Source organism: Pyrus communis, chromosome 5, assembly GCF_041283825.1.
Source record: "Pyrus communis isolate YQ-2024b chromosome 5, ASM4128382v1, whole genome shotgun sequence".
Taxonomy (NCBI): Eukaryota; Viridiplantae; Streptophyta; class Magnoliopsida; order Rosales; family Rosaceae; genus Pyrus; species Pyrus communis.
Window position 1 is genome coordinate 6182729 of NC_142569.1, and position 107608 is coordinate 6290336.

At 36.0% G+C, this 107608-nt stretch overlaps 11 protein-coding genes, 1 long non-coding RNA gene and 2 pseudogenes across 13 annotated transcripts; 9 read left to right on the forward strand and 5 right to left on the reverse strand.

Annotated features, from left to right (window-relative positions):
* Window positions 1-8891: 8891 nt before the first annotated feature.
* LOC148696623 (uncharacterized) lies at window positions 8892-10320 on the reverse strand. The gene is made up of 3 exons (XR_015962114.1): window positions 10104-10320; window positions 9097-9146; window positions 8892-8994 (listed from the first exon to the last, which is right to left on the reverse strand). It is a non-coding gene; the product is annotated as an uncharacterized LOC148696623 (long non-coding RNA).
* Window positions 10321-14053: 3733 nt separating this feature from the next.
* LOC148696624 (uncharacterized) lies at window positions 14054-14567 on the reverse strand. Its single transcript, XM_088693319.1, has one exon. It carries the CDS (start codon window positions 14555-14557, stop codon window positions 14054-14056), a length of 504 nt encoding a protein of 167 aa, XP_088549445.1. The 5' UTR covers window positions 14558-14567.
* A 2425-nt stretch (window positions 14568-16992) lies between these two features.
* Window positions 16993-23351, reverse strand: LOC137726124 (subtilisin-like protease SBT2.2). Its single transcript, XM_068464998.2, has 10 exons — window positions 22662-23351; window positions 21935-22094; window positions 21338-21735; window positions 20524-20619; window positions 19798-19870; window positions 19351-19633; window positions 18621-18946; window positions 18266-18536; window positions 17825-18106; window positions 16993-17585 (listed from the first exon to the last, which is right to left on the reverse strand). Exons 1-10 carry the CDS (start codon window positions 22880-22882, stop codon window positions 17155-17157), a joined length of 2541 nt encoding a protein of 846 aa, XP_068321099.1. The 5' UTR covers window positions 22883-23351; the 3' UTR covers window positions 16993-17154.
* A 14817-nt stretch (window positions 23352-38168) lies between these two features.
* Window positions 38169-40101, forward strand: LOC137725904 (beta-amyrin 28-monooxygenase CYP716A378). The gene is made up of 2 exons (XM_068464743.2): window positions 38169-39258; window positions 39377-40101. The coding sequence occupies exons 1-2, from the start codon at window positions 38301-38303 to the stop codon at window positions 39859-39861; spliced, it is 1443 nt and encodes a 480-aa protein (XP_068320844.1). The 5' UTR covers window positions 38169-38300; the 3' UTR covers window positions 39862-40101.
* Window positions 40102-43933: 3832 nt separating this feature from the next.
* LOC137726674 (beta-amyrin 28-monooxygenase-like) lies at window positions 43934-45741 on the forward strand. The gene is made up of 2 exons (XM_068465613.2): window positions 43934-44971; window positions 45102-45741. The coding sequence occupies exons 1-2, from the start codon at window positions 44014-44016 to the stop codon at window positions 45584-45586; spliced, it is 1443 nt and encodes a 480-aa protein (XP_068321714.1). The 5' UTR covers window positions 43934-44013; the 3' UTR covers window positions 45587-45741.
* A 2681-nt stretch (window positions 45742-48422) lies between these two features.
* Window positions 48423-50232, forward strand: LOC137726467 (beta-amyrin 28-monooxygenase). Its single transcript, XM_068465402.2, has 2 exons — window positions 48423-49461; window positions 49592-50232. Exons 1-2 carry the CDS (start codon window positions 48504-48506, stop codon window positions 50074-50076), a joined length of 1443 nt encoding a protein of 480 aa, XP_068321503.1. The 5' UTR covers window positions 48423-48503; the 3' UTR covers window positions 50077-50232.
* A 1170-nt stretch (window positions 50233-51402) lies between these two features.
* Window positions 51403-53230, forward strand: LOC137726652 (beta-amyrin 28-monooxygenase-like). The gene is made up of 2 exons (XM_068465591.2): window positions 51403-52444; window positions 52575-53230. Exons 1-2 carry the CDS (start codon window positions 51487-51489, stop codon window positions 53057-53059), a joined length of 1443 nt encoding a protein of 480 aa, XP_068321692.1. The 5' UTR covers window positions 51403-51486; the 3' UTR covers window positions 53060-53230.
* A 5427-nt stretch (window positions 53231-58657) lies between these two features.
* LOC137726653 (beta-amyrin 28-monooxygenase CYP716A378 pseudogene) lies at window positions 58658-59197 on the forward strand (annotated as a pseudogene).
* Window positions 59198-59858: 661 nt separating this feature from the next.
* Window positions 59859-64500, reverse strand: LOC137726923 (vacuolar protein sorting-associated protein 2 homolog 2). The gene is made up of 11 exons (XM_068465875.2): window positions 64356-64500; window positions 63935-63979; window positions 63506-63540; window positions 63370-63420; window positions 62498-62602; window positions 62328-62399; window positions 62086-62157; window positions 61704-61784; window positions 61575-61610; window positions 61347-61477; window positions 59859-60137 (listed from the first exon to the last, which is right to left on the reverse strand). Exons 1-11 carry the CDS (start codon window positions 64387-64389, stop codon window positions 60077-60079), a joined length of 723 nt encoding a protein of 240 aa, XP_068321976.1. The 5' UTR covers window positions 64390-64500; the 3' UTR covers window positions 59859-60076.
* A 2559-nt stretch (window positions 64501-67059) lies between these two features.
* Window positions 67060-71857, forward strand: LOC137725444 (alpha-glucosidase). The gene is made up of 5 exons (XM_068464130.2): window positions 67060-67427; window positions 68614-69290; window positions 69660-69890; window positions 69981-70627; window positions 70795-71857. Exons 1-5 carry the CDS (start codon window positions 67198-67200, stop codon window positions 71713-71715), a joined length of 2706 nt encoding a protein of 901 aa, XP_068320231.1. The 5' UTR covers window positions 67060-67197; the 3' UTR covers window positions 71716-71857.
* Window positions 71858-73219: 1362 nt separating this feature from the next.
* On the forward strand, window positions 73220-76795 carry LOC137724639 (alpha-glucosidase-like; annotated as a pseudogene). Its single transcript, XR_015962120.1, has 5 exons — window positions 73220-73275; window positions 73741-74406; window positions 74710-74939; window positions 75060-75691; window positions 75761-76795. The product of XR_015962120.1 is annotated as an alpha-glucosidase-like (transcript).
* A 147-nt stretch (window positions 76796-76942) lies between these two features.
* On the reverse strand, window positions 76943-82494 carry LOC137725501 (uncharacterized). Its single transcript, XM_068464214.2, has 13 exons — window positions 82141-82494; window positions 81373-81952; window positions 80797-80981; window positions 80313-80393; window positions 80186-80227; window positions 80033-80077; window positions 79847-79933; window positions 79156-79282; window positions 78986-79066; window positions 78759-78878; window positions 78290-78354; window positions 77639-77744; window positions 76943-77253 (listed from the first exon to the last, which is right to left on the reverse strand). Exons 1-13 carry the CDS (start codon window positions 82186-82188, stop codon window positions 77153-77155), a joined length of 1668 nt encoding a protein of 555 aa, XP_068320315.1. The 5' UTR covers window positions 82189-82494; the 3' UTR covers window positions 76943-77152.
* Window positions 82495-82575: 81 nt separating this feature from the next.
* Window positions 82576-86140, forward strand: LOC137725502 (nicotinamide/nicotinic acid mononucleotide adenylyltransferase). Its single transcript, XM_068464215.2, has 10 exons — window positions 82576-82716; window positions 82943-83006; window positions 83194-83265; window positions 83472-83559; window positions 83889-83972; window positions 84113-84197; window positions 84722-84801; window positions 85203-85304; window positions 85638-85696; window positions 85767-86140. Exons 2-10 carry the CDS (start codon window positions 82948-82950, stop codon window positions 85867-85869), a joined length of 732 nt encoding a protein of 243 aa, XP_068320316.1. The 5' UTR covers window positions 82576-82716; window positions 82943-82947; the 3' UTR covers window positions 85870-86140.
* Window positions 86141-103975: 17835 nt separating this feature from the next.
* Window positions 103976-106510, forward strand: LOC137721386 (patatin-like protein 6). The gene is made up of 2 exons (XM_068460483.2): window positions 103976-105146; window positions 105852-106510. Exons 1-2 carry the CDS (start codon window positions 104196-104198, stop codon window positions 106227-106229), a joined length of 1329 nt encoding a protein of 442 aa, XP_068316584.1. The 5' UTR covers window positions 103976-104195; the 3' UTR covers window positions 106230-106510.
* Window positions 106511-107608: the final 1098 nt, after the last annotated feature.

A 107608-nucleotide genomic window follows, 5' to 3' on the forward strand; every position in this document is an offset into this window, starting at 1 on the left:
ACTGAGTGAACAGCTTTGTTGCTCTCTCTAGGCGCAAAAACAAACGACTCAGACTGCATCCTGCGTGCCAGAGAGTCAATGTCACCAAGCAAACATTCAAGCCTGAAATCGAAAGGATAAAATGCTAGAATCAGTCGCACATGATTTGATTATAACTATTTCTACTTGTGAAACTTTTGAAAACATGAAAGTGACGAAATTAACTCAGACACACACTTTTATCCATTATTAATTTATTTAATGGATATGTTAATATCCTAAAACCCATATCACAACTCGTATTTTTACACACATAAGCTCGTTACTTTTTCCCCATATAAAGTGAAGAACTCACTTATTTTCTTTCCTTTCCCCTTTCACGTCCTATGTCTGCGTTGGATAAAGGGACCGATGTTTCCGTTGCATCTATAGTATGTCCGTGTCACATGCTCTGCTTGTAGTTTATATTTATTTTTAAATACGCTTACGTAGTCTCTGTATATCCACATTTTGACTGCTCCGGCCAGTAAGTAAAAATTGACTTGTACTTTCTTGATCATATCTTGGTGCGACAATAATTTACCTTTAAGTTCATGACAGTAAGCAAGCAGAGTAATGCTAGTACAACGACTGCTCCCAGGAAGTAAAAGTTTCCTCGGGAAATTTATGGTTTCCACAATATATATATATATATCACCAATAATTTACCCTTAAGTTCATGACAGTAAGCAAGCAGAGGAATGCTAGTACAACGACTGCTCCCAGTAAGTAAAAGTTTCCTCGGGAAACTTATGGTTTCCACAATATATATATACATATATATATGTATGTATGTATGTATATATACAAGTTCAAATTCTGCTTGTTAGCTCTTATTATTCATGTAGATATTTTCCAAATTTATATTAGTATTAATGGATTTTATTAGTTTATTTTATGTATAGAAAACTTTCCAACTCATCCAAACTGCGTCTGAATGATGATATTAGCATATTAGCATGTTAGTAACTATGAGTATGATCACTCTCTCTCTCTCTCTCTCTCTCTCTCTAGCTGTATTTGCATGGTGGAATGTATGTTATATTCCATATAAAACAAATAAGATTGTGAATCACTATAATAAACTTACGCAGTTGTAGGAGGCCATGCCAAACAAGCTTTTGGGTCCTCTCGTTTTGTTCTTCGTGGAATGTATGTTATGTTCCATAAGAAGCTTTTGGGTCCTCTAGTTAAGTGACTAATGACATTGGCATGCATGGTGGTCAGTTAACGTAGATAAACTTTGAGTTCGAATATAATTTGGCCGGTTATATTTCCTTGTGTATATTCATCAATATATAGAGTTTACAAGGAAGAGTTTGAGGTTGAATCAAACTCTTGTAAAACAAACTGATTACACAGAAGATAATTACGTAAAACTAAATTTACAAAATTCAAATGTAGAAACCCTAAGGCTGCAGATAATCTTGAACGAGTCGGGCTTTGGGGAAGCATCCACGTTCAACTGTTTGGATGAGGAAATATTTGAAAACTCAATTGGCGGGCTTTACTTATCAAATTAATGTACTGTCATTTCTGTGAAGTGAGGTTTTGGTAATCGACCATATCATGCATTTGCTTTTCTGGATACAACTATGACACTTAATCGAACTTTGTCTCATTCATTTAGCGTGACATATAACGCATTCAAAAAGTCATGGAGACAAGTCAATCGATCCTGTATATTTGCTCTTGCGATGATTGAAGAGTTAATGAACACACAAATTCTGCTTAGTGCTTTAAACAAATAATTAATTGTTGCATAAATATTAAATGGTTGTTGACATTTGTAAAGAAATTCGGGCTGTTGATAAGAAGCTGCACTTTTGACTTTTAAGCATATTATATATTTTTATAATCTTCAATTGTTAAAAATTAAAATCGTGGATTTGGGTTCTATATCGTTTTAATTGTGCATGAAAAAGTTTAACAAAGCGTTATAGTTTATTTATTTATTTTTTTTTAAAAGGCATTAGTTAGTGACGAAGCTACGTACCTCAGTTCATTCTTTTGGAGGTTGGAAAAACTCATAGAAACATTATATATATATATTTTTTTGTCATTAGTTAAATTTAGGGGTGGGAGGAATCGAACTTGGGTGAGGTGGGAGTTGTTTTGGCTCTAGTGAGTTGGTACGATGTGCACTAATTAGCTACACAGTAAAGGATGGAGACTTAGCTATTTCAATGGTGCAATAAGTCCATGCACCTACACTCATGTACTGAATGAGAAAATGACATTAAGATTTGTCTACGCCAAAGGCTAGCTGTTCCTTGTTATCTGATCTGAGCTTGGCCCTTATTCATTACTCTGTACTGAAATATCTTGACCAACAAAAAAAATGTATGTGCCTCTCAACCTCGAGGCTCTAACCATGCACCCAGGTGTCAACCACTTCTCATGCAACACTTTGATTTTTCTTCGATCCGTTTAAGGAAACTTCAGTTTGTCCACCACTGTAAAAGATTTTTGCCACTTTTGACATAATTTGCGCACAGCTATTATCCCTAATAGTAAACAAGCAAAGATTTGATCCATCCATCTTCTACCATCAGTAGTATACGTTAATATTTAAAGCAATTGGATTAAACAAATTAAAGAAAAATCAAACACTATAATTAATTAACAAGAGTAAACATAAGGTGAAAAGTGGTGATCACTTAATCGCTCCCTTTTAAATTTTCATGCAAGCAGTTTACATCTATTTGTATGGAAAAATGCAAGAATCAGTCGCACATGAGCTGATTATGATAATTCTTAATTGTAAAACCTAAGAAAACATGAAAGTGGTGAGACTAACTCAGGAACGCGCTTTCATCCATTATTAGTTTATTGGTTGCATACGTTAATATTCTAAAACCTATGTTATCCACTCGTATTTTTACACGTGTAGGCTCGTTACTTTCCCCCCATAAAATGAAGAACTGATCACTTGTTTTAAATTAACATCTCCAAATTAAAGTTCGCAGCTAGGGTGAGGTGCTAGGTGCATCGAAATTTGTACATGACCAAATCAAACAAGAAGACATACAACTGAGAAAATGAGATTGTCTATTTGCTCCAAAAGTGATTCGATCACCAATTTAGCATTGAAATTTCATCCAAGCGGCTTTATGGGTTTTAATGTGTGAATCCCACCAAACCTATTTACAAGTATATTTTGACTATATTTTACTTTATTTGAATTGAGATCTTAACCTTATAATACATTTGTTACATGTTTATTAACTAGAGATGATAAGAGTTTGACTACATATCCACAAAAGGGTTATCTCTATATGGCACAAATTAATAACGTGATTTTTGGTAAGTAATTATTAGTAGTTTATGCTCTCCTAAATCAAAACTCAAATCCTCCACTGCCCAAAGAGCCATAGCTCATGCTCCCCAAAAACGCCTCAGTTTTTCACTAGCTAGCTACAAGTCCTATGTGTGTATGGTGTTTTTATTTCTTGTCACGTGACATGATCAAGTATATACAGAAGATTTTATTTGACGCATGCATCTCCGGCATATATACATACATACACACACACACACACACACACACACATATATATATAGTAGTTGCACTTGCATCGTATACATACGTTCACCACATCTCCAGTCAAATTCTTAGGAGAACAAAGCCATGCATTAATTAAAAAAATTAAAAAATTAAAAAATTAAAAAGAAAACTGTTTTTAAGGCATTAGTGCTTACTGGTCTGCAATCTGAAGCCGAAAACGAAAGGGAGCAAAATCGAAAATGTTATGATGATTCTGGGTCGGACAAAGCCAATGCATTACTTTTCTTTATTAAAAAAATAAAAAAAATAATAAAGAAAACTGGTTTTAATTAAGGCATTAGTACGTACTGGTCTGCAATCTGAAGCCGAAAACGAAAGGGAGCAAAATCGAAAATGTTAATAATGATTCTGATGGTTTGACAGCATAGTTTGATTGCATTTTGCTTGTTGCAGCTAGCATCTGATTTTTTCTTTATATGCATATCAACTTAATCACTAAACATTCACTACCGCTTCCTCTCTTGGCAAAAGAATCATTACTTCTATCAATTTTTTTGCAGCTAGCTAGCTAGTTTCAAACTTTGAAACGCAGGCTTTCTTTGCTTCCAAATATAGTTGTATATAGTTAGAGCAATTGGATTAAACTGTAAACAAGTTAAAGAAGAATCAAATACCTTAATTAATTAACAAGAGTAAACAGAAGGTGAAAAGTGGTGAGCAATTAATCGCTCTCTTTTAAAATCCCATGAAAACAGTTTACTTCTATTTTGTATGAAAGAATGCTAGAATTAGTTGCATATAAGTTGATCATGATATATAATTCTTAATTGTGAGACTTATGAAAACATGAAAGTACCGAAATTAATTTACGCACACACTTTTATCCATTATTAGTTTATTGAATACAAACGTTCCTAGCCTAAAACTCATGTCATCCACTCGTATTTTTACACATATAAGCTCGTTACTTTTTCCCCATATAAAGTGAAGAACTCACTTACTTTCTTTCCTTTCCCCTTTCATGTCCTATGTCAGCGTTGGATAAGGGGACCGATGTTTCCGTTGTATCTGTAGTATGTCCGTGTCACATGCTCTGTTTGTAGTTTATTTTTATTTTTAAATATGCTTACGTAGTCTCTGTATATCCATATTTTGACTGCTCCGGCCAGTAAGTAAAAATTGACTTGTAATTTCATGATCATTTCTTGGTGCGACAATAATTTACCTTTAAGTTCATGACTGTAAGCAAGCAGAGTAATGGTAGTACAACTACTGCTCCCAGTAAGTAAAAGTTTCGTCGGGAAATTTATGGTTTCCACAATATATATAAATATATATATCACCAATAATTTATCTTTAAGTTCATGACTGTAAGCAAGCAGAGTAATGCTAGTACAACGACTGCTCCCAGTAAGTAAAAGTTTCCTGGGAAACTTATGGTTATATATATATATATATAAATATATATCACCAATAATTTATCTTTAAGTTCATGACAGTAAGCAAGCAGAGTAATGCTAGTACAACGACTGCTCCCAGTAAATAAAAGTTTCCTCGGGAAACTGCTTCCAGCAAGTAAAAGAGGGTCCTGGGAAACTTATGATTTCCACGTAAAAGCTTCCTCGGGAAACTGCTTCCAGCAAGTAAAAGAGGGTCCTGGGAAACTTATGATTTCCACGTAAAAGCTTCCTCGGGAAACTGCTTCCAGCAAGTAAAAGAGGGTCCTGGGAAACTTATGATTTCCACGTAAAAGTTTCCTCGGGAAACTGCTTCCAGTAAGTAAAAGAGTTTCCTGGGAAACTTATGATTTCCACAATATATATATACACACAAGTTCAAATTTTGCTTGTTAGCTCTTATTATTCATGTTGATATTTTCTAAATTTATATTAGTATTAATGGATTTTATTAGTTTATTTTATGTATAGAAAAACTTTCCAACTCATCTAAACTGCAACTGAATGATGATATTAGCATATTAGCATGTTAGTGACTATGAGTATGATCACTCAGTCTCTCTCTCTCTCTCTCTCTCTCTCTCTAGCTGTATTTGCATGGTGGAATGCATGTTATATTCCATATATAACAAATAAGATTGTGCATCACTATAATAAGCTTATGCAGTTCTCGGAGGTGTTCTTCGTGGAATGTATGTTATGTTCCATAAGAAGGTTTTGGGTCGTCTAGTTAAGTGACTAATGACATTGGCATGCATGGTGGTCAGTTAACGTAGATAAACTTTGAGTTCGAATATAATTTGGCTGGTTGTATTTCCTTGTGTATATTCATCAGTATATAGAGTTTACAAGGAAGAGTTTGAGGTTGAATCAAACTCTTGTAAAACAAACTGATTACACAAAAGATAATTACGTAAAACTAAATTTACAAAATTCAAATGTAGAAACCCTAAGGCTGCACATAATCTCTAACGAGTCGGGCTTTGGAGAAGCATCCACGTTCAACTGTTTGGATGAGGAAACATTTGAAAACTCAATTGGTGGATTTTACTTATCAAATTAATATACTGTCATTTCTGTGGAGTGAGGTTTTGGTAACCGACGATATCATGCATTTACTTTTCTGGATACAACTATGACACTTAATCGAGCTTTGTCTCATTCATTTAATGTGACATATAACGTATTCAAAAAGTCATAGAGTCGGACAAAGCCAGGCTTCCTCTTTCTTTCTTTCTTTTTTTTTTTTTTTTTTTTTTTTTTTTTTTGAATAATTAAAAATAAAAATAAAATAAGCCATTCATGAACCTCTCCTCCTCATCCTCCTACTCTGCCTATAAAATCCTCATCCTCCTACTCTGCCTATAAAATAAGCTTCACAGGAGAGTATTCTCCCAACACAACTCAGACTTCCTCTAGCAACAGCTTAGTTTCTTTTTACCACCCCCCACCATTAATCCCGATCCCCCTCGACTGGTCGTCAATCCCTTCCAAAGCTTGTGTAATCCAATTCCTCACCTGTGCCTTCGTAATTCCTTTTGCACACACAAAGGTACTCTCTCTCCACCGCCAATGCTCACTTCCTAAATGCAGTCCCAGCTTGATTTGCGTCAAATAAGGTTCGAATTCTCCAACCCCGGTATATATTTCCCTCTTTCATCATGTCTGCGGTAATCCTCAGCTGTTTGCATCTTCAATGCAAACATCATTCTCCTCACCAACACCTTGACTTGCTCATTTCTCAGCACAACCACACTTTCATATTTCATAATCGCTAGCAAATTCTGTCTGAGCTAGGTCAAAGCATTGTTATATTGGTTTTGCGATCGGGTAGGGTTCAAAATGCAATTAGTGTTTCTAAGTATTTCATCTGCTCTCGGAGAGAGAGTTTTGGCTAGTTGTGCCTCCCTATGAGACTTGCTTGCAAAAGCTCTACGTCTACGAGGAGCCATTTTTGCCACAAAGCTGGCAACAGCTTTGAAAATGGTTTTGAACATGGTGGTGGGTGGAGGGTGGCAGCTTTGTGGTTTTTGAAAATGGCAACAGCCATTTTTGCCTCAAAGCTGCCACCCTCCACCCACCACCATGTTCAAAACCATTTTCAAAGCTGTTGCCAGCTTTGTGGCAAAAATGGCTCCTCGTAGACGTAGAGCTTTTGCAAGCAAGTCTCATAGGGAGGCACAGCTAGCCAAAACTTTCTCTCCGAGAGCAGATGAAATACTTAGAAACACTAATTGTATTTCGAACCCTACCCGATCCCAAAACCAATATAACAGCGCTTTGACTTAGCTCAGGCAGAATTTGCTAGCGATTATGAAATATGAAAGTGTGGTTGTGCTGAGAAAGGAGAAAGTCAAGGTGTTGGTGAGGAGGAGGATGTTTGCATCGGAGATGCAGACAACTAAGGATTACTGCAGACGTGCTGAAATAAGGGAATATATACCGAAGCTAGAGAATTTGCACCTTACTTTGACGCACATCGAGCTGGGAATGCATTTAGGAAGTGAGCATTGACGTTGGAGAGGGAGTATCTTTGTGTGTGCATAAGGAATTACAAAAGCGCATGTGAGGAATTGGATTACAAAAGCTATGGAGGGGATTGACGACCAGTCAAGGGGGGTCGGGATTAATGTTATTGAGGATTGATGTCCGTGTTGTTGGTTTGTTAATTAGTTATGAGTGGAGTGTTTTATATTACGTGGAAAGTCTATGTTGTGTTTGGCTCATACATTTGTGAGTAATTATGAGTCATGTGTTGACAGCAATTAAAGACCATGTGAATGCTACAAGGAAATGGCAGCAACCGTAACTTTGTGTTTGATTGCATGCAATTGTGCATGCTTTCTCTTCTATGCATTAAATGGCAAATGGAATAAAAATTGTACTCTATAGGCTAGGTATAAACTTTGGTGCATGCTAGGTAGGCTAGGTGATGATTATGTCATGTGAACTTAAGACTTTTTGGTCTTGGTTGTTGGCATAGTTGATAGTGTATGCCTAAAACTAGATGCAATATTTGTGCATTTAGTATGCTTGGAAAGTGGGAAGGTAAGCATCATAGAAGCATCCAAGGGGGAGAGCATCCGGCTCTCCCATGGGAAAGGTTGAACATGGGAGAAAATCAAGAGAGCTAGAGTGAATACTCTACTGAGAGAACTCTTGGGGTAGAGTGAGGTTCTTGGGAAAATTTTGTGAATGGGTGTACAAGGGATTTGAGATTGAGTTATGTCGATTTAACTCATGTGTAAATTGTACTGTTATTCTCATAATGAAAAAAAACATCTCTCCGGGGATGTAGACAGGTTTTTGCCAAACCTCGTAAATTTCTCGGTGTCTTTATTTTTTGTATTTTATTATGTTCAACTGTGGATCTTTATCTTGGTGAGGTAATTTGAATCTTGTTTCAGCACTAACGAACAGGCCAAGGCACAACAGTGTAGTTGTGTAAGTTGATGAGTCGTCGGTCGACGGTCAGGTAGTGTAGTAAGTTGTTGAGAGTCGTTCTTGTCATGAGGATGCCAGGTACGTGGGCTTTTGGCATGCAGTCGAGTTTATGTATTTGCTATGAGATTATTAATAGATTTCGTATTTAGTTTCAAACTAGAAAGTTATGCCTGCACGTTGCTGCAAGATTAGAAATTGTGTGAAATATTAAGTTTCCAAGGTATAAACACATGAACTTATATCATATCTAATTGAATTACTGCAACAACATATTGACGGATTTAATATGAAAATTCATAAACTATTTGACAATATGAAATCCATCAATCTCTAAAGATGAGAAATGAATGTCGAAAGTAGAAATCCTACCTCATATATTAAAACAAGTAACAAATTCGCAGTGACTGATTACAAAAAGGTATAGAAAAGTAATTCAATTTTTTATTTCAAAAAGGGGAACCATATTCAAAGTTCTCAATTCTCACCACAACGAAAAGTTTGATAACGTTTTAACATTAACTTGGGTTGATTTCGGACACCATCATCAATAAAACCAGTGACTTCAACCTGTGCAAGCAAACGACCGAATTAGACGCAAGCCAACCAACTTCGAATTTAACCAAATTAAAAAAAAAAAAAAAAAAAAAAAACAATCACAATTAAACTAACCTCTTCTTCCTATATGAAGTAGTTGTTCCCTGTTTTGCCTTTGTCACACCCTATACACTCAAAATGCTCAGCAACATTATAAAAACTATATGTATACAGTATTGTACATGTATTATGTATATGTATTTAGACATAAGGCTTAAAGATTTACTAAAATAATCAAGCTTAAATTTAACAAAAGTAACTACGAATTGGAATCAAACAATACAATAATTGCTAAAAAAAAATTGACTAAATTTTACAAATAGCATCATAAATTGTTAAAAAAACTCATTACTCAAATATGTAATTCTATTAAAAACACATCACTGAAAACCCCAAGGAAAGGGATACATATTCCTAACTTGGCAAACAATTTCTATAGTCATACTGAAGCAAGGAAAACAGATGGTCTATATCATTTAAAGGCAAGGCTAAAAGGGTTAATAAATTATTCCTTTTTTTTTAAGATCTCGTATTATTTTATCAATATCTTGAGCTGGACCCGCTGATCCACGACAAAAAAGTACGTGTATATATATAATAGTTGCACTTGCTTCGTATACATACGTTCACCACACCTCCAGTCAAATTCTTAGTGGAACAAAGCCATGCATCAATTAAAAATATTAAAAAGAAAACTGGTTTTTTCTTTATATGCATATCAACTTAATCACTAAACATTCACTACCGCTTCCTCTCCTGGCAAAAGAATCATTACTTCTATCAACTTTTTTGCAGCTAGCTAGCTAGTTTCAAACTTTGAAACGCAGGCTTTCTTTGCTTCCAAATATAGTTGTATATAGTTAGAGCAATTGGATTAAACTGTAAACAAGTTAAAGAAGAATCAAAGACCTTAATTAATTAACCAGAGTAAACAGAAGGTGAAAAGTGGTGAGCAATTAATCGCTCTCTTTTAAAATCGCATGCAAACAGTTTACTTCTATTTTGTATGAAAGAATGCTAGACTTGGAATAGATTTGGAATCTTAAAACCAAAAGAAAATATTAGGGTTTCTTATTTCTTACCCAGATCCCCCATGTGAATCAAATATCTGTAGTCGAGCTTGAAATTCGTGTCAAATCACCTCCACAGTACAACCTGCAGACAGAAACAATACCCATTATACCTTTTTTCAGATGGATTTTAGAGACAGAGGAGAGAGATTAGGGTTTAAGGACAATAATGAAAACTAATTTTATGCTGAGAGGATCTAGTGAAGAAATTGTCATAGCCAGAAGGAGGTTGAGATAGGATCCTGAAAACTGGACAGCAAATGAGGGGCAAATCCGCCATTTTACTGTTATATGCACTCTTGTTTTTATAGTATTGTGTCTCTGTATTAGTTTGTCTCCCTTTCCTCGCTAGTTAATTTGTACTTCCTGGGCCTTGTTTGTCCTGCTCAGTTTGCTTTCTGGGCAGGGCAGTTACTTGTTTTAATGAATAAAAACTGCAGAAAATTGACAAATTAAATAAATGGTGCAAAATGTTTTGTTACAGAAATATATCCATCATAATTTGTATTCAAGTTCATCATGTGGCTAGTTATATATACTACGATATCTAGTTTGACGTGGACCTCTCTATATTTTATATATAGAGAGGGTTTTTTGAACGTTACATATAAATTACACCTATATATAAATATCAAATTTTCGGGTCTCAATCAGTTCATCATTAGGCCATCTCCAATTGAAGGGTTCAAAGGGCTGAAAATAACCCGAAAACCGTCTCCAACAGAGGGCTAGGCCAGAGGGCTCGTAAGCCCATGGAATCTGAAGGGGCCGAAGGGCCAACCAGCTGGCCTAGAATTTTCGTTATTCTTGTTAGATATAATTGACAGTAATAGTTACTTATTCCTGTCGGATATAACCGACAGGAATGGTAGGCAAAATTTGAAATATAACGGCTAGTTACCCTTGGATTCTTTTTTTTTTTTTTTTGGGCCAATTTTTTTTTTTTTTATGAAATTTAAAAATTCTGTTTTTTTTTCCCTATAAATACCTAAGCCATTCCTACACCGTTTCTCACATAATTTTCACCATTCCATACTATCTCACTTTATTCTATTTCAATTCTTCACATTTCAATTTTTCAATTTTTTCAATTCTTCACATTACCTCTTCCTATAATTTTTCCTTCAATTTTTTCAATAACATTAAATAACATTAAACAATATTAAACAACATTAAATAACATTAAACAACATAAAACTTATACAACATAAAAAAAAAAACATTTAACAACTAAAACTTAGCCGTTGGATTTGAATTTAATTTGTAGTTTCTAAATAATAAATTATGTTTGGCCCTATGATCCTTTGGTCCTCGGTTGGAGACGGTTTTTTGTGACAAGACTAAAACGAGCCTTATGACCCTTTGGCCCTCGGTTGGAGTTGGAGGCAAATATGGCCCTATACTATTCATTAAAATATTAATATCTTGGAGGGCCAGAGGGCTAAAACGAGCCCTCTGGCCAGCCCTCGATTGAAGAGTCCAGAGGGCCAGAGAGCCGAAAATAGCCAGAAAACCGTCTCCAACCGATGGTTAGACCACAGGGCTCGTGGGCCCCACAGAATCTGAAAAAGGGCCAAAGGGCTGGGCAAAAAATCAGAGCAATCCTGTCAGATATAATCGACAGGAGTATATTTAATTCCTGTCGGTTATATCCGACAGGATTGCTTAAAGAAAATTTTGAATCCAATGGCTAGCTGACGCCAGTTACCATTGGATTCAATTTTTTTTTCTTTTTTTTTTTTGGTCCAATTTTTTTTTTCTTTTTTTTAATTCTTAAAAATTCTAATTTTGTTCCTATAAATACCTAAACCATTCATTCACCATTCCTACACCATTTAAGTTGTAGTTTTTAAATAATAAATTATGTTTGGCCCTCTGGCCCTCGGTTGGAGACGATTTTTTGTGATAAGGCTAAAACGAGCCATATGGCCTTCGGTTGGAGACGGAGACAAATATGGTCTTGTACTATTCATTAAAATATTAATATCTTGGAGGACCAGAGGGCTAAAACGAATCATCTGGCCAGCCCTCAGTTAGAGATGGCCTTAGAACCCTTCAAACCTTCTAGCAAGTGAAATGGGAATTCATTGGGTTGCCTCTGAACCCCAACAATTACTTATGAGTCTTTGCACGTGATGAACAGATTGATATGATATGGCAAACGTCAAACAATAAAATGTTAACAAATAAACCAGAAGCTACATGGCATGATATGAGTACACAATATACTTTTACATGGAAACTCTTTTTGAAAGAATGATAAAACATACGGCGAGTCTTCACAGATCAGAGAGCAGCATTGAATGTTTATCAGTGATTCCTCGTATATTAATATTGAATTTGATTCAAACAAATAACTGTAATATATATAAACGTCTAATGCAATGTTGTTGATAGTAAAATACCTGATGGTTATTTACTTGAGCTTATCTCAACATTTTTGGGCTTCTCTTAGATCTGGGCTTTTATGCCCCTTCTCTACATCGTCAGTCCTCCACTGCTGACCTTAATTTGCTATTCGGCCCATTGTGTGTTTCTCATCGATAGAGTACTTTGGTGTTGGATGGTTGTTAAAATGCTTTTAGCATTATTTGATAGGATTATGAGAACACTTTTTACGCAAGTGGCTTGCTCATCCTCATATTTGGTTCATCCAACTTATTCATGGGTTCTTCCTCTTGGTGGTCGTGATGGATCGGTGATTGTAGTGTAGCTCCTTTAGTGGAGGCAGCAGTCTTTAGGATCGAGGGTTTTTATTGTTGTGGGCTTTTGCTCTTTTTTGGGCATTTGTGTTGTTTTTCTCTTTGGGTTTCTATTTCATGTAATAGTTTCTTTAATTAATGAAAATTTTTAAGTTGACAAACAAAAAAAAGGGTTCTATATTACGTCAAGCTCAGTCGATTAAATCATTCGATAAGAGAGAAATTGACAAAAGAAAATACATATACAATCAGTTGCAAGACAAATTTCTAACTAATGACTTCATCTAATTAAGGAGCTTCTAAATTTTTAACGAGGTACATCTTTACTTGTCCCCTAAGCATCTTTTTCTAATGAGGCACATCTTTGGCACAGAACTACCATAATTGGCTTTCAAACTTCCACAAACGGTTGCAAGTGCCCCAAATTTGGTATTTATTCTCTTTGTCATGATATGATTGCACATTTGCACTTTTTCTAGAGATTCAAAACTAAGTAGTCGTAACTTTGGTTGTGGAATTGATTAGTCTGTTTGTACTTGTAGTGCTCTATGTAAGGTTTAGTAGGATTTCATTTCATGAAACTAATTAATTTGTACTCTCTAACCTTCTTAGGCTTGCAAAGCTCTTGTACAACTCAGTCAGAGACGTTTAGCTGTTTTAATTTTACTAAAAGGGATGATTTATTGAGCGAGTCAAGCCTTAACGCAATGGAAATGTTGTTTTTTTGTGACCAAAATATCACGGGTTCGAATTGTGAAAACAACCTATTTGTAAAGCAAGAGTAAAACTGCGTCTAATAAATGTTTCTTGACCCTCGCAAAGCGGGGAGACCGTTCTCCCGACCCTCACAAAGGGGGAAGACATGTAAAAGGGGATGTAGCTTAGATGATATCTTGAGCAACAATTTATACAACTCCTTAGCTATCCGTTTTTCAAATTTTTACACTCATTGAATGATGAGGGTAAAAATTGAGGGTTAATTAATAAATTAATTACTAGCCTAACTATTTAGTAGTAATTAATAATGTTGTAAAAATTGCAATTAGAGCAATACAAATGTTGCAGGCTAAAGTTGGATAGGGAAAATACATTTCACTATAAATTTGAAATTAGCATGATACAAAAAGTAGCATATACCGGCTAATTACCCCAACTCAACTACTTTAGTTGCAACAAAACACACACACATTAGTTGATAGAACTTGCAAAGTAACACAAAGCAATTACTAATTAACCAACATACACAAATTACTAATTAACTTAAGCAGGAGGAGGTGAAAAGAAGGGGATATTAGGAATATTGAAAGGAGGGAGTGGGAAATTGGGAATAGATGAGAATGGAGGGGCATTAGGAATCTGAAATGGGGGTGGAAATGGGAATTGTGGAATCGGAGCACCAGGAATTTGGGATGGAAATGGGAATGGGAATTGTGGAATTGGAACACCAGGAATTTGAGGTGGAAATGGGAATTGTGGAATTGGAAAGCCAGGAATTTGGCTTGGTGGGAACTGTGGAATTGGGAGTTGGGGTGCAAAGGGAATATTTGGAAGTGGTGGCAAATTCTTCATCTCACCCAATTCATCAATCTTGGCCTTCGTCACCTTTCCTTCACTTTGATGATTCCCACTTCCTCCTAGGGTTTTTCCATTACTTTGCTCCTCCTCAGCCTGTTTAGGTATCTCTGCTGGCTGCTGGCGTGATTCAACAAGATTGGCTGCCATAACGATCAGACTCAGAAACATGCAACACTGAATCAATCCCATTTTGAAACTCATTTTTGGGGAAGGCGTGAGTGAAGAGATATAAAGAGCTCAAGTTCAAAGCTTTGGTATTTATAGAGAGAGACAGAGCTATATGCGCATGCATGGCTCTTGATGGTCGTGCCCTAGCAACCAGCTGAACCAATAACCATGAGAAAGAGAGGGCAAAAACGGGCAGGATTTTTTCGGTAATCGGCAGCGGCCAGCAGAAGATTGAAAGGAGTGCCGTTTCTGCCTAATCTCATTCGAACACTTAAAGCCATTTATGGTTCTTTGACTTATACGCAGGTAGGACACTGTGAGTTACAAAGTACGTGCCAAGAAAAGAAAGGTTTTCATGCATGCGCAGCTGCATGTGTCGAGCACTCGAGACTATATTTGAGAAATGCCGTTAAAACTCCGATGTTGCTCAAGACTATCGAAGGATCAGATTTCCAGTGGTAAATTAATGGGCACACATTGCAAGAATACAATGCATATCGATCGGAACTAGGACCTCTTTGTTAATTAATAAGGATTGTGTTGAATGTTGCAGATCTAATTCGTTTGAGATTTACACAAAGTTAATTCTGTTGAGAGCATCAAATCCACATTGGGAAAATGAGGGACATTGCACGTGCTTATAAGTAGTTGAACTATTCTCCATATGTCTAATTGGTTTTATAGTGAATCTCAACTTTCTTTTTGGCAGTGGCGGATCTAGGATTATAACTCTGGATGGTCCTAATTAAGGGACGTTAGGCAGGTTGGGGCGCCTATGCACCTGGAGACAAAGGTCTAGGTGGACTAGACGGATTTAAGTAAACTTATTATATCGTACAAGTAAGTTCCTATTTAAATTACACTTTCAAAATAATATATTTTTATTGAGAATTTGAGGTTTATTATTTTAATTATGTTTATTATTAAACATATAACATACAAAAATATCAACATTTTTGCTTTAGCACTTTAGTGAATATAATGGTATGAGATGAAAGTGCAAACGACTACGTGTTCATAGCACTTTACGAAATATACTTTTCAAAGGTCGTATGAATTTATATGAAATTAAAAAAAATAATAACGTTGTCAAACATATGGTATAAAAATATTAGTTGAGTAAGACACCATCCTTTTTGTAGGTACTATTGTTTGTTCAAAAAAAAAATAGTACACCATTCCTTTGCTAATTAAAATGCTAGGGTGACACAATGTGATTGGACAACAATTTAAAAAAATGAGAGTTTGTTAGGTGAGAAATGGAGAGAAAAGTCTTTTTTCTTCGTTGTAACCAAGGTTCAAGAACATCAAAGCCATGATGGTTTCTCTCTGTCACCAAATGTCCAGATCGTTGAGTGGTCCTCGAAGGTTCTCACAGGCGCTTTTTTGGATGTTCGGGTGGTCCCCGAACTGCCTGGGTCCAAGAGTGGATCCGCCCATGCTTCTTGGTATCAGAATAGGTTGTCTCGCATGTGAAACTCAATGACCACACATGCTCATTGTCATCCATTTTGTGTTGTCCAAGTGTTAAACTTATAAGTAATTGGTTGCAGTGAAACCTCAACTTTCTTCAAATTCGTTTATGAATTAGGATTTATTGCAACTTTTTGATTCCAAACATATCATGCATCTATCAAGACAGAAAACATAAAAAGTCTCATATTAATAATTTGATATTGATTACCGAATACTTGAACATCTAGGTCCCAAATCACCTTAAAGAGGGTAAGTTTATCCATTTCGTAGGGCCGGTCCTAAGAATTTGGGAGCTCTAGGCAAACATTCGAAGTGGGGCATTAGACTTCTTTGACCCTCAATCTTTTGTACATTGATGTGTAAAAACAACCGCTAAATACATGAAAAAGTCTATTTCTACATCAAATATTATTAAAATTTATATCAAAAGAAGAAAAATATACAAACATTAGTTAAATATTATAATTTTCACGCTTTTAGCTTATGTACCGAATTAAGTTTACATAATCTAATTTCTCAACCAATTCTTTTTCAATTGATCAATATGTTTTTATTTTTTGATATTTTTATTGAATTTTAATTTTAATTATATATATATATATAAATATATAATTTTGATGCTCCTCCAAAGTGGGGCCTTAGGCGGGCGCTTTTCGTGAATGAAAAAGAGACTATTAGAGGCTGGGGAGCAGTAGTGTCCAAGAAACCTCATCCGCAGAGTTCCAGAGAAGAATAGGGAGATAAAGATATACCTTTGGAACATGCATATTAAGTCAGCTTTTCGGCACACGCCGCAGCTGCCATTGCCCGTTACAGTTCATTTCTATCATCTTTCATAAAAAATACGACTTCCATTGGCTCTAATCAAATTTTCAATGATTAATCACAACCCAATCGAACTAAAACCTTTGTTATTAACTGATATGCTGCATATTAGAAAGAGAGAGAGAGAGAGAGAGAGAGAGAGAGAGAGAGAGAGATGGAGTAACACTTGCGTAGAATTTTTCACTGTATCTGCACAAGAGATGTTACAAGACTTGCATGACCTTTCATTTACAATATAATGAATGAATGGTTAACCACATTTTGCAAGCAAGAAACCAAAACCAACCAAATAAGATACAGCACACCACCGTAGATTTTTAACCGTTGGCAGTGGTATTATATGTGAATTTGATAATGACTGACAAAGGAATGTTGACAACATGGCCTAGATTTCCAAGTAGTCCGACACTCCCATAGCTAGCAGTCGTGCTGTTACCCGTAGCATTAACGAATACACTTAAGATCTGTGTCTCCCCAGTGGCAATCGAAAAATTAAGTGGAGACACCTTTAATGAAACTCCGAAAGGGGCACTCCAGCCAACGGTATAAGTTTCATTTTCAGCAATGTTCCTCACTGTTCTCAGCACCGTCCTAGACTGGTTTAGTTTTGCTATTGTTATTGATGGCAAGTTCAGGTCACCTCCACTGATGGTAGAATTATAAGCCCAACAGCTCTCACCGGTGTAATTCAAGACCACAGGAGCCGATCCATTAATGCCACAAAGAAATGACATATAACTGTCATAACCTACAACAAGAAGATATGGATTTTGGTTTTCAGACAAAATATACTACATCAAACACAAACATAATCACTTGAGGAATGATACACCCGCTAGTCTTTGCTTTTATTAACATCATAATTTCAATAAGATGATTGTTATTATGAGATATAGATTTTCATTTTCCAAAAAAACAGCAAAGTTCTAAGCATATGAATCAGGAAGGGAGTTAACGTTGTTTACGAGAAGAAACGGAGTAACTTACTGGCATCAAAAATCAATCCTGGATTCAGCGCTGCTGTGGCATTCACAAAACCACTGCCCATATCAAAGGGCGTTGCTGGAGACTGGTTTTGATCTGGAAATGCATAAGCACGCTGAGCCATTATGGGCCCACCATTCTTGTCATATAGAGAAGCTGTTGTGGAAAGTGCAGATGCAATGGCTGAAGGACTGAAATTGGGGAACTTCTGCCTAACTAGTGCAGCAAGCCCAGCAATATGAGGAGCAGCCATGCTTGTCCCAGACATAATTGCGAAGTTCTCGCCTGAAGGTTCAATACAACGGTAGTTACATAATAATGTTTGAAGTAAAAACTGTCATCTATCAATCAAAATACTTTTGAGTAGTTTTTTTTTTTTTTTTTTTTTTTTCAGTAAACAAAGTAGTTATAGTTTGAATTATATTACTATGTCAAAATTCTCACCTTGAAATTCAATCGAGTCTTGCCCAACAGAACTCCAAGCAGCCCATATAGAATTTCCAGGAGCTACCAAGTTGGGTTTCATTATGTCTGCATCATCAAGAAAATTGTCTTCCGGATCTGGACCTCTAGCAGAATAATACATGATCTTTGGCGCAGAACTACTGTAGTTTGCTTCCAAACCTCCACAAATGGCTGCAAGTGCCCCGAATTTGGTAATTCTCTTTGTCACAATATCTCTCACCAAGGAAAGATTGTAGTATTTCATTAGAACCTGCCAAATATATCATAGAACCTCGTTAAAATATGAGAGAGAGAGATATTTTGAATCTGGACCCGTATTCAGAAATTTGCACACCTTGGAATCTTCTGGGGATGGAATTATGATGCCAGGTATTTTCATTGGAGTTGGGTTAAGCTGAAAACCGATTACAAAAGCATCCATGGTGAACACAACACCAACTGCACTTAGGTTTTTGGCTGTTTCTAAAGATTTATTGATGGTGGAGATTCCTAGCACAAATCGAATTGAGTAGCTACAGATCAAGAGGTTTCCCCGGATCAAATCCTGATTAAAGTTGCTCGGGTCTTGGCATTCACCCACATACATATCATCTGACCCTGTTGTGCCATTGTTCAAAGCATGTGTGGCAGAGATCATTGTGTGCATTGTATCTGTTCCCGCTGTAACAGAAACAGTAGTAATCAGAAATAAGTATGTAAAATGTATCACCAATGGAAAAAGGAACTCAAGGTTGGGCAATGTAGAAACCATGTGAACATAGATAACTTTAAATTTTAAAATTCCTCTTTATCACAAATGAGTGTAGATCTCTTTTCACAATTCTCTAGTGAAAGTTACTGGACTATCATACTGGATATCAAAGTAGCATTCCATATAAGATTAAATGTGGATTTGGGTAGCTTATAAACTATAATGCTCCATGTTTCACTAAAAATTGGTGATCCAGTTTGTAACTGCATAACTTCAAAAGTTAATATTTAATCAAGACAGGACTAGTTGTTAAGATTATCCTGTGTGACAAAATTAAAGCGAAGGAGCAATAAAATTTAGGAGAAAAATTTACATGCAAGTCCAACTCCAGTAATGGTGACATTGTTGCCAAGCATTATAGAATTGCTGTAGTTTCTGTCATGAGAGGCAGAGCCAACAGTGAATATCCATGGACTAAAGGAAGACATGCTCTTTGGTGATGGTCCGGTATTTCCTGCTGCTTGGACAACAAATATACCAGCCTTTACGGCTGATAGTAATGCCATGTCCATCGGATTGAAAAATGTTGCAACTCCGGGAGGACGCCGGTTGGGAGTGATTGATAAGCTTATTATGTCAACCCCATCCTGAGCAGCCTGGAATGCATAAATACGTTAAAATTATAGATGCTAAAATGGCAAAGAATCTATATAGAACAAGAAATATAGATAACTGATTTCTTATAAGTTTGAAACCCCAATGGAGACTTATCAGCATAAAATAGTTTCACTTCCCAGAAATAGACCAAATTGGTATGTACCTGATCTATGGCAGCAACAACATCAGCCGCAAAGCCTCCAAAACCTTTGTACAATGCCTTGTAAACAGCGATGCTGGAATGGATAGACATGTAGTTACAACATAAGAACATAAAACATTCCCAATTGTTTATGCACTGGAAAGAAATGAATTCTCTTCGGCATCAAATATTGATTTCTTAGGTTCTTTTTTTATAAAGATTTCTTAAGTTCTCAAAGAGGAAAGAACAAGATGTAGGATGTTTGTCACTGCAAAGCGCACAAATTAATAGACAGAGTTTCGTTTCAGTTGTAAATTATAAAAAGTTGTTTCCGAGTCTCAGTGGAAGAGGTCCGCTACGTTTTAGAGGAGAATAGGAAATCTGAGTACCATGTCAGAAAGGAGTCTACTGAGAATCTGCCTTATATCTCGGCTGAAATGAGCTGTATGAAATCTATTGAGAACTAGTGAATCTTCTATCCCCAAGAAATCCCAAACAACAAATTGTAAGTATGGAATTAGCTGTTTAATGTCCCTCTTAAATTCCTATCATTAGCTGGTGTAACATCACAGTGAAGTTTGTGTACGGTTCAAGAATGTACTTGGTGATTAAAAGATTCTCAGATCTAGGTTAATTTTGTTTGTCACAAGTTCAACGAAAATTGCCGTTCAATAGACCTCCTTTTTATAACAGTAGTTTAAGCACGATATCAATAGACAAAGTGATACTAGGATCTAGAGTAATTACTGTGCATGAGGAGCCATCCCACTTGCATTTCCAAAACTATGACCAGCTACAACCACTGGAATTCCATGGTTTCCTGCAGCAATGGAAGCGGTGTGCCTGTAAATTAAAATGAGATCCTTCAACTGCCTTTTGAAATGGATGTTAAGCACAAGAAAGCAGACATAACTACATCATCTTTTCATAGAATTTAAAAAGATACTTTATTGTGCTTTAAATATCATTGAAAGAGCTAAATAGGATTTTCTCAGAATGTAATTTGAGAGGTCATACGACCATGTCATGTTTACATCAACTAGATGGGTTAGTGGTCTTTTAAAAAATTTCTTTAATGTCGAAATAAATTGCGTAATTTAGGTGCATGTGTGAACTATGATTAATTAAGAACTAAAATATATTTCATTGCAATGAAAACACAGAAAGCTATTACAGTTGCACACACACATATAACCTCCAAAATGAATATCGGTGCAAAGCATGCAGGACCTCAAATAACACAAAGAAAAATAAAAGAGAAAAATATACAAGGGAAGAGTTTAAAAAAAAAAGTATCGTATGGCTTAGTGCCCTAACATAGATCATAGATGGTCATAGATGGGTAAACAGAAAACAGACATTTGAAACTTTGAGATGGGCTCGGGGTTAAGTGAATCTCATATAAGACAAGACTACAAATTTTCCTATGTAGCATTTTTTTCCCTATGTCTTTGACTCTTTATATGAAAGCACTAATGTAACAAACTTCAATTTGAGAGAAAATAACACAGATGCAAAAGAAACAATAGAGCAGTTTCTCAGGGGCAAGTTAGAAACTCACGTGCCATGACCATCACCGTCAAATGGAGAAGCATAGTCCTGAGATGAATTGAAAACACCTCTGGTTATAGCGGATGATGCAAAATGGCGGGCTGCAATAAGCTTCCTATTGCAGGACCCAGATGGGAAATCCGGATTAACCTCACAGATGCCACAGAAATGGGCCGGAACTGGATATGGACGTTCAGATGCATGGTCATCAAAACTAACGTGAGTTGGATCAATGCCAGTATCGATAAACCCAATAACAACCCCTTCTCCAGCTGATTCATATCCTCCTCCTTGAGCCCATGCTCCTTGTGGTAAACCCAAGAACTGAGGAGTATGGGTGGTTGCAGTTCTAACAGAAAAGTCCAAAACCACATTTGCTACTTCTCTCCTCCTTGAAAGCTTATCAACCTCCAAAATTCAGAAATGCCACCACATTGGGTACTTGATCAAATAAATAATTTCAAGAGGACACAAGATGCAACAATACAGGACACACAATGTTCCAATTTACTCAAATGTATTTGACAATCAAAATTAACAAATATAATTATCTAAACATATTTCGCATCCTTTTATGGATTTTTATATAAAAATGAATAATCCATACCTGATCTTGGGTAACAAACACAGCAAATCCGTTTATCAAGTAGTGGTAGCTGTATAGCTTCAGATATTTCTCCCCTCTCAACACCCTCCTCAATAATGAATCATGAGCTCGAGCGATATAAGAGCTATACCTACCATCCCTTCTCGAAATATTTCTAAACCTAAAAGGAAGACATTAAAATCATCATCAATCATGCTCAAGGTCCTACCAATACAAGCTACCAGAAAATGTCAACTAATGTAAGATAAAACGGAACAATCAAGGATAAGTTTGGAGGGGAAAGAAAAAGAAAGCACAAAACATCATAGGAATGTGGGATACTCATTAAGAATGAATAAATAACTTATTTGACATGGTGAACAACTTAATTACTGCCCCATACAGGAAAATTTACTCAATTCTTTAGCAAGATAAAAGGGGGAAATGGACAACATTGTATGTGCAAGTTTCCACACTTTTATAGGAAACAATTCGTACAGATGATATATGGAAAAAGGAACAACAACATAGGACCCCATGAGCAAAAAAGATCCAAGCAAATTGGTTTCTCCACATTTGATTTGAGCATTCATCTTGATTTCAAAGGTGCATAATTAGCCATCAGAAAACAAAAATTCACAACTTTAAGCAGTACTAAATCACAATTGAAAAGCCAATTCAAAGTGAAAAAGCAAACTAGTTTTAGAGAGTAAGAAAATCTTGGTAAATGAAGGGTCAAAATGGTTACCTTGGTTTGTGAATGTTCAACCTCTCAGAAGCACCGCCAGGTCTAACACCATTTTTGCTGCTCCTTCTCAACTCTGCATCATAGTGAACGGCCGGAGCTTCTCTGAGAGTAACGATATAAACAGCCGCGAAGTTATCAGAATCCTCGTCTTGACAAAAAGAAGTCATAAGCATCCCCAGAAAAAGCACCCCCATCAAAAGCACCCCATGGAAGCTTCCCATTTTAGACCTAAAGCAGCAACAAGAACATAATCCTAGAAGAAAAAAAAGCACTTCCCCAGATGACCAAAATCGGCTTTTGGGCAAGTGCTTAGCAACCCATGTCCTCTATTTCTCAAAGCAAGCTTATTTGGAGCATTTGCAGAATGTGGAAAGAAGCAGAGATGCAGAGGGAAGAAGAAGCAGAAAACCACAGACCCTTTTTCTGCAATGTGACAATTGGTGTGAAGGGTAGAGATAAGAAGTGATCTGGCCGAGAAAGCTGACTGCTTTTCGGTGAAAAAGGTTCTTTTTTGGTGCACTTTGGCTTCTCTGTGTGTGTGCAAGAAATTAGAGAGTGCACAGAAGACGAGAGAAGAGACGGGGAGAGAGAGAGAGAGAGAGAGAGAGAGTAATGAATAGCTGGAGGCTGGAGCACCGAGAATCTGTGTTCACTTTCTTGGATACCGTGCATTTGGCCGTTTGTTTATGCAAAGGGTAAAAAAAAAGCTACGGTCTTTGAATCTTTGGACTCCGAGAAATATGAACGTTTTGTTTTGTTTGTTCTGTAAGGTTATTTTGTACATAATTTCTTCTTGTATCATTTTTGAACTGAGTCACATTCTAACAGTTTGGCATTGTTGATACTATTCTTTATTACTTTTCACATGTGTTTTTTTTGTTATTCAATTAAAACTGTTCACACGTCAGATTTAAAATTTATCACACGGAAGAAATGTATAAGAATATGAAATCAAAGTCGCACATTGATGAATTAAGAAACATTATATGTGCTTATAATGATTTTGATTGCTCATTCTTTTGTTGATTAATTTAGAGTAAAATTTTAACTTTTTTCAATACAATATAAATTTTTTTTTTTTTTTGTTTTGGAAAAGAAATTAATTAAAGCACAAAGTTGCTAGGACAACCATTGCTAACATAATCCACAAGCAATGGATGTCTTGCACGATAGTGATTAACAAACAACCAAATACAATCAAAATTTTTTGTACTTCTGAAACTAGCAAGAACATCAGCTGCAAAATTAGCTTTTCTAAAAACAAGTATGAGTAATGAGTTGTGATCGTCCAAGGAACTCAATTCCTTCCAAGCACACAATCAACCATTCCACCAAAGGGAAATGTGAGTCAAGCTCCACATTTTCTGGCTATCTGCTTGGGAAAGTAATTACACTAGTTCATTGCCTTGTAAACAAGAAGGGAATGGTGTTGGTTTGATGTTCATTCAAGTCAACGAGAGATTTTTCACTATGCCAGAAACACAAGTCGATACATTAAATGTCATAATGCAAGTGGTTAGATATTTGAAAAGAAAAATAAAATTTAACCACTTATATTATAGCACTTAATTTACGAATTAGTGTTCTCAGCATACTAAAATTTTCTCCGGATCAACATTCTTTCTTGTCTTGGTCCCCTTGTTTTCTTTTGGATATTGCCAAGTTTCACAAACGTTCTAATTTTTTAAGGTCACCCATGGTATCCTCTGCAGAAGAAATAGAGAGAGAGAGAGAGAGAGAGAGAGAGAGAGAGAGAGAGAGAGAGAGAGAGAGAGAAGAAAGAAGGTTTAGTTGGCCCTATTGGGTGTTCTGTTTGTCTCGTGGGTGGGGGTCTTGTGAGACGGTGGTGTATTGAGTACACCATTGATGAGTGCGCATGTGAATACCACAAAAAGGGCGAATTTCGGTGCACCTTCTATTGTCTGGAATCAGATGACTTAGATATTTTGGGTACATTATTGAAGTGATGTCATAGTTTAATAACACAAATCAAATGTGTTACATTGTATGAGTGTAACAGTGAAGGCATACTAAATCGACAATGAAGTATTTGTAGTCAGTTCTATTTTTCATTGAAAATTTAGTGGATTTTATTTATGAGTTTCTCTCGTTTTCAATTTTATTATAAAATTTGTAACCAGTTCAATTTTTGAATCTTTTACTTATATATCTATAATCCAAATCCCATATGTTAGCCATACTATAGTATGACGATGCAATGCATCCATTGTGCACTTTAGGAAGTATGATTTAATTAATAGTCGTTGGGAGCTAAAGGGAACCTGATTCTTACAATCATTTGGTCACTCTTTTTTGGGTCCAAATTGATGGCCTCCTCCATGTGGCAATATCAAAGGGAAAAGCAAAAAAACAAAAGAAGAAAGAAATTGTCTACCGTTGCAGTTGGTCCTTTGACTGATTCGTGTCGAGAAACTTACACAGAACATTGCTTTAGTATAACAAAATATCATGATAAATGTGAAATCATTTCATATAAGTCTTTCTTCTAAAAAAGGCTAAGCTAACTTTCTTTTTTCATCGAGCTTTTGGTTTAGTCCGTTGGACTGATCTTGGACTCTCATTATTCATTTTCCCAAAGCCCAACAATACCAAATGGGCTGAGGTCCCACGTATATGTCAATGGTTTAGCCTGAGAGGAAATGGTCTCTCCTCAGACCAATAAGTCGCCCTTCTGTTTATCGTTAATCTTCATACGTTATCATTTCGTTCATCAGAAGAAAGTAGGCATATGTCACTAGTTTCTTTCGGTAAACAACCTTTTTGTTTTTTGATAAGAAACCAAAACTTCACAGTTAAAAATCGTTCATGAGACGTAAGGGACTGGTAAATAATTAACTGATATTACTGAAACAGTTGTCTTTCCTAGTGATATTTCGCTTCTGCCCTTCTGAAGGTATGGAGAAGACCATCAATTGGGCTGGCAGGTGCTAATGGGGGTGACTACCCACTAGTCACCAACGAAAGCCATAATGTTCTTGATATCATATATACGTCTCCATTCCTAATCCTCGCTAGGCCTTACAACACGATCTTTTCTTGTTTTAATGCATGCTTCGACACTTGGAGATAAGTTTTTTAGAGTATAGGGGATATGGAGGGTGTGGATCATGACACGTCATTAGTCAAACAGATAAGGCAGTTAGGATTGTTGCTAGTGTAAGATTCGGATAAGGCAGTTAGGTGAATATCCATCTATATAGCAACTGTATCTTTGTAATCAGAGAATCTATCGAGAAAATCATTCTCTTTCTCTCTCAAAGTTTTCTCTGTTTCCTTCTTCTTCTACAATCTCTCTGTTCTCTTTTCTATATAATGCTTAACAAAGTTTGCACGTCTTTGTGAACTTCAATTGCAGGTGAAGTATCGAACAGCCTTGATGAAGTTGATCGGGTCATAGACCACAGAATCATTTCCAAGTTCACGTTAAGTTTCAAAGATCCTATACCCACCCTTCAAAAAATCGTTCTTATGGCTTTCCGTGAGTTTCATTTCTGAGAATGTTGATTACGTAACATAAACAACGAATACATGTTATCTTACTTGTGATGAACTATAGATGCACGACAGTAATTGCTTCCGAAAGTGTAACGTCTGTTGTTGATAATCGGCCAAAGAATGCTGTGAAGGAGCCTTAACAGCTAGAGCCTGCATCACAAACTTACATCGTGGTTCGGTTTGCTTCTGCAATTAAGCCTGCATCGTATACAAACCACACCATTTTAGTGTAACGTGGCGTTGCATATTGCTTCGTACGCATATCACTTGTATCCATTCTACGTACATATATTGTGCTTGTATATGTTGGAAAATTTAATAATAATATAATAATATTAAATTTATTAATTGAATGGAAATTAGAAGTGGAGCTTTTTGGTAGAAAGATATGTCTACTTAAATGAAGTGTTGCAACTTTTGATTCTTCATGAACAATCACATGTTTTCTAAAGAGGTATCATAAATTCTATAAATAAGGAAGCCCCCTATAAATATTAAAATAACTTTCATTCTTTATACAATTATACATAGAGTGCATTAAATATTAGAGTCTCATAGAGTCTATATGAGAGAGTTTTCAACATAATTGTGGTTCATGGAATCTTGTGATTTGAAGTGCTATTATTACAAGGACGTGATCCTTGTATATTAGGAGACATGCGCTGATCAACCATAAGCACTGTGCTACCATTATGTCATGTTCATTTAACATTGATTACTTATATACATGTATTATTATGATATATAATTGCATGAAGTATTTCTTGATTTTATATGTGATTTAATATAGTAAGTGGACTCTAATTTTTTTCCAACAGTATCTACGTAATGCAGTACAAGGGTAAACCTGAGTTGGACCAACCTTACCAACCCGAATTTTGGACAACACATACACAACCGGGCTTTGCTCTCCTGCACATGAAAGGACAAAAAAAAAAAAAAAAAAAAAAAAAAAAAGGGTCTCTGAGATTTAACTAAATCTCAACCGTTCACTCAGTAGGAAAATGCGTGCAGTGGAGACTAACTGACTTAGTAAGGTCGGTCAAACTTTATCGACTTCTTCTCCTTGGGTCGACATATGTAAGCTTCATACAGTGATACAATTTCCAGGGCTTTGCCAGCTTTCTCTCTTCTACTTTCTATCATTTCGTTCTATCATTATGTATGAAATTACCTATTTTCTAATCATTTCTTACGAATTATATTTACTAAAAAATAAAATAAAAAATCAACCATATCGAAAATTGTTCCTAACTTCAATGCAATCAACTATTGTAAAATACATAGATTAATCCAATTTTAACACAATATATAGCAAAATAATTTTTAGTTTTACTGATTTTTTGCTACCTTTGTTTATGTCTCGTTTAATAAAGTAACTCTGGTCACATGTGTGGTAATATGGTTAATCACAATACGTGGTTAATATTGTTTGATGTGCAGAGGGCACGCCAACGTTGACAACTGCGCACAATGTTGTCTAGTCTCCACTGGTGAGCCCAAGGTCCTTCAAACCAGACAATCATTCGGCTTTCTTTTTATATTTCTGGTTTTTTATGTCATTTTATTTATTATGCATTTCAAGTTTAAAATTACTGTTTTAATTGTTAGATTTGATTTTTACAATTATTACTTATTAGATGCTTATTTTGTTTATTCTAACGTATAGTAATGTTATATATTGTAGCACTTTTAATTTTGGATGTCTAAATAGTTTTATTATTTATATAAAAAATGGCATTCAAATGCATGAATGTGGCAGTCCAAGACGTCTACGACGGTCTTACACACCCAGCGCAGGAGGAATAGACAAAACGTAAAATAAGATAGGTGCCAAACTTTGACTAAACAAATTGTCAAGCTCGCTGAATCTGAATCTGGTTTTGGAAATTACTTGGAATATTATGCAGCGCAGAATTCCACATGATGTAAGCCAAACTTTTAATTTTCTTCATACAAATAATATATATCGGGCGTGAGTGAAGCGAATTTAAAGCATTAGCTATAAAAGTAAATACTTTTAAGTACTTGACAACAAGTCATTTTAATTTCTGTCATTTGAAGAATTAATGAAAGTTCCATCACAAAACGAAGAGATGGTTGTTAGAGAGAGACCTGAGTGATGCAATTTGCTTTACTTTGTCACTTCCAATCTCACTCTGAATTTCCTCTTTCTGTTAACTGAACATTAAAAGTGAACCGCACTAAATGTGTTCAACGTGGATCATATGTTGAAATATTATGTGTTCAACGTGGATCATATGTTGAAATATTACATGGATCTCAAGTGGATTAGATGGACAAAAAAACTCAATGGGTTGCAAATTTGTAATATATACCTTTTCTACATGTGAGAGCAAATTTATTTTGCTCTCTATTTTGCGAGAATGACTTGTACATAATGTGTTCGTGCTTGGTTAGCACGTCAAGTTATTTTGATAGGAATTTTATATCTTTATTTTCTTTTCAGCATATAACTTTTTCTTCCACAAGGTATTGCAATGTATTTCTATGGGGTTGCAGGTCTTTCTATTAGCTCCTATTTGCGGTGCACAATTTCGTAGAATGTAGGTAGTAGTTATGATCGATTCGATATAAAGAAGGGCATAGTGTGTATTTTTCGTTGAGGATTTCCTGAAAAAATAATCGCATATTTCTCTGATTGCTTATAAAAGATATTTACGTAATATTTCGATTCAATAATACATTATTATGAGTAAAAAATTTTCACTTGTCAATACATTATTCGACCATAACGAGAAATCCATTGAGAAATGAATCCACAAACACGGAATCTTTAAGAAAATATTTTAGTGTGGGTGATTAGGATATATTAAACTAGAATTTTGGTTGGGGTAGGCTACTGAAATAATCGCATATTATTCTTATACTAGGTCCTGCCAAACTGCATTTGGTAATTATGAATCCACATGTCAATACATTATTCGACCATAACGAGAAATCCATTGGGAAATGAATCCACAAACACGGAATCTTTAAGAAAATATTTTAGTGTGGGTGATTAGGATATATTAAACTAGAATTTTGGTTGGGGTAGGCTACTGAAATAATCGCGTATTATTCTTATACTAGGTCCTGCCATACTGCATTTGGTAATTATGGTAGGGTCAACAACAGACAGCCACTACAAAATTACAAATTCCAAAGACCCTGTGATGTTTAAAATACTTGGATCAAACTTGGCTGCAGAACTCAATCTTCTCAAGGGTTTGCGTGTTTGTTAATTAACAACAATCTGATTAAGATCTACGAGAATATTACGATTTTTATCGTCTATTTGTGTTGTATTTTATACCATTTTAAGTGTCAGCATATGGACATCCACGTCCTTTAAATAGTTTGAATTTTTTTATTTAATTAAAATAATTAAAACAACCAAAAAGGAAAATAAATTAAAAAAAAATCCTAAAACCAACAGCGTGAAACCTAGGATTTAATGGTTTTCTTATGTCGTTCTCCTCCCTCCTCCTAAACTCCTTCTGTAGCCACGTCCTTTAAATAGTTTGAATTTTTTTATTTAATTAAAATGATTAAAACAACCAAAATGGAAAATAAATTTAAAAAAAAAAAATCCTAAAACCAACAGCGTGAAACCTAGGGTTTAATGGTTTTCTTATGTCGTTCTCCTCCCTCCTCCTAAACTCCTTCTGTAGCCACCGTCTCCCTACAACCCCACATTCACAACCCTCTGAATCAACATTCTTCATCGGCGCTCCAATTTTCATGCTTTGATTATTGTTGAGCATATATCAAAACTTGGATAATTACAAAGTGAAGTTTTGAGTCTTTCGACTTTAATCATGGAATCTCTTCTAACAAGAGAAAAACCAAGTACTAATTAAACTAGATAATTAATTACAAGGTGAAGTTTCAACTTTATTTAGTTTTGAATCATTCCCCCTAAAGATTCTTTAAATTGGCACATGTATAGTGCCCTTAATTCCCCACTTAAAAAAGCTAGTGAACTTGGCACGTACATGTTTTAGGACAAAGTCCAAAGACTTTTTTATGACCGGCGCGAGTGGTGACTTGGTTGGTGAGCAGTATGCATATGAGTCGAATATGATGAAGTCAATTATTGGCATCTGGACGACCAAGTCATGCGTCAGTAAAAACGTTAAAATTCTTAACAACGCAAAACCTCAGAAAATATATACATGTCGACGATTCGAATTGTCTATATTTAGATCTTCTTTTAAAGATCATGTTTATTAAAAATTATTTAAATTCGAAATTATATGATCGTTGGATTATATAAGTCACTTGAGCATTTATTTGTAAACCCGTATTTCTTTGTAGCCTATTTTATCTGACAAAAGGAATAGGGCCGACGGCAAGGGTAGAGAAATTGATAGAGATGTATTTATAGAATTGTAGGAGAATATGTGTTGTTATCTCTCCTACATTATGCCTTTATTTATAGTAGTAAAAGGAGAGAATATATTCCTTCTTCCCCAAGTAATAGAAGTTGTAATAGAAAATGATAACTAGAATCAAATCTAATTTAGGATTTACACAATCACACTTAAACTAGGAAAATTTACAACACTCCGCCTTGAGTGTGTAAATACTCAAGGTAGATTCAGCATCAAGCAAAAGTTGAGGAAGTCGACTCGTCGGCATTGATTATAAGGAACAACACTTATTCTCAATAAGGTAGGAACTTGCATAAGTAGTAAGTCTCACTAAAAAACCCTAAGGCTATGGGAAAAAACCCGAGGAGGGACAAAATCCATAATCTAAGGAAAAATGTGTGAGAAATACAAAGTCAAAAGAAATGTCTACGGGATGTCATCAGGGATATGACCAGCCTAAGGTGAGTGCCTCGTTAAAACCTAGTAGGGTAGCAAAAACCCAATGGAAAAAAATGCTCCTAATCGTAGGGAAAAAAAGTACATTAAGATCAAGCAAGTATCTTTAAGATACTCCCCCTAAGTTTGACACAATTCATAAGAGAAATAGCAATGTTATAACTCAGAAAGTTTACACATACCAATTCCATGAACAAGCTTCTGAAACGTAGTCTTCAGCAGTGATTTGGTGAAGAGGTCGGCCATATTGTCATGTGAATGGATTTTCGTGACTTCAATCTTCTGATGCTCTTGTTGTTAATGTGAAAAGAAAAATTTCGGCGCAATGTGCTTGGTGTTGTCTCTTTTGATATAAGCCTTCTTGAGCTGTTCGATGCATGTTACGTTGTCTTAAAAAATCGTCATCGGGACATCAACAGCAGGATAAAGATCGTAGGTGTCACATCCCGGCCCGGGCGGGACCACTTTTCGGGCCCGACTCTACCGTAGCACGATATTGTCCGCTTTGGGCCCCCAGCATACCCTCACGGTTTTGTTTCTGGGAACTTACACGAGAACTTCCCAGTGGGTCACCCATCATGGGAGTGCTCTCGCGCGCTACACGCTTAACTTCGGAGTTCCAACGGAACCCGAAGCCAGTGAGCTCTTAAAATGCCTCGTGCAAGGTAGAGATGAGAATATACATATAAGGATCACTCCCATGGGCGACATACCCCGACCTAAAATCAAGGCGTGCTGGTTGTCACGCCTTGATTTTAGGTCGAGGTATGTCAGCAGAAGCTTCGAATATGGCCCACTACTGCTCTCAACCAAAAGCATTCCCTAGTTGGTTCATGTAAGGCAATAATTTCAACATGGTTAGACGAAGTGGCAACTAAGGTATGTTTAGTTAACCTCCAAGAGATTGCGGTGTCTCAAACGGTAAGGATATAACCCGTTTGAGAAGGCGCCTTGTGCGGATCAAATAAGTATCATGCGTCGGCATAACCAACAAGGCAAGAATCGACTCAAGAAACAAAGGGTGCGGCATCACTCGAGGATCCGTAAGGATAGAACAAGCTTAAATCCATAATACCCTTAAGGTAACAGAAGATGTCTTTCACGCCAGTCCAGTGTCTGCGTGTTGGTGCATTACTGTATCTTGCCAAAAGATTAACATCGAAGGAGATGTTGGGTCTAGTGCATTGAGCTAAATACAATAAGACGCCTATTACACTTAGATAAGGAACTTCAGGCTCCAAAATCTCTTCATCATCCTATTTAGGACAGAAATGATCTTGTTTTGCATTTAGCGATCGAACGACCATAGGAGTACTCGAATGCTTCACTTTATCCTCATTAAAGCGGCGCAACACCTTCTGGTTGTAGTTCAATTGATGTACTAGGATGTCATCCAAATAATGCTCTATCTCGAAACCGAGATAGTATCGAGTCTTACCTAGATTTTTCATCTCAAATTCTGACTTCAGGTGCGCGGCAGTTCTCTCGAGCACTTCAGGAGTTCCGATAAGATTCATGTCATCAACATGTATTGCAACAATCGTAAATTCGGAATGTGACTTCTTAATGAACACACAAGGGCATAGTTCATTGTTCACATATCCCTGGTTAGTCAAATACTTACTCAGATGATTATACCATATTCTTGCGGATTACTTCAAACCATGAACGCCTCAGCCGAATTAAGAGTGTGTTCCGAGGTTTGGAAATATTTGAACTAGTCAATGTAAGTCTTTTGGGAATTTTCATATAAATTTTTGTATTAAGATCCCCATAGAGATACGCGATTACTACGTCCATCAACTGCATATCCAGTTTTTCGAAAACTACCAAACTGATAAGGTAGCGAAAAGTAGTCACATCCATAACGGGTAAATAAGTTTCGTCATAGTCAATCCCAGGGTGTTGTGAGAAGCCTTGTGCAACAAGACGAGCTTTGTAACGCACAATTTCGTTCATCTCATTACATTTCCGAACGAAAACCCAATTGTAGCCAACGGGCTTCACATGTGGAAGAGTATGAGGTACAGGTCCAAACACCTTACGTTTCGCAAGCGAATCGAGTTCAACTTAAATTGCTTGTTTCCAGTTTGACTAATCAGTTCTACATCGACATTTATCAATGGAAGGCAGTTCAATGTCATCACTCAACATGATCTCAGTAGCTACTGCAAATGCTAATGTATTGTCGACAATCATCTCATTTATGCGCTACACATCATCTAAGCTAGCATAATAGACCGAAATCTCATGATTCTCGGGAGGAGGATTCGTCTCTTCAAGGACGCTTTCGTAATCTAGAATTTCCGTATGAGTTGGATATAATGAGTAAGGGATAATCATATTTAAGGTAGGATCTTAAGGACTTTGTGCCATGGGTTTCCTCTTTCGGGGGTGTGAATCCATTGAACCAATGGGTCTACCACGCTTTTGTGTAGGGGCAGATGATTGGCTAGCCGCTAATGTACGTGGATCACCAGTATTGGCGTCCCGGGCATCCAGGAGAGAAGTCCGTCGTACATTTAGTACATCCATCTTTGCAGGCGTATTTGCAGCTAGAATATGTGATCTTGTTACGTGCGCTAAATCGGTGAAAACATCTGGCATGCTATGAGCTATGCTTTGAAGATCTAATATGCATTGCATTTTAGTTTCAGACTAAGCGGTACAGGGATCTAAATGAGACAAAGTATGAGTCGTCCACAATAATTCGCGTCGTTCTTCAGGAATGTTGATGTTCTTATCTCCCCCTAACGACGGGAAGACTATCTTATAGAAGTGATAATCCGCGAAATGAGCAGTAAACAGATCACCTGTCAAAGGTTTTAAGTAACGAATAATCGAAGGAGAATCATATTCGACATAGATTCCTATCATTCGTTGAAGTCCCATTTTTGTACGTAAGGGTGGCGAGATAAGCACATATACCGCACAACCAATTACGGGCAGATGCGATATATCGAGTTCGTATCCGGTAACCAACTGAAGGGCGTTAAATGGTTATGTCGCAACAAGCCTCAGGTGGACTAACTTTGCTGCGTGCAATATTGCATGACCCCAAGTAATGATAAAGAGCTTGGTACGTATAACCAACGATCGAGCAATCATTTATAAGCGCTTAATGAAAGCCTCTGCTAGGCCGTTCTGGGTGTGAACATGGGGTACATAAAGCTCAACTTTAACCTCAACTAACATGAAATAGTCATATCTGACTTTACTCAAGAGTTTACTGTGGAATGTGATGTATTAGGCATAGGGGTGGGAGCTGCGTTATCAGGGTCACCCCCATAGCTTTCTTAAGCAAGACATTGGCTCAGAGACACTTAGCTTTATCAGTATATGATAAAGAAATGCTAACTGTTGTGTATGCACGGAGGCCATACTTGTTGTACAAAATTTTATGCACAGAAATTCAATTCCGTTTTCTACATGGGTTTCAGTATGGTAATTGTTATCTCTAATGTCCTTGAAACTCAACAACGTTCTTCCGGAATGTGGAGAATAGAATGCCTCAGCAATGGTTAAGCTTGTACCATTGGACAACATTATACGTGCCTTACCATATCCTTCAATTAGGTTGGATGGGTCTGAAAGGGTTGTCAAATGTGCATTCTTAGGTATGAAGTTAGTGAAATAGATGCGTTTACGTAAAACGGTGTACGTGGTTGCACTATCTGCCAGACACCTAACTTCTCCACTAGTCATACCTATAATGAAAAATTAATTTGATTCGGTCACATGCATAAAAGTTCTAAAAACAAATATCAATTTAAAATAATTTCATTTATTAAATGATGGTAATTAATTAAAACTTAATATCCAAAAAACAAATCACCAACACATAATCCAAACATAAAAGAAAATTGTTCAAAAATCAACTAAAACAAAGAAGGGGTTCGGCCACTAGGTGGAATTCGGCCTCATTGTCTTATTTCAACTAAGAAAATAAGTCTATGTCTAAGATTCTAATCTTTCATAGGGATGGTATCCTCTTGAAAGTCAGAAACCTCCATCTTTGTAGTCTTTGGTTCGTCTACTTGCACGAAGTTTTTTATTCAAACTTCTTACGACGAAAATGATATTCATCTACAACCTCCTTGGGAGCTCGGCAAACACGGGACCAATGGTCCTTTGAACTACAATGATAACACATATTCGCATCTATAGTTTTAAGTGCTTTGCTTTTATTCTTAAAGTTTGGGGCCTTGGGAGCGAGGTTTTAGTGTTTCTGGGCTTTGTTTCCTCCCTTGGATAGGCCTTGACTCTTTTGACCTTAGTGGGATGACTTCTGGCGTTCCCTACCACGCCTCTTTTGGCATTTCGAGCGTTGGTTTGTGCGATAATGTGTTTTGGGCACAACAGTTACCCAAGTAGGTCGAGCTTGATGATTCTTCATCAACAGCTAGTTCTGCTTTTCAGCAATAAGTAAAACAGAGATCAAATCTGAGAACTTAATGAACTTCTGAGCTTTATATTGTTGCTGCAGGACAATATTAGAAGCAGAAAAGGTCGAATAAGTTTTCTCCAGGAGATCATCTTCAGTAAAAGTTTTGTTACAAAACTTGAGAAATGATCGGATTTGACAAACTTCAAAATTATACTCATTCATAGACTTAAAGTCTTGGAAGCGCAAATGCTGACAGTCTTATCTTGCTTTAGGCAAGAATATGTCATTTTGGTGATCAAAACGATCAGCCAAAGCGACCCATAGTGCACATGTATTCTCCTCAGCAAGATATTCAGTTTGCAGAGCGTCATAGATATGTCTTTGGATGAAGATCATATCGGTGACTTTTTCATCTTCGCCAATAGGGTTGTCTATCTTTTCTTCAATGGCGGGACACAAGTTCTTTGCAGTGAGGTGGAGCTTCACATCTTGGACCCACTTGAGGTAGTTCCTTTTAGAGACCTCCAAAACGGTGAAGTCGAGTTTGTTCAAATTCAACATGTTCCTATCACAAAATAGATGGACAAGATGTGGTTAGTGTAATGGAGAAAAAATCAATCCATTCACATAGGAGTAGAACATACAGGTTCTAATAGACATGTATTGGTTTAATTTTGCATGAAAAAACTTCAGGTTTTCATGGGTGATGTTTTTAAAAGAAAACTTCAGGTTTTCAAGCAAGGCATGATTATAAGAAACTTTAGGTTTCAAAATAATTATGAACTTCAGGTTCATATATTCTTGCAGGCAAACACAAATATATACACAGAAAAATGCAACAAGAATATGCAAGAAATAGAACTTTTAGGTCTACAATTATAATTGAATTAGTTATTTGGACTTTGGGCCAAATTAAAGTGTGGGTAAAAAAATATAAAACCAATTGGGCCTAAAATAATTAGGCGAATAAAACTCGAGGCCCAAAAAAAAAAAACTAAGCCCACGGGTGACTTTAAAAAAAAAAAGGGTGTCGTGCATTCCAGGCCCTAGAATGGGCTAGGTTTGGTCTCGGTTGGGACCGCAAGCCCACGAAGAGAGGGAAAAACGAGCCGCTGAAAGCAAGCCTCTAAAAATGCACATGGCCCGCTTCAAGTGGGTCCAAAAATTTTATTTTATTTTTTGTGTTTTTTTTCTTTTGCAGGCCGGGGGAAACAAATGGGCCCTTAAGCCCAAAGGGTTTTGAGTCATTGCAGGTGAACCTAAAGAAAAAAAACAGGCCGAGAGAGGGAGCCCAAGGTGGCTCAGGTTAGGTCCAAAAGGCATCCAAGCTGTAGCTGGGTGTATTCGTCGGGGATGATGGTGCTCAGGGTGAGTCTATAGGTCATAGGAAACTTCAAAGGTGAACGGAGATTTGAAAAAAAATCTCGACATTCTTTGTAAAACCCTAGAACTTCGAATTGGGTTTTTGAAAAATCCGATGAGATTCAATCGAATCTCGATCAATCAATGTGGGGGACGAGCTTCAGGCCGTTAAACATAGTGACCCGAGGTGTGACGATGGGTTACAGGCCACCCTGCGATGTAAGAGATGCCGTCGAGTTTCTGGGTTTTAACCTGGAGCCCGTGGCTCCGGCTTAGGGACTCGATGTGGCCATCCAAGCTTCAAGCTTGGTTCAAGGCGCAAGGTTATGGGTTCGAAGAACCCAAATCTTGATTCCTGATTTTTTTTATTTTTTTTTTAATTTTAAATTCAAATATAATTCAATTCAAGGCATATTCAATTCAATATTTTAATGTATGTACGTATATTTGATGCAATTCATGGCAAATATCAAATTCACATAATTCAATAATTATGACTATAATGCATACACAATTTATGTAGAATTTAAAATTCGAAAAACGTAAAGTTGGGTTATGCATTATGGTGAATGTTCATGTTATTAGGGCTGCAAAAATATCGAGATAAAAATCGTTGTTTTGAAAGAACATGATTGCATGATGATATGGATGAACTGGTTTGATGCAGAAAAAAAACTTCAACGTCAGATTCTTAAACGTAGCAGTAGGAGCGTGCTGATAACGTGTTGTAGTCTATTTTATCTGACAAAGGGAATAAGGCCGGCGACAAAGGTAGAGAAATTGAGAAAGATGTGTTTATAGAATTGTAGGGGAATATGTGTTGTTATCCCTCCTATATTGTGTCTTTATTTATAGTAGTAAAAGGAAAGAAGATATTCCTTCTTCCCCAAGTAATACAAGTTGTAATAGGAAATGATAACTAGAATCAAATCTAACTAGGATTTACACAATGACACTTAAACTAAGAAAGTTTACAACATATTTGTCTGTTTTCTTCACTGCAAAATGAATGTCTTAATGATTTTAACTTTTTACATGAATGATATATGAATGATTAATTAAAATATAGCTTGTTCATATAAAATGGACCATACACAATGACAATGTGTATCAAAACGTGTGTCAAAAAACTGATGTTTTATATATATATATATATATATATATATATATGTATGTATGTATGTATGTATGTATGTATATGTATGTATGTATGTATGTATTTGCAGCATTTTCTAGTTGAAAATAATACAAATTACAATAAGCCAAGACTTGGTATCTATGCACATAAGAAGCCACCATCTCTGAATATAAAATTATTTTAAAACACATTTGGATGGTTGAACGTTCAACTTTGACGACTTTCTGGCGTGCTGATTAATCATGGTGTATTGGTATTGGTCATATTACGATTAATAATCCAGTTTATTAGACTTATCAGAGTGGAATCTGGCCCTTTATAAACCCGGCTTTTCAAGCTCCCTAAACATCATTACTGCTTTTGCCAACTTCAACCAAACTCTCTTCAAACAGTTTGAGGAAACCATGGAAACCCTTTACCTTGCTTTATCTTTGGGAACTGCTTTTTTAACCTTTATCATATTTGCATTCAAAGGCAAATCAGATGATGGCAAAAACCTTCCACCAGGGAGCATGGGGTGGCCTATTGTGGGTGAATCAATCGAGTTCCTGTTCGGGAAGCCGGAAAATTTTGTGTTCAAGAGGATGAGGAGGTACTCTCCTGACATCTTCAAGACCTATATTCTTGGGGAAAAAACTGCAGTGATTTGTGGTCCTAGTGGACACAAATTTCTCTTCTCCAATGAACAAAAGTACTTCACAGCTTTTCGACCACATTCGATGCAAAAGATGTTTCGTTCATACAAGGCTGCCGCCCCCACCGCTGCTGCTGCTCCTGCTGTTGCACAACCTTCTCGTGATGAAGAAGCGAAAGTTATAAGATCGCCAGGGTTTTTGAAGCCGGAAGCATTGGTGAGGTACTTGGGGAAAATGGACTCTATCACTCAGGAACAGATGAAGGCCTATTGGGAAGGCAAAGATGTGGTCGAGGTCTACCCTTTGGCCAAGACCCTCACTCTAAGTCTTGCCTGCAGATTCTTCTTGGGTATCGATGAACCGGAGCGAATTTCAAGGCTTGTGAACAATTTTGATGATGTCACCGTTGGGATGCATTCACTTATTATCAACTTCCCAGGAACAACATTCTACAAGGCAACCAAAGCCGCAGACGCGCTGCGAAAGGAGTTGAGGATTGTGATTCAGGAGAAGAAGGCTGCGATGGCGGCAGGAGGTCCCATGCATGATATATTGTCACACATGATTGTGGCTAGTGACCCATCTGGTAAACACATGCCTGAGGCTGAGGTTGCGGATAAGATCATGGGTTTGCTCACAGCAGGATATAGCACTGTGGCTACTGCCATGACTTTCTTCATGAAATACGTTGGAGAGAGGCCAGACATCTATGCCAAGGTTCTAGCTGGTAAATACTAATCACTTCAACATAATTACTATATAATTTTTGTGATTACCAAACTGAATTTGGAGATTTGGGGTTTACATTTTTGTGCTAAAATTTGATTTGTTTTGTGAAATTCCAGAGCACAAGGAGATAGCAGACTCAAAGAAGCCAGGAGCCTTCTTGGAATGGGAAGACATCAACAAAATGAAGTATTCATGGAATGTGTTGTATGAAGTGATGAGATTCACGCCGCCACTTCAAGGAACATTTAGAGAGGCCTTGACTGATTTTACCTACGCTGGTTACACCATTCCGAAGGGCTGGAAGGTATACTGGACTGTGAGTACAGTAAACATGAACTCAGAGTACTTCCCCAACCCAGAAAAGTTTGACCCATCAAGATATGATGACCTAAGTGTATTCCCAGCTTTCACATTTGTTCCATTTGGAGGAGGCCCAAGAATGTGCCCTGGGAAAGAGTACGCTCGCCTGGCAATCCTCACTTTCGTTCACAATGTGGTCAAGAGATTCAAATGGGAAGTGGTATTTCCTAAGGAGAAGATCACCGGCGACATGATGCCAACACCGGAAAAAGGACTTCCGGTTCGCCTTACCCGTCACTAGGCATCTCAGATTGTTTTGAATTTTTTTTTTTTTCTCAGCTTTGAAATACTTGCTCCTTTGTTTTTCTTCCCTCTTTTTTTTTTTTTTTTTTTTTTTTTGCCTTCCCGTAGTGAGAAATTGCAAAATCGTGTGATCCATTACCTCTTATTTAATTAAACAAAATTAAGAACCACCTTCCTATTTGTATATTTGAAGTTGAATTACAAGAGATAACTAATACATCTAGACTCATGTCATCCATTTCCTCTTATTCTGCTATTTTCAAACTAGGCAAATTCATATGATCTTCAGATTATGAAAGTTGTCAGTACGGATCTAGTCAAGTTGATTAAAATAGTATATCTTGTGATCAAGTTTGAATTTTACTCTCTATAGTTTAAATCAATTTAGTATAGGGTATCAAATTAAAAAGTTATTTCTTGTTTCCTCAGTTAAATAGCAATCCACAAAATACCATACTATATTACTTGCTGTGAGTCTGATTTCCTATTGGTTCTTGTTGGTCGCAAAGGTTGGCCTACTAAAGTTGACGCTCAGTTGAGTGTTGGCCAACTGATAAACAATAAATAATCGTGCAAATACAAGGACAATATTTCCCCACCTTAAGACCATCTACAATGGTTGGACTAAAAGCTAAATTTTTTAGTCCGAAAAATTTAGCTTTTTACCCAGAAACAGTTTTTTTACTCCAACCGTTCTGGCCTAAAATTTTAGCCCAGGATTATTAAAGAATGAACTTAGGCTATTTTATTCCTTAAATTAATTTTTTTTTAAATAAATATGTAGACTATCGTAAATTAATTTTATGAACATTTTAATCTAAAAATATTTAAATTCCGATAAATATTGAAAAATCACTAAATTTTCCACAAAAGCAAGCCTTCAACTTTCAATTCACCAATAGTTCCGCCGCCATTGCAATTTTCTTGAAACTTTGCAATGATTTTATCCTAGAAAACTTTCTTATTTTGATTTGTGCCAACTACACCATCTTCGCTAACAGAAACCCATGCCAAGCATAAAGCAACATTTTCCTCACAAGTCCAATTACGACCTCTAATATGCTCTCTTGCCATGTTGAATAATTTGGAAATGGAAAGAAATGGTAGAAAGATAAATTGGAAGAATTGTACGAGAAAATTGAGTTTTGTGTGGATGTTTGAACAAATACATAGGTATTTATAGAGTTTTTGGGTGAATTTTGAGTTAAATAATTTTTTTTTTTACTGTTAGATTTGATTATATTCGATCTCAGTTGTTGGATTCAATGTATTTTAAAATAACATATTCTAAAAAAAATTAAATTTGAATATGGACCGTTGGATCAACCAACGGGCCTTAGATCTCAATCCTTGGTTTAAAAATAGAGCCGTTGGGGTTTTTTTGGGTGGTCGACAACCTATGACAGAGAGGCCTACCCCTGTCGGGCAATGTCTGCAAACCCATCACGTGGGCACGTTGGATAGTGACCAGGCCAAGACTAGCCCAACTGCTCGCGAGTCCACTCGAATTTGGGGGGGGGGGTATTTGGCGCAGCTTTGGCATTTGGCTTTTAGCCCAAAGATTTGCCTTGGGTTGGAGTGGGTTTAGGGGGGGAATAAGGGGGGGGGGAATTTGGCATTTAGCCCATTGTTGGAGATGGTCTAAGAAATTGGCTGGCGATTTTTGACATAATTAAAAACCATTTTGCTATTTAATATTTAAAGTTTTTGTTTTTTTTTTTTTGTAAAAGATAAATTTTGTTAAATTAACCACTGAAGTTCGAACTCACACCATCACTTTCCTATTTAATATTTGAAGTTGAATTAGAAGAGATAATAAATATATCGAGACTCATGAAATCCATTAACTGAATTTTTATGGATTTATAATCCATGAATTTTTATGGAATTTAATTGATTTGTAGAGATTTCTTAAAAATTTTGATTCAATTCCCTCAAAATCTCAAGGGGAGAGGTGAGATTTGTGGATGCTTAAAATACACTACGAACTCTCTCCAATTCCCTCTAATTCCTCAACTTTCTCAAATTCTTTAAAATCAATTTCTAATTGAATACACTTGGAATATTATAAACTTCTTTAAAATCCTAATTGGATACACAAGGATTTCTAAGGATTTTAATAAACTATCTTAAAATTCTAGTTGAATACACTTTAAATTTCAGAGAATCACTTAAAATCCTGATGAATACCTCTAAATTCATTAAAAGAATTAAAATTCTTCAAAATTCCAATTGAATACACCCCCATTAGTTTCAATTTCGGAAGTTTGCATTATCGGAAATTATCTGAAATCTCAAATGGGTTTTGTATCAGAAATTTCGTAACATAATTTGGATTTCTTATATTTTGAAGACTTTAAAATTGTTAAAATTTTTATGTATCCACAAGTAATTTTTTTTTTAATTTTCGTGATTATTGTAGGCCTATATGTGTTCAACATAAAATCATATTAAACAAGAAATAGTTACATTCTTTATTTTTAATATTTAATAATATAATTAAATATAAAAAATAAAAATAAAGCATATCTAAATACATGGTAAAATAAGAATATGCATGGTTTTTTTTATAGTGTTAAGTTTGAAAATTTTCAAAATTTCAGATTGGATAAGTAGATTTCAAATGCCAACCAAAATTCTCGCAATTGGAAATGTTGATACTCAAAACAAAATTTTATTATTTGGATTAAAATTTCCAATTCAACTTCCACTCCTGCTATACCTCACCGGGAAGGTTGGTAAACGCCAAGATGAATAAGAAGAAATAGATAAGGAGATGCATGTAACGGAAAGTCCCTTATGTGAAGGGAAGATCTTTATAAAGCCAATTATGGAAGCCGGCGAACCATCATGGGAAGCCTCAAAGCTGAATTAGTTGACCACCGCTTGAGGTGCCCATGACGTATGCGGGTGTTATTGTAAGTACCTTGGTGCTTAACATCTCTTGTATTATGCATCTCTCGCGATTTAATTTGCTATTTTGTTTCGTTGAATTAAAGCTTTTGAATCATCTACCACGGTTCTAGATTTGTATTTCAAACAATATGTTTTACATTCGATTTCTGGTATTTGTGAAGCACATGATGGTACGTAGTTAGGAAGAGATGTTTATATGTGTCTTCCTAGTCCCCGGAAGAATTGATTTCATGACAAAGCCACCGTCTAGTCTTTTATTTTTTATTTTTAAATTCAAGCTTTTGAATCTACAACAATCGACGCCAAGTTTAGAAATAATCATCCCACAAAATTCGAAAAAGCATTTCGATAATTATTTCGTTTTCAGTTTTTGTATTTTCTTTTTTAATTTTTGAGAAAAATGAAAACTAGAAGCTGAAAACCCAAATCTGAAATGAGAACTAAAAACTTAAAACGGAGATGGTTAGCAAACGTTGAACAAAATGTATAGAAATCACTTTGGCATGGTGCCCTTTCCAATTTAATCAGAGGGAAAATGAAGAAGAAAAACATGCTTTAATAGTATTCAGTCCAATAAACTTCTAATCATCTAATCTTGCTACAAATTACACAAGTTAAACAAGTAAAAAGGTGCCTCCAAGCCAACAAGATTCCCTGTATTGTGAGGATAGGAGGAACGTCTATCTTACGCAACCATACCTTCACTTTGCAAAAATGTTGTTTTCATGACTTGAGTCAGTGACCTTTTTGGTCACAAATGAATAACATTTCCGATGCACCAAGACTCAGCCTCACACAAGTTAAACAAGTAAATAACAATTTTGGTACCGAAGCTTTAGTAATGCACTAGTTAAGTAGAGAATTCCAGCAAACAGGTTTCTGTTGTGACCATAAACCCCTTCATGACATGAACACATAAATGCTAACATCTGCAAATTGAAGGACCACCTAGCAATAAATTTAGTGGAGCAAGTAACCATGTGTTTTATGAATATATGATTAATGTTATTGCAAGTTGAAGTTTGAATATTTTATATCAAACCAAGCCCTCCTTCTGGAGAATATTCAAAATTTGTCACTTTTGGTGTGCTACTGCTAACTCAAAGTTGTTGACACAGTTGAATCTTTCCCTATAAAACCCCAACTTTCCAAGCTTCCTACACACCACTCCTCTTGCTAACTTCAATCAATCTCAGCTAAGTATTTGAGACCTGATCAGCTCCAAATTCCAACCATGGAGACTTTGTACCTTATATTCTCTTTAGGTGCTGCTTTCTTAGCCTTTACAATCTTTGCATTCAAAGGAAAATCAGATGAGGGCAAAAACCTCCCACCAGGAAGCATGGGGTGGCCTATTGTGGGTGAATCGATCGAGTTCCTGTTCGGGAAGCCAGAAAATTTTGTGTTCAAGAGGATGAGGAGATACTCTCCTGACATCTTCAAGACCTATATTCTTGGGGAGAAAACTGCAGTGATTTGTGGTCCTAGTGGACACAAATTTCTCTTCTCCAATGAACAAAAGTACTTCACAGCTTTTCGACCACATTCGATGCAAAAGATGTTTCGATCATACAAGGCTGCCGCCCCCACCGCTGCTGCTGCTCCTGCTGTTGCACAACCTTCACGTGATGAAGAAGCGAAAGTTATACGATCGCCAGGGTTTTTGAAGCCGGAAGCACTGGTTAGGTACCTGGGGAAAATGGACTCTGTCACCCAGGAACAGATGAAGGCCTACTGGGAAGGCAAAGATGTGGTCGAGGTCTACCCTTTGGCCAAGACCCTCACTCTAAGTCTTGCCTGCAGATTCTTCCTGGGGATCGATGATTCCGAGCGAATTGCAAGGCTGGTGAGCAACTTTGATGATGTTACTGTTGGTATGCATTCACTTATTATCAACTTCCCCGGAACAACATTCTACAAGGCAACCAAAGCGGCCGATGCGCTGCGAAAGGAGTTGAGGATTGTGATTCAGGAGAAGAAGGCTGCAATGGCCGCAGGAGGGCCCATGCATGATATATTGTCACACATGATCGTGGCTAGTGATCCATCCGGCAAACACATGCCCGAGGCTGAGGTCGCGGACAAGATCATGGGCTTATTGACCGCAGGATATAGCACTGTGGCCACTGCCATGACATTCTTCATGAAATATGTTGGAGAGAGGCCAGACATTTATGCCAAGGTCCTAGCTGGTAAATACCAATCACTTCAACTTAACATTTCTACTTAATTTTCATTAATTTTGGTCTTACCAAATCCAATTTGGAGCATATTGGTCACATTTTTTTGGTTCTAAAGTTTGATTTGTCTTGTTAAATTCAGAGCACAAGCAGATCGCAGACTCAAAGAAGCCAGGAGACTTTTTGGAATGGGAAGACATCAACAAAATGAAGTACTCATGGAACGTGTTGTATGAAGTGATGAGATTCACGCCGCCACTTCAAGGAACATTTAGAGAGGCCTTGACTGATTTTACCTATGCCGGTTACACCATTCCGAAGGGCTGGAAAGTATATTGGACTGTGAGTACAGTAAACATGAACTCAAAGTACTTCCCCAATCCAGAAAAGTTTGACCCATCAAGATATGATGACCTAAGTGTATTCCCAGCTTTCACCTTTGTTCCATTTGGAGGGGGGCCAAGAATGTGCCCTGGGAAAGAGTACGCTCGCCTAGCGATACTCACTTTCGTTCACAATGTGGTCAAGAGGTTCAAATGGGAAGTGGTATTTCCCAAGGAGAGGATCACCGGCGACATGATGCCAACACCGGAAAAAGGACTTCCGGTTCGCCTTACCCGTCATTAGGCATCTCAGATCGTGTTGAATTTTTTTCTCAGCTTTGAAATACTTGCTCCTCCTTTTTTTCTTTCTTTTATTCACCTTCATGGCTTCCTGTAGTGAGAAATTGCAAAATCATGTGATATATTACCTTTTATTTAATTAAACAAAATTAAAAATCACTTTCGTATTTAATATTTGAATTTTTTTTTTTTGGTAAATGATAAATTTTGTTAGATTATCCATCGAATATCGAGCTCAAGCCGTCATTTTCCTATTTAACATTGAAGTTGAATTAGAAGAGATAATAAATATATCGAGACTCATAAGATCCTTTACTTCTTATTCTGCTATTTTCAAATTAGGTAAATTCATGTGATCTTCAAATTATGAAAGTTGTCGTTGCAAATCTAGTCAAATTGATTTTAAGTAGTATATTATGCGATCTAGTTTAAGTTTCATTCTCAGTAATTTACATAAATTTAGTATCAAATTAGAAATCCTCGGTTAAATAGCAATCCACGAATACCATTACTAAATTACTTGCAGTGAGTCTGATTTCCTGTTGGTTGTTGTTGGTCGCCAAGGTTGGCCTACTAAAGTTGACGTTCAGTTGAATGTTGACCAAAGGATAAACCTCAATAAATAGTCGTGCAAATACAAGTGCAATAATCGTGCAGTCCGCGCCCTTATATATTAGTTTCAAGTTCGGAAGTTTGCATTATCAGAATTTATCTGAAATTTCGAATTAGTTTTGTATCATAAATTTCATAACATAATTTGGATCTTTTATATTTTGATGACTTTAAAATTGTTAAAAAATTTATGTATCCACAGGTCAATATTTTTTTTGAATTTTTGTGATTATTGTAGGGGTATATGTGTTCAACATAAATCATATTAAACAAGATAAAATAGTTACATTTTTTATTTTTAATATTTAATAGTATAATTAAGTATAAAAAAACAAAAATAAAGCATATCTAAATACATGATAAAATAAGAATATGCATGGTTTTTTTTATAGTGTTAAGTTTAAAAATTTTCAAAATTTCGGATCGAATAAGTAGATTTCAAATGCCATCCAAAATTCTAACAATTGGAAATGTTGGGACTCAAAACAAAATTTTATTATTTAGATTAAAGGTTGGTAACCACCAAGATGAATAAGAAGAAACAGATGAGAAGAAACAGATGAGGAGATGCATGTAACGGACCGGGGGAGGGGGTGGTGGTGGGAAGGTTGGTAACCGCCAAGATGAATAAGAAGAAACAGATGAGGAGATGCATGTAACGGAAAGTCCCTTATGCGAGGGGAAGATCTTTATAAAGCCAATTATGGAAGCCGGCTGAGAAGCCTCAAGGCTGAATTAATTGGCCACCGCTTCAGGTGCCCATGACGTACGCGGGTGTTATTGTAAGTACCTTGGTGCTTAACATCACTTGTATTATGTATCTCTCGCCATTTAATTTGCTATTTTGTTTCCTTGAATTAAGAGTGATGTTATTCATACCAAGTTTTTGTATCATATTTCTATACCACTTTAGGTAGCATCTGATGTGGACAGCCACATCATTTGAAAAATTTGCAAAACTCAAGGAAATGAAGTAGAAAGACTCCTCGTATAGCACAATCATCATTTAATTAACTAGTTGTCTTAATTATTAGTCTATTAAATAGTGAACTAAATTTAGAAATATGATTTATTCAAGTGATGTGGCTGTTCACATCAAATAACACCTAAGGTGGTATGAAAATGTGGTACAAAAACATGATATGAATAGCATTACTCTTGAATTAAAGCTTTTGAATCACCTACCACAGTTCTAGATTTGTATTTCACACAGTATGTTTTGCATTCAATTCTGGTGTCTGTGAAGCACATGATAGTAGTTAGGGAGAGATGTTTATGTGGGTCTTCCTAGCCCTTGAAGGAATTAATTTCATGACAAAGCCACTGTCTAGTATTTTATTTTTTATTTTTAAATTAAAGCTTTTGAATCTACAACAATCGATGCCAAGTTTAGAAATAATCATCCAACGAAATTCGAAGAAGCATTTCGATAATTATTTGGTTTTCAGTTTTTGTATTTTTTTTAATTTTTGAAAAAAAGAAAACTGGAAGTTGAAAACCCAAATCTGAAATGAGAACTAAAAACTTAAAACAGAGATGGTTAGCAAACGTTGAACAAAATGTATAGAAATCACTTTGGCATGGTGCCCTTTCCAATTTAATCAGAGAGAAAATGAAGAAGAAAAACATGCTTTTATAGTATTCAGTCCAATAAACTTCTAATCATCTAATCTTGCTACAAATTACACAAGTTAAACAAGTAAAAGGGTGCCTTCAAGCCAACAAGGCTCTTTGTTTTGTGAGGATCGGAGGAGGAACGCTTATCTTGCGCAGCCATACCTTTGCTTTGCAAAAATGTTTTTTTCACAACTCGAATCAGTAACCTTTTTGGTCACAAATGAGCAACATTTCCAATGCACCAATAGTCACCCTCACACAAGTTAAACGAGTACGTAACAATTTTGGTACCGGAGCTTTAGTAATGCACTAGTTAAGTAGAGAATTCCAACAAACAGGTTTCTGTTGTGACCATAAACCCCTTCATGTTCACATGAATGCTAACATCGGCAAATTGAAGGACCACCTAGCAATAAACTTAGTGGAGCAAGTAACCATGTGTTTTATGAATATATGATTAATGTTACTGCAGGTTCAAGTTTGAATATTTTATATCAAACCAAGTCCTCCTTCTGAAGAATATTCAAAGTTTGTCATTTTTGGTGTGCTACTGCTAACTCAAAGTTGTTGACACAGTTGAATCTTTCCCTATAAAACCCCAACTTTCCAAGCTTCCTACACACCACTCCTCTTGCTAACTTCAATCAGTCTCAGCTAAGTATTTGAGACCTGATCAGCTCCAAATTCCAACCATGGAGACTTTGTACCTTATATTCTCTTTAGGTGCTGCTTTCTTAGCCTTTACAATCTTTGCATTCAAAGGAAAATCAGATGATGGCAAAAACCTCCCACCAGGAAGCATGGGGTGGCCTATTGTGGGTGAATCGATCGAGTTCCTGTTCGGGAAGCCAGAAAATTTTGTGTTCAAGAGGATGAGGAGGTACTCTCCTGACATCTTCAAGACCTATATTCTTGGGGAAAAAACTGCAGTGATTTGTGGTCCTAGTGGACACAAATTTCTCTTCTCCAATGAACAAAAGTACTTCACAGCTTTTCGACCACATTCGATGCAAAAGATGTTTCGATCATACAAGGCTGCCGCCCCCACCGCTGCTGCTGCTCCTGCTGTGGCACAACCTTCACGTGATGAAGAAGCGAAAGTTATAAGATCGCCAGGGTTTTTGAAGCCGGAAGCACTGGTTAGGTACTTGGGGAAAATGGACTCTGTCACCCAGGAACAGATGAAGGTCTATTGGGAAGGCAAAGATGTGGTCGAGGTCTACCCTTTGGCCAAGACCCTCACTCTAAGTCTTGCCTGCAGATTCTTCCTGGGGATCGATGATTCCGAGCGAATTGCAAGGCTGGTGAGCAACTTTGATGATGTTACTGTTGGTATGCATTCACTTATTATCAACTTCCCCGGAACAACATTCTACAAGGCAACCAAAGCGGCCGATGCGCTGCGAAAGGAGTTGAGGATTGTGATTCAGGAGAAGAAGGCTGCAATGGCCGCAGGAGGTCCCATGCATGATATATTGTCACACATGATCGTGGCTAGTGATCCATCCGGCAAACACATGCCCGAGGCTGAGGTCGCGGACAAGATCATGGGCTTATTGACCGCAGGATATAGCACTGTGGCCACTGCCATGACATTCTTCATGAAATATGTTGGAGAGAGGCCAGACATTTATGCCAAGGTCCTAGCTGGTAAATACCAATCACTTCAACTTAACGTTTCTACTTAACTTTCATTAATTTTGGTCTTACCGAATCCAATTTGGAGCATATTGGTCACATTTTTTTGGTGCTAAAGTTTGATTTGTCTTGTTAAATTCAGAGCACAAGCAGATTGCAGACTCAAAGAAGCCAGGAGACTTTTTGGAATGGGAAGACATCAACAAAATGAAGTACTCATGGAACGTGTTGTATGAAGTGATGAGATTCACGCCGCCACTTCAAGGAACATTTAGAGAGGCCTTGACTGATTTTACCTATGCCGGTTACACCATTCCGAAGGGCTGGAAAGTATATTGGACTGTGAGTACAGTAAACATGAACTCAAAGTACTTCCCCAATCCAGAAAAGTTTGACCCATCAAGATATGATGACCTAAGTGTATTCCCAGCTTTCACATTTGTTCCATTTGGAGGGGGGCCAAGAATGTGCCCTGGGAAAGAGTACGCTCGCCTCGCGATACTCACTTTCGTTCACAATGTGGTCAAGAGGTTCAAATGGGAAGTGGTATTTCCCAAGGAGAAGATCACCGGCGACATGATGCCAACACCGGAAAAAGGACTTCCGGTTCGCCTTACCCGTCATTAGGCATCTCAGATCGTTTTGAATTTTTTTCTCAGCTTTGAAATACTTGCTCCTCCTTTTTTTTCTTTCTTTTATTCACCTTCATGGCTTCCTGTAGTGAGAAATTGCAAAATCATGTGATATATTACCTTTTATTTAATTAAACAAAATTAAAAATCACTTTCGTATTTAATATTTGAATTTTTTTTTTTTTTTTTTGGGTAAATGATAAACTTTGTTAGATTAGCCATCAAAGATCGAGCTCAAGCCGTCATTTTCCTATTTAACATTGAAGTTGAATTAGAAGAGATAATAAATATATCGAAACTCATGAGATCCATTACTTCTTATTCTGCTATTTTCAAATTAGGTAAATTCATGTGATCTTCAAATTATGAAAGTTGTCATTGCAAATCTAGTCAAATTGATTTTAAGTAGTATATTATGCGATCTAGTTTAAGTTTCACTCTCAGTAATTTACATAAATTTAGTATCAAATTAGAAATCCTCAGTTAAATAGCAATCCACGAATACCATTACTAAATTACTTGCAGTGAGTCTGATTTCCTGTTGTTGTTGTTGGTCGCCAAGGTTGGCCTACTAAAGTTGACGCTCAGATGAATGTTGACCAAAGGATAAACCTCAATAAATAGTCGTGCAAATACAAGTGCAATAATCGTGCAGTCCGCGCCCTTATATATTAGTTTCAAGTTCGGAAGTTTGCATTATCAGAATTTATCTGAAATTTCGGATTAGTTTTGTATCATAAATTTCATAACATAATTTGGATCTTTTATATTTTGAAGACTTTAAAATTGTTAAAAAATTTATGTATCCACAAGTCAATATTTTTTTTGAATTTTTGTGACAATTTATGTATAATTAAGTATTGACCTGTGGATACATAAATTTTTACGTATCCGAAATTTTGAATATTTATGTATCCACAGGTCAACATGTTTTGAATTTATGTATCCAATGCACCAATAGCCATCCTCACACAAGTTAAACGAGTACGTAACAATTTTGGTACCGAAGCCTTAGTAATGCACTAGTTAAGTAGAGAATTCCAGCAAACAGGTTTCTGTTGTGACCATAAACCCCTTCATGTTCACATGAATGCTAACATCGGCAAATTGAAGGACCACCTAGCAATAAACTTAGTGGAGCAAGTAACCATGTGTTTTATGAATATATGATTAATGTTACTGCAGGTTCAAGTTTGAATATTTTATATCAAACCAAGTCCTCCTTCTGAAGAATATTCAAAGTTTGTCATTTTTGGTGTGCTACTGCTAACTCAAAGTTGTTGACACAGTTGAATCTTTCCCTATAAAACCCCAACTTTCCAAGCTTCCTACACACCACTCCTCTTGCTAACTTCAATCAGTCTCAGCTAAGTATTTGAGACCTGATCAGCTCCAAATTCCAACCATGGAGACTTTGTACCTTATATTCTCTTTAGGTGCTGCTTTCTTAGCCTTTACAATCTTTGCATTCAAAGGAAAATCAGATGATGGCAAAAACCTCCCACCAGGAAGCATGGGGTGGCCTATTGTGGGTGAATCGATCGAGTTCCTGTTCGGGAAGCCAGAAAATTTTGTGTTCAAGAGGATGAGGAGGTACTCTCCTGACATCTTCAAGACCTATATTCTTGGGGAAAAAACTGCAGTGATTTGTGGTCCTAGTGGACACAAATTTCTCTTCTCCAATGAACAAAAGTACTTCACAGCTTTTCGACCACATTCGATGCAAAAGATGTTTCGATCATACAAGGCTGCCGCCCCCACCGCTGCTGCTGCTCCTGCTGTGGCACAACCTTCACGTGATGAAGAAGCGAAAGTTATAAGATCGCCAGGGTTTTTGAAGCCGGAAGCACTGGTTAGGTACTTGGGGAAAATGGACTCTGTCACCCAGGAACAGATGAAGGCCTATTGGGAAGGCAAAGATGTGGTCGAGGTCTACCCTTTGGCCAAGACCCTCACTCTAAGTCTTGCCTGCAGATTCTTCCTGGGGATCGATGATTCCGAGCGAATTGCAAGGCTGGTGAGCAACTTTGATGATGTTACTGTTGGTATGCATTCACTTATTATCAACTTCCCCGGAACAACATTCTACAAGGCAACCAAAGCGGCCGATGCGCTGCGAAAGGAGTTGAGGATTGTGATTCAGGCGAAGAAGGCTGCAATGGCCGCAGGAGGTCCCATGCATGATATATTGTCACACATGATCGTGGCTAGTGATCCATCCGGCAAACACATGCCCGAGGCTGAGGTCGCGGACAAGATCATGGGCTTATTGACCGCAGGATATAGCACTGTGGCCACTGCCATGACATTCTTCATGAAATATGTTGGAGAGAGGCCAGACATTTATGCCAAGGTCCTAGCTGGTAAATACCAATCACTTAAACTTAACATTTCTACTTAATTTTCATTAATTTTGGTCTTACCAAATCCAATTTGGAGCATATTGGTCACATTTTTTTGGTGCAAATGCTTGACTTGTCGTGTTAAATTCAGAGCACAAGCAAATTGCAGACTCAAAGAAGCCAGGAGACTTTTTGGAATGGGAAGACATCAACAAAATGAAGTACTCATGGAACGTGTTGTATGAAGTGATGAGATTCACGCCGCCACTCCAAGGAACATTTAGAGAGGCCTTGACTGATTTTACCTACGCCGGTTACACCATTCCGAAGGGCTGGAAAGTATATTGGACTGTGAGTACAGTAAACATGAACTCAGAGTACTTCCCCAGCCCAGAAAAGTTTGACCCATCAAGATATGATGACCTAAGTGCATTCCCAGCTTTCACATTTGTTCCATTTGGAGGGGGGCCAAGAATGTGCCCTGGGAAAGAGTACGCTCGCCTAGCGATACTCACTTTCGTTCACAATGTGGTCAAGAGGTTCAAATGGGAAGTGGTATTTCCTGATGAGAAGATCACCGGCGACATGATGCCAACACCGGAAAAAGGACTTCCGGTTCGCCTTACTCGTCACTAGGCATCTCAGATTGTTTTGTATATTTTTTCTCAGCCTTAAAATAAGGAAGTTTTAATAAAAATGGCCTAACACTATTTATTCTTAATCAAAATGACATTTTGTTTATGAAATGTCTATAATGGATCAAGCTATTTTCTTTATTTACTCTAATACCATTATTTCTTTATTGTAGCAGAGTTCACAATGATATTAACATTTCTGTCTGATCAAAATACATTATTTTACATGATGTTGTTCAACTTATGCTAATTTGCTGCCAGCTCTTCATGCTTGTATCATGTTGTCAATGTTATGCAGCTATTCTTCTATCAAACTGTTCCAACACTGTTCGTCGCCTCCTACTAGCTCTGCTTCTTTTTCTCTTTCTTCTTTTACCTTGTAATACATATCTTTTGTTTATCCTTTGAAATTTTGAGCCTTCTAGTATGACTGATGATTGGGTTTTAACTTACTGTAAATATACATTTCTTATTCTTTTGCTACTAATATCTTATCATATGTAAAATTTTCAAACTCATCTAAGACTGACATTTCAATCCCTCGAAATCTTAAAATATTTTTGTATGAAGGAGTCCACCTGTGTGGGGAGATATGTGATAATCTAAAGGACTCGTCATTAATCATGGCAATATGCCTAGCTTTCTCCTTATGCATATGTACATACCAATCTGGAGGAATATTGATAAAATTTGTACAAATTTCTTTCTACTGTTCTAGATAATATTCTGCTGCTTTTATAAGCCTTTCAGGAAATGATTCTAGTTGGGAAATTTGGTTAATAAAGATTTTATCAAGATAGTCAAACTCTAATATTAAAGCTGGGGTAACTTTTACTATATTATGTTTTTTATGATGCTCATAACTAAAATGTCATGGTCTAAAATCTCTTAAGTTAATCTTGACCACAACTATACTAATTTCTGGTTTACAAATACAATTTTCTGTACTATCACAAATACATGGTGAATATATTTTTGTAATAATATTCATCCCTGATTTTGGATCAAAGATTGACTGATACAAAGCACATTGTAATTGTAATTATAACTCTTTCATGGAATGTGATGCTCTGCTCAGGATCTCATTTTGCATATCTGGTAACATTATTCTTAATTTTGCTTTTGAAATTTCTTCTAATAGGATATCATTTATTATTAAGTCTAAATGTTCCTAATAAAACTTTCATATCTATCTTGCCTTTCTTTGTAATTCAGATGTTGATGCTGCTCATTATTTTGATGCTACTCCATTTTAATGTCTTCTTCTAAGAACTCAACTTAATCTCTTCTATAGGCTCATTAGCCTCTTGTTCTATGGGTTCAATAACCTCTTTTCCTTTATTCTTATGCTGATCAATTTCTAAATTTATTTTCAATTCTCTTTTCAGGATGTCACTTGCATTTTGTTGCATTTTAAGAGATTGGAGTTCTTGGTTCATTTTGGTAAACTTACTAAGTAATGACTCATGGTCTCTAAAAATGACTTAAAAATTGTACTCAAGATAATGAATATGATGCTGATTTTGATGGAAATTAAAATTAAAGTTATCAAACTTTTGTTCTAAGACCTTAATTAGTTTTTCATGACCTAACCTCATACTTGGCTATTTGATTTGGATATTCCAAAAGTTATTTAAGAGAACCTGTTGCCTATCAGAGAGTTTTGGTACCCTTGACCTATACCTCAGAGTTGGATTTCTGATTCCTTCAACAAGAGTGCCACTAAAGTTGAAAGTGGGTACTGGTGGTGATGTTGGTCTGCTTAAGCTATTTTGGAATCCATTGAATGATGAAGGTCCATGGTGCATCATTATGCTATTGAAATGTGCTCTTCTGCCTTGTGGTCTTGTGCTATTTGAGAATGATGGTCCATGATATTCCATTCATGTTCAACGAATTAATCTTGATAAGATATCAGTTAATATATTGTCATTACTTTTTATATGTTCAAAAATTGGTTTAAAATCATTTCCTGTAATTGAATCAATAAAATTAATCCATCTTCGGGCTACCTATTTAGTAGCATGTATTTTGTTATACTAAGAAATTATATTTTGACAATCTTTTCTAATCGTATATACTTCATTATGTAAAAATAAAGAAAATGCCTCAAGTGAGTTAATTATTCCTAAAATTTCTAAATGTGTTAATGGTAATCTTCACTGTACATCACTAAATTTTCCTGATGAATATCTATAAACTTATTTGTCGACTTTAGTGACTCCTTATACTTTTTTGGTATAGTATAACTGCCAATCATAATGATGAAGCATGTATTTCAACTATTTTTTAGTTATCATCTAATGGTAATGTTAATGGTTTCAGTTGAGTAATTTCTTCCTTTATATTTTGAACTAATTTAATATATTCACTATTAAAATATTTTTGTCATGTTTCGCTAGTTTTACCTTGTAATACTGCTATTTTTCTTCCAAAATCAGAGATAAATTTGTTTGCATAATTTCATAATCCTAAAAATGCTTGTAACTGTTTTTTATCTTCTAACTTATCTTGAAATTCTAATACCTTTTTAACTATATGATCTTGTAATTGTATTGTACCTGACTTAATATACATTCCTAATGCTATTTTATTTTTGCTAATTACAATTCCATTATTGATAAATTTTTGTAAAACTATCTCTAAGTGATTTCTATGTTCATTTCTATTTTTATTATGTACTAAAATATCATCTACATAAACACTACAAAATTTATCATATTTATTGAAAATTTGGTTCATCTTTCCTTGAAAGATCGATAGAGCATTTTTAAATCCAAATGACATAACAAGCCACTCAGAATATCCTTCTGAACAAGTAAAGGCTATCCACTCAATTGATTCTTTTGCTAATCGTATTTGTCAAAATCCTGATTTACAATCAAATTTACTAAAATATTTACTCTCTTGAATTTTATTTATAAGCTCCTCCTTATTTGGTAACTTATAACTATCTTTATATGTATTATCATTTAATCTCTTATAATTATAAATTATTCTATCATTACCTCTCTTTAGTTCTGAATGTTTTCTCATAATAAATGTTGCTGATCTATGTTTAGATTTAGTGGTCTAATTACTTTTAAATTTAACAACTCTTTTATTTGATGCTCAAACTCTTGTTTATCTATTAAACTACAAGATATATCAGCTATCTTTATGTTTAAATCTGGATTAATTATATCTAATTTTGCTATTATTTAATTTTTACTCCAATATAAATGTGGGTCTTCTCCTATAATCCTAGTTTGTTTTGCTAATTGTAATAATTCTTCTAAACTCTTTGGTCTATCTAACTGTAATATTTCTATACGGGTTCCATCTTCTAAAATCGGATATTCATGTTCAAATATTTCTTTATCAAACTCTTTTATATTGTTATGCTCATCAGTTTCTTTTAAGTTTTCTAAATAATGACTATCTTGACCACTAGATTCTTCTATACTTATACTTTTGTATGCTTCTACAGTATTACTTTGATCATTTATTGTAATGCCTCTTTTGAAAAATGTTATGTTAGGATTCATAAATAAAAAACCTTGCAAACTTTTCAAAAAGTTTAAACCTAAAATGAATGGGTATGATCCTAATGGTGAAGCAAATGTTAATGGTAAATTAAATTGTTGTTTTTCTACTTTAATAGACTCATTATTAATATAATGTATTAAATAAACTAGTCTCTCATCAAACTGTATTATTCTCACTGGTTTTACTAATTTTTGTCTACATTTTTTGGTACTAACTCTTCTCTTATGAAATTTTTGTGCTTCCTGTATCTATCATGGTTGTTGTTTATATTTTTTGTTTTTTTTTGCTATTTCTATTTCACAATTTATGGTAATTAAAGAACTATTTTTTTGCTTTTCTATACTATAAACAATATTTCTTAATATTTTAGTATTTTCTTGTGATTCTGCTGAATTAATTTCTAATAACCTATTACTATAACATTTTTCACACAATTTTGAATATGTATTATAATATTTATTTGCAACTAACTTGCTACACTTATGATATTTTTTTGGCCAACCTAAATTTATATATGTATACTCTTCTTCATGTTGTTCTTCTATGAATGCACACATATATTCTTCTAAATCACTATTTAAACTACTTGATTCTTCCGAGTCTGAATCTATCATATTTATACTTTCTATACTATAAATACTCTCATTATCACTTAAATCATTTAAACTATATATTGACTGTATATCCTCATCCTCTTCTAACTTAAACAACACCATCAAATGTACTTTTTCTCTTGGCTGTTTTCCTAATTTTGGACATTTAGGTCTAATATGATAAACTTCTCCACATAAATAACATTTACAACTACTGTTATCTTTTGATGCTTTATATTTTCTAATCCAAGGTCTACCACTTCTTTTATTAAATTGTTTTGGAATATATTTTCTCTTCCTATATGTTCTTGAATGTTTTATGCTGAAATTCTAATGTTGTTTGTAAGATTTATACGACCTATATTTCTTTTTGTATATTTTCTTATGCTTCTTTTTCTTATGACAACTATACTGTTGTGGTATATCTATATTTTTACAATTCATGTAAAATTGTTTCCTAATCTGTTTCTTAGCTTTTATTTGAATACATTATTGTTTAAGTATATCATATACATGTTGAATTCTAGGTCGTATTGCAATATAATTTTTCTTTGGATGCTTTTGCCATTCATTCCAAATCTTTTCACCTATTGGTTGTTTTATTTTTGTCATATAAGTATCTAATTAATTAATATCACTAATTCTACATGTTCTTCCTAAATATTTAAAGAAATATGTAGTATACTCAGCTATATACTGTAAATCACAAATTTGTAATTGTTCTAAATTTATAATTGCTCTTATTTGTTCTTGTTCGCTTCTGCCATCTAACCTATTATGATCTAAAATTTCTTGCTTAATCAAGGTAACAAAACCATCAATATGAAAATGTGTTTTAGCTACCTGATGCTACTAGAAATAATAAAAAACTAAACCATCTAAAGTATGCTCAAAGTAATCTAATATATTTTGTGAATTACTAAAATCTAACATTAATGCTGCATGTACGCAACCTTTCTCCCATCTCTCAATCGTCATTTCCCAATCTTGTGGATCTACATTATCTAAATTTAATATATTTTCTGCTATATTAATCTGTTATAGTCCTCTCAAATATGAAATCCCATTTTTTCTAGATGGTTTTATCATACTTTCTTCTATGTAATCTACTCCAACTTGTTCTTTATATTGTTCATTTGTTGGTCTCAAAAATTGTTGATTAGTTCTACTTGTGTATCCTGGATTTCTACTCCTGATGTACTACTTTATTCTGCTGGATTACATTCTACTTTCAATTCTAATAAATTATTATATTCTTTTGATCCTACAATATGTTCTACTCCTATTTCTAAGATTAATTTTTTCATCTCTTCATCTGAAATTCTATGTAATCCTAAATCATATGTCTTATATTTTTCTAAATATTGATCTTCATCTAAATGATCAATTATCTACTATAAGCTAATTGTCTTGTAAAAAACAGAGCACAAAGATATTGTAGACTCAAAGAAGCCAAAAGACTTACTGGAGTGGGAAGACATCAACAAGATGAAGTACTCATGGAATGTGTTGTATGAAGTGATGAGATTCACACAGCCACTTCAAGGAATTCAGAGAGGACTTGACTGATTTTACCTACGCCGGTTACACCATTCCGAAGCGCTGGAAGGTCTACTGACTGTCAGTACAACAAACATGAACCCGGAATACTTCCCCAACCCTGAAAAGTTTGATCCATCAAGATATGATGACCTAAGTGCATTCCCAACTTTCACATTCGTTCCATTTGGAGGAGGGGCCAAGAATGTGCCCCGGGAAAGAGTACGCTCGCCTAGCAATCCTCACCTTCGTTCACAATGTGGTGAAGAGGTTCAAATGGGAAGTGCTATTTCCTAAGAAGAAGATCACAGGCGACATGATGCCAACACCGGAAAAAGGGCTCCCAGTTCGCCTTCATTGCCACTAGGCATCACACTGTCTGGAATCTTCTGTTTACAAATGTTCTTTGTTAATGTTCTTCGTTAGTGTTCTTCTTTTCCCTCTCTATTTTTTATCTTATGTGAAACTGAAAGTGATAAATATACATGTTTAATGTTGATTGAATTGATGACTTTGGTCTTCAATTTTTGCAAACTTTCTGCCGAACTTGATACATGAACCAGCCTATATTTCTCTTTCTCTAATCCATCCTATAGAAATTTGCAGAAGAACACTACTAAATTCTCTCTTAACCAACATCGTCCTAAGTTCAAACCCTCCCCCTTCTATAGTCTGGCTTAGAGAACTAATATTGCTCGTAATGAAAGAAAAGAAAATCATAGGACTTATTCAAACAAGCCATTTGGTGTTTATCTCACGTTATTTAATAGCTTCCTAGCAACTTCTACCCAAAGTTGAGAATTAAGTTCCTCTCTGGATCTCTATGTTCAGAGCCAACGGAGCTGGAGATCCAAGCCTTTGATTTTGTGTGAGTAGGCTAGTGGGACGGACTAATAGGAGCCTCATGATTTAAATGAGTAATCTAGATTTCCCGAAGTAGTTTGCCATGGTTGACCTTACAACGTTGACTCTCACTTTAAAGTTTAAATAGTGACCACCTACGACAAATTTTTGTTCAAGTTTTCAGAAAAATAAAATAAAATAAAATAGAAAGAAAGCAAATATGTTAACATCACAGTGACAAGAATTGTTAAATCATACAAGGAGTATGAGAGTGTGTATGTTAGGCACCCCACCATGTCATGAAAACTAACAACCTTGTTTGTTATTTAGTAGAATCCGTCTCCATCCAATCCAAATAATTGCTAAAACAAATATATATCATCCAGGGAGTCCTGCTATTATTACAATATATTCTTCTTTTCTTATGGTCTTGCTTTGTAATTTGATTCAATTTACACGAACGGATGTATAATGATGATGATGATCAAGATGTGCGCGCTGCATGCTTAACGGGATCACAAACGTCGCAGAGAGGCCAACCTCTTCTCAAGATCCTCAACGTCGGGCGATTCAGAACTGCATACGGTTAAGAAAGAGTGTTAGGATACACTGAATATTATATGGAAACCACACGAAAAGGAACCAGACTGGTTTTGATGATGGGAGCGTATTATTTTTCAACTTGCGACTCAAACTCAACCAATACTAGTTTATCATGGCAAGTGGCAACAGTTTGTCATAGAAATCGAATGACACCTTTTATTTGGCCAAATCAACAAGCTATCTCTACCTACTAAATGGTAGAGATAAGTGGTATGCTGAGGAAAGAAATGAAGGCCACCTTCCAAAATTTGTCCAAGTTGACGGTAGATGATGCATTAGTTATGAAGGAATTCTGTCCAATCCTACTAACTTGTGGAGATTGAAAGGGATAAGTTTCCTTCGTAACTTTCGGATTCATTTCTTACTTCAACATACATTCAATCTAGTGAAATATCCAATCCAATCTAGTACTAGGCACCAAACATGGCTTTTAGATCAATTGCCTCTGCACACCAAACGGGCTTTCAGAGCATCTACCCAAATATGAAAGAAAGTCAATATATTTCAGTGATACCGCCAGATATGCATAACCCCCTAAATGGTACCGACTACGTGAGCAATCATTCTTCAAGTTACAACTTACGACTCAAACTCAAGCAATGATAATTAACCATGGAAAGTTGGCAAAAGACCGTCATAGAAATCTGATGATGCCTTTTTTCCTTATAAAAATATCAACATGTTGTGTCCACCAACTTTATGCTAGCATTTTAGTACAACTATCTATCAAACTAAGGACAAAACTAATTGTAGGTAACCTTTCATTATGATACAATACAATAACTTTATCAAAAAAACCACGCCAAAACGGTCGTGGATGTATAAGACATGCTTAAACCCCCTAATGATACTGATGATGTGAGCAATCTTCTTCAGATTTTGACTCAATGTCAAGCAATGCTAGTTTATTAAGGCAAGTTAGCAACAGTGTAGTGCAAATATCTGTAAAAATATGATGATGCCTAGTATATAGAAAAGTAAAATCAACCAGTTATGTCCACCTACTTTTTACGCGTTCATGAATCATTTTCAGTACTGGTGCTTTTCACTTTGAAATATCAAACAATCAGTCCATCGCCAATACAAAATGTAAACTTCTAAAAATCTAAACATGACACAAATTACTGAGTTCTAAAGAAGGAAAAATCATTTGGTGTTTCTAATAGTCAGTAATGGACATACCTGTTAACAACATTTGCAGCATTCTTAGGAGCTACATTTTCAGCATTCCTTGAAGCCACATTTTCAGCATTCCTCGGAGCTACATTTACAGTATTTCTCGATGCAATTCTGCCTTTTGGAGCTGAAGATAACTGTAAGGAACGAGAACAAGAGTCAAAGATAAGTTGGTTTAAAACGAAAAAAATAATAATAATCAAACAAACTCGCTATCAATCTCAAAGCACCAACCTGGGATGCAATATCAACACCAATCTCATCGAGCACCTGAAATGAAATATTTCAGTTCTGGATTAATAAGATAATGCTAATACCCCTGTACAAGAAAATAAAACTACTATAAGGATGCCGATACTCCACCTGGTTAGTGAGCTCCTCTGTTTCCTCTTCAGCCTCATCTTTGTCCAAGGTTTCATCAATAGACTCTGACATCATTTCTATCTGCATAGACAACAATATGAAACGTGCATTCTAGAACATGACAGTAGGCCAATCAGGGAGGAAAATGGCAGCGTTTAATTGTCCTGGCCAAAAACTAACTACATCTATGTTGCCATTTTTAAACAACGGAGGGTTTGAGTTTCAGTTCTCTCACATATATGTTTGGATCTGGTAAACCACATTTGGCAAGCGAAATTTCCTTTGGACATGGTAGGTTCCGGTTGTGTGTTCATTTGATTAAAACCAACATTGAATTAACCAAGAAATTATTACCCAAAAAGTTGGAAACCATTAGTATTACCGTCATATCCATTTGTGCTGCGTTCTTCTGGAATTCTCTAATCACTTTAACTTGTTTTGCAGGTGCCATTTGCTGAAAAGAGAAATAGATAATGACAACAATACTTAATTAATTTCAAGAGCTGGACTAGATGATTCCAAATGAGAAACAAAATCAGTAATAATAAATTTAAAGGACTACTACATAGTAATAACTAGTAAATCTGCCATGTTAATCATCCGAAATTCTCTTGATATGTATACCTTGTTCATTGCTACCATTGCTTTAGTTGCACCTTTCATGCCTGTGGAAATAGAAGTGCTTGCGTATAATGCCTGCAAACATATTGCAAGGATACCGACAATCAGAAAGTTGCTCACCGCATAATATATATTATAATCTTTTAACTGAACTCAAAGCATAAAATGCTGACCTGTGTATGGGTGCCTACACCTCTTATTTGGGCACGACTTCCTTGCAAGTTAGTTATCTGTTGGCGTAGCCTAACGAGTTGACGAGCCAGGATTTTTGTAGCAGCCTGGATAAAACTTATTGATCATTCAGTTTTAATAATGAATGGTTAGGTTTGACGACATGACTGACAGGGTTTTGCCAGCTTACTGCACAAGCCAACCTACAGAACATTCGTTCATCTACATATAGACATGCGGTATGCGGTATCTATTCGTGTAAATGATCTTCCTCTCACAGTTTGTCAAATTCCACGAAGAAACATTGCAAAAAAAAGTCAGCTCAGTTTGGTAACCTATCAGTAATGGAGCAAACTTATGTAGGTTAGTTTTCTCCTAATACCTGAAGTAGCAGTCACTTACACACTAAGAATTACCACTTGCTAAAGCCCTCCTTTAATGTTTGATTTGTCATGTATCCTTTTGTTCAGTACAGTATATAATATAGTTTTGAATGGCTACTCCGGCATCAATCTACATTAACTTCTGAATCAGCTAGCTAACCAGCTTATATCATTTTCTAATTTTCACTAATATTTGAAATTTAACATAGCAGCTACTAGCAAGGCTGAATGTTTCACTTTATTGACGTGCATGAAATTGTCTTAAAATTCAAATGGTTGAAATAAAAGAATTAAATTCAAAAGACATAGTTAGGTAATTCTAATCAATACATCCAAATCACGTTGGGAAAATATGTTGAGCTGCATACTTTTGATTCTTAAAGTGTAAAACCTATACGATATCCCCTAATCGTATTGACCATTAGCTTACAGCTAATTCGCACATTAACCAGTACGAGGAAAGAGTAACTTAAATGGAAAAGTAAACTTGCCTCGTTTCCAGTTTTAGCCGTTTTCTTGATCTCTGCCACCAACTTCCTCTCCTGAAATGCAGAAACAAGGAGGACACTGAGGGAAACATCCGAAAACATAGTCAATCAGAAGGTTCAGGGTAATTGTAACAAATACCTCCAACTGAAGAGATGCGATCTCACGTTCAATACCTGTAAGAGAAAAAAATGGGAGCAGGGTTGACAAAAAAAGTTAAACCGCTTAATGTTGTAGTTTCAATTTGTTGCCTCTAACCAAAGACTAAAACATAATTTTAGCTGAAGTACGCCGAACAAGTTTGGAACTTTGTGATTGAAGAAACTGTAGATTCTGAGTCATGTTTCCGACAAATAAGGAAGCAAACCACAAAAACATGGAAATTAAAACAATTGATAGCGTCTTTTTCGGTTTTATGCGGGTGTATCATACACGTATTTAAGCCGATGACAGGAAACTAGATTGGTAAAAAATCAATAGAAAAACATTCAGCAGAATGCAAATATAATATGCAGTTGGTTTCAGCAACTTTGAAGCAAATTCAAACAAGATAAAGAGAAGAAAACATACCTCTTGTAGCAACACTCATCTCTCTTTTGCTTTCCCTGAGAGCCTCTGTTCAAATGCACAACCAATTTAACAAATTCACTCACAGATTTAATCAAACAGACAACCAACAACAAATAAATCTGCAGAAACTAGAAAGCCCACAAAACCAATTCTGAGAAGAAAAAACAAAAAGAACCCCAAAAATTTACTTAAAATTCTAAAACAATGATACACAGAAAAAGAAAAAAGAAAAAAGATAGTGAAGTTTGAAATGTTAAGTTCCTAAAAATCCAAGAGAGACTAAAAACAATGAGAAACATTTTATTTGAAAATCCCATTTCTTCTTCCACAATTGCTCACCCACCAAACACAGTGGCAATGCAAAAACCCTAATCAGTGAGAAGAACTAATGAAACCCTAGAGAGAGAGAGAGAGAGGAAACCTTTGGGGGAGGTCTTCTTCTTGAAGATGTTCATGGTGGACTGAGTGATTGAGAGAACCCAGTAGAGTTGAAAAGTTTGGAACTTTTGGAGGAGTTGAGAGAGTTTCGGTCCAAACAAACCAGTAGGGCAAATCCTCTGAATCTGCTATATAGGAGAGCGTGCGTTTTGCTCCCGGTTCAAACTAGCCGTTACGATTCGGCCTATTTCTTTCTGACTATATTGCCCTTCCACGATTAATAAGTTTGATGCCCTTTCTTGAGCTGTCATTGGTAATTTCCTATTTGGTAGAACACATATTTTATGTATACTAAGCTTAGCCTCAAAGTTTCTTTTGTTTTAATTTATTTATTTATTTTAGGAATATTTTCATTACTTGCCATCGTGACATTCAAAAGCCAAAAAATTAAAAGAAAATACTACTAGATAAATCATAATGTTATGATAATTATTATCATTATTTCAATTCTTGATATTCTCAACTGGTGCTATAGTAGTTTAGAGAATTTTAGGCCTATATTTCACAAGAGATGTTTTGGTTTCAATTTCTGACGTTGATGAATCATACAATAGTGGTTAGGGTAAGTTGAAATGTTTATATGCATCTTCCTAACCTCTGGAATGGTATGTGGCAAAGTCACAATCATCTTTAAAATAAAAAAACGGGTGGTGCTACATACACCAAATTTGTGCATCATATGATGTGTCACATTCTACATCATATAAATTTTTAATACAATTATTAATCAAACTCCAACTTGAATTAAAATCAAACTTTAATTGGTTACACATCATCTAGTACAAAAATTTGATGTGTCTAGCATTATTCTTTTTTTTTTAGTATAAGCAATATTTCTATACTAAATTACACACTAAAATTTGAACTCAAACATTATAAATTATAAAATTAAATTAAATTTAAAAAAAAAATAAAAACCTTTAACTACCGGGATAACAACGTATATTTGAATTTGAAAGGCAAACTCAAAGGAAAGGACTGTTGTCAAGACTTCTAATGTAATTTTGTCTTTAGCTTCCAGTGTTTTGTTCTAATATTCTTACTGTTTGTTCTTTTATTAGTGGGCTTTAAACGTCGGGCCATATCACTTGATCTTTCTTGTTGCCATGTGATCCTTTGTCGTTGGGTTTGGCCGTTATTATTCATATCATATAGGGACTCAATGTGAAAAGTAAAATGTCAACTGTTGATTATCCAACACACTCTTTCTCTTTCTTTATTCAGATTTGAAACTAGCAGCGTAAAATAAATTTACACATGCAGAGTTCGTTATTAATACATATGATAATTTACATTTTGTTTCCCTTTCACCTCCATTTGATTCAAAATCTTAACCTAAAAGATAATAATAGTTTAGAAAAAGAAATTTAACCTTACATGTTAGTTGCAAGTAGTGAATTGCCATAATAATTAAGATTTTTTTTTTTCCAATCTGCTACATCTTAGGTTTAAATTCTCCATTCACATAGTGTAAATTAATGTATAATAACTCTTTTAATCGAAACCTTACATTTTTTTTTGTTTTTTTTTTGTAATGAGCCCTTATATGTTAGCTAAATCCTATTTAAAATCACTCCATCTCCCAAAGCCTAAACTTATGGGTGCATTTTTGCTTACCACTTTTGATTAGTAGTAATGTTTACCATTCTATTTATTATCATTAGATGTGTTTAAATTTTCAAATTTGTATTTATCTAATATACAGATCTTAAAATTTAAATTTATCCAACAACAATAAATCGAGTGATAAACATTACAATGATCCATGATGATATGCTAAAACTTGGAACCTCTCCCATACCAGACAGACAAAGAATAGCCGTCCTATCATCCACCTAAATTCCTCTTTCCAAATAACCGTCCTATCATCCACCTAGATTCCTCTTTCCAAACTTATCCTTATGATATTTTATAATTTCTTGATGAAGCCTATGAGATGTGCTAATGTAAGAGATAACAAGATTTAAGAACGATAAGAGAAGATTTTAGTCCAAAACACGATGACGAACAATGTTTTTAACGATCATTTAAATAAATAAATAAATAAATATATATATATATATATATATATATATATATATATATATATATTCACACCTTCACACTTTTTTTGCCACTAGTACTACTCTAAATCGTCATGAAATAATTGTTTTACTCGTACGCAAAGTATATGTGAGAGTAATTTTCTTGTTGTTAAGTTATGGAAATGAGCTGCAAACCAAGAGAGAAATTTATAAAAAATGAAATTTTAACAAAAAATTTTCGGTACTGTTTATTTTAATAAAAATATCAATTATAGTGTTATTCACTTTACCCTTTATTTTATATTTTTCATTAAAATTCAAGGATTTCAAATATTTTTCATTAGTTTTAAGATAACTCTCACATGAAATAAGATCAAAATACTGAAAAACACATGAAAAAACGTATGACGTGGTCAGCACCTTTACTTTTTGATTTTTTTGTTTTTGGTTGAGATGTAGGTAGGTACAGCAGCGACATATTTTCATCACGTGTGCAAGATAAAAAAACAAAAAAAAAATTAATGAAAATGATTTGAAAATTTTGAGTTTTAATGATAATGACAAAATAAAGGATAAAATAAATAGTACAAGAATTGATTTTTTAGTATAAAAATATGATTTTTTTATAAGAATTTTAATGAAAAACACACGGTACTATTTACTTTAAAAAAAAAAAATAAAAAATAAAAAAAAGCAAAAGGCAACGTAATCATGAAAATCTTGGCTTCACAGAAAAGCGAGTAATAGAAGTAGAACACAAGAGTTACGAAAACAAACAGATCACCAAATCTACCAAAACCAATGGATCATCATCTGCATCTGCCATTCTTCTTATTCTTCTTGTCCGTTTTCTATCTTGTATCATCTGCAAAAGCAATTGCAGAAGCAGAAGCAGCAGTTGGGTATGGATACAGAATTCAATCTGTCAACTACCACGATTCCTCCAGGAACTCGTTGACTGCTAATCTTGGCCTCATCAAGCCCTCCTCCCTCTACGGACCTGACATCCCAAATCTCAATCTTCACGCCAGGTACCTACTACTCCCTAATTTAACTCAACTAATTAATTATTCTTATCTTGAATAACTTGTATTAGCTGTTGTAGTTGCTTTCCAAGACTACGATTTCATTTTTTCATTCTCCATCATTTTTGCTGGGTTGACCAGTTCATCAGGATAACAAGACATCTCAACCGTCCATTGTAGATACTAGATAATATTCCAACTAATAGATCCTTTGCTAAGACCAAGAACCTTGCTAAGACTAAGGGCTGGTTTGGTATTGATGTGTTTTGAAAAAAAACTGATTCTGCTGTGCTGTGAGAATAAGCGGTTGTGAAATAGTATTTGGTAAATTTTTTTGTAAAAGTGCTTTTGAAAAAAAAAATAGTATTATAGTGTTTGGTAAACTTTTATGTAAAATAGATGCGAAAAAAAACCGATTTTTCAAAGCTGGGTTTTGCAGCTTCTTGTTTTTTGTTTTTTTTCATCCAAAACTGTGAAAAAAAGTTGAAGCTGAATGTTTACCAAACACAAAACAGCTCCCAGCTTTTTTTAATACCAGCTTTTTTCAGAATCAACTCAGTACCAAACCAGGTCTAAGAGTGTAGCACTGTCACTTGCCAACCAACGCCTTTAATTATGCATGAGGGGCTGCGGTTTGGCCAAAACCTACTTTCCTTTTTTAGGTTCGGATTTGGAGATGACGAAATTCGAATGGAAGTATCACGGCTGATGTTGTACTCTACACTATTATTTCTCCTCTACATATATCGTTGAATAGAAGAATTATTAAACTAGCATAAAAAAAAAGCTTCAAACGTAAATTGTCTGTAAGAAAGGAATTGTACAAGAAAGTAAGTATTTTTCGTTATGATATTGATGTGATAATATCTAGTTATATGCATCTTATTTTTTTCATACAAGCGATATTCTATTTTAAACTAATTATTTTAAAAGAAATTCAAATTCAAGTAAATAGAGAGCATCACATCTGCTACAGCCAATTAGGTTTACACCCGCATTTTAGCCAATTAGAATTTAGATCTGATCATATTTTTAATTTGAACTTTGAACCATAAATAACAGGGGGGTGATGTGTTTTGCTGGCTATACAAGTTAATAATTCAGATTCAAATACTTACAACATAAACATTTCATGTCATCAAATTTTCTAGCAAGAAAACATTTCATGAAATTATCTTAATCATGCATGCAGCTATGAAACCAAAGATCGTCTAAGAATTCGAATTACAGACTCAAAGCAGCAACGATGGGAAATCCCCCAAAACATGATCCCCCGCCAAACCAAAACGCCCACACCCACCCCCCACCACCACTGCATCTCCTCCAGCGACTTTGTCTTCACTCTCCGCAACACCACCCCATTCGGTTTCACTGTCACCCGCCGCTCCTCCAACGACATCATCTTCGACACCTCCCCCCACTCATCAGACCCCAACACCTTCTTGGTCTTCAAGGACCAATACATCCAACTCTCCTCTTCTCTCCCCCAAAACAGATCCTCCATTTTCGGCCTCGGCGAGCACACCAAGTCCTCCTTCAAGATCATTCCCAACCAAACATTGACTCTCTGGAATGCTGACATAGGTAGCGTCAATCCCGACCTCAACCTTTACGGGTCCCACCCTTTCTACCTGGACCTAAGGTCCGCGTCTCAAGATGGTGGCAAGACCGATGCAGGGACATCTCATGGGGTGCTGCTGCTGAATAGTAATGGCATGGACATAACATACAGCGGTGCTAGGATTACTTATAAGGTAATTGGTGGAATTGTGGACTTGTACTTCTTTGCTGGGCCGACGCCTGAGTTGGTGGTAGAGCAATATACAGAACTCATTGGTCGTCCTTCCCCTATGCCCTACTGGTCTTTTGGTAAGTTTGATGCTTAGATTATATATTGAACTTTGTTAGCTATGTATCCTACCAAAGTAGTGCTTGAACGATCACATTTTCGTGCCACATTGGTTATGTGACATGCACGAAGCAGTGAGTCCACTTGTTACATCAGTTGTTACGGCCAAGAATACTGTTATTTGTACCATATGTCAACTGACGATGTGATTTCATTTGCTTGTCCGTACTACTGACATAGTATGCTTTTAGTTTTGATTTCAGTTTTTGAACCATATCCATTTCATTCACTTACTTATACATCAATGGTTCAAGTAAAAATAGGAAGACTACTGATGACAATACGGTTCTTATGCAATTCATATTAAGTTGATTTCATTCCTGCTGAAGGATTCCACCAGTGTCGATATGGTTACAAGAATGTTTCCGATGTTGAGGGCGTGGTTGCTGGTTATGCAAAAGCCAGTATCCCTCTTGAAGTTATGTGGACGGACATCGATTACATGGATGCTTACAAGGACTTCACTCTCGATCCCGTCAACTTTCCATTGGATAGGATGAAGAAATTTGTTAACACTCTTCACCAAAATGGTCAGAAATATGTCCTCATCTTGGATCCTGGTACGTACGCAGCCTAAAGCCTAAACGCTAATTGTGTATTCAAATTATTGAATCACAATAGCAGGAATGATCATATGCTTTCTTTGACAGGTATCAGTAACAACGATACCTATGAAACCTACATCAGAGGGAAGAAAGCAGATATATTCATCAAGCGCAATGGAATTCCTTACCTGGGAAGTGTATGGCCTGGTGATGTCTACTTCCCTGACTTTGCACATCCACGTACTGAAAAATATTGGGCTAATGAGATACAAATATTTCAAGATGCTCTGCCTTTTGACGGTCTTTGGCTTGATATGAATGAGATATCCAATTTCATAACCTCTCCTCCCACTCCATCTTCTACACTTGATGACCCTCCTTACAAGATTAATGATTCTGGAGTCCTGCGTCCGATCAATAACAACACTGTTCCGGCATCAGCGCTGCACTTTGGTAACATTACAGAATATAATGCACATAACCTGTATGGACTCTTGGAAGCCAAGGCAACAAACAAGGCCTTAATCAATGTAACTGGTAAAAGACCGTTTATACTTTCTAGATCAACTTTTGTAAGCTCCGGTAAGTACACAGCACACTGGACTGGAGATAATTCTGCACAATGGAGTGATCTAGCATACACAATTCCAGGCATTCTGAATTTTGGACTTTTCGGAGTTCCGATGGTTGGAGCTGATATATGTGGATTCTCTGGAAATACTACTGAAGAACTCTGCCGGCGATGGATTCAGGTAACCAATGATTTTTAACTGAAAATTTTGATAAAATATTAGACCACATTATATATCTTGATTCACATATGACTTTATTTACACTTAGCGAGGCCAGTCTCTGAACATTTGCATACCTGTCGAGTCAAACTTATGTGATTAACTTAGTTAGCTATGTGTATATGTAGCTAGGGGCCTTTTACCCCTTTTCAAGAGATCACTCCGACAAGTTTACAATCCGTCAAGAGCTCTATCTATGGGACTCAGTGGCAGAAACATCCAGGAAGGTGCTTGGGCTGCGCTACCGGTTGCTCCCCTTATTTTACACATCAATGTATGAGGCACACATAAAGGGAACCCCAATTGCAAGACCCCTTTTCTTCTCATTTCCTCAAGATACCACAACTTACGAGGTCAATACGCAGTTTCTGATTGGTAGAGGTGTAATGGTATCACCTGTGTTGAAGCCAGGAGTCAATTCAGTTGATGCATATTTTCCCGCTGGAAACTGGTTTGATCTCTTCAACTACTCGAAATCAGTAAGTGTAAGTTCAGGACAGTACATTAGGCTGGATGCGCCGCCTGATCATATCAACGTGCATGTCCACGAAGGAAATATTTTGGCGTTGCAAGGGGAGGCCTTGACAACACAAGCAGCCCGAAAGACTGCATTCGAGCTCTTGGTAGTTTTTAGTAGCAACGGACAAATTACAGGAGAAGTTTTCCTGGACGACGGAGAGGAAATTGAAATGGGAGGAGAGGGAGGTAAGTGGAGTTTAGTGAGATTTTATGGTGGAACAGAAAAGGGAAGTGCATTTGTAAGGTCAAATGTTGTAAATGGAGGATTCGCTTTAAGCGAAAAATGGATCATTGATAAAGTTACCTTCATTGGGTTGGAAAAGGTTGGTCATGGATTTGAAGGGTATGCGCTCAACATTGCTAAGGGAGCAAGTTTGAAGGGAAACACACATATGAGAACAAGCTTTGACAAGAATAAGCAGTTTGTCACAGTGGTGATATCCGACCTTTCGATTCTTATAGGAGCAGAGTTTAAGTTGGAGTTGAAGCCGAAGCACACTGCTGAACGCACTTTGCAGAGAACAATCTGAATGACTGCACGCCATTGAAATTTATGGATCGAAAATACTCTAATATTAATATACACATATTCTGCAATTGTTTGTGCATTTGCAAAACTTTGATTTGCAACCCAACTTTTTAAAAGCAGTTCCATATGATCATTGCTTCAAAGATACATTCTTCCCTAAATATTTTCTTCACCAATTGTGATTTAACGCTCATCCTTAACAATTGTCCTTAACAACTGTAGAGGTGAAGATTGTTGGAGATAAGTTACTAAATTTTGCAAGTCTTTCCTCTTTGGGCAAGATGACAGTATGGGCTCACTCAGGTGGCCCGTTGAGTATTGTTGTCAATGGTGGGTCGCTGGCCGGATTTTTTCGTCGATGGTGCTTGGTATGCCGGAGGAAGCCGTAAGGATTGTTATGTGTAACGAAGCGGCATACAAGTTTGACATATGACTTGTGACCTAATGCTCAGCTTGCATTACGCACGCCCTATCCTCACGTTAAGGCACGCCCCATCCCTGATAAACGAGTAGCAAATCACAAGAATTTCTTAGGTTTGATTAACAAAAGGTGCAAAGGAAAATCAATTACCACTATGTAAAAATTAAAGAATGTCTTTTGAGTGCTTAATCCAAGTTTGTTGTTCAAACTGGCCTGCCTGCCTGGTGTTTTGTGTTTGAGCTTGGCCTATTGGATTAATAAATCAAGATACATATGATTTCCTTCCATATGCTCAGTATATGCATTACTTTCTCTAATCTCCATTTCCATATAAGAAACATTTGTCTAAATCTTTTCTTTTGGTTTGAGATATCTATGAGAGTCTTCCCTTTGACCAGGTTGAAAGCCCCGACTAGGTTTTTATTGAGGCCCATCTAAGCACACTATCCTTCGAGATTGTACGTTATCGTTTTCTCAACTTAATGAATATTGTACTTTTTTCAAAAAAAAATATTTATGAGTTTCTTCCCTCCAAATCCCCCTCCCTTTTTTTTGTCGAAAAGATATTTATGAGTTTCAATCCTTTCTTGTTTAAATAGTCACGATTAAATCACGTCAACATCTGCTATTGACTTCTTTAGCGGATTGGAAGGAGGGAATTTAGAGGGAAGAGAATCCTACTCTTACTAAATATGTTTAAGTTTTGGATATAGTCAATCCATGGAGTTTGCTGTTAGCACTGAGAAAGCTCAATCCCCGGGATATATTGCAGCTTAAAACGTGTTATTACTTCCTAGACATGATTTTTTTCGGTTATAAAGTAAATAACAAAGATTTAATCTTGTCGCAACAGGTAATATAATTACTCATGTTACATTTCACGTTTTTCATAGATGAGGGAGCTGAGTTTTAAAAGCTATATAATTTAAGGAAAAGTTTGATTAAAAAAATAATCCTTAGTAATCCTCAGAACACCAAGTAGCGATTGCAATTGAAACACAGAAAATGAAGATGAAAGAAAACAGATCAAATACACCATTTTTGTTGTGTTTTTTCTTTGTTTTTAGTTTATTTGCGTCATCCAATGGCCAGCAGGGAAATGATGGAGAAGCAGTCGGGTTTGGATACGCAGTTCAATCTGTCACCAATGATACCTCTGGGACTTCAATCTTAGCCTCATCAACACCTCGTCCACTTATGGACCTGACATCTCAAGTCTCACTCTCTACGCCAGGTACTTTATCTATATAATTAACCCCATTAATCTTATGATTTTAACTAATTTATTAGATGTTATCAATTGATTTCTGAGATGAACATTAATCGTTTGACTTAACACAAAATTATAAGCTAATGTTCTTTTAACTATAAATCATACGAAAGCAAAGTAACTCGTAAATTTAAAAATTGAATTATTTTGTGTACACGTTAAACTCTGATTTGTTTGAAAAAAGAACAATCTTTCCCTTATGAGTTACATTCTTTTTCACATTTAAGTGAGTTTCTTTATCTTACCATATTTTGCATGTTATATATATATATAACCTCACACCTTTGACTTTCGAGTTTTGAATTTTTTTTTTTTTTTTTTTTTTTGGGAAACAGCTATGGAACCAAAGATCGTCTGAGGGTTCGAATAATAGACTCAAACCACCGAAGATGGGATATCCCTCAAGACATCATCCCCTGCCAAACCCTAAACTCAACCACACCTCCTCCCGACAGCGACCTTGTCTTCACCCTCCGTAACACCACCCCATTCGGCTTCACTGTCACCCGCCAGTCCACCAACGACGTGGTTTTCGACACCTCTCCGGACCCATCAAACTCCAGCACCTTCCTCGTCTTCAAGGACCAGTACATCCAGCTCTCCTCCTCCCTTTCCCAGAACAGGTACTCCCTTTTCGGCCTCAGCAAGCACACTAAATCCACCTTCAAGCTCATTCCCGGCACCACCTTCACCTTCGGGGGTGCTGACATCCCCAGCGTCCAAACTGACGTCAACCTCTACGGGTCCCACCCCTTCCACCTGGACGTCAGGTCGTCCTCACCAGACGGCAAGCCCGACGGTGCTGGAACATCTCATGGAGTGTTGCTGTTGAATAGCAATGGCATGGACAAAAGATACGACGGCGATAGGATTACTTATAAGGCCATCGGTGGTGTTGTGGACCTGTATTTCTTTGCCGGACCTACGCCTGAGTTGGTGGTGCAGCAGTATACTGAGCTCATTGGTCGGTCGCCCTGCCCCTATGCCCTATTGGTCTTTTGGTAAGTTGCTCTAGAGTGTAAATATATTCAACTTAATTTGCTATTTATTCTATTAATCTATTTTATAGTAACCTAGAAGGATCACATTTTTGAATCGTACTAGTTCATGATTACTGAATATCTTGTTACATCAATTATTACAAGGATCCGTTCCATAATTAATCGATTAGTGACCAACCACTTAACATGGCACTTGGTCAACAAATATGATCTTCCTAACATTGTTCGAGCACTCGAAAAAACATGATTTTGGATTCACATTTTAATAATTTCATGCTCAAACTATTCATGTTAATGGTGAAGGATTCCACCAGAGCCGATATGGTTACAAGAATGTTTCGGATCTTGAAGGCGTGGTTGCTGGCTATGCAAATGCAAGTATCCCTCTTGAGGTTATGTGGACAGACATTGATCACATGGATGCTTATAAGGACTTCACTCTTGATGCCTCAACTTTCCAGTCAATAAGATGCAGAATTTTGTGAATACCCTTCACAATAATAGCCAGAAGTATGTCCTCATCGTTGACCCTGGTATGTAACCTTACGGTTTAATGTCTGTTTAGTGTCCTCTAGTTATTTTTCTTAAAAGTTTGTAATCGATTATATTTTTGCATATTTTCCTTTTCTTACGTGATTATTTTCTATTTGCAGGTATTAGTACAAATGCGAGCTATGAAACCCTAACCAGGGGGAAGCAAGCAGATATATGTATAAAACGTGATGGCAGTTATTACCAGGGGAAGGTTTGGCCTGGAGATGTCTACTTCCCTGATTTTATTCATCCACAAAGTGAAAGTTATTGGACAAATGAGATCAAAATAGTCAAAGAGACCCTTCCTTTTGATGGTGGCTTGACATGAATGAGATTGCGAACTTCTTAACCTCCCCTCAAACTCAAAACTCTACACTTGATGATCCGCCATACAAAATCAACAACGGAGGAAACCAGCGTCCGATAATTGGTAACACTGTTCCGGGATCAGCCCTACACTTTGGCAATGTTACGGAATATGATGTTCATAACCTGTTTGGCCTCTTGGAGTCCAAAGCAACAAACAAGGCCTTACTTAATATAACTGGGAAGAGACCCTTTGTGCTATCTAGGTCAACTTTTGTGAGCTCTGGTAGGTACACAGCACATTAGACCGGAGACAACGGTGCGAAATGGGAGGAATTGGCATATTCCATTCCAGCCAGTTTGAACTTTGGACTCTTCGGAGTTCCGATGGTTGGAGCTGATATCTGTGGATTCTTAGGAGATACTAATGAAGAACTCTGCAGGGGTAACTGATAAGCATTGAATTCCGAACACTAAAACAAAAAACTAGACCATGTTATGTAACTTGCAAAAGTGACTAAACTCACCTATGTCTATGTGTAGGTGGGAGCCCTTTACCCGTTTTCAAGACATCACTCTGATATCCATTCAAGCCGGCAAGAGCTCTACCTTTGGGAATCAGTAGCTGCATCAGCCAGGAAGGTGCTCGGCCTGCGCTACCGGTTGCTCCCCTTGTTTTACACATCAATGTATGAGGCACACAAAAATGGAACCCCAATTGCAAGACCCCTTTTCTTCTCATTTCCTCAAGATATCAATAATTACGAGATTAGGTCACAGTTTCTGATTGGTAGAGGTGTGCTGGTTTCACCTGTGTTGAAGCAAGGGGAAAACTCGGTTGGGGCATACTTTACTGCAGGCAACTGGTTCGATCTCTTCATCTACACGAACTCGGTGAATGTAGGCTCAGGGCAGAACGTTACACTGGATGTACAGCCAGATCATATCAACGTGCATTTTCGCAAAGGAAATATATTGGCCTTGCAAGGAGATGCCTTGACAACAGAAGCAGCCAGGAAAACTGCATTCGAACTTTTGGTGGTTGTTAGCAGCAGTGAACAGAGTACCGGACAAGTTTTCTTGGATGATGGAGAGGAAGCGGAAATGGGAGGAGACGGAGGCAACTGGACTTTACTACACAAAATGGAAGTCTACATCTAAGCTCTAAGGTCAAAAACGAAGGATTCGCTTTAAACCAAAAGTTGATCATTGAAAATGTTACCTTCATCGGGTTGCAAAACGCAGGCTGGGTGGAAGGGTATACTTTCAACATCACAAAGGGAGCAAACTCGACCAGAGATATAAAGGCCAGCCTTGACAGTAACCAGCGGTTTGTTACGGTACAGATTTCCGGAGTAGCTATTCCTATAGGAACAGAGTTTGAGTTGGAGCTTAAGCATGGAAATCCTCTGAACAGCTCTGGAAACAAAGCTTTCATAGGCCTGTAATATTTGGAACAACTTTTTTTTCTGATAAGAAAAGTTTCTGAAGTGATTGCAGATGAAAAATTGCAAATTTTTTTCCTTTTGCTGGAAAGAGACACCATCAAGCAACGCCCAAAAAGTTCTTTTGAATGTTGAATCTCAACCGAGAGTCCTAGTGCAATCAACATGCCTATCATCTGGTTTTCGTTCTAATCCAGTCTCATCAATACAGGCTCATCCACGAAAAGTTTTTATACACACACTGCAGATCATTTTGGAAAACGAAGCAAGTTTACAGTAAAATTGAATATCTGATCCAAATTTTCAAGAGCATATTAGTTTGATCATTCCCTCAAATATACCTCTCAATTTGAACAGCCACGATTAAATTATATCTTACAGAAATCTTTCCTTCACCTCTTGTGTAACAACATACTCGAGAACAACTGTCTCTGAACATTTATTGAGGTCTGGAATTCGCATTAGCCTTTTGAAGTCCCACCAAATTCTTCTAAGAGGCGCTCGATGGTCTTTCTCGATGTGACCTTGTCAATCTCAAATGCTTGCATCTCTGCTCCAAGACCTGCACGAGCACCATGAGGAAGTTTAACACCATCATGGCACCATAACGCAATTTAAAATTAACCATCTTTTCAATCCCGGATGATGTGTAGCAATTAAAACGAAAAAATACACAATTTTTTAGCAAGAACAATAAAGAAACCAAAGAAAAACAACTGGAGTTTCTACGTCTCACAATTTTCTGGCAATAATGAGTTTAGTCAGAATCGATGAGATCATTATTGCTACAAACCTCTTTATATGAATGCCAGTCAGCAGGATGAAGACAACCAAGTATGTATTTCTAACCTACTCTTCCAGAGATCTCAAGTTGGACTAAAATTCCCAATTTTTCCGGCCACACAAACTGTAGTGCGTGGCCTGTATTATTTTGAAGTGATTCTTACCTGACTGATGAATGGCTTTGAGAGGCAGTTGGGAATCACTTGAGTCGAAGAAAAACAGCAGATTTTTCATGAGCTCCACTGACTCAGCAGCCACTAGGATCTCTCTCTGTATTCGACCACATACATGGACAATGTCAGAGCCTCTACGATAAGATAGTAAAACGCTACACAACCCTTTTTCTAGACAACATATTCAGTTTGTTCTAAAAAAAGACCAGAGACTGTGACTGCAGCAAAATATGTATGGATACTCAGAGAGTCGGTGGATTACTTATTATTGAGTGCATACTTGGCTCATTTTGTTTAAAGTACTCCCCATCCCATGAGGAAAGAAATGCCAAAAGGCCCTTAGATGAGCACTTGGCAGTCCAAAATTAGGATACAAAATTGCAATCACATCAAAGTCAAACACAGAAGTTTGAGTTGTTCGAACATCGAAGTTACAATAGACTCTCAAATGATCAATCCTTAACCCACTCGAAGCTTTGGCTTTATTAATCATGACTCACAAAGGAAATGATTCAAACCCTCTTTGAAATAGGTTCGTTTTAAATTAAGCCCCGGGGCATGCCAGATCATTAATGGGTAGAACACGCATTAAAAAAAAAAAGAGAAAATGTCAAATATAACTTATATTAGCACGTCTCTAACCTTGAAGTTCCTTTTCGAATCATAATACCCAGAAACAACCATGAGAAGCCGGAGTTTCTCCATCTCTGAAATTAACAATAAAAACAATGAAAATGCACAAAAAAATTTAAATATCTTTATACTTTAAAGTTTAAACACAAAAAGAATGTCTTTATAGTTTAAACAATGAAATTCATCAAAGTAGTTTGGAACAGGGAAAACAAGAATAAAAGACGTGTAAGTTACTGGCGACAAAAAACTACCGGCAAGATAATATCTTCAAAATTATAGGATGTTACTTCCGTTATTATCAACATAAAAGGAAAGTAAATAATTGAAGTGAGATTGGATTAAAGGTCGACCTATACTATCCGAATTAATGAACAAGCTGACTATTAAAGGCTTCAATACTTCTATTTCCTGCAATATGATAAATGTTTATGGTTCAACTATCTCACGAGAATTTAGTGGATGAAAATCATACACTTACGTTGGAAATTTTTAACTTCATGCGCTGAGGTGTTCTCATGTTGAAGAAGCTGTGCAATTGGCATTCCAATGGAACTCATCCCAACTTGTGATGTTCTAGCACTAGGACCCTCCGGTTTACCTGTTTCAACAACTATTATGTTAGCAGAAGGATATTCCATTACATTGAAGAGCGAAAAGAAATCCCAAGACAAGCTTAAAAGGACTAAGGTTAGTTCAAGTCCAGACCTGCTCTTGTCCACTTTTTGAAATCCTTGCGTAATATATCACCAACCTTGAGATCAGATACATCATACATTTTGTATCTCACTGAAAATCAAAAGTTAAATATAGAGGAAGTCGTTTTAAATAAAGTAAATGAAAACAAAAGATAGGCACGTCATGGACACAATACATACATAACTGGTAAAGGCCGTTGAACCCAAAGCGACCAGCACCATGAATTAACAGTGTAGCCATGTACTTATCTTTGATTGAACACTGAGAACCACACAAGTTTGTGGAGTCTAAAAGGATGGCAGCTAACTGCAAGAAATAGGAATTCCAGAGAAAAAAAAATGTAAAAAGGCAATGGAGGGAAAACTAAAGTCTAAAGTTGAGTATTTCATGGCAAACCAAGATATCAACTACCGATCCCCCCAACCTCACAACCCAGCAACTTAAATGGCTGGCCTACAATATAAGGGTTAAGGATTTGACTACCTATCTTAGGCTACGAGCCGAATCCTGGAAAAGAAAATGTGGAATAGGTACCATCATGCTATACAAGAGCCAATAACTAATAAAATATGAAGTCCAGCAATGTGCTGAAAAGAAAAAAATATGAAATCCATGGAAAATTTTCTACTAGCAGTAAATTACAATTGACTGAGGTAGCCAAAGATGGACGCAGAAAAAACGTGGGAGGTTTTTAACTCGTTGCTGCAAAGTACATGGTCTCTATGGTGGAGCATGAACGGGACACAGAGAGAGAGAGAGAGAGAGAGAGAGAGAGAGAGAGCTGAAAACAGTGCACCAAGAAATAGGTCTTTTAGGTCTTGAAATAAGTTGTTTACATTTTACAGCATGAAAAAGGAAAAAGAAAGGTACCAAAAGTCTGCTGAATCCTTGTCCAGCCAAAATCTCAGGTAAAATCAGAGAAAACTTCTCAGCAACAACTGTGCAGCATGAGCTATCCTGTTTAGATAACACGATAATCAGGATATTCATTCATGTTAAGGACAATAGGGACAAAGGAAGCCACTAAGGTTACAATGCATAGGTTTCAATCAATACTTCTGCTACAGTAACACTCTTAACCCAGGGATATACAGATTCTCCCTGTAAAACAAGACAAAATCTTATATTAGGCAACTTTTAGCTACATTGAACGTGTCAGCAAGTAGTAGGATAAGCTTAAACGCATCCGCTTTGATTTCAGCAAATCACCTGTTTGCAATTGAAAAATTCAACTACTGCCTCTTTCAATCCCTGATATAGGAAGAAAAGAGTATGAATCATTTCCCATGGTAAAATAAAATTTCAAGTATATCCCAATTTTTGGAATTTGATTTACCTCTTGCTTGGCTGGGAGCTTGTGGCCATTTAATAGAACTATTTTAAGACTCCCAAATAGATCATAATATGACAGATCAATCTGCTCAAAATTTCACGGTGAAAGGTAAACACATAAGTTGAACAGGCATGCCATAATTGAAAAGTTATATTTCAGGACGCAACTGGTCACAGGTAAAGTTGAAAAATTAGAGAGAAAAAGAATCCACATAAGTAATCTGTAAAACCGCATGATTCATACGTGATTCAACAATAGGGATGTTCCACATTTCATCACAATATACACAGGATGGGTATAAGTGATACTCATGGAATATAAGCAGCAAGGAATAAACAAAATTTCCAAAAAACAAAATAAAAAGAATCTGCAGGTGCAGCATTTTTGTATTAAGTCAGTTCTTGGAATATCATTGCTTATCAGCACTAATCTACCCAAGTGAAAGAAAATAGGAGACCACAGTATAACATTAGTCAATAGAACGTACCTCATCCACAAAGATTAAGGACGACTGATCAATTTGACAAAAATCAAGTAACCATTTGAGTTCAGCTTGAGAATTTATGTCTGACCTCTTCATGTTGATAACAGGCACTGTACACAACTGGTCACATTTTTGTGTTTCATTCAGGTAGAAGGCATAAGTGATGGTTGAAACAATGGATCCAACATCTGCAAATTGTCCAAGAGTGGCAAAAATGTATACTCTGACATCAATTCACAAATTTGGCTGAAAGAAATAGAAAATCACAATGAACCTCCTGAAACACATATTATCAGCATTGCAATACAGTGTTTCTGACATTTTTTAAATTTGTATTAACAAAAGATATGGACTTATATAGTATTAGACTTGATAACAATTCAAATGATTTCCAATGAATTTTGGATATTCAGGGCACATAGCTGTCTTGTCAACGTTGTCATGAATTGGGTTTGAAACTCATATTGTAGTACAATGTGGTCTCTTATTTACAAATGTAAATTTCAAAAGAAATGATACAGAGATTACAAAAGGAGAAGTACAAAAAACTTGGAAAGGAGATTTAAAGGCAGGCATTACCAGCAATATCTTGAGCCATTACAACGTGTAAGAATTTTCCCGGGACACCGGCATTAACTTCATCCTTTGTGGCTTTGAGAAACAAATTAAGCCTGTAAATGCTTGGACACGACGCAACAATTTCAAACTGCGGTGAGTCCCCACTATAAAACGATGCAGCAGACTGAGGAAGTGAAACAGTATACAGGTTTTCTTTCCTTCTATTCACCCTGAATGATTTCCCACTTGTGACACTTGCTAGACCATTTACTCTACCATGCCTATGATCATTTGCTTCAATGGCAGGCTCATTTAATGTCCTCAAATCAAAGCTAAAAGCTGACTGAGCATTAGCGAACGCAAATGAAGCAGTTTTACCAATTTTCGCCCCTTCAAAGGGCTTAAGAACACTATCATCAGAGAATGGAACTTGCCCTTTTCTTGTGAGTGTGTTACCAATATCCGACGTGGTACGAGAAATGTTCCGACTTCCATGGATTGCCGGAAAATCAACAGTAGGTGGGCTAGGATTCTGATCATCAAGCCTCAAAAGGCCATCGAAAAACGGGTTATGTCTGGCACGGCTGTATGGCTCCTCCACCTACAAATAACATCAATGGGCACAATTTTAAGTACAATTTCAATAGCAAAACGAACAGAGGCTTCCTCTTTTACTCAGTACTTCCCAAATTCAAACCCTCTCTCCTACTCTTAGTAATATCGTTCAAAATACAAAAAATACCGAAACGAAAAGGTTAAGGATCAAATGAACTTGAGTGTCAGACTGACCTGATTGGGCTGCCCAACAGCTCTGGGACTGGGACTCCTGGACCTCATGGTTCTGAATAGCAATACAAGAAAGCGCCAGGCAAATGGTGTTGCAGTTTTGAAGGCGTGAAAGGCCGGCAGAATCCGTGACTAAAACAAGAGCACAAGACGCCATGGGAAGCCTTGTGAAATCCGCCATAATCTTAGCAGAGCTCAACAGCTTAGGAAACAGAGTCTTTAGACAAAGACAAAAGTGTCAAACTTTTCAGCTTAAATTTCACTGCGCCTCACTAATCGATTAACGGATGAAGTTAAACAATAATTCAAAAATAACCCAATAAAAAGGGCCTTTTGTTTGTTTTTTTTCTGGGTGGAACATTTTCAGAGTTTTGACGAGAAAAAAACCATAACTTTTTCTCAGCTGCCAATCGCATCTCATCCCACCCAGCTGCCGCGTCTATCGAACCCATCGAGCGCGAACCCAATACGCGTCTGAGCTTCAGTTCCAACGCCCCGACTCCCTGACCATCCTCGTCGAGGGGACCGGCTCCAAGCGGCGGGAAAGAAGGGACCTTTAAGTCATCGACTCTCAAAAGGGTAATATTTTTTTTTTAACTATTTTCCAATCTTCTAATCTGGGTGTGGCTTATTTTCCAATTTTATAATCTGGGTTTGGCTTATTTGCCGTTGCTTTCACTTGGGTTTTCTATTTGTTGTATCCTTGTGAATGGTTTTTAATGCTCTGTTTGGCTGCTAGGAAAACGTAAGAAAACGTAACATATTTTATGATACTCGTTTAATTCAGTCGTTTTACTTCTTTCAGTTGTGATGGACATTCCTCTGCCTATTAGTAAATTAGCTCTACATTTGGTTAACCACGATGACAAGTAAGCTCACCTTATCTTAAAGACATTAGTTTTTAGCTTGCAGTAGAAAATGCATTACCTTTTAGTTTCCGGAGAATTGAATTTGTTTGTAAATTGCAAACATGGATGTTAATGCTGACAAAATTCGTACCATAAGGTGTAATGTTCTTGGAAATATGGTAGCTCACTCTTTCTCTCTCTAAACTAGGGACAAGAAATACGTAGTCCTAGTAGCAACTGGAAGTTTCAATCCTCCTACCTATATGCATTTACGGATGATGGGTAAGTTGTGGCACAAACTAAATTTCTTTCTCATTTCACAGCTAAATTGTGTATTTACATATATGCAAATTGCGCTCTCTTTATGAACCGGGTCATGGCCTCATAGATTTCATTTTCTACTTGCGGCTTTAGAATCTTTTGCTCAGTTTTCAGTGGAAATTGCAGTGTCTAATGTATATTTTGATCAATTTTGTTGTTGTCAACGGAGCTGGCAAGAGATGCCCTGAATTCGGAAGGCTTTTGTGTTGTTGGAGCTTATATTTCACCTGTCAATGATGCATACAACAAGAAGGTATGTAACCTGTACTAGCGTCTCTGTAGGCATCGGAGTAGAAGGTGCTTTCATATGCCCATGGTTAAGGGTGCACAATATGCCTAACAAAGTTCGAAAATGAGAATACATTAGGTAGTTTGTTGCATGACCCCTTTTAACCATGGTTGTAGAAGCAACGTAGTGATCCCATTTTGTTATTGCACAGATTACTTGGATTATTTGTGATCTCAATTCTGAAGTTTACTTCCTCCTTATCCCACTTAAGTGCTGTAATTAAATCACATAATCAGACATGTTATATCCCTCATTTGCCACAAACTGACATTGTGACTTGGCTGGCTATGTAGGGCCTTATATCTGCTGAACACCGTGTACAGTTATGTCATCTTGCCTGTAAGGGTTCAGAGTTTATAATGGTTGATCAATGGGAGGTATATCCGCCTCTCTCTCCACTATACAAATTCTTTAGAATCTTAGATGATGCTTCTGTAGTGCAGTTCTATGTCTTATGTATTTACTACCACAAGGGTTCTGTGTACTTATATATAGAAGTTATAAACCAATTTTACAGGCAAGACAAAGTAGCTTCCAGCGCACCTTAACTGTTCTATCTAGAGTCAAGGGTTTCATATCTGAGGCTGGGCTGATACCAAGTGGTAAGATCTTCAAAACTGTTATCCCTTGTTTTCCTTTGAACGATATAGCTAATTATTATTTATCCTCACACAGGCTGTTCTTTTGTAAAATTATATGTATGCAAAAGTGCAAATAGACAGTTGTAGATGTAAAGCACATTTACACACCCAGAACTTATGGCTGTAACGTTCTAGGAAGTGTGTCAGAAACGACGCTTGTCATAGTGGTGCTTGAAACCCTGTTTTCTAGATTAAGGAGTTATATGCTCCAGACACTCTTTGTCATTTCAACATATGGTATCTTAAGGCTCTTATTCCATGGATCTGTTAGCTAGAAAATAAAATTTAAAAAAGGCTCTTATTTTTTACTAAAAAGAGCTCTTATTTCATGATAAGCTGCAGTGCTGACACTAATCACAAATTTAGTTTTACAGACTTTTTTGTGTAGTCAATTTGATGCATGACCATTCTGAACCTGGTTTGCAGTTCTACTTCATCATAATTTGGAGGCAATATGATTGATTTCTGTGTCTTGCTCTTGATAGATTCCCTTAAGTGCATGCTTGTCTGTGGTTCTGATCTACTCCACTCTTTTGGCATTCCTGGATTTTGGATTCCTGAGCAGGTACGTCTATATTCTATATTACAGTGGCCATGTATGGTTAATTCGTATAAGATAATCATCTCATTTCTTAGTATTATTACCATGCTGCAGATTAAAATGACTTCATCTGGAGAGTTATACTTGTTTTAGTTCAGTAGCTTACATGTGAAAGTGCTATTCACATCAAAAGGTGGTGAATAGTTCTTAGGACTTAGGAGAAGATTCTATCTTAATTTCCAACAATTATGCACGAATGGATTTTATATTGCTTGACTAGAAATTAACCAATCGTTTAGTGGATCTTTGTTGTGTAATATAAAGTAACATAATTCTTCAATTGGGGTAGGGTTTAAAACTTTTCAATTAGTTGTTTGTGGTTCAAGCAGATGGTAACCCACCATATTCTTGCCCTTATTTATCAGGTGAGGAGCATATGCAGAGATTACGGTGTGGTTTGCATTCGCAGGGATGGACAAGATGTTGACAAGATTATATCAAATGACGAAATTTTGACAGAGAACAAGGTATGTTGATTTACCATTGTTTTCGTGCTCATGGTGAATTGTAAATTTGTAATAATAATCAAACTCTCGTTCAGTGGCATGTCATTGGGTTTTTAGCTACACCTATATTAGTTTAACTACCGCCCAAAATGATGTTATTGTCGTGCAATTTTTAAGTCTGATTCCTGTATACAAGTTATCCAGATTATTCGAATCGTACTTTGCAAGGGTAGAACTGGTATAAATTGAAAAGCAAAACATTTGTTGCCTGAACAGTTTTGATTTGAAGCTTCCCATAGTCCATTGCTTCTGGTCTCTTTGATGTTTGTTGCTAAACCTTTTCTTTTATTACAGGGTAACATAAAAGTGGTGGATGAACTTGTACCAAACCAAATAAGTTCGACGAGAGTAAGGTAAGGCAATCTGATTCCTTGACAGAAATATTAATGGGATTGTAGAACTAACAATTTACTTGCTCTTCAGGGATTGCATCTCAAGAGGATTGTCAATAAAATATCTGACTGCAGATGAAGTAATTGATTACATTAGAGATCATCATCTGTACTTGAACACGAATGACAAATGACGGTAATGTCTTCATCAAAAGTAAGTTGTTACATGTTTATTAGATCATTATGTAGAAAGCAGAAACCAGTAATTAATTGATCGATACTGCACATTGTTAGCAACGGAGTAGAGACATCTTAACCTTTCCGCACTACTTTATATTTCGTGTTCATTCGTTTGTACTTCTACTTGGCTAACAAAACTGCAGTAGAACAGAAAGATCCTTATGTTGCAACTGTGTCAAGTGTTGTTGAGCGTCAATAAAAATCTCGAAACCATTTTTACGTTCACTCTTAACTGTAAACTATAGTGATGTTCTGGCTTCTGAAGGATCAATTTGTGAATGGCCGCACCAATAAACTACATAGTTTGTATATGTTATATTCCAACTACAATCTGATTAGAAAGTCATTCAGAACGTGATACAAAAAAGAAAAAAGAAAAAAACGGTGTTTATTGCAGAATCTGTAGGGTCGATTAGAAAAATACAAGTTTGAAATGCTGCTTGGTATTGAATTGCTACGCGTTTTACGCCGTGCGCAAAGAAGTACTAAACAGAGTAGGTATCAGTCTGGTATGATTGGGGCCGAAAACTTGAATTCAGAAAGAATCTCAAGTTTTTGTAGTACGAACAAGGAAAAAAAGAGGCAGTTGGGTGCCCGCGGTTGACTCAAGTGACCCTAGACCGCGCCCAGTAGGGGCCATTTTGTTTTTTGTTTGATCCACGGGTAGAGGTCCTTTTCTTTGCTAAGGTTTTCCGAGTTGTTAATTAGCGGAGGCAGAATGGCTGAAGATGTAAGATTTCAATCCGTGATGTGAGTTTGACAACCCAAGCGAAGGTAATAGTTGAAGGCAATGCTCCACAATCCACATGACATGGGATTTCTACCGTTTGTGCACTGTGATTTTACTCCTAGACAGAGACCAATAGGCTAGCTCAACCTTGTCTTTTCATTTTTCTTGTCAAACTTTAACTCAGTCCACTTAGCACGGTCTTACAAGCGAAATTTCTAAAATGCGTCATCTATGACGTTTATCTCTAAATTTAACGATTTAGTTTTCTTTAAAGGACTCGCTTAAGTTCCCATTAACGAATAGTGGTCGACATGTTTTATCAAAAGGAAGCAAAGGAAATCCAAAAGCCAACATTTTTACGAAAAAGTTGTTTGCTAAGTTAGTATTGCTGTTTCCGATTCCGAAAGTAGGAAGTTTCAAATCCAAATATTTTTTGAAAAATTAGAGTGAAAATTGTAAACGCAGTAGAGGAAAGTATAATCCCTATGCATCCTGATGAGAATTGGATCCCTAGTGATTCCCTTCCCCCTTAACATTTAATAATTTAACTTACTAATGTTATCGTTTGTGCAAATAAAAAAAACACATGTATTAAAAAGGATAAGCATAATAGTAACCAAAAAATTAATTGAATTTATACATAAGTATATACTAAATATTAAAAAAACAAACAATATATTGCATATACAAATTATATTCCAAAAATTTTAAGATTGCTTCGATTAAAAAAATTTCGAATTTGAAAATTGTGATCTGAATCTAATATTTTAAAAAGAAAATTGGAAATATTATTTTCGATCTTATCCGTCCAAAAATCTACCCTTGATAACAATATTGACTAATGATGGTATTCCTGAACTTTGGCTTAATCCGAATAATTAGTGAAAGAAAAGTGCCAATCTTTTGACCCAATTGATTCATGCACTAGTGAGCTTTTTCACAATGATATTGACATATTTCATTGTGAATTATGAGTTGATCAGTTGTCAAAATCATCTCTGTTGGTCTTCATAGATACTCTTTATGTCCAAGAAAATAAGAATAATGTTGGTGGCTTACCAAAGAAAAAGATTACTGTTGCTGAATGGATTGTCGGTTTGGAAATTTAGAGAGAATAATATTCCCAATTAAAATGTAGACAAAAGTTGAAACAATTAATGTATGCCAACTTTGTTGTACAAGAGGAAGGTTAAATTAGACAACGTGGGATGGTGTGGGTCGTCCTTCTCCGCTAACGTTGATTAGAGATGTTTTTCCAGATGGTGCATGGATGCATGCGCAGTTCGACACAAATCATATAGCAAAACTTTATAGCTTTGTTTACTTGGTAACTTAACCTAAACTACAAAGAGTGAGATTCAAATTGAAATACATAAAGTAAACTACATTCCTCTAATTAACTATTGAAGTACATAGTTAAGTTTTGCACGATTAATACCAACAAATGCAATGCACTGAATCATACAATTAATATAAGGCTAATTTTTAGCTATGTCCCCAGAAACTCGATTTAATCTCAATTTGATCCATGTAAATAAAAAATCGTCACCTTACTCTCTGAAGCTCAAAGTTTGCTCCACTTTGTCCCTGGAACTCGATTTTGATCCCATTTTGCCCATGAAACTTGAAAATCGTTTTTATAAAATTCAAAATTTGCTTCATATTGCCTTAGGTTTGTTAATTTCTTATGTGGGTTTGATTTGGATGCACCAGGCTAATCATTTTTTTTTTTTTCATCTCTTCAATTTTTTTTAAACTTAATATCATCTGATTGTTGAATGTTAACGCATAGTGAAGATTTATAAGTAAATTTATTGCACATGTGACATAATCTTATTGGGTGCTGGGTCCACATATATTTCAAGAGGCGACCTATAAGTTTCAAGGAGAATATATAGCCCACAAGTCAAAGTAGAATTAATTTTGAATATCAGGGGTTAAAAATATAACTTTCACGTTACAGAAGCAAAATTAGATTGCAATGAAGTTCCAGGAAGAGGAACTAAAAATAAGCCTCGGTTTGATGTTACTATTTTCCAACATATTTTTGTATGATATGCGGTACGTGATATATTGAACCGGATATATAAAATAGTAATAAAGCGGAAAGGCAACAAGCACTCACCCTCTGCTGGTCCACCCTCTAAAAGCAGATAAATTGAAAGATCTTCGAGGGAGATCGGGAAAAAAAAAAAGCACACCTTAAAATTGGAGAAAAAGAATGGGGTCGATCATCGATCATGACAACAGTAAAAGCATGTTCTAGTTTCCATTTTCAAATTTTCCATAAAATCGGCGTAAATGGAGCTTATATTATGTTAGATGGACCGACCACTAAACTAATGGGTCCAACTGTGTGCTAATTTTAGATTGTTGGCTTAGTGGCTGTCCATTTTAACCATGTTACAACTGTGGAAAAATGAATATGTGGCCATTTAATTGGGGGACTGAGGAATCAAAATCATCATCCTGTTAGCTAGCTACGGTTGATCGATCTTTGACCTAGAAAGTTTGAAAATTTATGCATGCATGTGCACGCACGCATGCATGCTTCAAATTACAAATAGGAGAAGAGGAAGAGGATGCATGTTTGTCTCTGTTCAATGCAGATACAAACGATGTTCGTATGAAATTATCCGCGTTGGACTTTTCTACAATACCGTCTGGTACACGGACAGTTCTTATATTCACTCACACGTTTGGTATATATATAGAGTCTTGGTCTCCTAAACTTTATGGAATAAAATCGAACAGTAACTAATGATAGTTTTCTTGGATTACAGAGTTCAAGAAAACGGAACTCATATTAGATATTTGACGGAACTCATATTAGATATTTGTCTGAAGTAAGTAAAATTACCTTGGAAAATGTCTCTTAAGTTCTTCACGCGCATGGTATATGGTGTTCTGGTTCTGTGTTGGGTGAAGATGACTAGGATCCAATGGTGGTAGGGTTTTAAAGGAAGGGAAAACGTGAGTACTGCTGTACTGGCTATATACTGGAGATTATTATTAGAACAGTCGATAAATACTTTGGTTTCAAGAATCCTCCGAGTGTACCCAACAAACCTTGCTCAAAAGAAAAGAAGATAGAAAAGCATGGTAATTAAACAGGCTATAGGGGCCGACTCATTTTCCATGTGGCATAATTCATAGCTGACTAGCTTAACAAGTCGTCGTCACCCCCCCCCCCCCCCCCCCAACCCCCAAAATCCCCGAAAAAAATCCCTACTGACAGAGAGTCCTAACTGACTAGACAAACCCGCATGCATAAACAAATCCCATCATGTACTCAAATGAAAGCGGAGCATAAGAGTGATTAAGTACTTACATGGCACAGATCGTCACAAGAGATTCGCTATTCGCTAACACGAAAAGGCACAAAGTAAACTATTAAGATTACTGTAAATATCCTTACATAAAAGTGATGGTGGGACCCCTAGTTGCACATTTTCATTGAGAAAACTCTAGTGTAACTCATTTCTCAGCCATTTTTTTCTTTAAAAATTAAGACCAGCCGTGGTCAAGTCATGGCAGTCCACTTTTTCAGGGACTGTGAATACCTACTGAGGCATTTTAACGTTTCTTGACCATTATTATGTGACATAATAAATTGAATTTAAGATGAGCCGTGTAGTTTACCAACCTAGAATTCGCCTCAACCACCTCACATAACTTAAATATTTGGGTGGCGTATGCTGTCATTGCGCCGGTGTTACCCATAACTTTTTTATGTTTTTTGTTATAAAAACTCAGTAATATTTTGGTTGGAATACAATCCCATTCATCCGTGCCAAATATCTTGTTGATCCATTTTTAACATCTTCAAATTTTTTAAACATTTGTTTTATAATAAATATAAAAGAATTTTTTCAGCAATAAAATAGGGAGGGGGTTTAGAAGTGCAATGCCACTTCCTGATTCTAATTTATTTGATTTTCCAAATCTCCTTTGTGATAGTTTTTAAATGAGAATTCCTCTCAAAAGGAAAGTGCATCAAAAGTACAAGCACTGTACATGGAAGGAAAATCTCTCCACTCATATATAGGCCGATGGCTCTATCCTCTATATATAGAGTTTACACATCACTTCAGTCTTCATCTCTCTCTCTCTCTCTCTCTCTCTCTCTCTCTCTCTCTCTCTCTTATGAGTTTTTCTTTACATATATACGTTTCTACGGCGATCAAAGAGGAAGCTTCGCTTGGACGTAGAGGCTGCAGTAAAAGGTGACTTGGGTTATGCCTGGCTCCCTGTATGCCACAAGCAGAAGTTCAATCTGTTTCTCGATTGGCTATTGCGGGTGGCGTATGAGGAGTCAAGCATAGTTTCTCCTTTTCTTTTAATCATCTTGCATTCTGCGTTTTCTTGCACATATAAGATTTGAATTCTTTGGTAGTCATATTTGAACCATCTCCATCTTGCTGGTGTACGCATGTTTTTTTAAATTTTTTATACATAATACTTGATTTAATTAAACTGTTCATATATGTTGACTTCATAATATTGTACGGTATCTGTAAACGAACTGAGGCATCTAAGTACCTGGTCAGTTGAGAGAGTAGAATGTTGATGATAAAGGTAAACGTGGTTGATGCCATAACCTTGCATTGAGCGTTTTAGTATCGTTCTTTGATACTATAATCTTTCCTTCAACATTTAAAACTTATTATTCTTAAGAAAAGAGAGGAGGATGCGAAACTATTACAATAATTTAAGAGATAGAGAGTTTCGAACTCGGGACGCATATTTGGAAATCAAATACTCTATCTACTAAGATATTGAACTATATATACTCCTTCAATATTTGAATATTCGGGTTAATTTTTATGCTATATATAGTCTCCCAAAACCTATTTATATAAGATCAAAACTTTCTTGTAATAGGGGAATCCATCTTTCATACTTGTGATTGAAATGATGCAAATTAATCATGCAGTTCATGATAAAAAATAAATAAATAAATAAATTTTTTTTATTTTTTATGATGTATGGTGAATTTCGATCTTTGATGCGAAGTGATTTTTCATCTTTGAAGTCTCAAACCTACTTTAATGCTGTAAAGTACACATAACGAAATAAGAAACCCTGCTCACTTTCTCTTTCTTTTAGTCTTCTTTTAATTTCTCCATACTTATTTAATAGGGTATTTGGAAGTCCTTTTTCTCTGCACGTTGACAATGACAATTTTGTTGTCCTCTAAAAAAGTATTGCTGACTTTTCCTTTTCCATTACGCTGCATCCACCGCCACCATCACCAACAGTTTTGCTTTAATTAGTATCTGATTCCCGTTCGTTATGTGCCAAAGTTCTTGCTGTGATTGCTGCTAAAGAACCCTAGCTGCCGTCCTCTGAGTCTCTGACCTAAACAAAAGATGCTTTGAGAGATTATCATAGATTATGATTGATACAGAAATACGCTTTATTCCCACATAGCATATTTATTTTTTATTTTGTTATGCTTTTCCTGGGTAGGCATGATTTAAATTTATTCTCTGAGGCCATGGAGAAAAAGTCCCTACTGATCATCAAGAACTTTGTAATTACAAATGTTGTGAAATGTGCGACTTGGATGTCCGAGCTTTACCAAGAATTTTGTTACCTTGTCAAACAATTCACTTCTCCCATACAGATAATTTATGGCTTTACGATTTGCACGAAATAATCCAATTTACGTATGATCCAAGTATGATAGCGAGTATGCTAATGCAGATTAATTACAGTTATTCTTCAACTTTTCTCCAACATTTCACCAACTTGTCTGAAACGAGAAAGCTAATATGTAGTGTACGTAGCATTGCTCAAAAAATGCTCGAACAGCAGCACAACAACATAGAGCTTAACAATCGGAGGCGGAGGCACTATGTCTACTTGTCTAGGCCTACCCTCACGCTCTCAACCTTTCTAAATAATTTTGTATTATACTTCTTAATTTTTTTTGTTGTAAACTTAGTATTATATTTCTTTTAGTTTACATAAAACTCTTAAATTATTCATCAATAGTTAAATCAAGTGGTCTCTTTTTCTTTTCAATTTCAACAACACTCGTCTTAAAACTAAATTTAACCTTATTTTATAAACAAATCAATAACTCTTAAAATTAATATCTAAAGTCTGACTTAGTTTTATCAAAAAAATACTCTTCCACATTGTCCAACCGAAGAATAAGAAACTTCGAGTTTTTCCTCATCCTTTTTTTGAAATTTCATATATTTTAGCCTCCAAATTCCCCAGCCAAAATATCAATGTTTGTTAATCTCAATCTAATCAAGAAATTCAATCTGATCATCAATCGCCACATCATGTGGTCTCCAGAATATAGTAAAAAAACATAGTCTCTCTAGCATTTTGTATTGACTTGATATTGGAAGGTTAATTCCCCTTGATCTTCTTTAATTTTTGATTAATTACTTTCTATATTGACTTAATATTGGAAGGTTAATTAACATGAAAAAAAAGCATATAGCGCCTAAAAAAATATAATTAGCTCACAACTCCAAGCAATATTATACTCTTTTGTAAATACCATATATTTATTTTAGGATCCCTTGTTTTATTTTTTTAACATTTATGTGAGACCCCTCCACACATAAAATGATAACTCCGTCACCGTTATCAATGATAAGTAGTAAAAAATAGTAGAAAACAACCCTTGGTTTCCATGTCCCAACTCAAGAGAAGAACATATGCCCATAATTAAATATATTGAAAGCAAAATTAAACTAGGCCCAAACTGAAGAATCTTCCCCTTGTAACTAATTAAACTTATCCCGATCAGTTACAAAAATGATGTAGAACGAGGGGTGATTCGGTATGGGATCTCAAATCGAAAATGGGATCTCGAATCTCATACTGAATATTTTCAAGATGGAAATCTGAAGATCAATCCCAAACCGAAATTTTGATATTCCTAATTTTCGGAATTCCCCAAATGTTTTAAGTATTTCGGGATTTCCAAATTTCATCTATCCAAAATCAATAATATATTGAAGTTCAATCACATATCCGAATCCAGATTCCAATCCATAAGCAACATAATACAACACACACACAGACACACAAAAATCAAATCCAAATTTAAAGTACCACAATTCCAATTCAAACTAATAAATAATGGACGGCCCAGATCGTTTCTAAACAATCCAATGATGGCAATTAAATCTAACTATAATTAAATATATAATTTCGGTTCGGTTCGGGATTCCCAAAAAATTGAATAAGAAATCCCAAATCCCGTACCAAATGGTTCGGGATTCTGTTCCAAAATTTCAGGAATCTTGGTTTGGGACTTTTTCAGTTTGAGATCGGGATTTTTTTTATTTGGTATGGAATTTTTAGGAATTTTTTCCTGCCCTATGTAGAACAGACGATTGAAAGGATAGAAAAACAGCTGAAAAGACAAAACGTCGGTAACAAGGTTCAAGCATTGCATATTTGGCCTCTGGTGTCCAATTTGGACCTACAACCTGTCGTTTCAAAGAGAAACCTGCAATTTTCTCTAACGTAGGGGCATTTTTGGCCCAAAACGAGATTTTAAGATTTTAGGACCTTTTTAATATTTAGTTATTTGTTTAACTTGTTTCCTAAATGTAATGCTAGATAATTTAGGGTTAAGAGGTATTATAAGCAACCTCAGGGTGCTAGGGTTGTATTTTTTATATCATTCAATAATAAACTTTGAAACTTTTCTCAAGTCTTGGTGAATTTTAGTTTGCTAATAGATTCTAACTTTGAAACTTTTCATATATATCATGTGCGCTGATTCGCCTCTGTAGTAACAACAAGTGCTAAATCGACTCCATCGTAACTCCGCTTGGTTGTTAGATGGAGACAACACCGGCAAGAGAGGGTTGGGAAGTTCGTCGTCAGTGGGTTGCTTACCAATTAATGAGTCGATATTATACTACCCTATTCTTAGTATTAATTTATTGGTTATTTTGTAAGAATTTTGATGCTTTGAATTATATTTTCAATGTAGGACATTCAAATTCCTCTTAAGCAAAAAGTAATCAAACGGATGAATTTTGGAATGATTCCAATTGTTTGTGTCAAAGTTTCAGATTTTTCTACCATGCAGTTTATTTATAGCAATGAAATAAAGGAGAAACAAGGTGATGTGTTTTGGGTTCAAGGCCTTCTATAATTATGTTTGGGGACATCTCAAGTTTTAATTCAAGTCATTTTGGGCTTGTTTTGGAGCCCTGAAGATCCAGAAACGTGGGATTCTTAGTGGTGAGCAAATTTCCTAAAGTTTGAATATGAATGTATTTCCTAGCTATTATCTTATTTTATTATGTTTCCTTGTTTTTAGAAGCCATTTTCTAGTAAGGAATTTAAAGTGTGTAGTAGTATAAATAAGGCTTTTTAGCCATTAGGGTTTGAGAAGAAAGGGAGAGAGAGGAATGCATCAATACTTTGCTAGGTTTCGGCGATTCAAGTTTAATTTCCCGTTGCTAGGGCGAGGCCAGGAGCCTCAACAAGAATATGTAGTTTCTTTTCAATTTACTTATGATATTATGCATGCATGTTTTGAATTATTAATCACCGGTTTAAACTATCTAATTGTTTTGATGCTTGATCACCATTAGGATATTTATAAAAGTAATTTGATGCAATTTTGGTTGGAGGTCGATCTCTGAAATTGACGAAAGCTTCTTGTGGTTAATATGTGCATGTTCACTTAAGATGAATACCACGTCTTAAGGGTTGTATGGTTTTCAAAAGGTTTCACAAAACTTAATGAATCTTGCATGTTTAAATACGAATACCATAGACAAGTTGCATGTTTGATATACGCTCTATGTTGGGGGTCAAAGTAGGCATACTTTAAGAAAACCTAACCTTCAAAATATGCATGTGTAAGTCATAAGTAATTGAAAGAACTACGTATGATTGTTAAGGTGACAGCGGAACCTAGTGCCTTCAAAATTTAATTTTCAAAAACTGTTTTCTTTTAATTTATTTTATTTTGCCAATTTATTTAATTACTTTTATTAAATTCGTTTGAATTAGTTTAAATCACAAAATCAACCTTTTCTCAAACTTTGTTTTAAATAATTAACTAAGATTTGGTTTAGATATAAATTATTCATTGTGGAGAACGACTTTGACAGAGCCATCTATATTTGTAATCTTGCAAGTATTTTTATTCCTACTTTTATAGGTGGTAAAAATCCCCATCACCTGACAAAGACGATGATACCCGACTGAGACTTATTTCTATTGTTAAGATTTAAAACAATTTTCAATTTTAATACTAAACAAGGTTTTGGATTTTATAAAAAAAAAAAAACTGTTTTTAGGAGAAGTTATCTTAAGTTGTTTTAAGAATGACCAAGTTTTTTGAGCTGAATACTAAACTGGCCTTAAAAGGTTTGAGAGTTCCGCAAGCCTTCTTTGTTTTGTTGCAAAACGGTTTGTGGACTTGGACGTTTTTGTTACTCAAACACGATTAATCCAACTCGGCTTTGACTGGAAAAATTTATCTGAAAACCACGATACAGGAGAAGAAGAAAAATTAAAGGTGACTGACAATTGACAGTGAACTTGGTAATGGTTTCTCACACAACCCCGTTTAATTATGATCGTTAATAGTTCGTTTCATTTATTCAATTTAATCACTAGAAATCAAGAAGAGTGTGTGAGAAACTTATGTGAGAAGTTAAAAATGGTGTGTGAAAAGCACTCCCCATTTACAATTTTGACTCAAAACGGCCCATGGGAAACCACAATTATATACACATCAATGATCAATACATCAAATTGGTTCAAAGCTTTCAAAGTTGAATGGTTCATAGCCCCCGTTTGGTAGGCAGGAAATTTTGAGTTTAATTCTCAATAGAAGATCCAATCAAAGAAATTCTCGATGGTAGAATATGGTTTCTTTGGACCTGGGGTTAACGGAAAAAAAAATATAGAAATATATTTTTATTCCAATAGGATACTCTTTAGGATCCTGAGGATTCGTGAATTGTGTCCGTTCATCATACATTGTGTGGTCATATTTTGTCAGGTACTATTTGTGTTTAACTTTAAATTAATAAATTTAAAATAATTTTTGATCGCATGATGTACGATAAACGGACACGATTTACGAATCCCCGAAATCCTCACAAAGAGGATCTGGATTCATTTTTATTGGCACTCAACTTTTATAAAACTTTTCTTTTCTATTATAACTTCAATAAAACTTAGTTTTATTGACAAGTTAATTTGGCTTCTGATTTTTAGCTGAAACAAGATTCAGATCTCTCTCTCTTTAAGATTCGTTTTCTGATAAAAGGTTCAAATCCAATTTATCTTCAAATCAAACTTGTAATTTCATTTCTAATTTTTCATATCAAACTTGTTCGTTTTGTCTCTCTTTTCAGTCCTAATGTGAGTTGTGAGGGTCATGTGGAGTGGTGGTTGTGGTTTAATAGTGAGGACAGGCTAGGGTGGGTGGTTGAGTTGCGGCCCTTGCAGGGAGGGGAAGGGTACCGCGATCCAAATAGTGTTTGAACTCTCTCAATAAGACACTCTAATATCCGATTATGAGAACACACTCTAACTAATGCACTAAGATTTCACATTATATAGGCATTATCATGCCTAACTAATATGTATTGTTATGACAAGGTAATATGTGCAATTTTTTCCAACAGTGGGTTGCTGGTTTGAAAGAGGTGTACAGGGCTTAGGAAGTTGTGGTGGGTTGCACAAGTCCAGGGCAGTTATCTGCAATCTGCATCAAAAATCAAAGAACAAAGTTTGGTCCCATCCAAATCACCAAACGAAGCCTTAAGTTAATTGGTCAGCATACTGTCGGCTAGGAGCCCCATACCAATTACCATACGTATTCCCCAGTGGTGGCCCTGCATATATCAAGTAGCTATCCATGCATTGCATGCAGCCATTGGTAATTTGGTAGACCCCAAACCCTACCCCTTCGCTCACCAACAGGATCCCAATTCTCTCTTCTTCCTTTGTATTTATTTTCTTTATTTCAAAACAAAAGAAAAGGTATGATTTCTTTTACAATTTCTCTGTCATAGACGTATCAAATTCGTGGACGGGTTTTCAGAATAGAAATATACAAATTTCAGTAGCTTTTGACACGTTTTTGGACCTCTCCAAAGGTCCAAAACCAGCATCATACATATTTTACATTGTTATCCTAATTAATAATTAAACCCAACTTTATGTAATCTATGCTTCAAGATTATCATACCATTATGTCATAATAGTACAACAATTACACTAATTAAAATATGTAACCTCTGCTTCAAGATTATTCCACTCCATCCACACCCTCCACACACCATCAGACAAATTTGACTATTTAAAATCATAAAACCCACATTGAAATCTAGCAGCGTTATTTAACTAACCCAAAATGATTAAAGTTGTAATTAAACACATGATTATGACACCAACAATCTCTTGTCGGGTGGCAATAAAAAAAAAAGTTGGTCATAAACAAATGATTAAAGTTGTAAGTAAATGAAATTAGAGAAAAATATTGAACTAGTAAAGGGGACAAGGACAAGAATGCGTGGTGAACAACGTTCATCACGATGTTGTTTTTTTCTGATTGATTTCTTGGCCGAAATCTACTTCTACCAACCGGTAGATTTGGCGGTGTCCCCACTTGGCTGGGCAAAAAATATCGGCTGCGGATTTCGTTCGTGTATCTTTTGCAGTTTTTGCTGGGACAACAAATGGTAACTTAGGATGTTTATAAGGTTTTATGCTCCATTCCAATTTTGGGCGTCGGTGGTGAGTAGTGTTGGTTGAGGAAGCCGTCACGAAAGTGAAGTATGTCAATAGATCCACAGGGAAATAAATATGAGCCTCAATAAATTGCAAACCAGGAGGGTACCTTTTCAATTTTGTTGGTATGCATGACCATATAGTATCAAGGGACAATGAACTTGGAAAACTTGAACATAGAAAAAGGAAAAATAACGTGTAAGACTTAACAAAATTGGAATTGTTCTCTTACCGTGTAATCCATTTATATGTTCTGTTGTGTGAGTATAATTAGATCAAATTTGTAACTTATACAATTTTATGCGTTTGTAGATGTGTGCTGAAAAACTTTTACGTGTCTAGCTATATTTTTGCGCTAAAGATTGTTTGTTATTATGGAGGTGTGATAAATAAGTTTGTGAAACTTGATATCGACACACATGCATGTTTTCTTGTAAAAGATGGCATTTCATAAAATGAAAGCTTGAGCAACCAAAACCTTACATACTTTTTGTAGTAAAGGGTATACTACATTGAAGGATTCAAGAAATTAAGAGAAAACAACTCAATACATCAAATAACGTCATCTGTCACTAAATTAACACAAATCAGATGTCACTTATTAAAGAGTCTTTCCCTTACTAGTCAAGTGGTAAGGTACGACACTTTTTGATGAAGAAAACATACTTCAGAAAGTAGTTCAAATTGCTTAGCGGATTAGAGTAAGGAACCGAAAATCTTGTTGGTTCAAATACACTTCTCCAAATAATATGCCGATAAAGAATATTACTTGATAAAAGAAATAAACATAATAAAATCATAAAACTATCTCATGGGAGTTTAATTTTCTTAATTTTCTACATTCCTTCCTTTGAAGGAAAGGGTTAGAATGAATTGACTAGCTCTAGGAATCTTCATTTTGTTGTCAAATGTGAATTCGTCAAGGTTCGAGATATACCATGCTATATGTAATAATAAAAAGGGAACATCACTCATATTAAAATGGAGAAGGCAAAAGTTTCTATCACATAAAGAAGAATAAAACGTTGGGACCTATCTTGCGGGAACTCGTGCACAATTATAATAACAAAAGAAAAAAGGACACTGTGTCGGCAGTTTGAATCAAAGAAGAGGGATTAGACTATGAGAAGCATCTTGGAGAAGAACCAACCATTGGTGCTGAACAAAATATGTAGAAACTTTAATTAGGTCAAAAGAAAGCTGGTTCTAACTTCTAACCAATTGGTGGGATCATCACTTAATTAGCTAATTTATATTATCATCACTTAGTTAATTTTTTGTATGGTTGGAGGTCCTTCCCTCCTCTCTATCTTGGTGACAACTTGACATCACATATCGGTATAGCCAAATGTGCCAACACCAAAATTATTGGGGGTAATGAAGGAATCGAGATCTTCTCCGAATTATTTCTATTCAAATCTGCCGGATCGATCAATCAATCAATCAATTTATTGTCCTATTGAAGCAGCTGCAGCCACAGATATTGAAGCATTTGACAATTTATCGGACAATGTCAATGAGGGTAAACGGTACGTACGTGTGACGCTTGATATATAAAGACGATTAATCATGGGAGATTTCAATGAGGAGGGTGCTACTTGGTGCCTTTTGACAAGTCCCAAGAAATTTCGGTACACAACTCAGCTGCAGGTTTGGGTTCGGGACCCGGCGGGGCAACTATAATTGGCAAGATGAACGCCATGCTAGCTAGTATCTCATGACAATTGAATGTATCCAAATCTAAAGAGATATACGCTCACTTATTGTGACGACTGCTCATGGATAGCTCAAATTAATATTTTACGAGTATGTTTCATAATTCATTGAGTAGTCAATTTCATGCCTCAATCAACACTGTTCAACGGCGGATCTAGAAATTTGTTGAATGATTTTTGTCTGATCTTATTAACCCGTATGTCGATCCACCGTCATTCGTAATGAATTAAAATCCTTTTGTCAAATTTCAATATAAGTACTAGAGCATGTATTAGAATGTTTGTCATCATCAAGTGACACAGTATATGTGAACTCACAAACTTTGTCTGACAACATAATATATATATATATATATATATATATATATATATATATATATATATATATATATATATATATATATATCTCATAGTTATCAGCCTAGCAAGAGGCCATTCGAGGCATGCATGAGAGATCTGTGAGATTTCTGGCAGAAAATGTCGGTCCATCCGTACATGCACATCTAAGCTGGTGAAGAAGGAAAAAGAAATTAAAGAATCATACGAACACTCACATGTTATTAGGGCCTACAAGGATTTTCAGTTTCCATGGCTTATAACGACCACAAGATTTCACAGCCAGATAGTACTACTACTCCACTTGTGGGAGAGACTAGAGAGAGAGAGAGAGATGAAATTATGAATTAACTGGTGTACCTACGTACGTAGTACTTGATAAGTCAGGGGCTCCACTCGATATGGCTGTCTATCTATATTTATTTAATTGGAAATTTGGATACTAGGAGACGATGACATTCACAAATCAAAATTTCAGTGTGGATCGACCTGTCTCCAGCCAAAAACAAATATTTTGTGATTTACATCGGTGTAATCTATGGCAAAAGAAAAAAAAAGGGAAATGCTTTAGGGAGTCATGAATTTATGCATCTTTCCTACAAACGATGGACTCTTCACTAAAATCAAATAAGAATGTTTACATCATAAGCTAAAGTATTGAACAATCTTTCGTCCCTAATTACATAACAATGACGATGACCTCTTTGTTAGAGACACATCTAAAACAACCGAATGTACAACTCCATTGAACTTATACAGAGTGTAAAGGAGTGTAAAGAAACCCTAAACTCTAAACTTCAAAAGGTAACATTGACTCTAAAAATTACAAAACCTACGTGGCGTGAAGGCTGAGTAAGTATGAGTTAACTACGTCCTTCTTGTGAATGTGGGCGTGCCAACTTGCAACCAAACTCGATCAGGCAAGTAGAATACATGTGGTGGTGGTGTCAAATGCGCTACTAACTTATGCACTGAACCAATTACGACCCAGGAAATAACACGTCTCAACCTTGGGTTATAAAACCTAAAAACAAGGTTACTAGATCACTGGGAAGTTCAATAACTGGTTCAGCTTTCACTATGCCAAACAAGGGGTAACTAGGTAACACCTCTCTTCGACGAAGCTGATGAGATGACCTGTTGAGACGAGACAATTCTTCGTCCCCCGAGACTTTGATAAATAACCAAAACCAACCAAAAGCAATGTTGTTTGTCCAAATTGAAGATGCTTTTTGACTACTGCTACAGGAGAATTAGGATAGTTATGGTTGTGAGAAGGGTTTCGCGCGTTTTGAGTTGTTTCTTGAGTTAAAGGGGCTCTATATGTTGCAAATCCTCTTGTATTTATAGGGATAAATTATGTGCTGGTCAAGTCTAACAAATGGCATGGTTCTTAATATATTTTGATTCTTGTTCAATATATTCTTTGAATATACACGGAATTATTCTTGATTGAAACTCTATCGCTACCAAGTATTGTCGTCTTTGACTAGAACTCTAAACCTAGGTTGATTCAACCTTTATCCGAACACCAATTTTGATCCTTAATATTTCTCTCATCTAATAGCATGGAATATATGGGCCGAGTGCGATCAAAATCAAGTTCAAACAGGTATATTTGAAACTTTGAAGTCGATGGCAGTGAAGATTGAATTTTGAAAGAAACATGGCGCTTAGAATAGTACTGGTTACTGGCTACTATTTCCATAAGTAAAGGGGATAATGAGAAAGAAAGGGGATGAAGTTGAAGTTCCAATAAAGCATTATTAATTTATCATCGGAAGTAGCTGAATTATATCCCTCTAGTACTCCCATCCCTTCCAAAAACTGAACCCAGGATCTTCTATTTTCTGTTCTATCTGCCAGAGAGGTAAGATAGCAAGGTACTACGGACATTTTGGTATACATGGCATTATGATAGGATTGTTTTTGGGATCAATTGTTATCTTCTGTTCCCCACTATTATTATTCAAACTTTTAAATTGCAGTAAAAGTAAAGATTTTACTGCAAAATAACACTTGTTAACACTTGTTTAAAGGAAATAATAGTACCTCTTGGAAAAAAAAAAGGAAATAATAACACTTTCTATTGCAGAACTAACATACAATCAACACATTATTTGAAGTCTGCTTACAATTCAGGAATTTTATAATTTTTTTTCTCACCCAAATAAAAAGTATTACGTAGTTAAAAAAATGTGAAAATTACTAGCCATTATTCTCGAGAATGATTTTCACGACATGGACATCTTTATATCAATGGCACAAAAATATGTATAAGTTTTTTTGTTCACGTGACGTGTATTATTGACGTGAGACATCAGAATAATAATGTAACCGTATTATGTAAGTTAATTTTTTCTCTTAAGAGTTAATCTGTATTAGTCATAGAATGTCCTTTGAGTCATTAATTGAGAATAATTACCACTCAAAAATGCCAAAACCCTAAAGAATATTTTCTAGGGACACTTTGGATGCATTCCCTAACTATCAATATTCTTTGACTAAAACCTTATTGGTTTTCAATTTTTTATCAAAGTCACTGAAATTAATGTGATCATTTATTTATATGTAGGTTACTATATTTTTTAAATTAAAAGTTGAAATTTATAGTTGTTTATATTAATGCTATTTTAAATATATAAAAAAATCCATAATTTGTGGATTAAAAAATGTTAAAATATAAATTATACTCTCCAATATATATTGTGTGTGTGTGTGTGTGTGTATATAAACATGGGTACATTCATCAAAATTAACAAAAAAAATTATTGTACCAAAATATGGGTACATTCTTCAAAACCACACAAAAAAATAATAGAAATTAGGCTTAATAACATTAGTAAATTTCTTCGATTTGAACTTGAATAGATTAGAAAAAAACAAGAATAAGAGTGTACCCATATAAATTAGGCTTAATAACATTATCAAATCAAGAAAAAGAGTGTACCCATATAAGTTTAAAAATGGATTAGAAAAAAGCTGAATAGATTTTATATTTAAAAAAAAAAAAAAAAGGGTACATTTTACTTACAATTGAAAAATTGTACATTTTAAGATTAAAAAAAATTGAAAAATTATATGAATGGGTACATATAAGATTAAAAAAATTGAAAACCTTTTTATAAAAAAAATTAAAGGGTACAAACTTATTCTAATTATTATTTTTTTTTATTTTAAAAATTTTTTGAATTGAAAATTAGTTAGGAGTTTAGTAAAGGTGTGAGTAGTAAAATTCTAAATCAATTATTAATTTTTATTTTAAAAAGTATATAACTGATTTTTCCTGTTTTCTACCCTCCAAACCTATTCAAAGTTTTTAAACAATTGTGGCGGTTTCGGAGCACCCTCCGTCCAACGTACAGCTGCTGCATCTTTTCTTTCTCTTTTTTTTTTTTTTTTTTGTTCTGAATTAAAAAGCTCACTTGGTCGTATGGTAGCTAGGTACCTAAGAATGTTCCAAGAAGATGGTCATAGAAAACATTCGACTCGATATTAAAAATATCATCCTCTCACTCCCACACATCCACAAATTCCCACACGTACCTCTTCAAATCCCACCACGCACCTATATAAACCCTCCCTTCTCCCCTACCCATCTTCAACATCATCCACAACAAAACAAGTCTAATATTCTCGAAAAGCACTTACCACCACTCTAGCCAGTACTTTTCCTAGAAGCTATAAGCCAAAATCCTTACCTATATTTTCAGTACGTACGTTGGTCTTTTTTTGCATTAAATCTACAAAAATGGCGGCTCCCATGCTCAACGTTGACACAAACTTGCTCGACGTCGACAAGCTCTCCTACGAAATCTTCTCCGTTCTCGAGAACAACTTCCTCTTCGGAAACCCACCAAACTCAAAAGCCTTCGACCCCAACTCCGCCGATCTCTCCACTCCTCTCCACCACATGCATTCTAGCAAACAGTTCACTGGAAAGGTCAGAATTCTCACCATCGACGCAGCCGGAGCCACCGATGGCATCCTCGCCGCCAATGCTCTCTCCCACCTCGAGTCCTCTCTCCGCCGGAAATCCGGCGACCCCAACGCCGCCATCTCCGACTTCTTCGACGTCGTTTCCGGGTCAGATGCCGGCGGCATTCTTGCCGCCCTCCTCTTCACTCGAGGTTTAAAGGAAGGGTCGACCCGACCCATGTTCACCACCAAAGAAGCCCTCGACTTCCTTATCGAGAACCGCCGCAAGATCTTCAAACCGTCGCCGGATGGAGTTCTCCGGCGGTTTTTTCGGCCGGCGAAGGCTGAGAAGGAGAGGGAGAAACTCTTTCGGAAGACGTTCGGGGAGCAGCTGACTCTCAGGGACACGCTTAAGTCGGTGCTGATCCCTTGCTACGACATGTCGTCCAGCGCGCCGTTTTTGTTTTCGCGGGCGGATGCGGTGGAGATGGACGGCTACGATTTTAAGATGATGGACGTGTGCGCTGCCACGTCGGCTCAACCGACCGTTGAGGTGACGTCGGTGGACGGGAGAACAAAGCTCATGGCCGTTGATGGTGGTATCGCTATGAACAATCCGACGGCTGCGGCTATTACGCACGTGCTAAATAATAAGCAGGAGTTTCCGTTCTGTAACGACGTTGTGGATCTCTTGGTCGTGTCTCTCGGAAATGGAGAGTCCGAGTTTGGAAATTTGTCGCCTTCTGGTTGCCTCAGAATCGCCGGTGAAGGAGCTTCGGACTTGGTAAGAATTCTGATTTTTTTTACTTCTAATTTTTAATTTGCATTGTAAATATGTTAACTATTATTTCATTTCGGATAATACTTGTGTTTTCCTTAAAGGGAAACTTACCTATCCATACATACAATTTATGTATATTCATCGTACAAACATCATAATAAAAATATAAGTTATTCTTTTTATTATCATCTAGAAATTATATCTGTAAAAAAAACATTGTACGAACATAATAATTGTGAATAGATTCAATTATTAATTGTTAAAAATAAAATTAGTAGATATTGAACTCGCATCAAAATGTATAAAAATACAAATATTTTTCACCACTGCAATAAAACGTGATTTGCAAAAGTGAAAGTATTTCAATACGAGAAGCTTGACCTGTAGTTTTAAGTTTTAAAACTTTGCATGGTAAATTATTAGGGTTTTCTGAAGAAAAAAAACATTAATATGGTGGATGCTAGTTGTACCATGTGTACGGTGGTCGGGTGGCCTGATAAAAGTGCCACCTAATTATTGATAAAATATTTTTTTGTTTGTTAAAATAAACAGAGAGGCTCTTGTCCCTTTGCACAAATATTTTTAATTTGGTGGTTAAAATCTTTTGTGTAAAATATTCTCAAAGCATATTTGGTGCTTAATTAATTTCAATTCTCTTTATGATTATGTAACCTAACTAATCATTATTTTTCTTTTTCTTAATTAAAGGTTGATCAAGCCGTTTCAATGGCTTTTGGACAATCCCGAGCAACCAATTATGTTCGCGTGCAAGCCAACGGCATCATATCTAAAATGCATGGAGGCCCCCAAAACTCCAACGGCAAAAATAAGAACAAGATAGACATGTTGGCCTTGACAGAGGAAATGTTGTCGCAGAAAAATGTGGAGTCCATACTATTCCAAGGTAAAAAAATGGTGAAAAGCACAAATGTGGAGAAGCTAGAAATGTTTTCCGGGGAACTGATTAAGGAGCAAGAGAGGAGAAAAACTTGTATTCTTCCAACCGTGGCGTTGAAGCAGACTTCTTCGTCATCACCCAGCAGAACATCATCTGCCACAACTTTATCTATGTCGTCGTCATGTTAATTAGGGCTTGAGTTATGTACGTAATATATGTTAAGCATTTGCAGCCGCTCGCGATGTATGAGATTAAGTGTCCACATCTAAGCTAAGCTGCTAATGAGTTGATCATTTTGATTTTTTTTTTTTTGTATGTTTATTTGCTAGTTAATTAGTGTAATTAAGTTTTATGATAGAAGGATGTTTGCAGTGTGTATATAGCATGGAGGTGAGAAGAACGGATTTTTTATAGTTTGTATGTTTGATTCTGCAGGAGTCAATTTATATAATACACATTTAATTAATTATTTGCAGTTGTACTTTAGCTTTGGGCTTTTGGTAGTGGGTGTGTTGAGGGGATTAACTTAATTTAAATTTAAGGGCTTTTTTGGTCAATAAATTGAGCCTTGTGGGCCAGTTGCATAATGATGAATAAAAAGCAAAATTTTCATTTGTCACCTTAACTTTTATTCAAATTTTAATTTGTTACCTCAGGAACAAAAACAAACTCGAAATGATAAGTATATTTGTTATAGAGTGTTACGTTTTCTCCTTTTGGATTCAAATAGCAGCTTTCCTTCCTAAACGATTAGCAACAATGGAAATGATTTGGAGGACCCCTTAAAGTTAAAAGGAAAAAATTGTCGCGTATTTTAAGGTTGATCGGGAAAGGACTGAAACAACCTTATATAAGGGGTATGTGCAAGGTAGGTGATTCAATGTAAATGAATATTTTCTTTTGGTGAAGATTTTGATTGAATTGATGGCAAGAGGCAAACCAAAACAAATCTTTTTTTTTTTTTTTTTTTTTTTTTTGAGTTTGGTATTGTTTTTCAGGTAACAAATCGAAACTTGGATAATATTTAAGGTGGCAAATAAAAATTTCTCTCGCATTTCTCTTTAAATTAAGTTACTTTACCTTGCCACTCAGTACTACGATCTGATGGTATTTCTGTTTACTTGTAAGTGAGAGTTCTTAGGTTCATATCTCGTGGATGATAATTCGATACCAAATTAGGCTACCCATTGTGTGGTTTAGCTGAACTCTCACTTCCCTTAGTGTAAAATATATCGTTGTACTGAAAAAAAAAGTTACTTGCCCTAGTGGATAAAATCTTCATATTCAACCTACTACGTCTCTAATTCGAACTGTTGAATTTAGTTTAAATTATCTATTGCTTGTCAAAAAACTAAGTTTACAACTGGCCCATCAAGATTTATTCATTTTAATTAGGATGTCTTGGAAATTAAGAATCAAATATCTTATATCTTTTTAGAATCTGTTCCGGATTAATAGGTCTTCCTACAAGGAGTCAAAAGATCTCTATAAAGTTATAAACAATCCCCCTATTCACCGATTTATAGAATTCCGGTAATTGTTCGTATACCAATTATTGTGCGGGAAT

What these genes read in the sequence shown, in the direction of transcription:
- LOC137725502 (XM_068464215.2), top strand. Translation starts at nt 82,948, where the DNA reads ATGGACATTCCTCTGCCTATTAGTAAATTAGCTCTACATTTGGTTAAC. An exon ending in TTGGTTAACCACGATGACAA is followed by an intron (nt 83,007 to 83,193) that starts GTAAGCTCACCT and finishes TCTCTAAACTAG; the next exon opens with GGACAAGAAATACGTAGTCC. An exon ending in TATATGCATTTACGGATGAT is followed by an intron (nt 83,266 to 83,471) that starts GGGTAAGTTGTG and finishes GTTGTTGTCAAC; the next exon opens with GGAGCTGGCAAGAGATGCCC.
- LOC148696624 (XM_088693319.1), bottom strand. Translation starts at nt 14,557, where the DNA reads ATGGGATTGATTCAGTGTTGCATGTTTCTGAGTCTGATCGTTATGGCA.
- LOC137725904 (XM_068464743.2), top strand. Translation starts at nt 38,301, where the DNA reads ATGGAAACCCTTTACCTTGCTTTATCTTTGGGAACTGCTTTTTTAACC. An exon ending in CTATGCCAAGGTTCTAGCTG is followed by an intron (nt 39,259 to 39,376) that starts GTAAATACTAAT and finishes GTGAAATTCCAG; the next exon opens with AGCACAAGGAGATAGCAGAC.
- LOC137725444 (XM_068464130.2), top strand. Translation starts at nt 67,198, where the DNA reads ATGGATCATCATCTGCATCTGCCATTCTTCTTATTCTTCTTGTCCGTT. An exon ending in AATCTCAATCTTCACGCCAG is followed by an intron (nt 67,428 to 68,613) that starts GTACCTACTACT and finishes TCATGCATGCAG; the next exon opens with CTATGAAACCAAAGATCGTC. An exon ending in TCTGCCGGCGATGGATTCAG is followed by an intron (nt 70,628 to 70,794) that starts GTAACCAATGAT and finishes GTGTATATGTAG; the next exon opens with CTAGGGGCCTTTTACCCCTT.
- LOC137725501 (XM_068464214.2), bottom strand. Translation starts at nt 82,188, where the DNA reads ATGAGGTCCAGGAGTCCCAGTCCCAGAGCTGTTGGGCAGCCCAATCAG. An exon ending in AATTTTTCAATTGCAAACAG is followed by an intron (nt 80,078 to 80,185) that starts GTGATTTGCTGA and finishes CTTGTTTTACAG; the next exon opens with GGAGAATCTGTATATCCCTG. An exon ending in ATTCGAAAAGGAACTTCAAG is followed by an intron (nt 77,745 to 78,289) that starts GTTAGAGACGTG and finishes GGTCGAATACAG; the next exon opens with AGAGAGATCCTAGTGGCTGC.
- LOC137726674 (XM_068465613.2), top strand. Translation starts at nt 44,014, where the DNA reads ATGGAGACTTTGTACCTTATATTCTCTTTAGGTGCTGCTTTCTTAGCC. An exon ending in TTATGCCAAGGTCCTAGCTG is followed by an intron (nt 44,972 to 45,101) that starts GTAAATACCAAT and finishes TGTTAAATTCAG; the next exon opens with AGCACAAGCAGATCGCAGAC.
- LOC137721386 (XM_068460483.2), top strand. Translation starts at nt 104,196, where the DNA reads ATGGCGGCTCCCATGCTCAACGTTGACACAAACTTGCTCGACGTCGAC. An exon ending in GTGAAGGAGCTTCGGACTTG is followed by an intron (nt 105,147 to 105,851) that starts GTAAGAATTCTG and finishes TCTTAATTAAAG; the next exon opens with GTTGATCAAGCCGTTTCAAT.
- LOC137726124 (XM_068464998.2), bottom strand. Translation starts at nt 22,882, where the DNA reads ATGGGAAGCTTCCATGGGGTGCTTTTGATGGGGGTGCTTTTTCTGGGG. An exon ending in TGTTTGTTACCCAAGATCAG is followed by an intron (nt 21,736 to 21,934) that starts GTATGGATTATT and finishes TGAATTTTGGAG; the next exon opens with GTTGATAAGCTTTCAAGGAG. An exon ending in TACTGGAGTTGGACTTGCAT is followed by an intron (nt 18,947 to 19,350) that starts GTAAATTTTTCT and finishes TTTCTGTTACAG; the next exon opens with CGGGAACAGATACAATGCAC.
- LOC137726652 (XM_068465591.2), top strand. Translation starts at nt 51,487, where the DNA reads ATGGAGACTTTGTACCTTATATTCTCTTTAGGTGCTGCTTTCTTAGCC. An exon ending in TTATGCCAAGGTCCTAGCTG is followed by an intron (nt 52,445 to 52,574) that starts GTAAATACCAAT and finishes TGTTAAATTCAG; the next exon opens with AGCACAAGCAAATTGCAGAC.
- LOC137726467 (XM_068465402.2), top strand. Translation starts at nt 48,504, where the DNA reads ATGGAGACTTTGTACCTTATATTCTCTTTAGGTGCTGCTTTCTTAGCC. An exon ending in TTATGCCAAGGTCCTAGCTG is followed by an intron (nt 49,462 to 49,591) that starts GTAAATACCAAT and finishes TGTTAAATTCAG; the next exon opens with AGCACAAGCAGATTGCAGAC.
- LOC137726923 (XM_068465875.2), bottom strand. Translation starts at nt 64,389, where the DNA reads ATGAACATCTTCAAGAAGAAGACCTCCCCCAAAG. An exon ending in TCGCATCTCTTCAGTTGGAG is followed by an intron (nt 63,421 to 63,505) that starts GTATTTGTTACA and finishes TCTGCATTTCAG; the next exon opens with GAGAGGAAGTTGGTGGCAGA. An exon ending in GTGTAGGCACCCATACACAG is followed by an intron (nt 62,400 to 62,497) that starts GTCAGCATTTTA and finishes ATATGTTTGCAG; the next exon opens with GCATTATACGCAAGCACTTC.